This window comes from Capra hircus, chromosome 13, assembly GCF_001704415.2.
Source record: "Capra hircus breed San Clemente chromosome 13, ASM170441v1, whole genome shotgun sequence".
NCBI lineage: Eukaryota > Metazoa > Chordata > Mammalia > Artiodactyla > Bovidae > Capra > Capra hircus.
Window position 1 is genome coordinate 80,966,501 of NC_030820.1, and position 139,429 is coordinate 81,105,929.

General features: G+C 47.9%; 1 protein-coding gene across 7 annotated transcripts; it reads right to left on the bottom strand.

The window, feature by feature from the left end:
* Nucleotides 4,742-103,762, bottom strand: BCAS1 (breast carcinoma amplified sequence 1). 7 transcript variants are annotated; one of them, XM_005688743.3, is made up of 13 exons: nt 103,393-103,760; nt 92,079-92,155; nt 90,786-90,864; nt 71,893-72,464; nt 51,175-51,318; nt 49,891-49,935; nt 47,424-47,558; nt 40,259-40,435; nt 28,809-28,850; nt 21,494-21,667; nt 14,157-14,222; nt 7,303-7,566; nt 4,742-5,910 (listed from the first exon to the last, which is right to left on the bottom strand). In XM_005688743.3, the coding sequence occupies exons 2-13, from the start codon at nt 92,148-92,150 to the stop codon at nt 5,836-5,838; spliced, it is 1,845 nt and encodes a 614-aa protein (XP_005688800.2). In that variant the 5' UTR covers nt 92,151-92,155; nt 103,393-103,760; the 3' UTR covers nt 4,742-5,835. The 7 variants fall into 7 exon arrangements, with proteins under 7 accessions (XP_005688800.2, XP_017913540.1, XP_013824435.2 ...); XM_018058051.1 differs by lacking the exon at nt 21,494-21,667 and having other exon boundaries at nt 103,393-103,762; XM_013968981.2 differs by lacking the exon at nt 14,157-14,222.

Consider the following 139,429-nt stretch of genomic DNA (forward strand, 5'->3'; position numbering starts at 1 on the left):
GCTTGTGAGGCTCCACCCTGGGTCTGGAGTGGGGCTAGACAATTTGCATTTCTAATTGGTTCTCAGCTGATGCTGATTGTTATGGAACCACACTTTGAGGACCACTCAGCTGGGCACCTGAGGAGGGAAGATGGATTAGAGTGATCCAACACATGGAGTTAAAGTCAAGCCAGAGCATAAGGCAACTCTCTTTCCAATGGATACGGCCTTAAAATACTTATCAACTTACCCATCCAGACGCTATTTACTCAGTATTCACTGCGCCCAGGTATTGTGCATCGATGGCAGGGCAGTGACTGAGACAAGAAGGTCCCTGCTGTTGATGGGCTCACAGTCTAATGACCCCGGTCTGCAGGGCAAGCGTCATAGTTGCTCAAGTCCCATCAGGAACTTGAAGGGGCCTGGCTGGCTTGGGAAATGGGTAACTTTAAAAATACTGATATTCCCAGTTGCTTTATTGCTTCCTGCATCATCAGTTACCTTCTCAACATCAGGTTCACAGAAATGATAAATCAAAACTGATGACGGTGATCCTGTTATTCCCTCGTCTGACACTGCTGAAGTCAACTCATTCGGGACATGGCAGAGCTGAGTCCCGGAGGATCAGAGCCAGGTTGTGACAAAACACCTATTACATAAAGTGGTAAATATCCCTACTGTTGTTGTTATTAACTAGCTAGCTTGAGTAGGGGTTTTCAGGTACTTGGTGCTAACATTCGCTGTGCGGTAACAGCTCTCCTGTACTGTTTTTTTTTTTTTTTTAATGTACCAGCCATTGCGCAAAGGGCTTGCCTTGCTCCATCTCAATCCACGCTCACAGCAGCTCCACGAGTTATGCACTATTATTACTCTCCTGTTTAGGGAGCAAACTGACAGGGTAAGTCACTTGCCCTCTCCTCTCGTTGGGTGTGAGGGTGACCTCCATGCTTGGCAGTGACACCAACCGTTTACAATCACACTACCCTTCTCAAGCTTCTTCTAAGTCTGAGCTGATAAAAATGGAAAAACTAACCAATAACCAACCTTACCTTTGTTTGGGGGACTGAGAATCACAGGGAGCAATGGACTCACCAGGTTGACCCTCTTACCCTAGTTCTCGTCATTAAACTTAACCACTTTCCAGGAGTTACCCAACAAACGCACTCTTAAGAGTTGCTCAGCCCAACCTCCTGGTCAGCGGTCAGAGAAAAGGGCCAGGCTGGAGATCTGGGCTCCAGGTCTTGGACTCCCTCCTGTGGCCAGATTTAAATAGAAAAGCTTCAAGGAGAAGAAATCGCGTGCGATCAGGGCCAGATCCAGCTGGGGCCATTCTGTTAAGGAGTGCACCTTCGGGAGGGGAGGAAGCCTTAGAGCGACACCATTCCCTCTCACAGTGAAATACAACAGGGGATGCAGCCAAGTCCAGTCAGGGCACACGGCTCTAACTCAGATAATTCAGTCAAAAAGCAGCCTGCAAACCGTAAAGTGTGCCAGTGTAAGGATGCTGTATCAGTGCCTTTGGTAAAAGTGAAAGTGTCAGCTGCTCAGTTGTGCCCCCAGGGACTGTGGCCCGCCAGGCCCCTCTCTGTCCACGGGATTCTCCAGGCAAGAATGCTGCAGTGGCTTGCCATTTCCCTTCTCCAGGGGATCTTCTCGACCCAGGGATGGAACTCAGGTCTCCTGCGTGGCAGGCTGATTCTTCGCCACCTGAGCCACCAGGGAAGCCCAGCTGTCACCCTTACCTTCATAAAATTGCCCTGATTTTCTATCCAGGCACTGGTAATGGCTAGCTGAAGGGCCAGGGGGTGAAGAGGCTCCAGTGAGTGGCTTTCCAAGAGAGGGAGACAAAAGAGTTAGGCTCCTCTGAAAACCAGTTTACGCCAAGGCCTGGATTCTGACGGGCACTCAGGCCACTGCTAGAGATCTGAATCACAAATTTACAGAATTAGCTGCTCTGTAAGTCAGTCCTTTTCTTCCCAATGGAGCCCGTAATTTCCGGGGTTGTGGGGGGTGGCGGGTGTCACTTGATTTCCACTGATAGAATGAACAAGATGTATACCCGAGAGGAGCTTAATTCTACTCACCGTGCGAACTGCCTTTTTTATTACTAAAAGGGCGAGAAAGGGCTTGGGAGGATAGTTAAAAGCTGATAAGAATCATTTTAGACTTCTGCAAAGCGCATTCCCTGCATTTGCAACTTGGGTGAGTTAATACTGGCAATCATCTTCCTTTCCTCCCCTTTCCGGTAGCGTGGTGAGCTGATTCTAGATCAGGTTGGGATTCTTTGACAAAAGAAATGCTGCTCATCAGGCCTGCTCCCTTCCAGGCACTTTGAGAAGGAGCCAGCAAGGCGCAGACTCGAACCTGTTGGAGTCTCATTAAATGGGACCCCAGTGCATCTGTTTGCACACAAACAACAGCAATGCAGCTAGAGAGTCTCTCTGTGTGTGTGTGTGTGTGTGTGTGCGTGCGTGCGCGCAAATCCCTGATAATTTGTTTAAAGGGCAGGGGGGCACAACAAAACCACAAGGACTTCGCTCTCTTTCTCTTTTCCTTCTCTTTTTGGCATTTTCCTTGGGTGGCATGTGCCCCTCTCCCCAGGATGAATTCATGAGAGACCTCAGGGGCTGCTGAGAACAACTGTGATTTGAGTGAATTCTTTTACGGATATCAGTCCAGACGTCGCCGTTGGCTGGATCTGGCAAGCAGCGTTTCCCTGTTGTTGTTGTTGGTTTTCCCTGACGGTGGCCAGTTCAGCTCGACAGCCCAGGTCCTGCAAAGGCCACGGAGACACTTCCATGTGCGCCTGAAAATAAATAATCAGTTAACGGGCATGTCAGCTTCAAAAAGGCACCTGTGCCCCCTCCCCCAGGTGTTAATTTCTCTTTCTGTTTCGGGGTGCTCTTAACATTTTACTGTGGGTGGTTTTGCTATCCAAACGGCATTCCTGGGCACTGCCGCTTAAAGAACTTCAGCCCCTCTGTGAATCTGTCCCTGGAGCTTTCCTGCACTCACTTGGGGACTGGCTATTCTTTTCACTCCTAATCCAACAGGAAGCATGGAAATTAGTATTTATTGCAAATGCATCAGGAATGGGCTTTCCAATCAAAACCAGACAAACCCCACCAAACTAAAAAAACGGAATTTTAACTTGCTTTGCAGGCTGCAACTGGCTTTAGAATCTCCCCAATAATTGTTAGAGTCCTCTCTGGCTTAGTTTTCTTAAAAACAGAACAAGCAATTTCATTCAAAGATGGCTCTCTTTTTTTGGCCAGGAGGATGGGAAACCAGTTACGGAAACCGTTGGCATGCTCTGCAGCAAGATTCTCAGCAGAGAACTTCTTTTTAAAAGTTTGAAAAATTTTTTCCGGGGTGGGAGGGCTCCTTTGACATTAGTGAGTCAGTCTCGCCCTGGAGACATTTCTCATCAGGGCAAAAAGCCCCTGTGTCCAGTGAGGTGAAACTTGCAAATAATACTGTCACCTTTCTCAACAGACCGGCGTGGCCAGAGCTCAAAGGTCATGCCAGGCAACCCCCGAGGTGTTTAGAGACAAAGCAGTGACTGGCGGCCTGTTTGCCTTGAATCATCCCATGTGCTGTGATGGGGATGATGGAGGGAAAATCATCCCCCACTGAGGTCTTCCCCAGAGGGTTTTTTCCCCTGATCTGGGCCAAGTTAAGCATGCAGACATGAAGCAGCATGAGGTCATTCTCAGCTGGGTGAGTCACAAACAGTGAGGAATGTCCAGGTTCGGGCAGGAGGGCTGGAGAAGCCAAACCCACCCCGAGGAAAAAGCCTCTGGTCTTTTCTGGAAGCTGAGCTCTCAGGTGCAGCCAGCCGGTCCAAGCTGGTAGCCAGTGGGTCCTGGTAGCCAAGGGCCTCCCAAACTTTTTTTGGTGAAATAATTTTGTCCTGAACACATTTTCCAAAGGCCTTTTTGCCCAAGCCACAGTTTTCTTTGCCTAAGGTATGGACTTCTCAGGAGTTCAGTGCTGTTTCTAGCCACGGTGCGGTGGACTGTACACGCGGTGGGTTTGTAGGAGCCGCGGGGCCTGCGGCTCTGTCAGTCACGCGTGTCCGTCTGCCTGTGTAAGACTGTGGACGTGTGCATGCGTCTGTCTATTCTGTATGAAACACGTGTTCCTGAGGGTGTGCGCATCTGTGGCTATAAATACACACCTGGGTGTATGTGTCCCTCGTGGACACTTGGACTGACTCTGAACCTCCAGCCCAAGCGATCCCAGCTTCTCAGCTCAACTGTAGAAATTTGCCTGGCCTAACACCTCCCGGGTGGTCCATGACTCACCAACAAGGGGACAAAGGCCAGCCTCCTTGCTTGTAAGTAGAACCAACTTTGTGGTACGATTCACATATGATTCAGGCTCCAGGGCCCCCTGGGAGACAGAACGAAACTGCGCTCCAGCTGAGACCAGACCCTGCCCCGTCCTGCTCTTCCTCCCTTTCCTCCAGGAGCCCGCCTTCATGCTCACCCCGGCACCGAGTCTCTGTGTCAGGCTCTTCTCTGTCAGTGTGGCCAGAGGCAGTGTGTATATATTACACATGTGTGTGCGTGTGCATATGTGCACATACACGTGCACACATCTGTGTGTGCACACGCCCACGTATGAGGAGATCGAGGAAGATCTGGGAGAGGAAATAAGATGCAGGGGGGCATCGATCTTCTGACATGGGAGATAAAGCCACCGCAGACACAGAGCTCCTGGCCTGCTTTAAAAGCGGAACATTAAAAGATCGTTCAGATGCCAAAGTATTTTTTTATTAAATCAGAAGAAGATACAGTATACATGATATCAGTCGATCATATGGCTGGGTTTTGAACTATACTTTAATACACCATGGTCCTATGTACTCCTCTGTACAAGTATTAAAAAAAACTCAGGTATTTGAATAATCTGTAAATTTTTATTATTAACTGCGGTTATGGGAGGGTTTTATCAGAGCACATCCTGAGAACATTAGGAAATTACAGACAGGCTTGAGATAAGTGTCAGACAGAACAGATGAAGCAAGCCCCTCAGCCATCTGAGAAACATTAATAATGTAAGATTGCAGAGACCAAATCTTTGTTAGGGATACGGGATGCGGGACAAAAACGGAGACCTTGGCGCCCCCTCGTGTTGCAAAAATAAACTCGCAACATCTTTTATTTGGTTTGGTTTGGGGTGGTTTTTTTTTTTCTTTTTTTTGAAGTTGTAATCCTGGCCCCTTGTCACTGAGCCTCAAAAAGCAATTGTTTTCCCAAATCATGTCAAGTCCTCTCCAGTCGATCTTTCCCCTCCCGTCAATAACGCTCAAGGACCCTATTTGAAAAACAACTCTCATCCATTCCTTCGTCATTCCCCACACATTCCATTCCAGGAAACTGGCAACCTCCCAACAACACACAGCCCACGGTCTCCCTCCTTGAAACGTGAACTTAAACAAACGGATTTTCGCCTCTCCTCTTCAAGCCGAGAGGATGAGCACGCCTTGACTACAAAGCTTAATTCCTTCCAGCAGTCTTTTCCCTTCTGCAACTTACTTGCCCCTGGCCATTTTTCATAACTTAACCAGAATGCAGTCCTCTCTGCCCCTCCCCGACCCTGCTTGGGACCCATCTTCAGACCTGGCTAGATAACCTGCTAAGCCATCTTTACAGTTAGTTACCAGGGAAGACTGGACCACAGCCGTAAATAATACACCTCAATATACAACAGCTCAGGCTTAATTCGGAGGCAGACTTTCATGGGATGGCCATCAGAAGAAAAAGTATACATATGGAGAGGGTTTCGGGGGAGACGGAGTCGGGAGGAGACATCTTGGTGGAGGAACCTGATGGGAGCCGTGAAGTTTGTTTACTTGGATTTGCCCACTGGCCCGATGCACACGGGGTCTGTTTGCACTTGAGCATCCAGCATCCGCTTCGGTCCCTGGAGGGAACACAAAAGAAGGTGAAGATCCGTCAAATCAACAACAGCAATCGCCAGTTACGTAGCACTTTATGCCAGGTGCTGTCGCGGGCGGTGGGCAAGAGAATGGTCTCCGCTGAGCTGCCCGAGTTCCATGGCTGTGTATATTCCTTTCCAGCTCTGTGAAATCTTGGACAAATGACTGAACTCCCTGTTTCCTCATCTTTAGAATAAAGGTGATGACATTTATCTCAATGAAGGTGATGACATTTATCTCAGAGGGTTGTTCCAAGACAAAGCGAGTCCTGGCTTATGATGCGCTAAGAACAGTACCTGGGGGTGGGAAGGCGGTGTAGAAGACAGTCCCCAGGTAGAGCTAATTTCCATCAACCCTCTGTTCACTTTCTAACCGTACTGGCTGTTTACTCTGCTTACAAAACATATCTCTGCAAAGTTTTCATGTAACACCAAGTAGGCTGCTTCCTATCGGGTCCAAGCAGCAGGTACAGGGGGAGGAGAGAGGGGCCAGAATGAAGGCCGTCACCAGGAGGGCAAAGGTCACATGGGCAGCGGCTGGCGGTGCAGCTTCTGGGGAGGGGGGCTGGGCGGGGCTGAGGGCAGCTAGAAGCCCCTTTTCTGTAGGTGACGAGGTGGCAATGGTCCCCTGACTGGTGACAGGCCTGCTGCTAGCACTGCCCTCTCAGGAGAGGGATCAGGCAGCCCCCCCGGGAAACGTGCCCAGCCTGGAAGCCCTCGGGGCTTGGCTGGATCCTTGCAAAGTGGCAGGAAAGCCCTCCCGTTCTTCTCCACCACTGCTGGAGTCTCGTGACAACGGGAAGATGGAGGGACTGAGGCAGAAGCGTTTCTACCCCAAAGGGATGTTGCCATCATTAAAGAGGTGACGAGCCTGGCCTCAGACAAAGGGCTCGGTGACGTGAAGGAGACTTAGTGTCTACCCACCGCTCACCACCTCTGCAGGCATCACGGCGCCAAAGCGCCGTCAGCTCTCCAAGGCGGTCCGAGGCGCGCGCTGCCTATCTATCTGGCTGCGGCCCCTCTGTGGCACTGTAGCAGCAGAGCAGTCCATGAAGGCTGTAAGCAAGGGCCCAGCATTTCCTCGCTGAACAGTTTTAATAGCTTTCCTGCTCACGTAGGAGCGGGCCAGTACTCTGCGCAGCCCGCACAGCCGGCTGAGCTGCCCACCGCCCGAAACGGAGCTCCTTTCATCCGCCCCGCGCCAGCATCCACCCGCCTGCATGCTCCGGGCTCTCTGCCCCTGGGCCCCAGCGGGCGCTCAGGGTTTGTCTGGCAAAGGTCCGGCCACCTGGTGGCCAGCCAGCCGGTCGCCTTTGGAGGCGGGACCCACAGCCGGGGCCCAAAAGCCCCGAGAGGGGAGGCGCCCCGACTACCCACCAGGCCCTTGAAGAAGCCCCCGAGGGACTGCCGCCGCTTCTCGGGTCTCTTCTGGGGCTTGTCCCCGTTCGGCAGCGAGTTCGCCTCCGCGGCGGCCGGCTCCACGCCTGGGGCCGGCTCTTTGGCTTCCTGCTTGTCGCCCTTCTGCTTGTTGGGCTCCGCGGCGGCCTTCTTGCCCTTGGACGGGCCTTCTTTGCCCTTCTGGCCCGCAGCTGCGGCTTCCGGCTGTGGCGGAGCGACCACCTTCTCCGTGGGGTCCGAGGTCTAGGGCAAGTTCAAACAAAGTGCATTTTTAGTGGCGGCAAGACAACGCTCAGGAGCAGGTGAATAGATAGGTTCAGACAGAGATGTTCGAAGGGTGGATGGTGTCTGTGTGCTCGTGAGTCCTGGGTGAGATGGAAAAAGATTAGAAGAGATGTGTAAATACTTTCCATGGTATGAAATCACAGTGGGGACGTTTATTTACCAATCTGGTCATTCATTCATTGAGGACTGCTTCCGTGGCAAGCATTTTTTACTCCTTCTTCTAGAACTAAAAACTGGGTTCTCCTTGGAGAACCACTATTCTCTGGTTTATTCCCTGCGGTTTTCACACGCTAATTTCATCCTTGGACAAGGACTCGTGACCCAGACCTGGCCAACCAGAGCATTGGGTATGATTGGGCTGCTGGGATTGGTTCAGACTGGCCAAACACAGCTAAACCTCAGCTGATCTCAAAGCTTTGCTAAACAAGCAAGAGAGAGGTCTGTTCCCTTTCCTTTGAGCTGGAAGCTGTGAAGATAAAAGCCTGGAGCTTCAAGAACTATCACCATTTCTAGGAAAAAAATCTGCTTGAAAAAGAAACCCGGGGACACAGAGGAAAAGCAGAGATGAGAGCAGACGAGAGAGAAGGGGAGAAAGACCCCATGTATCGTTGCCATTGCGTATGCCCCTGGATCTAGCTGTTCCTGAAGCCCCCTTTTCGCATGAGCCAGCTGTGAGAGGGTTTCTCCCGCTCGCACCACATGTGACTTTTCTTGGGTACGCCTCCTTGTCTCTACATGATTGTCTCCCTTAATCTCTGGTGTGACACTGCCATTTCATAAAACAGCGGTAAAAGAAGGCAGTTGTTTTATTTGTAGTTTTGAATGGACATATTTTCCATGGTAAAGTGCAATGTTTGCAATCCTACTTGGTTCCTATGGTTTGGAGGGATGAGGCTGTGAAATCCAAAATTCTAGGTAAATTACAGACGACCAAAAATCTACTAGGAGGTCAAAGCCTTTTTCCCATAGTTTATTTGAACTGAAATGACCCTGGGGGCCATACAGATAAAATAAAAACATGAAAGAGGCAAAGGGTTAGGATAATCAAGCAGTGACCTTATCTCCCCACTTGTAAAAGGCTGACTTTATTTTTGGGGGGCTCCAAAATCACGGTAAATGGTGACTGCAGCCATGAAATTAAAAGACACTTACTCCTTGGAAGGAAAGTTATGACCAACCTAGACAGCATATTCAAAAGCAGAGACATTACTTTGCCAACAAAGGTCCGTCTAGTCAAGGCTATGGTTTTTCCAGTGGTCATGTATGGATGTGAGCGTTGGACTATAAAGAAATCTGAGTGCCAAAGAATTGATGCTTTTGAACTGTGGTGTTGGAGAAGACTCTTGAGAGTCCCTTGGACTGCAAGGAGATCCAACTAGTCCATCCTAAATGAGATCAGTCCTGGGTGTTCATTGGAAAGACTGATGTTGAAGCTAAAACTCCAATACTTTGGCCATCCCATGTGAAGAGTTGACTCATTGGAAAAGACCCTGATGCTGGGAAAGATTGAAGGCAGGAGGAGAAGGGGACGACTAAGGATGAGATGGTTGGATGGCATCACCGACTCAATGGACATGAGTCTGAGTAAACTCTGGGAGTCGGTGATGGACAGGGAGGCCTGACGAGCTGCGGCTCATGGGGTTGCAAAGAGTCAGACACAACTGAGCGACTGAACTGAACTGAAAAGCAACCTAAGGCCGAAGAAATATTTCTCCAGTTTAAGAAAAACAGTTCAAGCAATGCTGGCCTAGATGTTGGGGAGACAGATTGGAGCAGGGGAGACTGTGGTGAGCTGAATGTCACATGCCTTGTTTAAAAGGGCAACAGCTGCTCAGATCCACCAAAGATATGACTAGATTATAGCTCGGCACTCTCAGATCTTCTAGATTTTTTCATTGGAAACTTGAAATCGAATTACGGTAAATGCAAAATATGTTCGTTTAAAAATACTGACAGCAGAAGCTTTAAAGCCCTGTTGAAAGCAAACACCCAAGCGCGATTATTCCTGCGGTCACAGCTGGCCCACTGGGCACACACGCGCAACTTGTGACTCATAAAGCTTAGGTCACAGATCTCTACGGCAAAGTGGTAGTTTTGATTCAGAAGGCAGAGAGTAATCATTTCTCATCAGTGGATCAAACACACCTCTTAGACATGAGCAAGAAGACAGAGAAAAATTGCCCAGTCCTGAAGGCTTCCCCAGACTGCAGCACCCCGCAGGAAGGGATTCCTTGGAGCAAAGCCTCAGGCATCCAGGGCTCCCCGAGAAGCTGCTGTACAAGTACACCTCCTGAGTGTTTTTGTCGGATCCCAGCCCCCTAAGTTGTAGCAGATGCTAAGATGTCAAGTATGACAGGCACCCAGAGCAGACACTCACCTTAGAAGGAGGCAGACACCCCCAGCACGCTGCTCTGCTTTCTGGCAGAAACCAGCGACTCTGCCACCCCTGTTCCCACACCCCGTTAAATGGCTTTGCCCCATAGAGGATTTTAAGACACAGCGAGTGACTGAGAACTCAGTGTCTGGAGTCAAGACAACATGGCGTGGCTCTGGTTCATCACATCCTTGCTGTGTGACCGGGAATAAACCGTGTGACCTCTCGGCTTCCTCTTCTGGATAGGAGTAAGAACACAGCAACGAAATTGCACCTCACGGCACTGCTAGGGCTGCAACAGCTGGTGACGGAAAGCCCCCGGAGGAGGGGGTGCCTGGATGCCAAACACACAGAGGGCAACTGTCTGGGCCTCTCTGGGAGTGAGGGCCTTCCAGGACACGGGACTCTCCAGCCAAGAGGACTGGAGTGGGCTGCCACTTCCTCCTCCAGGGGAGCTTCCCGACCCAGGGATCGAACCCGGGTCTCTTGGGTCTCCGGCATTGCAGGTGGATTCTTTACCACTAGCGCCACCTGGGAAGCCCCCAAACCGGGAAAGTCCTGGGCAAACTGGGACGAATTGGTCCTCCTGGCTTAACACTCAGCGATGACTTTGAGGGACGGTGGGTCCCAGTGCCAGGGACAGAGGAGGCGCTCAGGAAATCTTTGCTGGATCGGGTGCCCCCGTGTCTCACCGGCCTCGTCCTGGCCCTGTTCATTCTGCTGCAGCCACCAGGGCCTCCTCTCCCTTGCACCAGCTGACTCTGAAAGCAGAGCCGCCTCCTGGCTGCGCTGCGGCTGGGGTGTCTCGGGGCTTCAGAGGCTGCGTCTTTCCCATCAGGTCTCAGCTCGGCTGTGCTCCTTGGAGATGCAGCCCCAGCTGAGAGAGTCTGAGGAAGCCTGGCCCCCTTCTTGGGGAACACTGCTGAGTTTTCTTTATATTTGGGATTTGTTTGCTCATGTGGAAGTGTTCTGACTCCCTCTGATAGAAGGGAAGCTCTGGAGGATAAGAACCCTCTGTGTCTTTTCCATTGCTCTATATCCAGCACCTCGCCTGACACATGGTCAGTCTGGAATGAATGGCCAGCAACTGGCCTTCCCAATGTTTCCAAAACAGTTCCCTTAGCTCGTCACTCAGGTGTGAAGTGGGGAGTCCCCACAAACAGCTTTCCTTTGACACTGATTTTTTTTTTTATAGAAGGGAGCTTTCAGTGGGTCATGTGTATTTACCACATGGTAATGCCATCCCTATTGGCTTAATTTAAAAAAAAGCTTAGAAGCTAAATTCTGGAAACAATGCATGACTGAGTCCTTTCCTTCAAAATGAGCTAAGAATTTGGACAGTGTATGATTGCTTTGTCATGAAATGCAGAAGATTCAGAATCTTTGCTTAGGGTTTGACCCTATACATTCTGGAAATTTACAACAAAACTTATTCACATCTGAGTCATCTGAATGTGTCCCCTCCTAGAACCCAGGGACGTTGGCAGGAAGCTGGAGGATAAGATCAGAAGGTCCCATTTGATTCAGACACTGGAAGCCAACCCAGGCGGGGAATGCCTCGTGCTTTCTGTTTGTGGAAGCATCCGTTAAGGCTTTCGTGACTCAGAGAGGGAAAATCTGAAAGGAGCAGAGAATGTCTACCCCTCCTCCTAAAATTAAACTAAGCATTTGTCATCTCCCAATACTACACACAAATCTTCTCATCTCTGTATCCAAGACCCTGGAAAACAGAATTCTCAAAACATTCCTAGATGAGTGTAAAAAGAATGACATTTCCAGCTCATTCAGGTTTCCAGTGACGACAGTCAGATTTTAGAATCAAGATGATGGGCACTACTGATTCACGGTCAGATTCCAGACAACATGTACAGACATACGTAAATATTCCATAGTGAATAACAGAAGTTTATCATGTTTCCAAGGCAGTCACCTTTGGGATTTTTATTTCCAAGGGGGTCTGGAATATAGATCTGGAGGAAGGGTGGGAATAGTAGTCAATTAAAAAGGAAAGATAACACCAATCTGAATGCCGTAAAAGGCAATACAGTCCATGTGGAAATGTGTGAGAGAACCACTATTACGGGAGCAGAGATGATCCATTATTCAGTAATTGCTGGAACGTGTGTGCGTCTGTGATACGAACAACATCACAGGGTACTAATTATCATCAGAGGCCATAACCGTAATGAAACAGCAGCAAAAGCTATGGCTTTATATGTTGGAGTCCTAAGCCCCAGTGCGGAAGTGTGTGGAGTAAAAGGAAGAACGGGGCTGGCCAACATTCGCTCCTGTTTGTTTTCTGTAAGATATCACAGAAAAACCTGAATGGACTTTTTGGCCAGGCCAATAATTAAGGCTAATTGAGGTCATTAGAATGGGGCCCTGATTCAACAGGATTAGTGTCTTTGTAGGAAGAGACACCATAATGCTCATTCTCTCTCCTCTTGACAGCATTCTGTTATGGCAGCTCATGCAGTTAGACAGCAACTGAAATTCGCTGACTCCTCTCTACCAGGAATATTCTAAGCGCTTCACATGTATCAGGCAGCTCAGTTCAGTCGCTCAGTTGTGTCTGACTCTTTGCGACCCCATGAATCGCAGCGCGCCAGGCCTCCCTGTCCATCACCAACTCCCAGAGTTCACTCAGACTCACGTCCATCGAGTCCGTGATGCCATCCAGCCATCTCATCCTCGGTCGTCCCCTTCTCCTCCTGCCCCCAATCCCTCCCGGCATCAAAGTCTTTTCTAATGAGTCAACTCTTCTCATGAGGTGGCCAAAGTACTGGCTTCAGTTTTAGCATCATTCCTTCCAAAGAAATCCCAGGGCCGATCTCCTTCAGAATGGACTGGTTGGATCTCCTTGCAGTCCAAGGGACTCTCAGGAGTCTTCTCCAACACCACAGTTTGAAAGCATCAATTCTTCAGCGCTCAGCTTTCTTCACAGTCCAACTCTCATGTCCATACATGACCACTGGAAAATCCATAGCCTTGACTAGACTCTGTTGGCAAAGTAATGTCTCTGCTTTTGAATACGCTATCTAGGTTGCTCATAACTTTCCTTCCAAGGAGTCAGCGTCCTCTGATTTCATGGCTGAGTCACCGTCACATGTATAGAGTCATCTAAATATGACAGCCCTATAAAGCAGTACGTTTCTTGGCCCCATTATACAGATGAGGAAACTGAGGCCTGGAGGGATTGGTTATTTGCCTTTAGTCACACAACCAGAATACAGCTGAGCCAGGATTCAAACCCAGGCAGTTTGAAGCCCGCAGCCCATACTCTTAACCATGTCTCCGTATTGCCAAAATTAGAAGAAGAATATTGATGGCATTTTCTTGGAGGTGTATTTCTAAGTTAAGAAAGAGTACAGATTATAAAATAGGATGTTGAGCATTAAATGATTCCCACTGGGGAAAAAAAGGATATAGTTATAAAAACATAAGTGTTTCTTTAGGATAGAGAAACTGATAGAAGCAGCCCACATGACCCCATGTCTTTCACTCATCCATTCCAGAAATAGCTGCTACTATGTACCAGGCACCATGCAGTGTGATGAAAAAAAAAAATTTATAACAGGTCCCTGGTCCCTTCCTTGCTCCACAAGTGCTCCAGGCAGGGGTGGGACGGGGAAGGGGAGACAGGTGACTAACGGACAAATGAGTTACTGCAACGTGTAATAAGCGCCATGAATTAGAAGCACGAGGTGCAGAGACGATGGCTGGAAAGGGGACAGGTTTCTGAGGAGGTGACATTTAAGCCAAGATGTGAAGAACGAGGAGAGAGGGAAGAGCGCGTGTGAGACTTTACAATAAGAAACAGCTGAGGAAAGCCAGCTTGTCCGTGAAAGTATTTGGAGTAAAAAACAAAGGCTAATTAATGTCATAAAGATGGGGCCCTCAACTAATAGGATTAGTGTCTTTGTAAGAAGAGAAATCAAAACGCTCATTTTCTCTCTTCTCTATGGTGCCGTATGGTAGCTCACGCTGATGAACACAGTAATGGACATTTATTGCATCTTCAAAGTCCAAGACGGTGCCTGGTATACAGTAGGTGCCCGACCTAGAGATGCCGGATGTGTTGGCTGTGGCCGAGAACTGATTGGACATGAGGCTCGAAAGAACCAAGAACACAGCAGCTAAACCCACCACCGAACCGAGCTCACAGATCACTTACTTGGTAGCTGGCGTCTTTCCCATCTATTTCTTCAGAGTGGGTGATCCCTCCATCCCCTTTCACTGACTAAAATAACAAACAGACAATGGCCTTTCAGCGACCATGAGCACAGCGACAGGGAAAAAGCAAGGGAAGTTCTGAAATGGATGACCCCAGTCATTCACTGCTGAGGCGCACAGCCAAGATAAAGGGAAGACTCACGAGAAACGCGCTGCTCATGAGGCACAATTTCCATGCCGTCTGTAACCAGAGTCTGGCTAAATTCAAGTGCTGGTCTCCAAAAACAACAATCAAGTCTTAAATCCTGAGATTATGTTATTCTGGGGTAAATAAGTGATGATGAAAATACTGATGTTGGAACCAGAACATCAGAGAGCACGCGGAATGTATGAGTAAGTAAGAGAAGAGTTAAACCGCTGGTAGCATTTAAGTGGGGGTGTCTCGTTGTAGTCCTTTTTGCCCCTTGTAGAGAGATGGGTTACGCTGAACGTTCTCTTTTCCGATGCTTAGCACCCTCGCCGTGGCCGGTGGCATCAGGGACGTGCTGAATGGGGTTGAAGTCACAGCTTTGGCTCCTTAAACTGACAATCTAAACTAGAGGCTCTACCAGCGTGATTCTGGCGCCAGCCGCATCAGCGTCTCCTGAGAGCTGTCCAGCCCAAAGGCCAGCGAGGATCTGCGCCCTGCGCACAGGTTAGACCCGTTCAGGTGGAAGCCAGCTCTCTCCCCGCTCTAGGCTTCCTGCGTCGCTCTACAAGGCCCGTCTCTTGAGAACAGTTAGCAGAGAAAAGGGCTCTTGGTTGTTATTTTGCTCCCTACAACCAGCTCCTTCCGGTCTCACCGAGAAGTTTGACCTCTTTGGGGTTCCTGGGGCCTCTAGAATTCGGGCTGCGTTGTCACTGACCCTCCTACTCAAACACGCTCTATAGGGTCCTTTAGGACACAGCGCCCTGCCCTCACGAGCTGGCTGTTAGGGAATGCGGGAAGGCAGAAACCAGCCACAGTGATTTTTAAGGAAAAGCTGATGGACATTAGCAGTCATGTTGCATCCCCCTAGGACAGAGACTTTTAACTTCCCTAAATTGAATTGTTTCAATTGGCTAGTGCTGGGTGCTTGCCACTTGAAGACTGAGATCTGCCTTCTTCTCTCTTCCCTTTGTTGCTGGCCTTTGGTGGGAGTTGGGGGGAGGGGGCCTTGGATTGAACCTGCGGGTTCCCTTGGCAGTAGTGGATATAGGCGGCCATCCTGAAAACAGACCCTCAGGATGCCAGGGAAATCACTGCGAAGAAGTTCAAAGTCTTTAAAAACAGTAAAGGAGACTGCCCTCAGCTTTTTCATGATTGTTCTCTGCTGTTCATTTTGAGGTATAGTTTAGTAGTTAAGTTGCTAAGTCGTGTTGGACCCTTGCGACCCCATGGACTGTAGCCCGCCAGGTTCCTCTGTCCATGGGATTTCCCAGGCAAGAATACTGGAGTGGGTTGCCATTTCCTTCTCCAGAGGGTCTTTCCAACCCAGGGATCAAACCTGGGTCGCCTTTATCAACTGAGCTACCAAGCTGTACTTATGAAAATGTAGTTGTATGGTGAGTGTTCTTGCCTGGAGAGTCCCAGGGACGGGGGAGCCTGGTGGGCTGCCGTCTATGGGGTCACACAGAGTCGGACATGACTGAAGCGACTTAGCAGCAGCAGCGTGGTGAATTTGGACAGAGTCTTGTTAAGTCTGTCTGCTGTCTCTTCAACATCAGCAGGTACTGACGATTACTTCCCTGCTCCCTCCCTCCCTCCCGTCTTCCTTTCCTCCCTCTCTCTCTGTCTCTCTCTCGTGCATTCTTTCCACCCCTTCTCTTTCCTCTCTGCAGAGCCCTCTTTCAGTGATAAATTAAAATAGTTCCTGTTGGGCTTTGTACTCAAAGGACTGTAACCACAGCAGCTTATTTTTCCCCCAGCTGTCAAAAATAACAGGCTTGCTGTTTAAAGAGATGAAAAAATCCGTTCAGAGACTATTTAGTACTTTAAAGAACAGTCTGAAGACTATTAAGTAATTTCGGAGATTTCCCAGTGTTATATTATTGAGCAACTTTCTTTACAGAGTTTATTTTTATTCATGGGAATCAAAGACGAAGCATCTCAGGGCCTGGATTCGCAACCAAGCCTTGCGTGTTAATAAAATCACTTTTTAAATGTCTTTCATTGTGTCATGCATGACCATAGCTTCATTCTCAAAGAATGATTGAAGCATCTCCGATATACATCACTTACTCAAAATCCTAGTGGAAATGTTTGGTGGTCAGTTCCCATCTCTTTGAAAGGAATGCAAATGTATTTTGATAGAGATTTACTTCAACTGAAGTTGATATTTTAAAGAAGAGTTCGGATGACATTTTATTTTAGCGAGTACAATAGCCTGACTGTTTACTAAATCAGCCTCATTACAGCAGATTCAAGGAACTGGATCTGCTAGAAAGCTCCAGGACGAACAAAGGTTTTGAGTCCAACCTTTGTGTTTTACCAAGAGGCTCACTTGAAACGGAACTGGACAATTCAGACAAAATGACACGGCCAACATAAATCTCACTTTAGTGGCAAGTACATTCAGAAAACTTGTGTCCAGGCTTTACGAAAGTCATGGATTAATTCTCCTGTCTTTTGCTTTGTCATATTTTCAGATAAGCCCAACACAGAAAAATGATGTTTCCACAAAGAGCATCAATAAGAAAGTCACAAAAGTGGACCTTTGTCTATTCTCTCTGCTTTTAAAGAGAACAGCTCCCGGAAGCACCACTAACACGCGGGTACCAGGGTGAGCGTCAGAAGCAACGAAAGCCCACGTGTGCATTCTGCCTCTGCCAGTCACAGCTCCGCGACCTTGGGCAGGCCACTGAAACACAGAGTCTTCAATACCCCCGTGTGCACAGTGGGCCAGTAAGAGGGTCTGCGGGCAGGGATTCTGTGTTCTAAATGAGTTGATGCATGCACTGTGCTTGGCACAGGACTGGCCGCATAATTTGCATGCAATAAGCCAACTGTAGCTATTATTATTACTATTAATAGCTGAGACCTGCCAAGTGACTACAGAGTCCCCTTTCAGGGTAGGAAGGAATGCCAAGTCTCTGGTGAAGACAGGAATTGCCCAAAACAAATGCTACTTTAAAAAGCCTTTCCTTAAAGAACTTGGTATTCATATTTTAATACTCAGGGAGGAAGCCAAGATCAAAAACTTTGGCTAAAAGACTCCTGTGTTTTGTTTTAGAGTTAACCTTACAAACAAGTCTCTTTTTTTCCATGAGATAGTCCATGTCAGCAGGTTTTCTTAGACTTACTGCTGCTGCTGCTGCTGCTGCTAAGTCACTTCAGTTGTGTCTGACTCTGTGTGACCCCATAGACGGCAGCCCACCAGGCTCCCCCATCCCTGGGATTCTCCAGGTAAGAACACTGGAGTGGGTTGCCATTTCCTTCTCCAATGCATGAAAGTGAAAAGTGAAAGTGAAGTCGCTCAGTCGTGTCTGACCCTCAGCGACCCCTTGGACTGCAGCCTTCCAGGCTCCTCTGTCCATGGGATTTTCCAGGTAAGAGTACTGGAGTGGGGTGCCATTGCCTTCTCCGTCTTAGACTTACTAGATTGATGCAATTAACAAAACCCCTCTGATTTCATGGCTGTCTCATTTGGGCATTTAATTTTCTCAGTATTAAAGTTTAAGAGTCTCTCTTATCTAAGCCTGAGATGGTTATTCCAACAGAGTTTCTTACAAAATCAATGGTCTAAAGAAAGAGACAAGAGGAGGATTAGAGGAAGCGCTGTGGCAATAGTGTGCGGGAGAAAGCACTTCTCAAGGGCAAGGTGTTACTAATATTGACAGAGTGGGAATCTACGTCTTTATACTTCCATCCACCACCTTTCTTGCCTGGAGAATCCCATGGATGGAGAAGCCTAGTAGGTTACAGTCCATGGGGTTGCAAAGAGTCCGATACGACTGAGCGACTTCACCTTCACCTCACCACCTTTCTGGTTTCATCTGCCCACCTGGTTTGTGGGTCACTTTGTAAAAAGACACGAGTGCTTCAAATAGCCAATTTCCTGGCACGCCGTTGAGTGAGCACACGTGGGCATCGCTTTCTATCCAGGGTGCGATAGACGTCTTAGCCATTCCTCGCAGTTGTCTCCAAAGTCTGCAGGAGCCCACGGGATCTTTGTGAAGTGCTCCACCGACATGTGGCCGATGTGAGGCTAGGACTGACATGACTCTGCTTTCTTTCCCTTGAAATATAATTATGTGAAAATGATTTTTATGAAAGAATAATTTCTGGGAAAAAAGATCTCTTTAGAAATCAACTGGGCAATGCATTTATTAAAAAACAAATTCGACCAACAGGTACTTTGCCATGAGACAGTAAAATGTGCTATCTGAAGGAAATTTAAGGGAAGCAAAGATTGGAAAGCAGAGAATCAATGGTCAGATGAACTGACCCTGATTCCAGAATGAGGGTGATGTGTTTGTAATTGAGTTTCCTCTTCTATTAGAGTCAGTTATTTTTTAAAATTTATTTCTTTGTAATTAAAGGGATGCTTAAATTAAATTTAAAATATTGGCTCATTACTAAATAGAAATAGACTGTTTTACAATACACAGTATTGTAAAGTTTTATAATATTGTATATTTTATAATATTGGCTCATTACAATATTGGCTCATTACTAAAGTCAATTAATATTAAAAACTATATTCTGCTAAAAATATCTGAATTCAGTTTAAAATATTTACTTATTCAATTATAATGCTTAGGCACTACTCGAAAAAAATAAAAAAGAAAAATCCCATAGTGATGGGCCAGATGCTGTCTGTCTTCAAGCCCTTAGACAAGATTTTCATTTTTCCTACAAAAATCCGAAGACTTTGTTTGGAAGCCGTGAAATGTTAACTGGAAGTGTTTCCTGAAACTAATTGCTCGTTGCCATTTGCAGGAGTGTACTCCATGGGGATATTAACACCTGCGCAGAAAACAGGTTCTAACGATGTTCATGCAGTTTGGTGAAGCAGCAGAGACTGTGAGTGGAAGATACATGGTGTGTGCTCCCTGAATGTGGCATAGACTTCAAAACAAATCTGGCTTCTTTTCGAGGTTTTGTTCTCCATGAGGAAGGGGACCACATCTGTTCATGCTCATTGCTGCACCTCTGCTGCCTGCAGTATAGTGGGAGCTTAATGACATTTGCTGAGTAAGTGAATAAATGAAATGCGGAAAGTTGGAAACAAACCAAACGTCCCTCAATAGAGCAAAGGTTCATCAGAACATGATAATGTAATGATAATTTAGTATATTTCTATATGGATATTTATATGTAATGATAATCCAGTATATTTATATATATTCAGTACAATCATGATAATTCAGTAATGTGAGTGAATAATTAGGATATCTGGAACTTTAGGGGAAACCCCAACCGTCATGGAAGCGTAGGGGTTCGAACATTAATAGGAGGCACTCATATTCAAATTCCCAGGTCTAACCTTTTAATGGGAAACAGGAAATGAGAATAATGGGCATTGTGAGACCGGATGCTATGAACTGACTGAGGGGGAAATTGTGACTCGGGGGAAATTGTGTCCTTTGCTACCTCATCTGTATCCTGCAGAAAATCGATTCCAAAGGACTCTTATTTCCAGTTTGTTCCCCTAACAGTTCAGACTTACAGTTTCTACTGCTGTAAGACATCCCCGAACACCACCGAGTGGGTGACTCTGGAGGATGAGCTTGAACGTGGGGCCTCACTTGAATTCGAGGATGTGTTTGAAATGGAGGCAGTGGGTGGTTGAGAGGTCTTTCCGTGCGTTGTCTGGAGTCCCTCCTATCTTTCTCTCTTTTAAAGGAAGGAGTCTCATGTCAATTATTTGGAGACAAAGTCATTCTGTTTGCCTTTTCTTTTTCTGTATCTCTCAGCTCCATCCAGAAATGAGAAAGCTGGATCACCCTCAGTGTTGTGATGAGTTATTTGGGGATCCCATTTGTAATTCAGATGGGTTGCCAGAAAGAGGCCAAATGTTCTTTTCCTTCCTGATGTAAAAATTGATTTAAAAATCTCAAATCTCGAGGCCTGTTTTCAGTGCCAAACTGCAGAATGACTGGCCAGGAAGATGGATGGGGTCCCGGTCAAGCGGATTGCCCACTTCTTACTCTATGAGGATTCGGCAATAAAAGAAAACGATTCCCATCAACAATCTCTGACAGTGATTTTTAATATGCCTCATCTCCCACTGGCAAGGGTTTTGTTCTGTTTTGTTTTGTGGACTAGAAAGAATTCCTTAACAGGTTGAGCTTGTGAAATTAGAGAGTTGCTTTCTCAAAGGATTAAATTCCCAAATACTCCTGGAAATAAAGGCACACTATAATGAAATTCTTGCTTTTCATTAAAAGAGAATTAAACCAATGACCTTTTACATGTTTTGTGTTTTTTGTATTCCAAACGATTGGGGTTTGATTGCATTATATTATTTAAGTTCCTGGATGTTTAGATGTTTAATATACATAACTCTTCATAGACACCCAAAGATGTCTGCCCACATTCTTTCCATGCTATAGAAGTTAAGAAGGGCAAATTCACCAGCTAAATTACAGACACTGTTAGGAAACTGTCATTTCCTTTCATACCATATCCTGTCTGGAATCGTCTATAAACAGGCTTTGCCCAAATTTGTGTCACTCACACATCCCCTTCAAAAGTTTTCCAACATCAAAATATAAATTGAACTATTTATTACTCAATCCTTTAAAAACGCCTTATGTTCTTTATGGAAATAAACGTATTTTCAAAGGAAACTGCATATTATTATCATAACGAGGAAAGCAGAAACGCTTGCCAAAAACAGAAGGAAACTTTTAAAAATAAATAAAATTAAAAGTGAATAACACAATTTCCAGGTGGTTACTGTTGGCCGCCATGGCGCAGGGGCCTAGGCGACCTCTTCCTCTGTTAAGGAGGAAGTTAGCAGGGGTTAAGGGTTACTGGATGGCATCACCGACTCGATGCACATGAGTTTGGGTGGACTCCAGGAGCTGGTGATGGACAGGGAGGCCTGGCATGCTGCGATTCATGGGGTCGCAAAGAGTTGGACACGACTGAGCGACTGAACTGAACTGAAGGGTTAAGGAAAATAAGCAACGAAGAGACATTCTCTGTGATTGAATCAGCAGGACGAAAGGGAATTTTCTCTGCACAATTGGTGTTTAGTTGGTATTCCTTCCATGCTACCTAGAGCCCTGGCTGACCACCTGCCTTGGGCTCTTGGGTCTCAGAAGCTGGTGCGGACATCTCAGTTGCCCTGAACCAGAAGCAGAGCTTACCATCTGTCTGAGGAGCGCCATCAGGGAGGGCCTCGAGGCTTTGCGTTCTTCTCTCCTGGGCGTTTCTTCTGCAGGCTCAGGTGTGCACGCTCCTTCTTCGCTGAGATCCACTGTTTGTGAGGCTGATTCTACTTCCTCGGACTTTACAGCCTCTACTGGTGATTCACACACCACCTGGATTGTTCGGCCAGGTGATAAGACAGTGGGGGGTAAAAAACCCACCCCCAGACATGTTTTATCAAGTGGGGTCCTGGTTGTCCCCTCACCCACATGGCTGCTGCAGATGGGAGCCTAGAGCCATTTCTACAGGGGCACGTCGTCAGAAGTAACCCGCCACACCATGTGCTCTCCAAAGACGTGGATTCAGCAGAGGCAAACTTCCTGCCCGGTGAAGCCACGAGCTTCGGCTGAGGACGCCCTTTTAAGAAAGGCCCTCAGGGCACATTCAGCACCTTTTTCACTCTATTAGACCCTATTAGACTTGGGCTCCCATAGAGAGTCACACCCGGCTTACGTGAAAATCGGGCGTCACCATTTGCTTAAGAGTCCGAACCTGAGGACAGTGGCGGGATGGTTCCCACTGCACAGCCTAGCTGCCCCCCACTGGAGAGAAACCACCCTCCTTGCGGAAAGGACGGCGGGAAGCCCTCTCTCTCATGGCCTTGGCTTCCTCATACCATTTCCCACTCCTCAGACGAGCCATTTGCTCCTGCTGCTTAACTGGAGTTCCTGCTCTCAGAAGCAGGGTGAGCGCTGAGCTCCGCACCGTCCTCAGCGAGCTGTCTGAGCGGTTGGCCTGCAGTGGGGCTGCCGTGGGGCTGAGACAGGAGCCCTGCCCTTAGACAACTCACCTGAGCCCCCAACTCACCTGAGCCCCGACTCCAGACCTGTCTGTCTGCCTCCCTCCCTCCCTCCCTCTGCGCTGTGCTCCTCACACCTGGGGCGGCTTTTGTGTTTCATTTGTCCTGGCAGGGACGGGGCTAACTGGCCTGGAGAGAGTTTTATAGCTTCCTTCTTTTTCCGCAGGCAGGGGTTGGCAAACTTCTACCAAATTCTTCCCAGAGTCTGCTTGGGGATGGCCCCTGAGCTAAGAATAGATTCTACATTTTTAAAGGGTTGGAAAATTTGTTTAAAAAGATGAAAAAATTGGCAACGGAAACCCTATGTAGCCGGCAAAATCTGAAACATTCACTATCTGGCCCTTTCCACAAACGCTTGCCATCTCTGCCTCGGAGAGAAGTCTCTAGAGCCAACAGCATCTCTGCATTTGTTTTGGCTGGTACCAGACCCCTAGCGTCCTCCAAATTCTTTTCTTGCTGTTAGGGTTGAGGTGGGGAGGCGGGGAATAAAGTCATTTCCAGAAACACAGCATGATTGTGGAGAAAATATTTTCCTTTCTTCACGCAGAAAATATCACTGGTTTGTAAATAACCCAAATGATCTGAATTGAGAAGGACCCATATTGTCAGTTGAAGCAAGAAGGCATCCATCAGCAAATCAACGTACAGACACATCCTAAAACAGGGCAATTAAATCATAGCACTCTCTCCCCACCTTCCATTTCTTAAGGTATTGACAAGTTCCAGCATTTCCTCTTTGTAAACTAAGATCTAGGTTGGGAAATTATAAAGTCAAAAGTCCCAGAATGCAAGGTAGGTGACGTCAGCATGGACTGACCAGGGGTAAGACAAAAAGGAGGGGACTGTGGCAAACGAAAGTTAAGTTGTCCCATCAAAAGATGTTAAGAGACTAAAAGTACTGAGCTGGCCAACAAACCATGTTTGTAACGAGGTTTCTGCTGCTGGGATGCTGAACTTTGACCCAGGCTTGTCTTTAGGAAACCAGGCATTGACCAGGGCCAAATAAGAGACTGGACTGGCGGTCAAGTGCGGTCCTGTATTTCTACTTCCGGGACTGATTTAATCCAGTTTCATTTCTGTAAGATAAGTTCCAGCTGAAGCGTTGGCAGTCTGCTACAGAGACTGTGAGTGCAGCGTCCAGCGCCAGCCAGCCTGGGCCTAAATCTAGACTCTGCCCCTTCCAGGGGCTCTAATCCAAGGTTCCCACTCAACGTCCCCGCACCTCGGTTTTCTCATTTCTTGATGGGGATAGTACAACGCATCAGAAAGCTGTTCTGAGAATTAAATCAGGCAACATATTTAAAGTTCTTAGAACTGTGCCTGACACACAGCAAGCATTCAGTTGATACCGGTGGTCGTCACTTTCTGGACTTGCCCACCATGCACGAATCCATTGTTTAGAAAAGATATCAACAGCTATCTCTTGTTATGTCGGGTGTGCAAGGTATTTTTAATATGATACCTCAGTAAAGGATTACTGAGCTACTCAAGAAAGCTCAGTCTAGTCTACAGAGGAAGCTTCTAAATGAGTGAGTGACAGAGCCAATATCATACCAGCAGGTAATTGGCCATTTCAGTGAGGATGGAGCTGTTCACCAGTAACCAGATATCCAATAGTGTCTTAATGAATAACAGTGTGGACAGGACGTTAAGGGGTTGCCTTGGAGGCTCCACAAAGTTTCCAAGAACCTGGGCTCTTGCTACCCGCTGCCACTCTCGGCTTTCCACCCTTTTATTTGCTACCTCATGGGCATAAAGTAGCTGCCACAGTCTCAGGCATCACATCCTCAACCCAATGTCCTAAGAAGGAAGGAAGGTCACAACCAAAACGTTTCTCCAAGTGAATTTCTGTATTTTGATCCTCTAACTCAGAGTACATCTCCTTGGCCAAACGTAGGTCACATCCTTATCCCTAGATTAATTATTGCTGAAGAAAATGGGATTTGGTTTAGACAAATCACAACCAAAGACTTGGGGCTGTGGTAGTGACCAAGCTTACCTAAGGTCAAGGGGAAAAGGGTGCAGGAAATGAGAACAGCCGTTAGGTAGGTAATGAGCAGAGACTAACTCACTGACTCTGGGTTTAGAACTCTTGTGTGGTTGAAGCAGCAAGTTACCTGTGCGCGCGCGCGCGTGCGTGCGTGCGTGTGTGTGTGTGTGTGTGTGTGTGTGTGTGTGTAGGGATGAGAGGGGCAATTACTCCTATGATAAAATGACCATATGGCAATAACTTTGTAAATCAACTTTGAGTGGAAATGGTTTCTTGTTGGGCCTTTTCAAATGTCAAGAGGTGTCAACTTATAAATCCTAGCCCACAGTCCATTCTTCAACACACAACTATTTCAGTAGGGAAAGAAAAAGAGAGTTTTAAAGACTCTCATTAGCTTTGAAGTCAGGCCAAGAAGTTGGCTTTCAGCAGCCAAGGGGAAAAAAAAGCTCCATTAACATCCAGTGTGGAAATCTAGAAGGATCTGAGCTAAGTGAGGATCTTATTTACATATACAGACATGAGAATTTGATTTTTATTTGGATAGTTTTCTGACTTCTTTCCAGGCCAGAGCTTTGGAAAAAAAATGCTATTCCTTATTCAGAATATATGACTCCCTCTGAACATTTTAACTCTGGGTGTGATGGGCATGGTGAAAACCAGATTTGCACTATATTTTAGAATTAAATCTCCTTTGCTTGATTTCAACTATTGTTCAGTTGCTAAGTTGTGTCCAATGTTTGGCAACCCCACGGTCTGTAGCTCACCAGGCTTCTCTGTTCATAAGGTCATGTCCAGGCAGGCATACTGGTGTGGGGTGCCATCTCCTTCTGCACGGGATCTTCCTAGACCAGGAGGTGAACCCACATCATCTGCACTGGCCGGTGGGTTCCTTATCACTGCGCTACCAGGGAGCCCTTGACTTCAGTGGGGCATGTCCCATGTTGCATGAAGATGGCTGGTATAGTTAACACAGACGATACGCACTTCAGCAACAGGCCTCTAATACTGCTACCACTCCTGAGTCGCTTCGGTCGTGTCCAACTCTGTGCGGCCCCACAGACGGCAGCCCACCAGGCTCCCCCGTCCCTGGGATTCTCCAGGCAGCAACACTGGAGTGGGTTGCCATTTCCTTCTCCATGCCTCTAATATTATACCATATTTACTCTTAAAATTTGGTTTATATAGTTTTTACTGGAGCTATGAGTTTCAGAAAGTGATTTATAGCAAAATAGGTTACCTCCACTTAAACTTCACCTATGCCATGATAATATTGATAATATTGACAATTTTTATTCTAGAATTTTTTAAGATTCTTTCTGATTTGATTTATAACCTGTCATATATAACCTGTTATTTGATTGCAAAGATATTGTAGTGATTTTACTTTTATACCCAACTCACAGCTGATACACAGCATAAGTGAGGGGGGAAAAGGGATTTTTGCTCTTGAAATCCCCTGGCACTGGGGCTTGGTTGTTACTGCAACACGACCTGGCAGATGCTGACTAATAAAGCATGCGAACCCATTTAAGTCAATGAAAAAGAACAAATTCCAGGACATGCAGGGTTGCTGCTGGACGGGTCTCTCCTTTATTCACTGGCTGACGTGCTGTTGAAAATCTGGGAAAGTAGCCAGGCCAGGAAGGCTGGGCCAAGGGAGAGCGTGAGGGCCACAAACTCCACTTTCTTTTCCTCCAGGTAGAGCTGGGTGTGCTCTTACTTGCAGCTGACAAGTTCCTCACTAGGAAGAAAACAGCAGAACTACCTGTTCCGCTGATCTGGGAGCTTCTTGGGAAGGAAAGCTTTCCTCCTCTCATGAGTTAGAACACGACCACAGGTTAACCAGTGTTCCAGATATTTTCAGATTATAATGAAAGGATTCAATTCTCTGTAATCGGGATGAATAAAAACTTTCCCCTGATAGAACCAGAGGTTTATTCTATGAAAAGAGTTCATTGGTTTCAAAAACCTTATTTTTCTTTTCATGAAACAATTTGAAATCACTCTGCTCTTTGATTGCACTGGTTGATAGATCAGTTTTGGGAACTCATGGTGGAGATATTTTCTAAAAGTAAATTCAACCACATTTTAGCCTTAAGAAGTTGCGGGTGAAAGGGCTCTTGTAGTGCGTCCCGTTCTGAAAGTCTAGAGTACAGTCCCTTGCTTTGACTAACGCCACCTCTTTTACTCAGGAGAAGCAAATTAAACTGATTAACTGTTTTCCATACATCTTCACTCCATGTGGACACTGAGTCAGCTGGGAGGTGTGTAATTTCACAAGGAATCAGAAACCCTGATCACTGGGAAGCGCCCACTTCCCGATGTTACCATGTGCACTGACGTTCCTGCAGGGGGCGAAAACTTCCTGCGAAAGGCCCTGAGATGGCTCCGCTCTGCCCTAGCGGCCTGAAAGCAGCGATAGACTGGGCAAAGGCAGGCAGGCATCTGTGTTCTAATAAAACTTTATCTATAAATGCGGAAGTTTGAATTTTGTATAATTTTCATATATCACAAAATAGTATTTTTCCGATTTTTCTTTTCCAACCATTCACAATGTAAGAACCATTCTTACTTAGCTTGTGGGTCATACAAACACAGGTGATGGGCTAGATTTGGCCCGTGGACTGCAGTTTGCCAACCCCTGAATTACTGAGTTCTTTTGTGTTTCAGGCATTATTCATATAATTCTCACAAGAATCCTTACGAGGGGTGAGTCATATTATTACGGCCATTTAAGAGAGGAGTAAACTGAGGTCCAAAAGGCAGCACAGCCTGGGGGTGATGGGGCCAAGATCACAACGTATTTGCCATATTCTTTCAACTAGTAGTCAGTTAGGAGATGGAGTGTGGAATCTTAAAATGAGGACATCATTGGTAGGGCCAAGCAACTGAAAGCGTTTTAAAATGCTCTTTTATTTTCTTGACAAGATATTTTGCGTTTCCTTGCATCTCTGTCTGATTTTGCGTTATCTTTTGGTGCCAATCATCTAGCTCTAATTCATGTTGTTTTCGCGTCTAAATTTCACAGCAGAAAGTGAGACACTTCATATTTGCCAGTTAGAGATTTACTCTGTATTTGCATATGCAAGCTGCAAGAGACACGGGATTCCTCGGATAGGATCCCTACACACAGGCAGACAAAAAGACGTTTCGCTTCAAAAAACATGGAACTTGGAAGCTAACAGATGCTTTGGATTTAACCTGCAGCTTTTAAATTTAAAGTTCCTGGGAAGAAAACTCATGGAGTTCCCCCTTGTAGGGTGCTGAAATGGAGAGTTAGATTTTTCTAGAAAATAGCCAGTAAACTCATGAGAATTTTCTGGAGTTACAAGAGTCCTGAGCTTTACAAGCCAGTAAGTTTGGCTCCAAAAAGGAGGAGGGAGAAGGGGAAGGGAGGGAGAGAGAAGGAAGGGAGAAGGAAGACAGGAAGGAGGGAGGAAAGAGAAGGAAGCAGCGGCAGCAACAAAGCAGGTTCCGAAGCTGTCCCTCCCAGCGAGAATCACGACACAGCCATTCCAATTTTCACTCCACATCACAGTCAACATTTCTGGACATACTTGGATTTTCGACTTCTGCTCAGTTCCAGCAATTAAATAAAAGTGAAAACACAAGCCCCGTCCATGGCAAGCAAACAAGAGACATCTCGGAAGAGCCAAACATATTTTGCTTTGGTAAAATGATAGCAATCAGTTTCTTTCTTAAGGAGTTGTGAACTTACGTAGCCCACTTATAACATTTTTTTCCAAAGACTGCACTTCTTTTAGAGCAGACAGCTGCTGCTTTGGGTCTGACACTCTTGAGGCCAATTTGTTCATCTCCCTGGAAGGTGTTTTGGAATGACGCATTTGTGTGACGGCTTACACGGAGCCATCTTCTTAGACATGAATGCACTGTCTTGAAAGTCTTGACCATCACTCTTGGAAATTAAAGCCCCCAAAGAGAGTGAGGCTCAACTTGTGTCTGTCAAGTGTAGACCCATGGAGTCAGCTCTCCTGCCTGAGAGAATGTCTCACAGCATCTATTGCAGCAATATGCTCTGATGCCTGGTGCAGCTACCTGTCCTGGGTACCACCCACGGTTAGTAGAGAATCTAGGTTGCCATGGAAATAAAAGCGAAAGAGCAATCGAAGTAAAATGAAGCAGAGGGTGCAGCATCATGTCCCTTAAGGAAGGCGTGAGATGCTCTTAGGCTGAGTAGACTCTTTCAGCCCCTAAATGGTAACAAATGCTTAAAATGCATGCTCTGATTCTGCATTTTATCTGCATCGATTCAATGGGCATTACAACTATTGATGCAAAGTCATTCCCCCATGCTCACTAATCACATGAAAGGGTGAAAGAGTCTACAGTGGGTGAATCACACTTGGAGCATGCAAGAACCCACAACCCCAGAGCTGACGAGCCCAGGGGTCCATCACACCAGAGATGAACATGGAATGATTCTGTCATTTCGCGTGTAACTTACATTCTCCTCTGCACCTGTGGGGACTGAATCCTCTTTAACTGACTAAAGGGAAGATAGAAACAAAAGCAAGAGTTAGGATGTTACCAAAACCAGGCCTAACAGCTTTCTGTGCCATTTTTGGACATTGCTTATGCACACCTTGTTCCAAGATGAACTCAAACGAGGTTTATACAAATACAAACAGTGCAAATTAAGTGATGTATTTTAAAATGCAATGAAGGAACAATAAGCATACAGACGCAACTTGGATACAAATGGAGTGATGAGGGGATGCTACAGGAAACAAATGGCAGCGCTGGCTGAGGGCAAGTATTAATAACACGTTTGCCTTGACAGTTCCGATCTGTCGCACGAGACAGTCACTGTTAGGGAAGATGCACAAGCTGCTCGGGAAAATTCTGGTCATATGTCCAGAGCAGTCCAGCCTGTGACCCTCCGAGAGGAAGCAGGCACTGGTGTCACAAGCAGGGTCCTCAGCCTTATCCTGATGGTCGGGCAGTGGCCAGCATCTGAAGCTGCTTTTTACCAGCCTTTGATGTGGGCCAAGGTCATTGTGCCAAAGAATGATCGGGTTAAAATACTTCTGTGGAGGGCCAGAGGGCTGGGGTCCAACATATCCAGCTTCCAATCCTGTTAATTCCTGCAGTAAGTCTAGCATCTCGGTCCTGCCCCAGATAGGAGCGGTATTACCAAATTCTATCAAAGGTCAGTGTCACAATCACCCTATAGGTTTGCCAAGCTCCAACTCGAGAGTTCGTCTTTGCACGTTTCTTGCAGTTGTTCTGACGCATCTTGAGGTGGATGGGTGGTGGTTACAGGCCACTGCGAGACTCACCTGTCAGAGCTGGATTCTCTTCCCAGAAAAGTAAGCTTGAACAAAACATTTCACAAAGAACTCCAGGGTGTCCATAGGCCCTTGCATCTCTTCTCTTGGACGCCAGGGCAGGAACTCTTTCTCTGTCAGTGTTTACGTATTTATTTCTCTCTGCCTGTGCTGGGTCTCCGTTGCTGCCCCTGGCTTCTCTCCGTTGCTGCCCCCGGCTTCTCTCCAGCCGCGGCGAGCAGGGCCTGCTCTCAGTTGCTGGCCAGGACTTCTCACTGCGGTGGCTTCTCTTGTTGCGGGTCGTGAGCTTCAGCAGCTGTGGGACGTGGGCTCAGAGGCTTGGCTCCTGGGCTCCAGATCGCAGGCTCAACAGTTGTGACGCTCGGGCTTAGTTGCTGCGAGGCACGTGAGATCTTCAGGGACTGATCTGCATCGGCAGGGGGATTCTTTACCACTGAGCCATCAAGGGAGCCCCATCTATGTCGATTTTGCCCCAAGCCCTGCCTTTATTTTTACCTTGAAAACATGCAGTGTGCGAGAGAGAAGGGACCTGACATTTACAAACATATCCTCTTTATTTGGCACTCTGTAAACATTATCTGACTTTAAGTAGTCCCAAGCGGTCAGTATGCTGATCTTCACTTACACAGCAAGAAACAAAGTTCAGAGAGCTGGAGTCACTTGTTTAGGATGATAAAACCAGAAAATGATGGAAATGGTTTCAAAAGCCAGTTTTCTCCCCTGTCATGATGATTTGAAGGATCAGAAACATTTTTTGGTAACTGTGTGAGCTTCTTTCTCTTCTACCAGAACTTTCTCTCTAGATGAGATCTTCAGATTTGACCACTAATTTTTACTTATCTTCTTCTCACACTGAAGCTTACCTGAGCACAGAAAAATGTCCCTAAAATGGATTGTGGGTTTTCTGGAAGCTCCTGATTGTTGGAAAATCATAGAACATTCAGAAGCAATGGCCAGTAGTGTAGCTGCCTTGGAACCACACCCCTTCTTCCCAAGACCACGCGGGTACTGTTTAATCCTATGGAAAGGCAAAGAATTAAATGACATTTTAAGCAGACTGCCTTCAACCTGACCCACAAAAGTTTCAAGAGTCAATATACTGTGTACACTAAGCTGAAAAGCCCTCCCTCCATGCGAGAACAGCACTGCTGGCTTGCCAGGCTCTCTCTGCTGCCCGGGGCATTGGAAGGAGACTGGTTTGTGCGCTGGTTTCCTGTGCTGGGAAAGCTCTTGGCCGTTGACAGCTCACTGTTTTCCAGAGGAAGCTGAGAGCTGAGTGCAGGCGAGGCTGAGATGCGGAAGGGACGCCTCCGGACAGTGAGGTTTCCATCATCTTCTTCACGGCTCCGCTCGTCCCGATCCTGCTAATGTTTCGGGAGTTGGCTTTTTAAGTATTGTCTGATCCGAAAGATATGGCTGTCTCTTACTTTAAAGCTATACTACCCAGCAAAACACTCCTTATGTTGGGAATTAGTCCAGTGGACCATTTCTCAAAGTAATCTGCATACTGTTTTCACAATTCTTGACCTTTCCGTGTACATCTGTATTTACTTGATATTTTTCTTTAAGTTGACTATCTTTTCATTTAAACAAATGTATTTTAAAAGAAAACAGCGTGACATGAACGTCATATCAATGTCCTCCCTGTAACCAGAAGAACATATTAAAACCACTGCAATGCGTAATGGTGCTCATTAAATTCTAATTATTTTTAAGTCTTTGTTAAAAAGAGAGATCATCAAGTGTAAACACAGTAAAAAATGCTTCTTAAAACCAGGAAGAGATCTTATAGGTAACGTCACCAGAGGAAATGAAGTAGAACGGAAAGAAGAAAACTCTGCCTCACATGATGGATTGAATGTTTAGAGCTGTCTCCAGGAGCCATCCAAAACCATCTTGCACTTTCCTGTACATTTGCACACTGGCTTAGGGCCTAACCTTCAAGCTGGGGAAAGCTGAAATATCTGGTAAGAAGAAGGACCCCAGATTGGGTAATGAGACACCAGGTTCTTGTTGCCCTTTAGGGTCTGACACACGTATGGCAACCTGCTCAGAACCCAAGTCCTGAGTGTCTTGGACTGTGGAGTCAGGTTCAAATTCACTGTTGTAGCTGTGCAACCTTGGGCAAGTCAACCACGTCTCTCCGAGCCTCAGTTCACACACACAATACAGCCTGTGAAGGGAGAGTCGTGCCTGAGGCAGAGCTGAGACGTATCTACATCTGGGGACTGGGGTCCGGCCACCGGGCAGCTCCTCCCAGGGCAGATGTCAGGACCTTCCTTTCCACGGGCGTCAGAGACACCACGAGGTGTATGTAGGAGACAAGAACAACTTGAACTACGTTGCAATGAGGTTCAGGTGTCTACAGTCTTTTCTAGAAGTGAGGGGGTACAGGAGGAGCAGAAATAAAAATTTTAAGAAATGGGAAGAGATCTCATCCGTGGAAGTAAGGACTCTGGGGAGCCAGCATCCTGCAAGGGTCGTTTTGGGGAGGATGCTGGTGGTTGGAGATCCCCTTATCCAACCCAGCTTAGCTGCCCTCGAGCTGGGTGTGCCCTGGGGCAAAGAGGGCTGCATGGGTGCCAAGGGTGTCTCTCTGCCCCGAGCAGCTGCTCCCGGAGCTGAGCTTCCCAAAGAGAGTTTTCTCCACCGCCTCTTGAGTGGCAGGGGAGCGGCGGCAGGCTCCGAGGACATCAGCAAAGTGTCGGGTCAGGTGGCGGGGACCTCCTCCTCAGTGGCTCTGGGGGCAGAGGTGTGGTTTGTGAGTGATCACCAGGAGGAGCACAGAGAGGCCTCAACTGAGCCACGATCACCTTTCTCACAGTCCTAGAACTACCCGGATGGGGTGAGTCGGCGTGTGCATTGGCGTGCTTCAGTGTGTGGAAATGGCCTGTGCGAAGGCGAGGGGTGTGGAGCGCCTAGCACAGCGCCTGCACGGAGCACTCGCTCGATGAGTGGAAGGGACTTTCGCGCATGCTGGGGGGAAGGGGCATCATCTAGGCCTACCTGACCTGCTTAAGGCTTTTCTTAGGGAATCTCCCTGCATTGTTGATGGGAATGTATACTGGTGCAGCCACTATGGAAAAGAGTGTGGAGCTTCCTCAAAAACTAAAAACAGGGTTGTTATATGACCCAGGAATCCCGCTCCTGGGCATATACGCAGACAAAATTCTAATTCAAAAAGATATATGCACCCTAATTCACAGAAGCACTATTCACGATAGTCAAGACATGGAAGAAATCTAAACGTCCATCAACAGATGAATGGATAAAGACGATGCAGTGTACACACACTCACACACGCACACACTCACAAGCACACACACACACGCACACTCACACATACACAGTCGCACACACGCACACAACACACACATGCACACACTCACACAAACACACACTCACACACTCACAGACACACTCACACACACTCACACTCACACTCACACACTCACACATGCACACACACACGCACACACACACATACACACACATGACACCTGCACTCACACACACACATGCACTCTCACGCACACACACAACACACACGCACACACACACACACGCACACACGCACATGCACACACTCACACGCACACACACTCACACTCACACACGCACACACTCACGCAACATACACACGCACACACACTCACACACATGCACACACACGCGCGCACACACTCAACACACACGCACATACTCACACTCACACACATACACACACACTCACACACACACTCACACTCACACACACACGCTGAAATGCCACTCAGTCATAAGAAGAATGAAATATTGCCATTTGCAACCAGACAGATGGACCTAGAGGTCATCACACTAAGAGAAGTGGGTCAGACAAAGGGAAACGTCATGTGATATCACTTATATGCGGAATCCAAAATATGACACAGATGAATTTATCAATGAGACAGAAACAGACTCACAGACACAGAGGAGAAATTGTGGTTGCCAAGAGGGAGAAGGGGTGCGGAGGGACGCATGAGAAGTGTGGGATTAGCAGATGGAGACTATCACACAGAGGAAAAGCGATGAGGCCCTACTGTATAGCGCAGGGGGCTGTATTCTACATTGTGATGAACTGTATCGGAAAAGAACATGGTGGAGAACCTATGACGTGAAAGTGAAAATGTCAGTCGCTCAGCTGCATCCAACTCCTTGCAACCCCATGGGAGCCCACCAGGCTCCTCGGTCCATGGGGTTCTCCAGGCAAGAATACTGGAGTGGGTAGCCATTCCCTTCCCCAGGGGATCTTTCTGACCCAGGGACTGAATCTGGGTCTTCCACATTGTAGGCAGATTCTTTCCCATCTGAGACACCAAGGACACATGTCTAGTTGAGCTACTCTGCCGTTTAGCAGAAATTAACGTTAATAAAATAAATTTTAAATAACTTTTCTTGATTAATATCATGTTGCTTTTAAAATTCCCTTGTGTCTGGCCCAGACACATGGTTGTTCGTGAATCCCTTTGGAAGAGACATTTCTAACACTGCTCTTGGGTTATATTAAGTTCTAGCAGTGGAACAGGTAACCGGATGGCATGGCTCCGTTAAAATATGTGATGAGCTGCTCCCATCAGGACAGTGGCACGGTGAACTTCATTAAACAAAAAGCCCAGGACGTCCTAACTTCAGCCCACTGTGCCAGTATTTTGAGATCCTTATTGCATATATTTTGGATTTTGCATTAATGAGCCCACCCAGCTCATAAACTTGATAAATGTGCTTCACAGTTTATTGACCAAGTTACAAATAAAAACTCTGAATAAACAGGCCTGAGGCCAGATTCCAGACGCCACCCTGAAGGCAGCTTCTTGCATGTGGTTCTGATCCTCTAATAAACACTTTGTTGGCCTGCTTCTCCCTATCTTGTGAACATGCCTCAGATGCAACTCTATAGAACTGAAGAAACATAGTAATACTAACAAAGATAATAATAAAACCCCACATTGTTGGGCTATGTGTTAGGCAGCAGGCTAATATATATATTTTTTACATTAGTATTCCATGTCAGTTTGCAAAACGGAAGCAGAGCCCCTGTAATTTCTAGGTCTCTGTTCCAATGCCTATTAAACTGTAGCTTTTCTTCTAAAACCATGCCTCCCTTTGAAGTTTGAGGTGTGTCTCTAATTCTCCTTCAAAGCTGACATCCTGGAGCTCACATTTAATGTCTATCTGTAACCAGCATGGTTTCCGTGCTCAGAACACAATGACAAAGTCATCCAACAGCTTGTGCTTTTTCTCCTCTTTCCCACACAGCAAAAGCCTGTGAGCTGAGGACCCAGCAGGACCAGATTCCAACCCATCATTTGCATTGCCAGGGACTAACTCTTCCGCACTGGGAATATGTGCAGAAGGGGAATTCAGACAGGAAGGAGAATCAGAGGCACCACAACCCACATCAAAATGGATGAGGACAGAATGATTCTAGAATACAAGGTCGATCTCCGCATACCAGCGTCGTCAAGCCTCTCAGTCAGAGGAACACGATAAGGTGTGATAAGCAAACACACCGAGGGTGGGATTCTCATCCAAACCTCAAAACCAGAAACGCTTCTATCCTTTTCAATAAACTGGACCTCTGGCCCTTATCTGGTGAGTTTAAAGTTGTGCAGCTTTGTTAACAATGACAAAAACCCAGTTTGAAAGCTAAAGGATCTGGTTTGGACATTTATATTGCTGAGAATAAGGATCTAAACGGCACATGTACTTATCATATAAACTTGATTTACAAGAGCGCCTCTCCTTTAAAGAGCACTGCAGTTCTTAAAGGAATGTTTCTTTAAAATGCTGTCAGATGGTAGCACTTCTGCCAGCAGACAGCCTGTTGCTACCGGGTCTTCCAGGAGCGCCATCGGGATCACACGGCAGCTGTTCCGCATTCACTGACTTCACCGTGGAGCTGAAGGAAGACCTTTTCTATCAGGTCTGAATGCTTAAGCCTGTCTTTCAAGTGCTTCCATAGTTATCCTGACCTAGGCCAGCCTTTTCTTGGTTTATTTGTTTTTTTGGCTGCACCATGCAAGCAGGCGGGATCTTAGTTCCCAGACCAGGCATCAAACCCCTGCCCCCGGCATTGGGAGTGTGGAGTCTAAGCCACCGGCCCACCAAGGAAGTCCCTACGCTGGGCTGTCTAACCGAATCCCAGTGGACTCTGGGATTCGCTTTGTGAGCAAATAAGCCATACGAGCCAGAGGGATGTTTAAGTTCTCTTAGTCTACTTTGACCTACCCTGGCTGCCCCCTTGTCTCAACACCCGCGGCACTGGTAACCTGCACCCCACGATTAATATTAGACTCCACACTTGACTGTTTAGGAGTGAAGCTGTCACTCCTCAAATGCCAGCCACTTTGTACCCATTGTCCAACTCCTCTCCCAGATCATGAAAGGTAGGAATCACTTCCTATTTTCAGAGCTGAGGAACGTGAGGCTTAGAGGGTTTAAATTCTTTGCTCACGTTCAAACAGACAGTCACTGTCAGAGCTGAGATTTGATTCTGTGTCTCTTTGGCTTCAGAGCTCACATTGTTTTTCTGCTTCATCATTTGTCTCCTCCAAAGGAAAGTAGGAAAAGAGCCATTTTGAAGATACTCCAAATAAATGCACCATTTACCAACCGCATGCAGGCGCCACACACACAGGCGTGCATGCATTCATACAGGTGCTGTCCCTCCAAGCGGATTTCAAGCCTGTCGACGGCAGCAGATGAGTCGGACATTCCCTTTGCACCGCACGGGCCGTGAGCTCCAGAAGCGGCACTTGGATACTTGGTTTGTAACCAGTGATGTCACACTTGAGAAAATGAGAGGATCACTGTCCACTGAGCACCTGCTATGTCCCGAATGCTCCCCACGTGAATGACGGGCTCTCATAGCAGCACCATGAGACGGACGTGGTCCCTATGTTACAAGTGAGAAAGTAAATGCTCGGGAGGGTTAAATAATCTGCCTAAAGTTATAGAGCCCCATCTTTCTGTTTCTGGCTATTATGCCAACTTGCCATCCCCAGGGTTTTTTAAGATCAGCTATTCCAATCTTTTTACTCAACAAGTGAGGAAAAAGAGACCCAAACAGAGTAAGTGACTTTCGCGAGGTCACAGAGCAAATAGTATCCCAATTACTCTGAAATGGTGCAGTCAGTCCACAGAACTGGGCTTAAACATCTTTTTGGCAAGCATAACAAAATGTGAAATTAATTTTCTCAAAGGTTATTTTTGTTTATAATAAGAACTACTTTAGCAATCAAGACTATAAATCAAAATAATGTATAATTTCATATTGACAGCCTTTAGGGGAAAATTTCATTTCTGATGTTCCTAATTGCAGACTTAGAGACTTCGAAATTTGTTTGTTTAAAAGCTTCTCAATTAAAAGAAAGCAAGCTTAGAGTTAGTGAAAATATCAGAATTTTCTAGTGTTTCTCTTTGCTCTCAAAAATTTTACAAGAATGGTTTTATAACCAAATCTTCTTCTAATTTAAAAAAGACAAAGACTGCCATTTTGCTCCTACAAGAAATAAGCTCCTCTAAGAGGATGGAAGCTACTGGAGGGTAGTAAGCTCCCCTAAGAGAACGGAAGCTACTGGAGGGCAGCGATCTGTTCCCTGATATTTTTTCAGTGCCTAGGACCTGCACACACACACACACACACACACACACACACACACATTAAAAAAAAATACTTAGCAGTATCCCACTGTTGTGGGATGAGGGAACCTCCCCCTCACATCCATACAGATCTGTTTTCTATGCATGCAAGAAGACAAGACAAGATCAGAGGTGATTTGGTTCAGTTTCTCTTAACTTCATCGTTTGTATGACCTACTAAAGAAATAAAGCAGATGCCGGTGCAAGAGCCAGTGAGACTGAAATAAATGAGTACCTGAGTGCCAACTGGTCCTAACTTTTATTTTCAACGGGAAGAGCCAAAATTTCAAAGAGGAACCGGCGCGTCTCTCATAGATGCCAAAGGTCAGGAAAGATAAAGCATGGGCGGTTTTTACGTTTAGAAGCTTCCCCAGACCGGCTGGCACAGAGAGATGTCACAGTGGGCCTGACTCACGCCTCAACCCTCGAGCACGTGGGCGAGCTGCAGGCTCCTCGGCCGCTGCCGTGTGACCCACAGGGCAGGGGTTTTACCCACGTTCCTTAGTCCTCACCCATTTCCATGACACGGGACTACTACTGTCTGCATTTCTCAGATGAGGAAGCCGAGGCTCGTGGAGGTGGACCGGGACTCAGGGTCTGATCTGTACGTCAGTGTGCCTCAAACTTCCATTGTTTGCCAACCTCCTGGGTAGCTCTGGCCACACTGCGCATACCCTTGGGACCTCCCTGGTGCCTCAGCGGTAAAGAAGCTGCCGCCCAGTGCAGGAGACGCAAGTTCGACCCCTGGGTCGGGAAGATCCCCTGGCATCCCACTCCTGTACTCTTGCCTGGGAAATCTCATGGACAGAGGAGCCTGGCGGGCTACAGTCCCTGGGGTCACAAGACTCAGACACGGCTGAACAACACCCCACCTGTGGCAGCTGTGGCCGAGAGCGGCTCCCATCTCCCTGTGAGCGGGGCCGCCTCTGAGGGTCATGACTTCAGCGCCCACGACCTCTGTGCCCCCTCCCCCCGCCGCTGCTCCTTGGCAGTGACTGAGCCCAGAGAATGCTGGAAGCCCGACACAGGACCCCTCGCGTGAGCTCTACTTGGCCTCAGCTCAGCAGCACCCCCAGCCAGAGGCCCTCTGGCCCTCTCCTCCTGCCGCTCTGCCCCTCCTGGGCCCCGCAGCCTCTCCCCTCTCACACCTCCCCACGCCCTTTATCCTCCACAGTGGTTTTCCTCCAAGAGATATTCTACATATCAGCTCTGTCTTCATGTCAGCCTCCTGGGGGGACCCCAATTTACTACTATTTACTCAGCACTGTTAACTGTTTAGTCGCTAAGTCATGTCCATCTCTGTGACCCCACGGACTGCAGCACGCCAGGCCTCCCTGTCCATCACCATCTCCCGGAGCTGGCTCAAACTCATGTCCATCGAGTCGGTGATGCCATCCAACCATCTCATCCTCTGTTGTCCCCTTCTCCTCCTGCCTTCAATCTTTCCCAGCATCATGGTTTTTCTTTCCAAAGAGTTGGCTCTTTCCATCAGGTGGCCAAAGTATTGGAGCTTCAGCATCAGTCCTTCCAATGAATGTTCAGGGTTGATTTCCTTATTAGCATTAGTACCATTAACTACATAACTCTTTCTGTGGATAACTTTTTTTTTTTTCCCCCAGCTGCAGCCCGTGGCATGTGGGGCCCTTGTTCCCTAACCAGGGACTGAACCCTCACCCCTGCATGGGAAGGTGCAGTCTTAACCACTGGACGCCAGGGGCGGCCTCCTCCTTGGATTACTTTTTTAAACGAAATACATGTAACCTCACCTTGAGCAAAATATATGTTAAATCCTGAGCTTATTTAAGGTGCTAGTTTTATTTTTCCTAATATATTTTGAATAATACATATGATTATTAAGTAAAAACGCCTGAATATGAGCCACTTAAATCTATCCCTTGCCACCAGTATATGGATGTAACTTACTCGGAAACTGTTCCCTTCATTGAAGCGCTGATAAAATATTTTGTTAAAGAAAAAAAAGAGAGAGAAATTGATGAGGAAGGAGAATAAGGGTGGATCTGTCGAGTGACCTCACCCAAGGTTTTCACTAAGTATTAGCGCTTGTGTTCCGGGAAGAGCCCAGAGGGGAGATTTCCGTACAATGGAAAATAAACGGGAAAAGGTTTCCGAAATCCTGCTGGATTCTGGACAAGAGAAGAAACCGAATACCCAGCGGCACCTGTGTTCACCGCCTTCCTGGCACCGTGCACCAAGACGCACAGATGTGCCACTGGAAGTGCTCGACTGGCGTCTCCAGCTCCCCCTCCCACGACTCCTTGCTCATCTTTGGCCACATTTAAAGCAGGCAAGGGTTCTGAACGTGTGCGGCAGCTGAGGTCTGCTCGGCAGGAGGATCACAGAACAGCTCTCAGCATCAGTCAGTGTGCCCACCTCGCTCCCTTGCTCTGCACCTTCACTCTCCAGGGAAAACTCAGACAGCGGTTTGCGTGTTCCCCTCGGAGGGCGCGCTGTGTGCCTGCCCTGGTGGTGAACTGGTTGATGGCTGTGGTTCTCCAACAGGAGAGCGAGGTCTCAGGGCTGCTGCCACCGAGGCTCTGTAGCTGGGGGAGGAGGGACGGAGCAGCCCAAGGCAGTCCACGGCGCCAGGGCGGGAGGAACCCGAGGACCACCCCCCACCGCCCCGCGCTAGAAAGAAGACAACCCACAGAACACCACCGCCCTCTGTCCCAAACCGGAGTAATTCCAAGAAGGAAAATTCTACTTGTTCATTTCCTGTTCTTTCCCACAAAACACATGCTTGTAACACGACAGACATTGCATTTTTCTCACGGGGTGAGTTACAAGTCTTCAGCTCAGTGGTGAGTTGAGTCAGCTTGAAGAAGAAACTCCATGCATCATTGAATACCGTGGCTGGCCCACCAGAAACCATTTCTCAAGTCATCCTGGCCCCAGAGACTCTCCAAATCTAGAGACTAGGACTTACCTTTTTCCAGAACAGTTTGCCCAGAGGCAGAGAGCTGGGGCCCCCTTTTTCCTTGGCACCATCCTTTGCTGTTTCAGTGGGTGTAGAATTCTTGGCGGCCCCCTGGGGCTCCTGGAGCGTAATGTTGGCTTTGTCTAACTTGAGGTTGGCTGAAGAGGCGGCTGACTTTTCCTCTCCCTATAAAAGTTACAAAAAATGTTAATCATCACAGGATTTCAAAAGCGAAAGGGCTTTTCTTTACAAATGTGGGCTGAGGTTATGCATGTTAAGTTTCCCTTTTACAACTTTCTGTATTTTCCAAATATTCCATGTGGTTGTGGATTTGTGTTAAAATCTTGGGAAAAGTCCAGATACTTCTCTTCTGCAAAAATATATAGAACCATTATGTATCATATGTATGTTAGTAACACATTAGGGCTCAAGGTGACAGAAAGGGGCACTTGGCTGTTAGAATGTTAGTTTGTGCTGAGGCCACGGGTCTTCTTTAGACTGTGGCCTCTGCAGAAAAGTGTTCTGAACGGGCATCTCCAACGCACTCGTGTTTGTTTACACGATAAAGATGTATTGTCTTACTGATCCAAAATCTGCAGTGAAAGATGGGTTCTAATACCTCTGCTTTAGAAGAGAAGGGCTGACAGTCTGCTCTCACTCCGCCTGAGAGGTCGCTGCAGTCAGTGGCTCCCAACCTCATGGGCCCCAAGCACTGGTTCGTGGAAGACAATTTTCGCGCAGACCAGGCTTGAGGGAAGGGTTTCGGGACAGCTCCGGTGCGTTACGTTCGCTCTGCGCTTCATTTCTGCTGCTATTATCTTGTGATATACGATGAAATAATTACACAACTCGCTTGTTACTCACGCACAGGGCTCTGATACGTGTCTGCGAGTAACTGACCTGCTGCGGGCGCTGGGCAGCCAGACCCCTCTGCTAAGGATCAGGGGTATCCGCAGCTGCTCCCTGCCCAGCTCCCTGGCTCAGCCCCTCCTCGGCCATCGGGCATCAGGCTCTCTCTCACAAGGAGCGCCCCACCCAGACCCTCGCGGGCTTGGTTCACAGCAGGGCTCTAGCTTCCCCGAGAGCCTCGCGCGGCTGCTGAGCCGAGAAGAGGCAGGGCTCAGGCAGCCGTGCAGGCGACGGGAGCCGCGCTAAGTACAGGTGAAGCTTCACTCGCCCGCCGCCGCCCGCCTCCTGCTGTGTGGCCCGGTTCTTAACAGGCCACGGATGGGTCCTGGCCCTCGGCCTGGCGGCTAGGGGCCCCTGACTACAGCCATCTGTAGTCTACAGAGATCCAAAGATCTAACATCTATAGACTTTGTGTGAGGCACTCGGGACAGAGGTTTGGGTCTGACGAGCCATCCACAAGCCCCGTGTCTCCACTTGTAGACGCAGCCTCCTCGTCTAAAGTAGATGCGAGTGAGTGGACGGACACTGGCGCGGAGCCGCACACTCACTCAGGCCCTGGGCTTCCTGCCTCCCCAGCGCTCCCCAGCCCTCCTCCTCCTCCCCGCACTCTGAGCAGCCAGACGGTGCAGCGGGGGCCATCGGCCCTCCTCAGCGACTGCGCTGCTACTCCCACGCTCTCCGGGGCAGGGGAAGAGCTGGGAGACTTACAGTCTCTCTGTGTCTCTACACAAGTGAGCACCGTGTGAAACATTCTAACACTGGGCTCGTCTGGCCTAACCTCGTCGTCTTACGCATCTCCATTTTAACGATCCTTGGTCCAGGGACTCGTGACACAACCTTTTAAATCCCCAGGGATGTCAGATCTTTGACTGCATTTTCTGATTAAAAGGAAAAAAAAAAGTCTGAGAGTAAAAACAGAGTGTGGAAACACTTAAACCTTTCAGAGTATTTCTGGCGTTGGAAAGAGTCTTAGAGGCCATCTAGCCCCATGCCCGAATTTTCATGAAAGGGGAAACAGGTCTGTGACCCACCCGGCACAGGGGCGCAGTCTGGCCTCAGACCCGGACTTTCCTCTCCGACCTGGCGCTCTCCCCACACTGCACATTACCTCTCTGAAGGAAGCTCACAGATCACTGAACTTCACTGTCCGATGCAAGACACAGTATCTTCTGTGCTGACTTTTTTGATACTAAAAGGGAGTCATTTACAGAGCAGATTCTACATTTGAATCAGGAGCTAAAGGGCCAATGTACAGAAATGACTTTTGCGACAGGTGATCCTGGAATAATCCCAGTTCCATTTAGAAACGTATAAAACCACATAATGCTGGGGTTTAAAATAACCTCTGCCTTGTATCAACAGTGTGATCAAACTGGTTAGGCTCAGACGATTCTGCATTTATGCATGTTCCAAACGGTCTGGGACACCTGGTGCTGTTTTAGCTTTAAATGGTAATTAAATTAACGAGGACTGGTTGAAGGGGAAGTGCCCTCCACCAATAGCTTGCTGTCTTTTTCAGAAAATAGGAGGGAGGCATGCCGATGTATGCATTTACTCGGGAAAATGCGATCGACTGCCCTCTGTGACCTGTGACGGACACTGAGTGCTGGGGTGGCGTGTTCTCATGAAGAGACAGAGACACCAAACAAATAGTCCCGCAGGTGAGTGTGAAACCCCAGCTATGATGAGTGCCACAGGGCAGAGGGAAGGATTCGGTGCTAAGGGAAGGAGGGCGCTAGACCAGATCTACTATGACAGTCAAGGAGGTTTGACAGAGGAAGGGAGACTGTGCTGTGATCTGAAGGGCGGCTAGAAACTAACTGGGGCAGATGGAGGAGGCCGCTGGCCCAGGGAACGGCGTACGCCCAGAGCCCTCAGCAAGCGCCAGAGGCCAGGACAGAAGCAGGAGCAGCAGGAGGGGCCAGGCACGGTCCCCAGCATCAACTTCACTTCTGCTCTCCCGGGAAAATCCCCATTGGCTCGAGGGGTCCGTTTTAGACCAAGAATCTGGGCTGGGGGCAGGGCTGACCTCACTCCCATCTCTTAGCAAGCACTGTTGTTGGCTTAAGTAAGTCATCGGTCCTGCTCACGTCATACAGGAAATGCTCCATTACTCACTGGGTCCCACACTGTTTTCATTTAAATTCTGCTGCTTTGCTTCCTCTGTTGAGAGGCTGTGTTACCAGCTCAGGGCTGTCCCTTCACAGGTGCTCAGCCTGCTCAGTCAAAGGTGCATGGGAGTTACAAGAAAGAGCTTGGTTCTGGAGCTCCGGCCTTCTACCAGGGCAGGTCCAGTTGCTAAGCCCACAAGACACCTCTGGTTTGGCTGGGTTTGCCTCCTCCCCTCAGCCTCCTGTCTCCCTCAGCCCCTTGAAGAGGGGACTATGGTCCTAGGGAACTGGGCAGAGAGACGTCCAACTTTGAACTCTGACGTAACAGTGATAGAAGGCACCAGTGCCCAGCACCATTCTAAGCCACTGACTGTTGTAACAACAGTCTGATGAGGAAGGAATGAATGACTGTGTCCATACTAGTGGTAAAGAAGCCACTTGCTGATGTGGGAGACACAGGAGACTCAGGTTTGATCCCTGAGTCAGGAAGATCCCCTGGAGAAGGAAATGGCAACCCACTCCAATATTTTTGCCTGGGAAATTCCATGGACAGAGGAGGCTGGTGGGCTGCAGTCCGCAGGGTTGCAACAGCTGGATTTGACTAAGCAACTGAGCACGCGCGCATGCATTACAGTTAGGGACGTTTTGGTCCTGGCTGGTTAGACAAGTTGCTTGCGACTGCACTGATCAGGGGACAGAGTTGACCTCTGAATCCAGGGTGGGTGATACTCAAACCTGGACATTCAGTCCCGTGTCTCCTGCATTATAGACAGATTCTTTACCACTGAGCCACCAGGGAAGCTCATAGTAGGTGCACAGCGATGTAACCAATGTATTGATGTAACTGCTGACTGTGCATCTCTCTGGCCAGACTGAGCTCTTGAAGGTGTGAGCTTTTATGTAATTTTTACCGTTACATCCCTAACCCCATTAGATCCTGTATGTGGCTCAAAATGTGTATTAAATAAATAGCAAATTAATTGATGATGGGGACCGCAGGGAGAGACCCACGCAGGATCCTGCCATGTCATGTTTCTGCCCATCCACCCCCTTGTACAGGGCTGTGGAGTCACAGATTGCCAAGAGTCGTCCTCTCCCTGCCCACACACCTCCTCGCTTCCCAGAGACGTGTTCCAAATGGTGTTCTGCCAGCATCAACTGAATTCATATTCTTTGTTTGCATTACGGTGGAGACTACGCAAGTTCTATCCATGTTTTTTGGAGAAAATCTCCTGGGTAGGGTTGCCAGATTTAGCAAATAACAGTGAGACCACAGGATGTCCTGTTAAATCTAAATTTAAGATCCACAGAGGACAATTTTTTGCCTAAGGATGTCCCAAATATTGCCTGGGACATACTTATTTTTATACTAAAAAATTAGCTGCCATTTATATGAAACTGAGTTGAACTGGGTACCTGTTATTTATCTGACAAACCTACCCGTGAAATTCGATTGTATTAGAACTGGAGGTTGCGTATCAGAGGACCTTACCTTCCTCTGGAGTAACTTTTCATCTTCTTTTCACATTCGGGTGTGGAAGAGGGGAAGTGTTAGTAAGACATAAACACTGCACCAAGAACCAGAAAGCAATGGATGTGTGGCAGAAGCTTATGCATCCCCTGAGGCAGCTGCTGATATTTTACTGTCTAACCGACAGAGGAGGCACTGAGCCAGCCAGAGTGGGGAAGGGAGCATTTCTGGGCAAAGACACGCTAAACCCACGTCCTCTGTGTGCACGGCCGTGTTCAAAGTCTGCAGGGCGTGTGACAAAGTTTTATGCTGAAGCATCATGTATGATTAAGCCAAGAGAAAAAAGATTCAGATTCAGCAAAGAAATGCTGACCTCCTTATTATTTATAACAACAAATGTATTCCACTGATTAACTCCAGGCTTCTCCATTCTTTTAAACTAAGACAATCCTTTTTATAAGAAGGAAAATTGAGCTATAAAGAAACGAACCTAGGAGTTAACCAGGATTGGTAGCCCTTATATTCTTTTAGAGCAAAACCAGAGGACAGTGTTTTATCCTTGACTTTGCTTGGGTGAGGTCTCCTTTTTGGTCCTGGGTCACAATGAACTCAAGGAGGAGGAGTATCACACCTCCCAGAAGCAGGCACCAAGGTTCACTGATAGACTCTGGCTGGTCTGCTTTAATGGCCCTTTCCCCCTGTCTTTTTGGATGACCGAACAATCCATTGAGGAGAAGACAAACACTTTCTGAGGCAGGAAGGTAAAAGCCAACAAGGCCCACCAAACTGCCGTACAAATGAGAGTGAAGAACGCCTGGGACTTGTCCCCTTAGATGACGTAGAACAGTAGACTGAATGTGACTCGAGGCAAAACCTCCGGTCGGCTGTAAGAACCCCAGAAAGGGTCACTTCCGCATCACCCAGGAGTCCGAGTCCTCTCCTTTCCCCACAGGCACCTGAGGGGCAGGAAGGGAGACCAAAGGTTTCGGGAAGCCCTGGGAATACTGAACTTGGGTGGTCCACTTGTGGGAGGGGAAGAGACTCCGGAACTTGGCATTAAATGGATGTCAGGAGACGCGCAGGTCTGCTGGGGAGGGGGTGGCGGTGGGGGAGGTGGGCAGTCACATCCGTCTTAAACTTCCGAAGCGCCCTCCTCACAGAAGCGCCCTGTTTGGGAATTCAGCTAGGTTCCTTTGCCCCAGTCTCTGACCCACCAGCAGGTACCAAGCTGGCTGCCGCCTCCAGTAGTACCGCCTTTTAATTTCCCCTCCCCCACTGCAGAATCTCTCATCCACCCCCTTCTCTCTTTATAGAACAAAATAACCCTGTAGGGAACTCGAAGGGAGGCTTCATAATAGTTTGTTTATGCAAATATAGATTCAGCCAGGAGAGCTTTCTATGGAGCTTTTATTTGCATACACAGTCCAGGGACTCTAATATCCAGCTGGGGATGTTTTTAAAATCAGTTCATTCAATTTAGTGGAGAATGGTGGACATTTTGAACAACTTTAGAAGCATCCTGGCCCAAGTCAGGGGTCCTTTTAACTGATGACAGCTTTAGACAAATACTGGCATTTTCTTAGACACGAGAAGAATGCAATCTCCAAAGCTGACTTCTCGGTTGTCCTCACTTGTCAAGAACGTGGAGGCAGTTTGTTCTGCCTTCATCCATTGTTTGCGGTGCCTGGGCTTCCAGGTGGGTTCAGTATAAGTTTAGTTAATACAGGGAAGAGATGGAGCAAAGCGCGAGGTGAAAAAATCTTGAGGTTAGAAAAGTGTTTCCCAAAGTGCAGAAAGCAGACCATTGGTGGGACGAGAGACGACTTTGGGTTGAGCCAAGATTCGATATTAAATAATATTAAAACCATGAAAATACTCCTCCTTTTTCAACTCTCATCTTTGTAAGACAATTCAGGAGGAAATCTCAGTCTGGTTCTGGTAGAGAAATCTTTTTAACATTTCCCTACCGTTGGCTGTGCCTTTCCATAAAGCTAGAAAGGCCAACGGTTCAGAGCTTAACATGAGCCAGGTAGCTAGAAGGTAATATCTTTTTTTATTGCTTATATAATGGTACCTTCTTATGAAAATTGATTCTGCTTTTCCAAGTGTGATGTAATGTCAAGTTTCAAGATAACTTTAAATAAGGAGTAAGTCAATTTCAATATAAAAATATTTAATAGATATGAAAGTCTTTCAGTTGTGTCTGACTCTTTGCAACCCCATGGACTATACAGTCCATGGAATTTTCCAGGCCAGAACATTGGAGTGGGTAGCCTTTCCCTTCTTCAGGGGATCTTCCCAACCCAGGGATCGAACCCGGGTCTCCCACATTGCAGGCGGATTCTTTACCAGCTGAGCCACCAGGGGAGCCCCAAGTAAATAGTGGTATATCTCAAAAATGATGGGGCAGGTATGCAAACATTCAACATTTGGGAAACACTGGGTTAGAAGAATCTTAGAACCCTGGTCGACACTAGTGATCTGAGACATTTATAACTATGAGGACTTTGAAAAAATCACTGAAAATTGTCTCACATAGTATTTAATTTCCCTCTAAGAGCCCCACCACCCAAGGCTCTGTCTTCACTGAAGAGGAGCTGGGTGGACACGGGATGTGCAGGTAAGCCACAGAATGAAGACCAGGGTTCTGTTTTTTTCCCTCCTAGTTGAACGAGATACAGACCTTATGCCTAAAGAATTTTCTGAAGGTGAGTCCTAGCCTGGGGCTATGCAGGTGCTTTTTCTTGGCGCCTTTAGCCTGGACCTCGGATGTCTTCTGCCCGGCTTGTCCATCAGAGACACTTTCTCCCTTAGATGCCTTTCGGGCAACAGCAGTCACAGCTCAGAACTTTGTTTTTAAACAAAACCCATTTTTCTCTTTTGTTTTTAAGTGCAGTAATCCTGGTTGTCAATTATCTACTGATACATCACCCCCATCTTCCAATCACAAGGTATCATGTGAACACTTATCTTTGTCAAACTCTCAGACTCGGCTAAAGAGCACTGTCACCGTCTATTTCTCTTACACGTTGATTTTCAACACGGTAACCTATTTAAATGACCCAGATTAGCGCAACTCCATCTGCTAAAGATAATGACAAGATTTTTAAGCTTTGTCTATAGGTCATGAAATAACCAGGTGAAAATTTTTTTAACACGAAGGAGAGAATGAAGTCCCTACTGGATGGCTTTAAATATCTAAATGCTACTGTCACGTGAAAAAGAAAAAAATATATACCTGAAGATAAGCAACTTGTTTTTGCATCCTGGACTCAAGGCAAATCCTGCCACTAAGTGGCTTTCATTCTCAAACTGATCTCCCCTTTTTTGGTATTAGAAACCTCAGGGGAGCAGTATTACCCACAAAAGATTCAACTGATTTCTAGATGGGCAGATCTCCTGGGCAAAAAATGTTTCTAGAATGAGCCAATCCTCTGAGCCAAAATGAGACAAAATTGGGACTAAAATAGCCCAGTTACAATTATTCAGAATTGCTGACTCAAGTTACAAATGCTGGGGGATTTTGAGTGTGCTAAAAATTGCCCAGAGCCAAATGAGAAGATGGACAAAGGTTTCAAAGGCACGAATCGAAGAACCTCAGTAGAAAACATGTCCAGGAGGCAAGCGTGTGAACCAGGTTGGAAGGTCTGTTTGTGGGTGTCACAGGCAACCTACATTCACAAAACCCTCTTTTGAGATCCAGCTGCCTCAGTAATGAACCCACCCCTCTCTGGGCAGAAGCATGAGATTTTTATCTCTAGGTACTTTCTGCTGGGACCACATTCTAGGTGAGGCAGGAACAGCTGATGAGAGGGAGGGCCCCAGGTCACTCGGAAAGCCACACGTCACACCCACACACCCTCCTGTTTCCAAACAATGCAAGTCGCAGAGCCCAAAGAGAAACCCGCGGACCCAACCAGTCACTGAACTTGACCCTAGCAGCCTTGTAGCAAATAAATCACTTTATAGGAAAATGCACACAGATGCTTCAGATATATGTTTCTTTTTCCCCCCAATGGAAAAAGAAAATTCTAGAGGAACCGACCAATACAAGGCAAATGTGATCCTGGTGTCCAATCTGTCCTGCAGGGATTGGGGAAATAGGAATCACCTACATTTGAGTAGAGCTCCCTGGGCTTACCAGGCATGGTCACACCTTCAGTCCTGGGGGTGGGGAGATAGAAGTTTTATTGCCTCGGCTTTACAGATGTGGAAATTTGGGTTCAGATGGGTTAGGATCACATAGCCTTCGAGTCGCAGGACTGTGGCTTGAACACAGGTCTGAGACAAATTCTAGGATCTTTTTCATAGCTCAGCCCCTTCAAATATGGGAAGCAGATGGACCAAGTTGGCCAAGCCGTTTGTTTGGTCCCAGTGTCTTTCAAAGCACTTTCAGTCACCAAAAGGAGGACGCAAGACACTTCTCTGTCACCGAGTTAAGTTTTCCTCGTGATTCCCGGGAAATTCAAACCATGTGTTCTACTAAAGAAAACCGGCTCTGTCTAGTGTAAAGCGAAAACATCTCTAGAAAGTTGTCATTCCAGACAAAGTGTACTTGGAGGGGAACCGGCTGAATTTCTAGGGGAACCCTCTGACAGTGAAAAAGGGCACGCTCTCCAGGGCATCCTAACCCCTCCATTTGGCAGGTGTCAACTTGCGACTGTTTCATGCCACGAAGCGATTGCCGTTGCAGTAGACATTAGCTTTTTTTTCAAATGACATGAAAAACAAAGCAGGACCTAGGTTTTAAAACCAAAAGCCTAGAGGCTCGCATCTGCTTTAAACTGGTCCCACCGCTGTCTCACTTCCAGCGGCTTTCACTCTATTCCCTGGGTCTCCCCACACACAACGAAAAAGACTAAGATGATATGTAATTGTTAGTAGTCTGTTCTAATTCTGTGTAAGAGATTGTTTTTTGTGACATTATTTAGCCACAATTGGCACATATTTCAAGTTTTCCACCAAAATTTTCATTAAAATACCATTAATGTAAATGGAACATTTTAAGGACAACCTAACGGCAGTATTAAATTGCTAAATATGTATATATGTATCTACACATACACATAAAATTCAAAAAACAAAGAGGACATAACCCAAATCCAGTTCCACACACAAACCCAAATATAAACATGCTTCAGGCTACCTACCGTGTCTTCCGTATCTTTTTTTGTTTCAGCTTTGTTAGGCGAAACCTTAAAAGTTTGAAAAAAACAGATGTTACAAACCACAGCTCTTTAGGGTGATTTTCTTTCTTTCTTTCTTTCTCTCTCTCTCTCTCTCTTTCCTTTCTTTTTTCGGCCTTGCTGCAGAATCATAGTTCCCCAACCAGGTACTGAACCCAGGGGCCCATGGTGAAAGCATCAAGTCCTAAACGCTGGGCTCCCCGGGAAGTCCTTATTTCATATTTTTATTTAACACAGTCCAATTTACTCTACAGGTAAGGAATATAATAAGAAATCCTGGTAATGCCTAGGTACAGAAAAGTTAATGAAGTTAATATTTCATAGTGAAATGCCTCAGATCTTATACATTCACCCAGAGCTTGATCACATTCAAGATTGTCTCCTGGAAGGCCACAGACTTTCCAGCGAGGCTACCACTGATTCAAACAAACATATAGCCCTTTGGTGTTTGTCACACACGCTGTTGATTTTTTTCTATTTTATCTTTTGAAGCTGGTCTTGGTCTTTGGAAATGGTCCAAACGCTTGAAGCTGTCTGTTTAATTACGCGTGCACTCACTCAGCCCTTTTCTGAGTGTCTGGCATGGGCCACGCTGTGGGCCCTGAAGAGTCAGGGATAAGCAAGAAATGGAAGGCGTGGGTGGGTCCTTGCCTTGACCCGACGAGAGCTTTAGACGTAACAAGACAGAAAGTGACTTCTACAGTTCGATTTGCCATTTGAGTGGCGAAAATGCTTTGACAGGTCAGCAACTCAAGGAAGTTTTTTCCAATTATTTTTATGGTCAATGACCATAAGGCACCAACTGCGGTAGAGTTCCATGACCACACGGCTCACGTTGCACTGAAAGCAAAAGGAGAGGGGCAGCCGAGGATGAGATGGCTAAGTAGCGTCACTGACTCCACGGACGTGAATCTGAGCAAACCCCAGGAGAGTGAAGGACAGGGAGCCTGGCGTGCTGCAGTCCATGGGGCCGCAGAGAGTCGGACACGACTTCGCTGCTGAACAACAACAGCGTGGCTATAGTTTGGTCACCTGCCATGCTTCTCACAGTTGCCAGCAGTAAAGACTCCTTCGCTGGAAGCCAATTCCCTTACGAAACACCTTCCCCTGTTCTCCAGGGTCCGGCTGCACCACGATGACACCCTGTTTAGAGCAGCGCCATTCAAGCCTGTGGCATTCTTAAAACTAGCAAAACTTTCTCGCAATAGAACGTAGGAACAGAGAAGAAAAAGAGTTGAAATTACTCACCAGGGTTTTAAAGAAGCTCATGATGGAACTGTTCTCTGCCTGGGCGTCCTCCTTTGCAATCTCCAGTTGCTCAGGGTCCCCGGGGACGGAGCGGCTCACAGCTGGGACTTCCTGTCCTCCCTTTCCCTTGCCGTCAACTAAGTCCTAGGATCGAGACAGAGTTTTCACGGTTGCAACTTGTTGAATGTGGACTCTCAAAGTAATATTTTTGCTTCCCGCCTCTTTCTCCCTTACCCGCTAATTCCAGCCATACTTCTTCAGCCCACGGTGGTGTAGAACAATCAGGGGTTTATGAGAATCACTCTTCCTTCCCCGCCCCCTCTTTCTAACAGAATCAGCATCTGCAGTCAGTTGGAGGGACTTTGTCTGGAGCCAGAGGCCAGCAAACACAGCAGGGCGCAGTGCGTCCCAAACAAAACCCTCTTCTCCCAACTCTGGAGAAAGGCTGTGCAGGATGCCAGCGCTCTGTGGTTCCCCAGTTTGATTGTGGGAGATCCTTCTATTTGGTTTCCCACCGTCCCCACGCTGGTGGATTGTATCAACTAAGAAACGCACTGATGTTTTAGAATAATAATCCCGTCTTCAGGATCTGGGAGTTTATTGGTGAAAAGCTGGGGTACAGGGATGGACTTCCTCTTCTAACCCACCCAGGACGGCAGGATGCTTGCCAAAGTGGCCTCTTTTGTTTTCTTCACTCCCACGACCTTGGGCCAAGCCAGGTGACCTCAAACCCATCCATTCTGCAGGCTTGGGCTCAAGTTTACATTCTTCGCTGAAGTCTTTCCGGGTCACAGCACTCACAGGACCTGTTCCTTTCTTTGGGTTTCTAGATCGCCTCCCCGTGCTGAATCACTTGGCACATAGGTTAGCCTAGTGCCAAGGACCAAGCCGAAAGAGTCTGCATCAGCAACGGGGCTTTCTTTGGCACTTCCCTGGTGGTCCAGACTCAGCACTGCCAACACAGTGGGTGTGGGTTCGACTCCTGGTTGGGGAGCTAAGGTCCCGCATGGCGTGGCCGAATAGAGAGTGCGGCTGCTGTTTTCTGAACAGCTATGAAAATGTATAAACACATTTTGGTGGATATTTTAAAAGGTAACAACGTGTGTATTCCACAGAGTTTTCCTCAGTTCCAGAGCTCTCTCTAAATGGAGCAGCGCTTCTTGTGAAATGCCTCTGAAAGAGCTGGAACTTCATAAAACCCAACTCAGATCAGAGCCACAGCTCTAAGTTCTCAGCTTTTCTAGTTCATTCGAGGCAAAACGAGTTTTACCTGGGAAGAGATGCCCTGTTAAACAGGTTCTAGTATACCTTCTTGTTCATGCTGTGTGCTGTGCTGTGCTAAGCCCCTTCAGTCGTGTCCGACTCTTTGAGACCCCATGGATTGTAGCCCGCCAGGCTCCTCCATCCATGGAATTCTCCAGGCAAAAATACTAGAGTGGGTTGCCATGCTCTCCTCCAGGGGATCTTCCTGACCCAGGGACTGAACCTAGGTCTCTTACACCTCCTGCACTGGCAGTGGGGGTTCTTTGCCATTAGTGCCACCTGGAAAGCCCTTTCCTGTTCATATTAGAAGTCTAATATGAGTTGAATTTTTGGTAATTCCAAGGTACAATTCGGATCCAGGTGGTTAAGCAGGTTGATAGAGAGGATGGCTGAAAATTTTGTGTCTAGCAGACGAGTGGCCTCTGAGGTGCATGCTCGTGGTAAAGAACTCACCTGCCAATGCAAGAGGCAGGGGTTCAATCCCTGGGTCGGGAAGATCCCCTGGAAAAGGTAATGGCAACCCACTTCCGTGTTCTTGCCTAGGAAAACCCATGGACAGAGGAGCCTGGCGGGCTACAGCCCATGGTGTTGCCAAGAGTCGGACACAACTGAAGCACCTTGGCGTCAGCGTGCGGTGCGCCTGTGGGCGATGATTTGATTTTAGGTGGTGCGTACACATGGACACATACAGACGCAGGAAGTTATTCTGTAGGAGTGTTTGTTTGGAAAGATACTTCTTTGGTACAATGAACAGTTTTGCTTGGATAGAATTGAGTAGAAAAACTTTAGATGAAATACGAAATCAAAAACATTACATAAATCACCGAACAGGTGTGTGTAAGATGAGCCAGCATGGACGTGATACCAGCACTAAATCTAACGACGTGCCCCACCAGGCCTGCTGGAGCTGATCCTCGGAGAGAGTTCCTTATTTCCTCCCACTCATTCACGCACCTTCGTTCAGCAACGTGGCGGGGGAATCCTGACCAGGCGCAAACTGTAGAGCAGCCCTGGTGTGAGTGCCGCCCCGGAGCCAGCCCGCCCAGACTCCGCCCTCTGCTCCGGTCACACCCCTGCCTTCGCGGGCGCGTGCCCTGATGCCTGTGCCCAGAGTGCTCGTGGGCCCAAAGAGCAGCCCCTGCCTCTGAGGGCCGTCGGGGCGTCAGCGGGACGACCTGTCTGAGGGTTTAGCGCGTGTGTGGCACGCACTGCCGTTCGGCTGTTCAGTTGCTCAGTCGTGTCTGACTCTTCGAAACCCCACGGACGCAGCACGCCAGGCTCCCCTGTCCTCCACTATTGCTCAAACGCACGTCCCTTGAGTCGGTGATGCCGTCCAGCCATCTCATCCTCTGTCGTCCCCTTCTCCTCCCGCCTCAGTCTTTCCCAGGATCAGGGTCTTCTCAAATAAGTCAGTTCCTCGCCATCAGGTGGCCAAAGTATTGGAGCTTCAGCTTCAACATCAGTCTCCCTAATGAATATTCAGGACTGATTTCCTTTAGGATGGACTGGTTGGATCTCCTTGCAGTCCAAGGAACTCTCAAGAATGTTCTCCAACACCACAGTCTGAAAGCGTCAAGCACACAGTAAACGTTCAGTAAACGCTGGTACTGTCATCGTCACTGTTAAGTTCCTGAGCCTCATCCTGAGCCCGGTGAGATTGACAGAATTGAACCAGACACGCTCCTGCCTCGAAGTGCTTACCGTCTCGTGGTGGATCAAGGCCGGCAGAGAAGGAGAAGAACTTGGGTAAAAGGATGCATGAGTCCCACGAGCCCGCTCAGCTGCCGCTCAGAATCAGCTGGGCAGCATTTTACACCAGCGTTAACACCCAGACACTCCCTCAACCAAGTTGATCAGAATGTCTGGAGGTGAGGCTCAGGCATCATCATTTTTAGAGCCTCTGGGTGATTGCAATGTGCATCAAGGTTGAGAACAGCTGAGCTAAGGGACGAGGAAGGGCTGAAGATGGAGCAGCACCTGCCCTCGGGCCTGGAGCCTGAGCTGCGGGTGGACACGCGGGGTGGGGAGGGCTGGGGTGGAGAGGAGTTTCAGACGCGGGAAAGACATGAAAGGAAACGATGAGGTGGGAACCCCGGGCGGGAAGGGCTTCAGGGGCAGGTTATTCAGTTCGACTGAGATCCAGGGGGCAAGACAGCCTTCCCAGGCAGCTCAACGGTAAAGAACCCACCTGCAATGCAGGAGACCCCAGGAAACCCCAGTTCAATTCCTGGGCTGGGAAGATCTGCTGGAAAAAGGATAGGCTACCCTCTCCAGTATTCTGGCCTGGAGAATTCCATGGACTGTATAGTCCATGGGGTTGCAAAGAGTCGGACACAACTGAGAGACTTTTACTTTCTTTCACTGGTGGTCCAGTGGTTAAGAATCCACCTGCTGAACAGAAGGTACAGGTTTGACTGCTGGTCCAGGAAGACCCCACGTGCCACAAATCCTGAGCCTGTGCGCTAGAGCCTGCACTCGGCGACAAGAGAAGCTGCCGCAGTGAGGAGCCTGGGAACCGGAACCAGAGGAGCCCCCGCTCGCCACAGCTAGAGAGGGCCTGCGCGCAGCAGTGAAGACCCCGAGCGGCAGGAGTGAAATAAATAAAATAAATAAACAGAAAGTTTAAAAAGATTAAAAAGTTTATACAAGCTTTACAGGAGAGGGCTGAAAAAGTAGGAAAGAAGAACCGCTCGAAAGTCTCCACAATCCGAGAACAAGTAAATAAAGCAACATGTGGAATTTACCTATGGACCACGTGATGGGATATTCTGCAGCCATGCATTCTTTGAGGAATGTGGAATGAGCAGGAAAAATGTCCAGGGTAATATCATTACGATGATAATGATCAGCCTTTATGTGTCAGGCCCAATGCTAAGCTAGTCAAAAAGAGCTCATTTAGTTCTTATAATGATTTGTAACTCCATTTTTACTGATGAATAAATTGATTCATGAAAAGAATAAATAACTTGCCTTTGATCTTAGACTGAAGCTAGGATTTGATCTTAGGTCCAAATGATTTCAGAAGCAAAAACTTTTAAGCACCATCTGCACTGCCTCACACCTCCCTTCCTTCAGGGGTTTACCCAAACGTCAGCTTTGTACAGAGTTATCCTGCTTTAATTCCCTCGTCCCTGTTCCTCTTCCCTGCTATCTTCCCCACATTTGTCATCATTCACATATAACACACGTTCGATCCTTGGGTCGGGGAAGATCCCCTGGAGTAGGAAATGGCAACCCACTCCAGTGTTCTTGCCTGGGAAGTCCCCTGGACAGAGGAGCCTGGCGGGAAAGAGTCCATGGGCTCACAAAGAGGCAGGCCCGATGGAGCGCACACAACAGCAACAACATGTAACACACTTCGACCAAAGACATATGTGAGTTTAGTGTGTGATACAGGCTTTTATATTAAAGGACTCTTTATATTGAAGATGTAGGGACACCTGGGTGGCCATCTAAAAAGTTAACACAGCACCATAATCCTGAGTGTGTATGTGTGTGTGTATGTGTGTGTGAAGTTGCTTAGTCACGTCCGACTCTTTTCGGCTCCATGGACTGTAGCCCACCAGGCTCCTGTATCCATGGGATTCTCCAGGCAAGAATACTGGAGTGGGTTGCCAATCCCTTCTCCAGTGCCATAATCCTACTCCAGGGAAAATCTAAATGGATAAACACACAAGAAGAGCAGTTGGGAAAAACGTCCATAATCTTGGATTGAAAGAGCTTTTGTAACTTTGACTGAAACTCCGAAAGTCGTGAAAGGAATGGTCGATGGTCGAAAAGTCCAAATGTTTGAAGACGTTTGGTGAGGAGGCTGGGGTGAGGAGCAGGCGCCCTCGTGTTTTACTGAGTGAAGTGCAAGTAACTTCAGTCCTGATGGAAGGTGGGTGGGAGTTTTGGCACTATCAACTAAAATTAGAAACATATATATTCCTTCAAGGAGTTCCCTGGTGGTCCAGTGGTTAAGAATCTGTCTTGCAATGCAGAGGATGTGGGTCGATCCCTGATCGGGGAACTTGAGATCCCAAACACTGTGGAGCAACTGAACTCCTTGAGCAGAAACCAGCGAGGCCGTGCCCCGTGGTGCAGACCCTGCGTGCTGCACCCAAACGGGTGACGGACGAAGGGTACTGTAAAAGGCATACATTCCGCTACCCAGCGATTCCGCTCCTAAGAGTTGAGTTTAAAACTCAGTTCACTTAAGTATGAAACAACAAGCTTGTTTATTACAAACACACAAGCTTATTGACTACAATGAGGTCACAGCAAATGCTTGGAAGCCTGCCAAATGTCATTAATAAAGTCCTGGTTGAATAACTCATGGTACATCCATTCATTGGAAAACTATGGGGCCCAGATTTGGAAGCCGTACGGACATAGACAGTGGTGTCAGCTGGGGAAGGAAAGCATGAGCTAGAACACAGTGTGTAGTATGTTACCGTTCGCTTAAGCAAGAAGGAGCGTGAATTTAAGCTTGTCTTTCGCCTGCATATGCTCAGGAAAGACTCATTTAAAAATACACACAGCGATTATCCGTCGGGAGCGGCACTGCTAGGCAGGTACGCCATCTGATAGTTTCTTATTTTCAGCCATGTGAACGCATTCTGTATCAAAAATTAAAATTTAAACAAGATGTGTGACTTCCCTGGTGGCGCACTGGTGAAGAGTCCACCTTCAAGGGACGCAGTTTCAACCCCCATCTGGGAAGAGAAGCAGCTAAGGCCGTGGGCCCCAACTACCGAGCCGGCGCTCTGGAGCCGGGAGCCGCAAGAACTGAGCCCGCGCGTCCTGCAGCCCCGCTCCACAGCAAGGGAAGACACCGCAACTACAGACGAGCCTGCTCCGCAATGAGGACCCAGCATGAACAAAGCTAAAGAAACACAACAAAATGGGGACGACTGGTTCCAGATTTCCAGAAGACACCAGAGAGCCAGACAGCACCATGGGGAAGGCAGTCCAGCCCACGGCCACCACCATGTGGCCGATGCCTGAACTATTGGGTTATTTGTGGGATCTTTGTCCCTAACTACAAATATATCTTCGCTATTTTCATCAGGCCTCTGGATCATTCTGAGCAAACAGAAATTTTAGACAGAAACACAGGCACTCTCCAGGAAATATCTGGAAACTTCTTTTTAAGCAAACAGGTGTCCATGGGGTCAGCTTGTTTTTCATCTGTGCAGGAGACACCTACATATATTTTTTTCCCTTTCCGTTGACTTCAAAGGGCAAACAGATTGAAAGGCTAGTTAACGGACCACAATTTGTCATGTTGAGAAACTGCTGCCTTATCCTAACTTGATTGTCCATGATCAAACCCACATGGGGCTTCTGGCACCTTCCTTCCACTATAAATCGTCAGCCGGGTTCCTTCTCCCTCAAAGCAGGGTCTGCATCGTCCAAGTGAGAGTATAAGTGAAGGCAGGGTGATCAAGGCTAAGAAAAGCCTCACCTGGAACTACCTGTAATGAGCGCCTACCTCATCTAGGGGGCCCCACTGATCAGGCAGCACGGGGTTCATTCTGAATTTCTGTACCAAGAATCACGATCCAACACGCCGCTTAACACGGGAAGATTGTCTAAGCAATGTCGACTGGTACAGAAACCCAGTACCCCACTCTCTTCCATCTGTTAGAAATTCGAGCCACATGCTGTCTGGGATAAAAGGGAGAGCCAAGCTTCCTCTCCCACGCGGTTGCCCCAGACGCACAAAGGCCATCACCGGCTCAGCAACAATGGGCTCCAGACAACACCCAGGCTTTGCTCTTCTCCCTCCAAGAGCACACCACCTGCGCACACCCACTGTCACACCGAGGGTGAAAAATGGGATTCCGTTCATGCCCAAGGCTAAACATTCATCCTTCAGTTTTCTTAGAATGGAAAGAAATTAATCAAATAAGTAGGAAGGGATTCCAAAACCAAAGTCTACTAAAAACGTTCAGTGGAAATTTAACATTTCTGAAGTAATTTGGGGATTTTTCTTTAACACCTCGTTTTACTACAAAGCTCAAAACCACCGAAGGAGGATCTATCCTGGGAGTTTATCTTGTATTTTCACTTTTCCCCTCTGTATATGTATTTTTGGCTGCTCCGGGTCTTCTCTGCTCTGTGCACGCTTTCTCCGGTTTCGTGGAGCAGGGCTCCTCTCCAGCTGTGCACGGCTTCTCCTGTTGCAGAGGACAGGCTCTCGGGTAGCCGGGCTTTAGCAGCTGTGGCCCCCAGGCTTAGCTACTCTGAGGCATGTGCAATCTTCCCGGACCAGGGATCGAACCTGTGTCCCCTGTATTCCGGATTCTCAACCACTGAGCTACCAGGGAAGCCCTTTCCCATTATTCTTGCCCAATTCACATCAACGGATGGAAATGCATTCACATCTTTTAAGCTCGTGGCAAAATAAGGAAAGAACTCAAATAGCACAACCGTAGAAGAGTTATGAAAGGGCTTGGCAAACTGCCCACCCGCAGTGTCTGCTCTTTCCAAAACACACACTGGCTGTGCGCTTTAAAAGCCAGTGTTATTTCTGAACAAGAAATTGCCACGCCACCTCTGGATTGCACAGTTCCAGAATGACTCCAATAACCCCTGGTAAACCTCTGGTTACCGCTGCAGTTTCTAATACGGCTCAGGACGGCGCAAGCTTCATAGCGCCGTCTAGTGGAGGAACTGGGAAACTACCGAGATTGCAATATTCTCCTTATACTTAGGCAGTACTGCGTGCTTGCTTCATTTATGAGAGAGAAAATTCACATAAGCAAAGAATAAAAGTATTAACTGCGCCCATTATCCCATTACAGCAAATAACTACTGCCAACAATCTGCAGTTTTGCGTTTCAAGTCCCTCTTTGGGTCGAAGGATGAATGTACATGTTGACAGGCAAGGCAAACATGATATTTATCCTGAAGGGATATTGCCGTATATATTACTTTGAAACTTGATTTTCTTATTTAACATTATGGTCTATCTTCACAATCAATAATTCTATTTCCACGTCATCTTGTTCATGATCTCCAGTGTAAGGGTACACCACAGTGAGCGAAGTCTATCTAGACCTTTTCCATCTGCCCAACGTGAAAAACTATGACCAACCTAGACAGCGTATTAAAAAGCAGAGACATTACTTTGCTGACTAAGGTCCGTCTTGTCAAGGCTATGGTTTTTCCAGTTGTCATGTATGGATATGAGAGTTGGACTATAAAGAAAGCTGAGCTTTGATGCTTTTGAACTGTGGTGTTGGAGAAGACTTTTGAGAGTCCCTGGGACTGCAAGGAGATCCAACCAGTCCATCCTAAAGGAGATCAGTCCTGGGTGTTCATTGGAAGGACAGATGCTGAAGCTGAAACTCCAATACTTTGGCCACATGATAAGTATTGGCCAAATACTGACTCATTTAAAAAGACCCTGATGCTGGGAAAGATTGATGGCAGGAGGAGAAGGGGATGACAGAGGATGAGATGGTTGGATGGCATCACCGACTCAATGGACATGGGTTTGAGTAAACTCTGGGAGATGGTGATGGACAGGGAGGCCTGGTGTGCTGCAGTTCATGGGGTCGCAAAGAGTCGGACTCAACTGAGTGACTGAACTTTTCTCTTAAAAATAATGTGGGACTTCAAAAAACACAAAACCTTATGAATAAAACATTATGCATTTTCGCAATAAATTCCTAGATGTCATATTGTCCTTTCAAATTTCTTAAGACTTAAAAATTGGGTACTGCCAGAGTGCCACAGTTGAAATAAACTTCCTAGTGAGCCAAGCAGTTGATTACGAAATTACCAGACACTTCAGAGGGCAATAAAAACAACAATAACCTAAAAATACTGAAGTGCAAAATCTAGATATAAAACAATTCACATCGGCAACTTTAAAAAATTTATGTTTTTCTAAAATGTATCTAGGCCTTAGTTGTAGCACACGTGACCTTCATTGTGTCTGGCAGGGTCTGTGTTGCTGTACTTGGGCCCTCCAGGATGGCACGTGGGCTTAGCTGCTCTGCAGCACCCGGATGTGGGATCTTAGTTCCCCAAGCAGGGACTAAGCCCCCTGCCCTGGGAGGCAGCTTCTTAACCACTGGACCACCAGGGAAGTTCCTGAAATCTAGGCTTTCCATCGTCTTCTGGCGTTTTCTAGGCGGGAGACTCTTCATGACACAGAGCTGAGAATGCTCCACTGACCCGTTTTCTCTTTTTTTTGGAAGGAGAGGGGCAACCCTGTTTGTTTTAGCTTCTTATCCTGATTGAATCAAGCCAGGTTGGACCAATTATCCCGTATGATATGCTTTATTACAAATCACAAGCTCACCACCTGTTTTAATACTCTGTAGACATAACCTCAGGTTATTGATAGCTCATCTTACTCCTTTGGCAGCGAAAGTGTAACGTAGCACCTTGACATGATAGAGCCTCATTAGCCCATGGTATTGACTGAGGCAGAGATGTTATATTTATGAGATTAAACAAACCAGCTGTCCATTTTAGTCATAGGTGGAAGGTGGAAAGAAATCTATCAGAGAAAGCAACTCACACTTTCTCCCTATAAATAAGGGTCTTCCATTTTCTCTCTCAGCAACTCCTCCACTTGAGGGGTAAGTGAATTTTTCAACTTGATTTCTGATGGCAAGTGAAATGTGGGTAGAGAATTGAGCAATAAAATGTTCTTTCCTTGCTTCTTTTTCTGGCAGCAGTAATTACTTTGGGGATATTCCTAAGGACACAGGAGTTGGCATATCCTTAAATAAAGTCCGCTATGTATGATATAAAATTGAAAAATACAATTACAGTGGGTGAAGAGTGGGCACAGAGTAATTCCAGGTCACGTCGGGCAAAAAAGAATCTGTGGCAGACGCTTCTGTCCTGTAATTAGTTCCAACCTGGACAACCCCCAGACTGATGACGACATTTTGCATTTATTGGACAGGAAAAAGATCCAACTTTAGACAAAAACTTTAAAATACAAAAGCAAATAACCCATAGCCTAGAACAAGCTCGTCATCTGTTTAACAAACTCTTCCCGAAAGTGAGAAAACTGTTTTGAATGCTGCAAAATTAGGTTCCATATTTTCTAAGAATTGTTTGGACTTTTTCAGGAAAAGAAAAATCACATCTTTTTCCCTGAATTTTTGCATTAGACCGAATCTTTCCTGACCCTACCCTCTATCCAGTCCTAATTATCAGCTTCCTCTCTCCCCTGCTTTCTATCTGAAAACTCTGTTTATTCCATCCGTAACCCTTTTCATGCACTGGAACTGCTCATTTTCTTGGTTATTGGTCTCCTCCTTCATGGATCATAGCCTTGACAGCATAAAGAGCAAAGACATCACTTTGCCAACAAAGGTGGTTTTCCCAGGAGTCGTGTACAGATATGAGAGCTGGACCATAAAGAAGGCTGAGCGCCGAAGAATTGATGCTTTCGAATTTGGTGCTGGAGAAGACGCTTGAGAGTCCCTTGGACAGCAAGGAGATCAAACCAGTCAATCAACTGGTAATCAACCCTGAATACTCACTGGAAGGACTGATGCTGCAGCTGAGGCTCCAATACTTTGGCCACCTAATACAGAGCGGAGACTCACTGGAAAAGACCCTGATGCTGGGAAAGATTGGAGGCAAAAGGAGAAGAGGGCGGCAGAGGATGAGATGGTTGGACGGCATCATTAACTTAGCGGACATGAGTTTGAGTAAACTCCGGGAGACGGTGATGGACAGGGAGGCCTGGTGTGCTGCAGTCCATGGGGCTGTAAAGAGTCGGACACGACTGAGCGACTGAACAACAGCAAAATTGTTGTTCTTTATGCTGTGATGGGAGAAGGAAATGGCAGCCCACTCCAGCGCTCTTGCCTAGAGAGTTGCAGGGACGGGGGAGCCTGGTGGGCTGCCCTCCATGGATTCGCTAAGAGTCGGACACGACTGAGCGACTTCACTTTCACTTTTCACTTTCATGCATTGGAGAAGGAAATGGCAACCCACTCCAGCGTTCTTGCCTGGAGAATCCCAGGGAGGGGGGAGCCTGGTGGGCTGCCTTCTATGGGGTTGCACAGAATCGGACACGACTGAAGTGACTTAGCATAGCATGCTATAATGAGAGCTCACATGGGGTGTAACATTCTGTTCATCCTAAAACCACTCCTGGCACAGAGAAAGCACTCGGATGTTTGATGAATGGATAAAGGAAAAGTACTGATCCTTCCGATTCGCTGTTCAACACCCGCTTACGAACTGACCCTAAGGCTGGGTTTACAGCTTATTAGCCTGAATTGCTTCAGATTGTCTCACACGCTACGGAGGATGGAAAGCGGTCTCTATTGGAGACATTTTACTGCGCTCCCAACTCTGCCACGAGAACAGAGCAGCGCGTGTTGCCGTGAAGAGCAGCGCACGAGCTGCGCCCTGGGGGCCGCTGGGGGAGGCGGGGGCGCCGGCAAACCGGAGGAGCGCCCCGCGCGAGGGCAGGCACAGCGCATTCCCGACTGCGGACGGACCTTCCCACTTTCAGAAACGCACGAAATAGCACTTCTACTGAAATCTCTCACTTCAAAACTGCTGTCAACTTTGTCAGTTGCAAAATGTTATCAACGGACTAAAATATTATAAAACACTGTGTAGGCCAAATGGGCTTCCCTGGTGGCTCAGACAGTGAAGAATCCACCTGCGATGCGGGAAACCTGGGCTCCACCCCTGGGTCGCGAAGACCCCCTGGAGAAAAGGGCTACCCGCTCCAGGATTCTGGCCTGTACAGCTGCATACGCCCCGTAAGAGCCCATTTTCCAACCTTGGCCTATGTGCCTAGCTCAGCATTTTCTAGAAGAACTATTCCTTGGGAGACATACCCAACTGGTTGGACAAAGGATAGTTCTATGCAGACTGAAGCCTGGGAGGCACTCAGGTCAACAAAGCGAAGCAGGGGTGCCTGCTGCAGGACTCCTCAGAGCCTTTAGTAGGCTGATGTCCACGGTGAATCTTTGCCAGAGATGACAGACCAACTGCTATTTCCCAAAACTATTTGAAGGTGGCACTCTATGTCCAGGTTGATCTCATTTAACGGATGAGTCTACAGAATATCAATTTGGGAAACACTAGCTTCAGGAATTTAAACAAGATATGAGATGTTTATAAAATTCCAAAATGCTCCCTCTTTTTGAGCCCATGTGCACAGTGGTCAAGCCCGTGGCTGACAGACTGGAACCCGCCGCTCTCCAGCCGTGTGGTCTCAGCCAAGTTGTTCCCCCCTCTGTGTGCTGCTGCTGTGATAGTCACTCGGTCATCTCTGGCTCTTCTGAGTTAGTAAATGCTCACCGAATCAGGGCTGCTGTTATAACCCTGAAGAAGAGAATCAGCCTGGATAATGCCAAAGGGCAAGCAAACTCAAACCATAGTTTGCAACTTCACTGCAAAACACAATGCACTTAATATTCATCCATGAGGATTAGCACCATAACATATTAAAGACTGAATGAAAATATCAAATAAATAGAGATATATGACTCTGCACAGTTTATTAAAGCATCTGTAGCATCCCACGGATGGAGGAGCCTGGTAGGCTGCCGTCCATGGCGTCGCTAAGAGCCGGACATGACCGAGCGACTTCACTTTCACTTTTCACTTTCATGCACTGGAGAAGGAAATGGCAACCCACTCCAGTGTTCTTGCCTGGGAAATCCCAAGGACAGAATGGCCTGGTGGACTACAGTCCATGGGGTCACAAAAGACCTGGACGTGACTCAGCAACTAAATAACAACAGCCCGGCATATAAATATTTTGAAACCGTTTTTCTTGAAAGTTGTGTTCAGCAGAGCTAATCATGAGATTACAACAAGGTCCTCTAACACGCTTTGAAAAATTGGAACACGATGGGTACCGTCTCTATCCTTGTCAGATTCATCTAAAGAACATTGCTGCCTGCCGAGGTGCGCCAGGCAGGACCGCCTGGAGACGCCCAGTCGCACAAGGAGCAGTCGCGCCCTTCAGGATCACTGTCTCCCTGTGTGAAAAGGATGATGGTTGGAAGAGCCCTTCCAACTTCAGACTGTGACTGTGGGGGGAAAGGAACCTAAGTTAGCGGTCAAAACCAGCGTGGAAAAAAAAAAAAAGAAAAAAAAAAAACAAACCAGCGTGGTTGTTGTTGATGTTGTGAATCACCAAATTGTGTCTGAGGCTTTGCAACCCCATGGACTGTAGCCCACCGGGCTCCTCTGTCCACGGGTTCCCCAGGCAAGAAGACTGGAGTGGGCTGCCTGGCCTCCTCCAGGGGATCTTCCTGCCCCGGGGATGGAACCTGAACCTCCTGCATTGGCAGGTGGATTCCTTACTGCTGAGACACCGGGGAAGCCCAAAATTAGCATTAAAAAGTATCACAAGAAATAGGCTAGAAAGAGTAGAAAATACCAGCCCGTGTTACTTGCTGTAAGAATGGCGCTATTTTGTGAATTCTTCGTCCCATTCATATTTTTCTGTGGGTCACAGCCAAGTTAAGGAGCTAGTGCAGCGAGCGTATTTAAATAAATAACCGTCGGGAGATACCGCGGTAGCGTCTACCGGCTCCATCCACTTAGTGAGTTTCTGACGTGAAGTTGGATGGAAAGCAATGCATCTGCTCTCTACCTGCGGCGTAGCACCTTTGCTGGCAGAGCCTGCTTTCTGCTGAAGGAGCTTTCCACCCTTCCCCCACCTCGCACCTCCAACCCAACACGTGACTCAGTTCCTCTAGCGGGTGAATTTTAGGAAACCTGTCTTTCATCTGGCAGGACATTATGGCTCTGCACACTGCTTAGAACTCTGGCAGCCTTCTCAAAACCACGCAACCAGTATTTTATAGCAGCTGTGAATGGAGCATAACTTTAAAAACTGTGAATCAGTACGTTGTGTGCCTGAAAGTTAGAGAATACTGTACATTAACTGTGCCACAAAAAAAGAAAATGAGCACCCACAAGGGACCAGGCCTGTGAAGAAGTCGATACCCAGAGGGTGCTGGAGGCAGATGCATCCTGGGCCCATGAAGATGCTCAACTGGACGGAACCCTTCACTTCTCGAATTCTTACATATTATGTACAAGAAATGAACATTTTCCACATGAACCAAGCTACTGTCGAGTCAGCAGCATTGTCATTTTTTTTAATTGCAGCCAAAGGCACCCTGGGTGGTCTGCCGCGCAGACTCCGCCAGCCGGAAGGCCGCTCGCTCTTCCTCCCGATTCTTTATCACTAGGCTTCCGACAGTTTACCAAACACCACCCTTTTACTCAGCCTCCTTGCTGCTGATGGCTATGTCACCTTCTGTCCTCTCAGCAGCCTCTAGGGCAGGCAGTGTCTTCCTCTTGTGGATGAAACACAGGTTCGGAAGTGGCAGAGTGGCACAGGCTTTGCTCACCGCCGGCTCTCAATTCCAGCTCTGCCTGAGATGCACTTGTGTGGCCTTGAACCAGTAACTTGACTTCTCTGAGCCTCAGTTTCCTCATTTGTTAAAGGGCAACAAAAAGAGTCTACCGTGTGGTGTTGTTACAAGAATCAAAGCAGGTAAGGTGTGCCGAGTGCTTACTGCCCGGCCCAGGGATAACAAGCTATTGAAAACTGGGGCAACTGCTATTATTTAACTTTACCAAACAGCTAGTAAGTGATAGAATCTGAACTCATATCCATTCAGGCTCCTATCACTTACACGTCACCTCGGCTACTATAAATGTTTCATATGAAATGTTTCTTAGTGCTAATTTATAAAGTTGATGAAATTACAGTGCTATAGCTAAAACTGTGTTATAGCTAAAATTTGAATTGTGATGCTGTAGAAGACTCTTGAGAGTCCCTTGAACAGCAAGGATTAAACCAGTGACTCCTAAAGGAAATCAACCCTGAATATTCACTGGAAGGACTGATGCTGAAGCTGAAGCTAAAGCTCCAATACTTTGGCCACCTGATGAAAGAGAACCAACTCACTGGAAAAGACCCTGATGCTGGGAAAGACCTAGGACAGGGGAAAAAGGGGGCAACAGAGGATGAGATGGTTGGATGGCATCACTGACTCCATGGACATGAGTCTGAGAAAACTCTGTGAGACAGTGAAGGACAGGAAAGCCTGGTGTGCTGCCATCCATGGAGTCGCAGAGTCGGACATGACTGAACAACCGTAGCTAAAAGCCTTGCTTATTTCATAACTTGGTGATTAAAGGTGAGTTTTCCCTCTGTTTTGACAAAGTCTTTTGGGCAGATACTTCTCTTAACTTATGACCTTATCACCAGAGGTAAACAGCATGAAGCAAAAACACACCTCATAATTTACTTGGCCTTTCCGATGCTGGAGGTAGGTGGGGTTTTTGTTTCCGATGCTGGAGGCAGGTGGGGTTTTTTGTTTGTTTGTTTTGATCTGAGGCTAACTTGGTCTTCCCACACTTGCATGTACTAACATTTCGGAATAGCACTTCCTCTCACCTCCAATCAGCTTTCCACAGCCACGGTGGTGTTGCAGTTTCAAATGACTGGCAAGAATACAACACTGAGAATGAGACGCGTGGGTTTTGGAGAGGGACAACTGTTTTTTGCTGCATAATTGGGGTAAGTGGCTTGGTTTCACTAAAGGTTTGAATTCTTAATCTCTAAAATGATAAAGATATTAAAATTCTCTTGGCCATTCTGATGTTTCAATAAGATGATTCTTTCAAAGAGATTTTATTTCAGAATTTCACTGAATATATAGAACACCCCCAAGATACTAGAGGAATTCATGTCCTCAGAAACCACCCAGGGTGGGGGACATCTGGTCGGCTTCATGGAGAATTTGGCCCTTGAAGGTAAAGTCAATTTCTGATAAACAGAGAGAGGGAAGGAGATGAAGGCAGAGAGAGGCCTGGGGAGCAGGCGGGGTCTGCACAGGTCCCATGTTGGCAGTTTTGACCAGGTGAATTTAAGGGAATGGGAGAAGGTGCAGTTAGGAAGACAGACAGAGGCAGCTAGCAGAGACCCTGAATGGCACGCTAGGAAGCCTGTGTGTGCAGGCACCGAAGCTCCATTCTTTCTAAACTAATTTCACTGTGTCTGCATCTTTTTTTCCAACCCAGATTAGGACACAGGCCGCGGCTCAGGCAGCTTTCGAGTTAGATTCAGCTGTGCCATCTCTGCAAGTTTTAGCTGGAGACTGCGGAAGGGAAGAGAAAAAAGACTAAGCCTGTGAAGTAACGGGAAGAAAAACCACGGAAGCAGTTAGATTTCATTTTTCTCAAAATGCAATATCTCTGTGGTAAGTACTTCAAAGACTCAGCTGTCATAGGTGTGAATACTGTAGAAACGTGCTTGATATGACTATCATCCCCATTGTACAGATGGAGAAACTGAGGCTCAGAGCAGTGTGTAACTTGCCCAGGGTCGCACAGCCGACAGGTGACAGAGGCAGACTTGGAATCCGTGTTGCCTGACGGCGGTGCTTCGGTGTTAGCTCGATGCTTCACACCACACAGAAGGCCTCTGGAGACCCTGGCCCTGCCACTGCAGTTCCGCCACGGGGAAGCAGTGCTGTAGGAGGGAGTTGCCGTTACCCGAGGCGAGAAGCCCGTGGACTAAGTGAGTAGGCGTTTTGTGGCCATCGTTGTGGGGTGTGGAGGAACAGCTCAGTTTGGGACATATTGAGACTGAGATGATCAGCGCTTCTCTTAATATCTGTAGCTAAATATCTGATGCTCTCTTAACATCTGTAGCCTGAACGAATCTGTGGATCAATGCCTTCATCACAACCTCCCTTAACAATGTGTGTCTCGTATTAGATTCTACAACCTCTGAAGGTCCAGGACCATAACGTTTTGCTTTAGATGCCTTGCACAAATTTGGTGTTTAAATAACAATCGAAACATTTACTTCAACTTTAAAAGAAAAAGAATATCCTTGTTTAAATCTCCTGAATCTGTGTTTGGCAACACTTAAAACACCCCTCTACCCCCAACACAAAGACACCTCTGGAATTGCCAGTGACAACAGAGCTTCAGTGTTTTCCTGTTTTCAACCAAAAAACGTCAAGTCTCCAGGATGTGATCAGTTTTCAGGGGAATGAAGCTCCTAAATAAACGCTTATCTTAAAGTTCTGGTTCAATTGTTGGGGAGAGGAGAGGAAAAAAAAGCCCCCCTGCCAACACACTGGTTTGTGTGAACCACAGCTCAGTGAAACCTTTCAGGCATATAATTTATCTTTTCTTCGGCCTATGTAGTGAATGCTTCATTTGTTCACAGATTCTGGCCTTGTTTTAATTATGCTATGCTCTGAATGTAGTTTTATGAGGCACAAAAATAAGATTGTCGTTCTGAAAACACAGAAGATTTGTGTGTTTCCCCTAGAATGAAATGGTGGTATCTTTTTCCCAGTTCACAGCTCTGTGGGTTTGCGGTTGGAATTCCAATCCAGCAAGGGACACAGCAGTGAAACTAGGGGGAAGGGTTTGTGCGGGCGGGCGGGGAGGGACAGCTGAGCCCAGGGCATAATTTACCCTCAGAATTCTGAATCGATACATTGACGGCCCGGACGCATAATGCGCTCTTCCCACCAAGAAAGCCATTGATTGGTACGTTTTGTTCCTGTCACTTTCTGAGGGCCATCCTCTTTCATTCCGCTTCCAAGAAAATTGATTTCTCCCCCTAAATACAGGCTGTACAGCCAGAGAGCAGGCCAGAACTCTTAATAATCAGAAGGCTGCTCTGTCGTTGTTAAAAATCTTTGCAGATACATATATCTGAATATCCACAAGCTAACAGACTAGCAGAAACGTCAGTGGCTGTTTCACAGCTTTCCCATTTGCATCAGCACGCAGGCCAGCGCAGCTTGGATCCCGGGGTCGGGAAGACCCCCTGGAGGAGGGCATGGCAGCCCGCTCCAGCATTCGTGCCTGGAGAATCCATGGACAGAGGGGCCTGGCGGGCTGCAGTCCACGGGGCCGCAAAGGCCATGACTGAGACACAGGACGACCAGGCAGAGTGAGCACTCCATATTTCAAGTTCCGATGATACAACCAGCCGAAAGTGGAAATTTGCTGTGTAACAAACACAGATGAAAACTCCGTGGCTGAGTCTAAGGAAACAAATGCACCCAATTCCAAACGGACGATAAGTGACAATTTTTAGATCTTCTGAGAGGTTACTGTAACTTCAAAATACCATCCACGGGCCTGGCTATATTAAATACCTGCCATGTTGCCAACACAGACCCCGTCTCCTGGATCAAATTTGATTTTGGAACTCATTCCACTTCAACTGAGGTGCTGTCCCAAAGAGCGTGCAATTAAAAAATATATATATAGTTGATCAAGCACAATTCTTAAACTTTCCTACCCATTTTTTTAGGATAGGAATGGATTGACTGCCTTAAGTTTTTATGGTTAAATATGTTCAAGGGTCGGTTATCAGAGACGGAACTGGTTTACTTGACTACTTTGGGGATTTGGATGTGTCAAGAGACTTCTGTTCAGAGATGGGATACTCAGTCCTTCATTCTCTTCCCATAAATAACACAGTCTTTTCTCAGTTCGGGCAGTGGGCTGGCTTTGGATGCCCATGGAAATGAAACGTGACCTTGCAAAACTCAGAATGGCCTGCGAGCCCATGACCAATAACAGGAAGCCGCAAGAGACCCCCGCTCAGGTAAGTCAGCAGCTTTTCAAATATTCATGAATATTGACGTCCTTGACCCAAGACAAGGACTCTGGGCTCCAGGTGCAAAGATTTGATGGACGCCTCCCTGGGCCACCTAGACTGATTCTCCTTGAGTCTGGTCAACTTCCCCAACACTGGGCCTCCCTCGCTAGAGCCCTGGGTGCGTGCATCGTAACTGTGGGTTTTTTGCACCTCTTCTCTTGCTAGACCACAGACTCCCTGAGGCCAGCGACCTTTTGCTGTCCGTGGTCTCACCTGCGTCTGGCAGCGTCACACTCAGTAAAGATCTGATGTGTGCGTGCACGCTAAGTTGCTTCTGCCATATCTGACCCTGTTGACCCCACGGACTGTAGCCCGCCAGCCTCCTCTGTCCATGGGATTCTCCAGGCAGGAACACTGGAGTGGGGTGCCATTCCCTTCTCCAGGGGATCTTTCCAACCCAGGGGTTGAACCTGAGTCTCCTGCACTGCAGGCAGATTCTTTTACCGTCTGAGCCACAAGGGAAGGGCACAGATTTGATGCCAGCATGCATCTGAAGACTCACTTTGAATTAAACAGAAAGTGTATGCAGTAGGCTCCTGAACTGTTGCATTTAGGGAAGGGGCATTTAAAGGGCAATTTTTCTAACTTTCGAAAGAAAATTGAAAGAGCAGTTCTTGGAATAAAAATTTACAGGAAGGACAAGAACGCTGATAGCGTGAGCCTTAACATACAAACCTTGTGATCTTTCCCCCAGCTCTGTCCAGAGTTTTCAGCTATTGTCTAGTATTTACAACATCATTCCTGACACCACCTGTTGGTGTCAGATTAACGCGATATTTATTTTCCTGAAGAAAAATAGCATCCGGACAGTGCCCGGCACATTGTCAATGCTGAATAAATGGCAGTCAGAGGTACTCTTAGCAGCTTGGCAGGGAAGCCTGCTGTCATTAAGACAATCATATTGACAGCCATGTAATAATAATCAGCCCACCTAATTTTTTCCTGTCTCTAATCTCGACTAGAGATTCTTGACTCCCAAATTTTGAAAAATACTGTTGCTTAAAAATCCATTACCTAAAGGAATAAGTGCCTTAAAACACAATGTATCAACTTTTATTTCCTTCTTCACTCAAAGAGTTCTTTTCTGGGTTCCCAATACAAACAAACTCTCCAAGTTAGAAGTAAATGCTCTTTTTTTAAGATCAAAAGAACTTGCCTTTCTTTGCACAGGAAAGAAAGCAACTGATTTGGATGCCTCTTAAAAGAAAAAAAAAAAAATCTCGCTTTTACAAAGGGATTACCCCAGCTTGTTGGAAAATAATTTGTACACAAAAGAGTTGGCCCCAGCTGTAAAAGCCCTTTACACACACTTTAGTGCAAAAGATAGTTAAAGATTAGCCCAGGCTATTAAAAGTAAGAAATCCAATGCATTCCAATAAAAGCCCATAAACACACTGTATATGAAGCCAGCTACTGAGACGGGCAGATATTGCAGTCTTTTGGAAACTGTCTTTATTCTGCTAACGCCTTTCCTCCAGACTCCACTGTTCATAAATGCAACCTGTCCAGCTCTGCCTTTGATAAATGGAAGGACGGATTCATCCGTATGTTAGTCACCTCCTCTTTTCTGTTACATAAAACAGATGCCACAGCTGTTACTGTTCTTGCAACAGATGTTTCTGCCCACAGAAACATGGGCAGGCGCCGGGCTACAGTGTGCTGGCTGTTCTAGAGGGACCTACGGCTTGTCCTCTTGTCAGGACCCTCAGTGACGGCAGAGCAGGACACGCGCGATCATCTGCCCACAAGTGCCCCCGGCACCCCACCCCGAGCTTGCGCTAAGAGCAAACGGGTCGTCTCACCCTCTCTGCAGGGCCATCCTCGGACTGCGTGGGTAACCCAGGAGTTTCGGCGGCCGAGTGAGGGTGCTCTGTGCTCTCAGCCTCCTGCGGGAGGTCCACGGGGGCTCTGTCCCGTCCCTTGTCCAGCTTGAAGAGTTTGTCAAAGAAGCTGGAGTCCTTGGGCTTGGCGGGGGCTGCTGCCCCGGACTCAGACGGAGGGTGCTCCGGCCCAGGGGTGGCAGGGAGGCCCTCCGCCTGGGCCGGGGTCTGCCCGGGGGTTTTATCCGGGCCATGCCCGGGTGCAGCTGCAACCGGAAGGGCCATGGGCTCACTCGGGTCTTTGTTTCCTGGAGCTTTATCGGAGCTGACATCAAGCCTCACGGACCTACTGGATGAATCCGTGGCTTGGTCTCCGGTACGCCCTGGTACAGGCCGAGAGAGCGTCAAGAAAAAGCGAGATTTAGCAGCTGGTGCCTGGGGTTTGGCCTCCTTCCCAAGACTCTCGCCGTTGGCCTCTGCAGCCGCGCCGGTCTCCATTGTCTCGGGGGAAGAAGCGGCCACATTATCCTCCTGGATGCTGACTCCCAGATCGACTGTAAAGGCAAACATGAACAGCGGTCATTCACCCCAGCGAGGACATCCAAGGGTCGGGGACGGACTCCCCGCATTTCACATGTAGAGGCGGGGAGACAGGCTGGGGACCCTGCCGGGCCCTGGCCTCTCTGCAGGGCAGAGGTCAGCTGTCCAGGCGTCTTCCGACCAAGGCCAGGGGGAGGAAGCCAAGCAGGAAAGCACCCGCCAGGGGCCGTGTGAGGGACACACCAACTGTCTGCTTTTACCCACATGGATCCTGTGAGAAGCAGGTCATCGCGGTCTCACCTGGGAGGCAGGCCAGCCGTCACGGGCTTAGGAGAACAATCTCCCGACCTCGGCCTCCTGTCTGGGTTGGGAGAATTCTTTGCCGGGTCTACCTGGTGCCCCACAGGGTGCTGGGCAGCACCCCATGAGACGCTGAGCACCCCAGAGTGCCCCAGCCCCCAGAGCACCCCGAGCGGGAACGCCAGAAATGTCTCTGGGTGTTGCCGAAACACACATTTGAGAAGCGCAAAGCCGGACTGTTTGACTCTGAGTCACTGAGCTTTTCTCTGCCTCAGCTTTCCGGTAAAATGAGGAGAACAGTGGAACCCACCCCCATGATTTGTTACGGAGATTCCTTGGGTTAATATTCTCAAAGCACATCAAGCGGTGCCTGGAATGTAGCAAGTGCTCAATGAACGGCACCAACATTAGGCCTCATCGTTGCCGAGGGAGAAAAGCGACAGCCAGGGAAGCTGGGGCATCCTCTCCCGGCCGCCCAGCGAGCAGTCAGCTTATTCCAGAGGCCACGCGCTCTCCGTCTCACCTGCATTAGCGTCGGCTGCCGAGAATACAGGCGGATTTTAACAAGGACTACTCAGAAGCTTCCACTCTGACATCTGGAAGTGCAGGTCCAGATGTCACCACACAAGCAGGTGGGTTATACCTCCGGCCACAAGACTGCATACGGGTTCTGCCTCCTCCAGGGAAGGGCTCTGCTCCCAGAATCCACCTGTTTCTGCTTTGAACTCTGCATAGATCTCATTGAACCACCTCACTTTCTGGGTCGCTTTTATAAAGCAGTGCGATATTCAGGAGAAAGATACACTGCAAACCTGGGTATCACAGGAGAAGATCAAGACCCTCGGGCTGCCCTGGAGGCGGGGACTGAGAGCCCGCCTGCCATTGCGGGGGACACAGGTTGGACCCCTGACCTGGGAAGACCCCACAGGCCACAAGGCAACCCTCAGGCTGCAGCTACGCAAGCCCGCGCACCCTAGAGTGTGTGCTCTGCGACAGGAAAGGCCTGACCGAGGCAGCAGCCCCTGCCCGCCGCAGCCAGGGAGGGCACGGGCGTGCGTGCAAAGGCCCAGGGCAGCCAAATCAATCAGTCGTATTTTAAAAGATCAGGACTCTCTATCCACAAGCTGAGTGGCCTTGGGCAAGTCACTGCAAATCTCTGAGTTTCTTTATATGTAAAATGGGAGAAACAGAAGCTCCCATGTAGAGTAGTTGTGATGTTTCAAGGACAAAATTCATACAAAGCATCAGGAATGCTGCCTTTCCATAGTAGCTGCTTAATAACTGACAGATAACTGTGATTGTGTAGTTTGGAGTCAACTGTGTCTTAAAATCTGTTTGTAGGAAAAGAGAAAGAAGAGGTGGTCCAGTGGCTAAGACTGCATGTTCCCCCTGCAGGGGGGCCGGGTTCCATCCCTGGTCAGGGAACCAGATGCCACAAGCCACATGAAAAGATTCTCCCGTGTCATAACTACACAATGCCCCAACAAAGATCAAAGATCCCACATACTGCAACTAAGACCTGGAGCAGCCAAATAAATAAGTTATTTTTTAAAAAGAAGAGAACTGAGGTTTCTTTAGGTCATACATTGCTCATAAGTAGTAAGAGATACACACATCCATTAGCAATTATTTTTGCCAGACTCTAGTATCGCACAGTGTCTAAAGTCAAGAACAAACAGTAAAGGAGAGAGAGAGAGACAGAGAGAGAAACAGAGAGAGTGAGCGTGCACCCCGGACTCCTGGGCAGATGGTGGCCTCCTCTTCCAGCTTTGAGAGCAGAGCGGAAATGGCGCAGAGGACCAGCGCCAAGCACTAGGGGCCGCCATAAACTCGGGCCTCAGGGAAACCACTCTGCGTGAACACTGGATGTATCTTCCAGCTCATGTTTATCCTTTTTCTGTGATCCTGGACTTCATAGTTGTGGTAAATATTATACTCAGAAGGGAAGAGGGAGGGAGGGAGAGGGAACGAGGAAGTGACGGATGGACGTGTCAGGATGTCAAGCACGTACGTCAAGCAGTCCAAGTGCCAGAGTGAATGTGGATGACTCGTGGGGACGCCCCACTCCGGGAGAAGAGGACACAGCTGACGAGAAAGGGGAGCCAAAGAGTCAAAACAAGGGAGGGCTTCTCAAAGGCCAAGAACATCGCCTGACCTCTGAGCTTTCTGCCTCCCTTCCTTACTCTCTGGCCGGGAACCAAAGGACCTAGTGCTAAGTAAGAGCATTTTGGTCAGAGAAAAAGTGTTTGAAAAAAACCTTTGCAAGGACAGACCTTTAAAAAGTGTCAATGCATTGCTCTGATAAAGGATCCATTCCTTACACAAAGAGCCTGGGGTGAATTTCAGTGCACCAAGGGTTACAGCAGACGCCAGCCATAAGCTCTGGTATCAGAGGATGGGTTCAGTGTTTTGATACCTTGTGAGACCTAGGGCTTCTTAGATAGGGCAACCGGTAACTACGAAGCTCTGCCCACCCCCCAAACCTGGGTGAGCACATATCCAGCCCCGTCACTGGCAGCTTCTACTTCTCTTGCTAAAATGCTCACCTCTCAGGTGGGCACATGACCTAAGCTAGACTAACAAAAATAAATCCTACGATTTTTGCTGAACCTGCTAGAGCAGAGCTGAGATCTTTGTGCTGGAGCAGGCAAGCCAGTGAGGGCGTGCATCTGGGACTGGTGGCCTTGGATGTCACATTCGCGAGCGCCTGCCTGAGAATCAGCACAGATAAGGCCCCAAGAGATCCGTGGTTGCATTTGGACACCTGGATCCAGCTGCCCCTGAAGCTGGCTTACCATTCCACAGCCAGAAGATCTTCTTTCTTGTTTTTCCACTTATGCCAGTTTTAAATTAAGTACATACTCTGTGACTTGCAGAGAATTTCAGCGACTTAGTCAGTACCTATTTCGCTTGTTAATTAATAGCAATCAGTCTTCTCCTTGAGAAGCTGTCTCCAGGCTCTTCAGATATATCTAGGAGGCATTTAATATGAGATGAAGGAGAGGAAAGAAAATGAAATGCAAGAAAGTCGTAAGGAACTGGATAGATACAAACAACAACAACAACAAAAAACAAAACAAACCCATCAACACTTTGCTTTCTCAGTAAAAAGGAAGGAAGAAAATTTACGTGGGGAAAGATATTACGGTCACTTGAGACCTTGGATAAGCATTAAAAAGCAAATAAATTATATTCTGAAACAGTGACTTACACATGCACAGTCTTTGTGAACGACTAGGAGGAAAACTCACTGGAGCTCTAGGGTTCATAGTCTTGCAAAGAGAGGGATGACCTCCATGCCTTCCTCACATTATTATGGAAAGAATAAAAAGTTCCTTCTGGGTGACCGGAACTAAGCTTTTCATTCCTATGAAAACCCTGGGAGAAGTCCATCTGGAATCTGGTTTCAATAAGAAGTTTTCTCACAAAGCAGACAGACGACATACCAAAGAGGTTTTACCTCCCCTGTAATAAATGTGTAAGAGCTTAAGGAAAACAAAAAGAAATCATGGAAGAATGCAAATGGTGGCTCCCAACTATTTAGGAGAGTTGAAAATGTTAATCTCCTTACTGCAGAAAAGACATTTTGTATCGTGTCCATGTGTGTGTGTGTGTGTGTGTCTTACTTAAGAAAGTCATTTTATCTAGACACGTGATGGAGAACTTACTTCCCGTGGCACCTTAGTGTCACTGAAAAGTACTTAGATTGTGGATCAGAGGAACCTGGGTTTAACTCTAAAAATGAAGTATGTGACCTGGACAAGTTCCTTTATGTTTCCTCAGTTTTCTTAAAAAAGAAGAAATGGACAGGAAAATAATTGTCTTCTTCCAAAGGTAATTGTGAGGACTAAGCAAAATGCTTCCTACAAGGTACTTAACACAGGTGGGTATTTAATAAACATTAGTTGTTTTATTACATTTATATGTTATTCATCTAATGACCATGTCATTTCCTAAACAGAAGCCTAAGGAAGGGAATTATCCTAATGATTTAGCCTGCACACTTGGGGGGTCTGGAAAGACTTTAAGACAATAACGATCTGGGCTTCCCTGGTGGCTCAGGGGTGAAGAATCCGCCTACCAGTGCAGGAGACGTGGGTTCGGTCCCTGACCCAGGAAGACCCCACACGCTGAGCAGCGACGAGGCCCGCGCGCCACGACTGCTGAGCCTGCGCTCTGGAGCCCGGGAGCCACGGGCACTGAAGCCTGGGCGCTCTCCAGCCCTGGCGCCACAACAGGAGGGGCCGCGGCACTGGGGGCCCACAGTGCCCGGCTGCAGACAGCCCCGTGGGCGTCAGCCAGAGCAAAGCCCGAGCAGCGGCGAAGACCCTGCACAGCCCAAACTGACGCATGCAGTTTAAAGGGCAACCGTATGAGCCCACAGAGCTGCAGAAATCTGAGAACCTGGGCCGTGGGAGGCTCGAGGATGCTTTTCCCAAGCACCAAGTATTCTTAGTCAAGACAAAGTGCTTCATCAGCAACCTGTTACCTATCTAAAACACACACATATACAAGGTCATATGACACTGTTCAGAATTTCTGAATAACGGCTACCTTTCATTTGCTTTCTTCATGAGCCAAAGCTACAATCTTCACTTGATACAACGGTAAACACTATAGCTGATATTCACTGAATGCTTCCTGCATGTCAGGCGGTAAAGTAAGTGCTGAATGTAACAAGAAATGTTTTGTTTCTGTATCACAGCAGTCCATGCCAGGGGCCAAGGTCCCTCCCATTTACAGGCGTAGAAACTGCAGCTCTAAGAACAGACCCGCTTTTTAAAACCATTCGGCTACACCAGGTCTTAGTTGGGGCGTGTGGGCCTGGTTTCCTGACCAGGGGTTGAACCCCAGGGCCCCCGCATTGGGAGCCTGAGTTCTTAGCCACGGGGCCACCAGGGAAGTCCCTAGAATTCTTTTCTCTCAAGAGCTCAACATCCAAGCACTTCTAGGGCTGAAGGTTAAAGAGGGAGCTAGAAACTGCCGTCACGATTTTATCCATGAACGAAGCATCTGCTTAAGACTCCCCACTCACGCACTGTCATACGCGTCACTGTGGGGGCCAGTCAGGACAAAAGCGAAGAGGAAACACGACGCACACTAATCACAAACAGAAATTGCAAATGATGGCGGAGTTCACAGAGCCGTGTAAAGATCACACACATGGTTATTGTTGGATGAGGACCCGAGGGAGTTAGGACAGCTCACCAAAGGAGAAGGAAAGGCAGATGATGGCACACTGAGTCTTCAAAGCAGAACTCTAGTTGAATATCAAAGGATTACCACGGACCCTGGGGCAGACGGATGAAGACCTCAGTTTTGCAAAAATGACCCCTCCACGGTCAGGCTGCGGGAGTCAAATGACACTTCAAACAACCAAGGCTTTATGTGTCGTGTAAATGCGTTTGTTGTTTTAAAGATCTTGAAATAAGGATTCACGGGTCAGCTGCTTGGGGCTTGAAGGAAGATGTTAGATTTGAAACCTTCACCGAATGATCGGATTTCATGCTTTCCATCTCGTATTAACAGGGCAGGATGTCCACTCCAAGAGAGTCTAGCAAAAGTGAAAGACGGGAATAGGTTTGGGGGGCAGGAGGGAAGAATCCTCAACTGTCAGCTGAATACGACGTGTCTGAGCATTTGGTGACAGAAATGCTGGGTTCAGACGTTATGTGGGCAAAAGGTGGCTTACCCCACACTCTCTCTTGAAAGCATCCTCTGAAGTCAGCAGTCACTGTTAGTCACTGTGGGGGCCAGACTGCACCAGCGACTCTCAGAACTCCCCCCGCCCATTCTCTTATTTTTGGCTGCTGGGTCTCCATCGCTGTGCGGGCTTTTCTGCAGTGGTGCTGAGCGGGGGCGACTCCCTACTTGCAGCACCCGAGGTTCCCTTGTTGCAGAGCCTGGGCTCCAGAGCACGGGCTCAGCAGCTGCGGGGCACGGGCTTCGTCGTCCCGAGGCACGCGGGATATTCCTGGACCGCGGATCCGACTCGTGCCTCCTGCACTAGCAGGCGGGTTCCTCACCCCTGTGCCGCCAGGGACGCCTCCCTGCCCCTTTGCATGCCTCTCCTGTCAGTCACGAGCTTACAGAAGTCTGGAACACGCAAAGATTGCCCACTGCAGAACCAGTCTTCGCCCCGATATGAACAAATACTGCCACTCAGAGACAGATGTTCTATTCTGTCTCAATTCACTAGTTACACGCATTTTTAACACGTGCTCACCTCCCATATGATTAATCTCTCAATGCTTCCCTTTCCCTGCCTCCGTCCCTCACCTTCACTGCAGTGTAACGAGTCTTTGCAGCCTGGTGTAGCTTATCAGACTTCGTTCATGCTCAGACAAATACATGCAAGCATCCCAGATACAAGCACTAGGAGGCTGTATTTGTCCTTGTTGGTTTTTACAAAAATAGATATCAGATATTAGATATCATTTTTGATTGCTTTTATGTATCATTGTTATGGATTGAATGTTTGTGTCCCCCACAGTTCATACGCTGAAATCCTAACTTCCACTGTGACGGTATTAGGAGGTGGAGCTTTTGGGAGGGGATTAGGTTATGAGGATGGAGCCCTCATCAACGGGATTAGTGTCCTTATATAAGAGGTCCCGCCTCCACCATGTGAGGATACAGTGAAGGGATGACTGACTGTGAGCCAGGACCTTGTCCCTCCCCAGCAAGGAATCCGCTGGCACCTTCAGCTTGGACTTCTCAGCCTCTAGAACTATGAGAAATAAACGGCTATTGTTTAAGCCTCCAGGTCTCTGGTATCTTCGTTCAGTTTAGTTCAGTCGCTCAGTCGTGTCCGACTCTTTGTGACCCCATGAATCGCAGCACGCCAGGCCTCCCTGTCCATCACCAACACCCAGAGTTCACTCAGACTCATGTCCATCAAGTTGGTGATGCCATCCAGCCATCTCATCCTCTGTCGTCCCCTTCTCCTCCTGCCCCCAATCCCTCTCAGCATCAAAGTCTTTTCCAATGAGTCAACTCTTCGCATGAGGAGGCCAAAGTACTGGAGTTTCAGCTTTAGCATCATTCCTTCCAAAGAAATCCCAGGGTTGATCTTCTTCAGAACGGACTGGTTGGATCTCCTTGCAGTCCAAGGGACTCTCAAGAGTCTTCTCCAACACCACAGTTCAAAAGCATCAATTCTTCGGTGCTCAGCCTTCTTTACAGTCCAACTCTCACATCCATACATGACCACTGGAAAAACCATAGCCTTGACTAGACAGACCTTAGTCGGCAAAGTAATGTCTAGGTGGGTCATAATTTTCCTTCCAAGGAGTAAGCGTCTTTCAATTTCATGGCTGCAGTCACCATCTGCAGTGATTTTGGAGCCCCCAAAATAAAGTCTGACACTGTTTCCACTGTTTCCCCATCTATTTCCCATGAAGTGATGGGACCAGATGCCATGATCTTCGTTCTGAATGTTGAGCTTTAAGCCAACTTTTTCACTCTCCTCTTTCACTTTCATGAAGGGGCTTTTTAGTTCCTCTTCACTTTCTGCCATAAGGGTGGTGTCATCTGCATATCTCAGGTTACTGATATTTCTCCTGGCAATCTTGATTCCAGCTTGTGTTTCTTCCAGTCCAGCGTTTCTCATGATGTACTCTGCATAGAAGTTAAATAAGCAGGGTGACAATATACAGCCTTGACGCACTCCTTTTCCTATTTGGAACCAGTCTGTTGTTCCATGTCCAGTTCTAACTGTTGCTTCCTGACCTGCATACAGGTTTCTCAAGAGGCAGGTCAGGTGGTCTGGTATTCCCATCTGTTTCAGAATTTTCCACAGTTTATTGTGATCCACACAGTCAAAGGCTTTGGCATAGTCAATAAAGCAGAAATAGATGTTTTTCTGGAACTCTCTTGCTTTTTCCATGATCCAGCGGGTGCTGGCCATTTGACCTCTGGTTCCTCCGCCTTTTCTAAAACCAGCTTGACCCTCCGGGAGCTCACGGCTCACGTGTTGCTGAAGCCTCCCAAATGCACTGAGACACCCTCAGTTCTCCCCTTCCTCAATCGATGCACCCCAAATCCATCTTATCTTTTAAAAATAGCTGTAAAACGTTTCTTAATGTGAATATACCAAAGGAGATTTATGTCACTGGCTGATCAATGAACATTCTGATAGTTTCCAAATAACTTTTTTCCCCATGTTCGTTACAAACAATGCTGGGGAAACTTCTATGATCAAAAGTCCTACGCTAGTGTTTTATTTCTATAGAACAGAGTTACAGATGTAGAATCGCTGCACCCAAGTTAATGTGCATTTAATTAAAAAAAATAGACGCTGCCAGATTAATTCCCGAAACGAGGCTCCAGAGATTCACATTTCCGACAGCAATATGATAAGCGTCTCTCACCCCCAAGGGGGGCAGGGAAGAGAGGCAGCAGGAATGCTGATCACGCACACAGTCTTAAACACCTTTAAACGCTCAGAGAAAGAAGCTTACCAGCGAAAATCGCACGGCACTCTCCTGATGCTCTCAGCTATCAGGACATGAGCGCTGAACCTTGGAGATGGCAGGCGGGAGCAGGCTGAATTCAGCCCGCACGGAACACTGCTGAACAGTGGCAAGTGCTACTGTGGGGCACTGAGAAGAGCTAGCCAGAAAGCGATATGAGACAGGGGCTCAGAGGAAAAGGATGGGAGAAGAGCCAAATCAGGAAGACTTTACAGGGACTTCTCCGGTGGCCCAGCGGTAAAGAATCCACCTTGCAACGCACAGGCCACGGGTTCGATCCCTGGTTGGGGAGCTAAGATCCCACATAGTGCGGAGCCACTGAGCCCACGTGCCACGACCGCTGAGCCTGTCTCCTGCAACCACAGAACCCGAGCGCCCCAACTAGAGGGTCCGGGGGCTGCATGGAAAGATCTCACACGATGCAACGAAGTTCCCTTGTGCCACAGTTAAGATCCAACACAGCCAAGGAAGTGAATGAAGTCTTTAAAAAAGAAGGCGTATTCTCCAGAGTGGGAGATGCAAATGATCAGTGCGCACAGCAGAGGATGTTCAGTATCCTCAGTCGTCGCAGAAAGGCAATCAAAACCGCCACGTGTTACCACCTCACACCCACCAAGATAACCATAATCAAAAAGCGTTACGCTCAGTGAAAGGACCCAGATACAAAATACCACCTGTGGTACCACTCTCTGTATATAAACTGCCCGGGACAGGCAAGTCCAGAGGCAGGAAGCACGTTCGCGGTTGCCACGGTGGGGGAGGGGAACTAGAGATTAAGTGCTCAGGGGATCTGTTTGATGAAATTTCTTTGATGACGTGTGGAATCAGACAGCGGAAATGGCTGTACTACCTTGTGAATTTAATAAAGAAGACCACGTGGCGTAATACACTTGACAAGGGTGAATTACATGGCATCTGAGTTACAGCTCAGTTTTGAAAATGAAGACCCTGTACTAACAAACACCAGCGCAGCTCCGGGGCGGGGCGGGAACGCTGAGGATGAGCAGAGGATTCACAGTCAGGGCAGGTGACTTTCGAGCCAACGAGAAGAAACTGATGGGATGCGTCTATCACACGGAAACTCTCCAGAATTTCTGACGAGGAAAAGCGCTAAGAGGCGGAGAAGTATGAGATTCCACAGAGGATGTGCCTGCTGCAAGGAGGGGCACGGAGGTGGGCCCTGGCGGCCCGTTTCCAGAACCTTCTGTACCCGCTTGAAGCAGCGGGCTGATGCCGCGGGGTCTGTGTGGGTGGCGTGTCCAGCGGGGCTGCAGGGGGCAGCGCTGAGGGTCAGGAGACTGCCTACCGAGGGAGGCGCATCCAGAGTGAGAGCGGAAGGGCAGAGGGCGGCGCCCAGGAAAGGCACTAGAGCCCGGGGAAACGCGCTGCTCTCTGCGGTTCAGCTGCGTCCTCGGGAGTCCGCGCCGGCGGCCAGGAGGCCGGTGCAGGGGCCGGCCCGCGCATCCTCTTCGCCCAGAGCGGTCCCCGACCGCCCTGAGCCCCCGCAACTAGCGTGCGCTCGTGCCCTCCTGCTGGCCCGTGAGGTTTAAGCGGACGCCTGCTTGGGGCATGGGCTTCCGGCGAGGACCCTCGTTTCGTGCCCAGTAAAGGGAGAAAAAACAGCGGGGCACCGTGGCCTTTCCTGCTTTGGGGTCCCACCGCCCGAGGACGGGACGCGTGGGTAGGGGCCAGCTTGGAGCCGCAGCGCGTATTTAGCACACGCACGGGTACCTGACAATGCTGGCGAGCCGCCGCGCCGCACTTGGAAGGGCTGACCCCCAGACTCCTTTTCATACCTAAAAGTGCCCTTCACCGAGGGCTGCATTACTTGCAGAGGATCCATCAGGGTCTAGGACTTGCTCTTCAGCTGCTTCTCTTGCTCCTCCACTGCCGCTGGTCTGAGGTGTCACTGTTCACTAACCTATCAGTCCTCTGCAAGCGTTCTGTGTATCTCAGAGCCTGGGCTAAACTCTAGGGTTATTGCAACGACAAACGAAATGTTCTGTTCTCGGGAACTTTTATCCAAGTAGGGGAAACACATTTAAAAAGCCAGCCAATTGGGGGAAGACCGTGAGTGCGCTGCGCACAGACCTATTTGCTCCCTTCCCAACCAGTGACGCTGGTCCCAGGTTTGTCCCTCTACCAGGTGGCTGAGTTTTGGCCTTGGCTCTCCCAGCACACTTTGCCCAGGCATCCTGACTGGCTTCTCTTCTCACTTGTTATGGCACAGCATTGGCAGGCGGACCATTTATGCAAGCCAGGACTTTCAGTCCAAAAATTATTCCACTTACTTCTTAAAAAAAAAATAAAAATTAGGCAATTTTTCTTTCTAGGAAAAAATTGACTACAAACAAAAATGAAAGACAGTTTTTTTTTAGAAACTTCTTATACAGGTGAAACAGAGATGGTCTTCTGTTTCTGAAAAATGACGTTTTCTGACACAAATCATGCCTTAGTCTCTGCCATTCGTTAGCATCGAGAACAGCTTTCTTAAAAGGGTGAACTATTGTGATACAATTATTGAAAGAAATCAAAGAAGGAGGAAAATGAGGTACTTTCATTTCCCTAAAATCTGGTGAGGTTTTAGGTACACGCACAGGTGGAAAGTTTGGTCAGGCGATACAGCAGGGGAGAGGCCAGTGATAAAGGACACTCCGGCTGTGTTTTTTCCCTGTCGTGTTTATTTCTTCACTTATCCTGTGCCAGTCACTCTATACAGCTCATGTTATTATTATTTCCACTTTTTGGGAGAGTCTCTGAAAGTGCACATTTCTCGCCAAGGTTACATAGCTACAGAGGGACAGAGCCGGGCTTCCCAGGAGGCACTAGCGATAAAGGATGTGTCTGCAAATACAGGAGACGCAAGAGACGCAGGTTCGATCCCTGGGTCGGGAAGATCCCTTGGAGGAGGGCACAGCAACCCACTCCAGTATCCTTGCCTGGAGAATGCCACGTACAGAGGAGCCTGGCGGGCCATGGTCCATGGGGCCACAGAGAGTCAGACCGGACGGAAGCGACTTAGCGCGCACGCGTGACAGAGTCAGCGCGTGGTATGTGAGCCTCCGAGTCTTCAGAGCACTCGTGTTAGTTTCTTGTTGCTGCTGTAACAAACTACCCCCATTTTTGTGCCTTAAAACAACACAAGTGTCTTATATCACAACCACCAGCGCCATGACAGCTGACAGTTGCCATGGCAACAGCTGAAAGCCTGTCTACAAGGACTGAAAAGGGGTGCTCTCCCAGCCCTGGGCGTATTATACCCCCGTGCTCGGGTAAGTCATGAATACTCCTCCGTCTCTTCACTCAGCCCCCTCCCTTTTGCCTTGACCTTCCACATATACATTGTGTCCCAGGCCAAGTCAGGGTGAGAAGTTGATTTTCGAACTGAGTCCCCGCTTTTCCATTCTCTGGCCATTGAGTAAAGCTTGTGCTGATTTAGGCTCAGCATCAGTTTCTTTTCTGATTGTGTGAATCTGAATGAAAAAAGAAGCTTCTTCCCCACCGAGGAAGAGGGCTTCAGTCTGGCTAGGACCTAAGTGGACATACTGCTGTTCAGTTGCTAAGTCGTGTCTGACTTTTTGTAACCCCAAGAACCGCAGGCTCCTCTGTCCTTCACCGTCTTCCAGAGTTTGCTCCAATTCATGTCCATCGAGTTGGTGATGTCATCCAACCATCTCATCCTCTGTCGTCCCCTTCTCCTCGCGCCTTCAATCTTTCCCAGTATCGGGGTCTTTTCAAATGAGTCAGTTCTTCACATCAGGTGGCCAAAGTATTGGAGTTTCAGCTTCAGCATCAGTCCTTCCAATGAATATTCAGGACTGATTTCCTTTAGGATGGACTGGTTGGATCTCCTTGCAGTCCAAGGGACTCTCAAGAGTCTTCTCCAACACCACAGTTCAAAAGCAGCAATTCTTCAGCACTCAGCCTTCTTTATGGTTCAACTCTCACATCCGTACGTGACTACTAGAAAAACCATAGTCTTGACTAGATGGACCTTTGTCCACAAAATGACTATACATCTCTTTGCCTACAACCGATTTGGTAATAACCCTCTTAAAAGGACCCTGTGGTTATATTGGGTCTACCTGAATAATCCAGGCTCAGCTCCCCACCTCAAGATCCTTAATTTAATCACATCACAAAACCTGCTTTTGACATGGAAAGTGACATATTCCCAGGCCCTGGGGATTCGAATGAGGCCTTCTGGCCTCCTGTTCTGGCATGACAGTTTTGTAGTCGGGGGTGGTTCATTCCTATCTCTGCACAGGGGTGTAGCATCGTGTGAGTCTGCTCTAACCGATGCAACCACTCTACTGACGGACATGTAGCTCTTTGGGAAGTACTTCCCCAGAGCTACTCTGGAATTCAAATTAACATGTATCAGAAAAAGAAAGGGAAGAACTGAAGAAACGAATTTAAACCACCACGTTTTGACAGAGCAAACGCATTAGCCTCTGACCCAAAGGTGCAAGAAACGGGGCTGTGCACAGCAGTAGGTCACGTGGCACGTGGCTCTGGCACCATTACCAGCTTCCCCGAAACAAGACTTTCAAACAGCATCTGAAATTGGCGAATGAAGCTAGAGATATAATATGGAAATAAACATCAGACATTTTTATTTTCTGAGACGCTGCTATTGAAGATGAAGTATAGTGCCATGCTTTGGAGAGAAACCCTCACCTGCATGAGTTGTACCACGTGATGCTGGTTTGATATTAAGATCCCTAGTCTCTTACCCTCACCAAGAAAAAATACTATGCGAGATGAATTTATTTCTACAAGGAAACAGAATGTGATTTCATGGATCGATTGTAAAGAAGGGCTGTGCCTGATTGATCTCTCCCACAGTGTGTCCGGAAGACAAAAAATTAAACACTGAAAAAGTATAAGGGATGCAGGGGAAAAAAAGTTTCGAGGTTATATTTTAGATTTGCAAGAGCTATCTAGATGGAGCTAGTACAGTAACTTCATACCCGAATGATGGCCTTTATCAACATTAAATCCAAAACAGAAAAATAAACTCTCCTCGCATGTTGACCACATGTCAGACGCTCTTCCGTACTGCAGGTGCATCAGCTCACTCAAGCTTCCCAACAATCTTCAAAGCTTTGTCCTGCCGTTATTACGATTCCCATTTTTCAGATGTGAGACCAGAGAGGCTCAGCAACTCGCCTAAGGCCACACAGCACAGTCACGCCGTGAGTTTAGGACCCTGCTCCCTAGGCTGTGTGCTCAGGCACTGCTTCTCAATAGGTCTTCATGGGAGGTGTTCCCGCATGGCAGCGACGTCTTTAACAGGAGAACAAAGGAAAGGAAAAGCATGGATAAGAAGGAGGGAAACAGTCACCCAGGGGCCCACGTGTCTATTTTTCTAGTCACTTTTCTCTGTTGTTCAGTCTTAGTCATGCCCAGCTCTGTGTGACCCCGTGGACTGTAGCCCACCAGGCTCTCTGTCCACGGGATTTTTCAGGGAAGAACACTGGGGCGGGATGCCGTGCCCTCCTCCAGGGGATCTTCCCCACCCAGGGACCGAAGCCGTGTCTCCTGCATTGGCAGGCGGATTCTTTACTGCTGAGCCACCAGGGAAGCCTGGTTTTCTCTCTGTGCACACACACACGCGTACACCAAACAAACACAAACGTGCACCAGAAGACGTGGCCGGAGAACTTTGTCGAAAGGATAGAAAAAACCACCCAGGATCCCACTTTTGTAGCCCTTTAAAAACTGCACTGAAAGTGATAATAACCTGGAGGAAACAGCTCAAGGATGATAAGCTGCCTTCCCCATTCAAAGGGATAATCACTCCAAAGTGAGATGCAGAGGGCACATGGTCAGTGGACGCAGGCAGAGGTTTTGGCTTCAGAGGATTAACTTAAACTTGCTACAGATTCTTCAGCGGGTGCCGATGCAAGGCTGCGTCGTACAAAAGCTGGTACAACCAACCACGGGTCACTCAAAGGAGATTTTTTTTCTTCCTGGGTATGTAGGTATCCACAGCAACACACTGTCCCAGATTGTTACCCTATATTTCTTGTTTTCTTTTTTACAGGAAGACCTGCTGATTTTACATATATAACATGAAATATATACATGCATTACATATATATAGATAATATATATATTTAATTGCTGGGAGCGGAGAGGAAAGCATGGAAGGGGAGAGAAAAGAGGAGAGGGAAAGAACAAGAGAGGGGACTGTCTCGATTTCTAACATTTTGTTCCCATGTTCTGCTTCTGACACTCTCCTCACCCTTGCGCCCCATATTAAAAATAGGGGCAAAAAATAGGGGCATAACCTCAACAACAACAGTGATTGAATGACGCCAAAGAAAACCACTTCTGAAGGGCAGATTAGATCGTCAGGGCCTCTGGATCAGTCGAGAACGTCGACAGCTTGCAAATTATAAAAACGATACGATTCTCCTCCCCAAGTGTGTGCATCTCAGCCGCCAGCTTTACACCGCCCTCACCAAAGCTGCTGCCACCAGTTCAGTCCATTCCACCCACATCAGAGCAGAAATCTGACTCACAGGTTGAAAGGCAGGAAGAGACTTGTGACTTTTATCTCATCCTGTGGTTGCCAATCCTGCCTGTGCCTCAAACCCTCTAGAGAACGTTCAGCAGTTCAGACCCCCAGGGCTCAACTGGAGAGTATTCTGGAAAGACGGGACCTGAGCATCTATACTCTAATAAGCAACCGAGGTAAGATCCTGGGACATCATATAATAAGAAATATATGTTTGGTCTTCATCCCTGTTCCTGGCACAGAACTCCTAAAACTTACCTTTAAGAGTCAAGAAGATGACCTTTGTTATTGATAACAAGCCAGCCCGTTTTAACCACATCTGAGTTTATGTTAATGAGGTGACTTTGGAAAAGCCCCTCTAAGGATGGGGGCCCCGGTTGCCAGAGAAACAAGACATGTGATCAGAGGGCTAGGATTTCAGCTTCACCACCCCGGCCAATCTTCCAGGAGGGGAGAGTGGCTGAAAATTGAGTTCTACCATCAATAGCCATCGATCTCATCAAGCACGCCTATGTAATGAAACCTTCACAGACATCTCTGAAGAACGGGGTGCAGATTGTTTCTGGGTTGATAAGCACATGGAGGTTCTGGACGGGTGGCTTGTCCAGAGAAAGCACGGACGCTCCCCACCCCAGGGTCCCTCCCCCGACCCTCCCATCACCTCCTCCATCGGCCGCTTAGAATGAACTGGTGACTTGGTAAGGGGCTTCCCTGGTGCTGAGCGTAAAGAATCTGCCTGCCGAGGCAGAAGACGTGGGTGCAGTCCCCGGGTCAGGAGGATCCCCTGGAGAAGAGAGCGGCAACCAGCCCAGTGCTCTTGCCTGGGAAGTGCCATGGAGCGGGGTCTGGGGGCTACAGTCCAGGGGGTCGCAGAAGGACTGGACACGACTGAGCGACTGAGCAGGAGCAATCCAGCAGGCACACGGCTCTCCTGCACCCTGTGAGCCGCTCTGGCAAATGACTGAACCCGAGGGGGAAGTCGTGGGAATCTCTGGTGTGTAGCCGAGCAGGACAGAAATTGTGGGTAAGCCGGGGACTCCCCACTTGCCATCGGCGACTTCAGTGGGAGGTAGTCTTGTGATACTGAGCCCATAACTGGTGGGAGCCAAAGCTAACTCTTGGTAAACGGTGTCAGAACTGAACTGAACTGTGGAACACCCAGCTGGTGTCACAGAACCCCTTGGTATGGAAAGCCCACATAACTGCTGTCAGATGTGGGGTGAGCAGCAGAGCTTAGCAGGGGAAACAGAGAGCAGTGTCTTCACTTACATTAGGAAATTCTAAAGCTTCTGGAACCAGTGCTGTGATTCATCTCCTCACTGTTCAGGGAAGGGCACTGAAGCCCAGAAACTCACATGCAAATCACAGCAACCATAACCATCACACTGTCATGGCAGCTAATACGTACAGAGCACCTACTATGCGCCACTGAAATGTGTGCTCTTATTACATCTGATACTTATGTTTAGGCACTGTTATTATCCCACTTCACTGATCAGGAGGCTGAGGTTCAGAGAGGTTAAGTAACTGGCTCAAGGTCACACAGCTGGCAGATGGCAAAACCAGCAGTCTGAATCCAGCGCTCTTACCCTCAACCACTGGGACACCCTGCCTCTTACACAATTTCCTGATATTTTTCACACAGTAGAACTCAGTCAACTTTGACTTTTGGAATTTATGGCCTTGCTGTTGCTTAGTTGCCAAGTCGCGTCCGACTCTTTGTGGCCCCGTGGACTGCAGCCTGCCAGCCGCCTGTCTATGGGATTTCCTAGGCAAGAATATTGGGGTGGAGTGCCATTTCCTTCTCCAGGGATCTTCCTGACCCAGGGATCAAACCTGCACCTCCGGCCTCTCCTGCACTGGCAGATTCTTCACCACTGAGTCACCGGGAAGCCCTCACAGCCTTATGCTCAGAATAAAATCAGAGAGAGAAGCCCGCTGCCCAGTTTCAACACCGCCCTCTGCCGCCTTCTGTTTCACTTGTTTCTTTGGAATTCCTAAGTGCTGGGTAATAAGTAAAATGCTTGATCTCCTTGAGTTCTCTCATCAATTCCATGGGATAGGTATCATTATCCCCACTTTACAGATGAGAAAACTGAGGCTTAGAAAGCCACGTGACTTGCGCCAGGTCCCACAGCCAGTAAGTTGCAGGGCAGGGGTTTTAACTTTGGTCTGTTGGACTCCAAAGAACCCAGCCTCCCAGTGTTTCTGTTCTGTTGCTTTTCCCTTATTGCTGTAAATCCTCAGACTCTTCCAGACGTCACACACAGCCCAGAGAGACGAGTGCTGTTAAGTGTCGAATTGCTGAGATGCTGGAGCCCCAACCCCCAGCTCCTACGACCTCATCTGGAAATAGGGTCTCTGCCGAGGACCAAGCCAAGATGAGGCTGGGGCTGTGCCCAGCCCCACGTGCCCGTGTGGGTACAGAAGGGAGAGGCTTGGACCCAGAGACAGATGCTCATAGAAGGAAGATGCTGGGAAAACCAAGGAGGAGAGCTGTGTCGAAGCCAGAGTCTGAGGCCCCCGGGAGTCAAAGCAGAGGCAGGGGACAGTCCTTTTTTTCTTTTTTTTAAGACTTTTTTTTGTTAGATGTGTACCAATTTTTTAAGTCTTTATTGAATTTGTTACAATATTATTTCTGGTTTTTGTTTTGGTTTTTTGGTCGTGAGGCATGGGGGGCACTTCACTCCCTGACCAGGGATTGAACCTGCCATGCCTTCGTTGGAAGGCGAAGTCCTAATTGCCGGACCACCCGGGAGGTCCCCGGGGAACAGATCTTTTCACACACGGATCTCTCAGAGGATCCCGACCTTGCCCACGCCCTGAATTCCACTTCCAGCCCCAGCACAGTGGGACAGTACGTTCCTGTGGCTTGAGCTGGCCACTCTGTGGCGCTGTGTTTGCAGCCCCAGGAACAACACACGTGCCTTCCACGCGGCTTCAGCCCCGGCATCTGTTTCCCCGTCAGCAGGGCCAGCAGCCCTTCCCCATCCTCATCCCCATGCTCAGGACGAGCAGCCCGCCGGGACACTCACCTTCATCGTAGAGTTGAACGGTGCGGCCGGATATGATGGCCGGCAGGCCGTTTTGACCACACGCATCCCCAGATGTGACCTGGAACAGAATGTGTGGGACTATTAGCCAAGTCTTGGATGAGAAAAGTCAGAAAAACTCGGGAAAGAAACTCAAGGCCGCAAGGGCGCCTCACAAATTAAAGTCTCCACTTCTAGAAACCACCCTGCTTTCTATGACGCCTCAGAGAAACTAATACCCTGATCTAAAGGACTGGATTCCCAGGTTGACAAGAGCTTTGCAGGGTCTATGCCTGCTCTCAGCAAGCCCCGTGAGCCTGGGCAGGACAGACCCCTCCGTACAGATGGGACTCCTGGGCAAAGGGGGGCGCTGGTGTGACCAGTGAGGGGACAAGAGCATGACGGGCTGGGAGGTTAACCACACCCCAGGGTCCCGCACACAAGCACAGCCTCCAGGCCACACTCTCCTCAGATTCAGGAAGCCGCCCGTTGCTGTTTTTCTGCTCCACACCCACCCCCTTCATGGAGCTGTTGCAACCCCTTTCCAATTTTAGGTCACTGCTGGATTATTTTTTTTTCTTCTGTTATTTATTGCTGACATTTAAAAAGGTTACACATATATACACATATAGGTATACTCACATGGAAAGAAAATAGGATTGCAAAGAGAATATTTGCTACCCAATGTCATTTTCGTAACAAATGATCCCACTCATAATTGGCATTAACTGAATATTGATTATATGCTAAGTACTTTGCATATCTTATTTTGTTAATATTATTAGTAGTGTAATATATGTTAATAAGTGCAGAGAGGAAAAAAAGCTAAAAGACTACACATCTTTCGGAAGACTTGACTTTATATTTTGGTAGCAGTTTTGTTTAAAAGAAGCTTGTGTTTGGAAGTTTCCTGGACACCGGAGTTGTGACAACCAAGAAACGTCTCCAGACACTGCCAGTGGCGAGGCAGAACCATCCCCAGTTGAGAACCACCGGTCCAGACCCATCTGCACCTGTGCACCGATGGATGGGAATCAGTCACCATGGAGACTCAGGTTCCATGGGCCCCCTTCCCTGCGATTTCTGGTTCCCTGGGCCTTGAGTGGGGCCCCTAAGAGCCTGCACTTTTAACAGCTCCTCGATGGGTTCTGGAGGTTTGCGTCCCACTGAGCAACCCCCGGCAGCAGCAACCGCCGCACCGCTCACCCCGACGAGCCTCGGGCAGCCTCCTCCCTCTGCCTTCACCCCGACCCTCCCGACCAATAGCTAATGACGCAGAGACCGTAACGACACCACCTTGTGAGTGTCTGCTTCCGGGTCATTCTCTTGGTCTTCAACTCTTCGGGGAACACTCATTTGGTTACCCATTGTTCCTGCAACAGAGAAAAAGAGAGACTCAGCAAATTAAAACCCAAGAGAAACAGAAGTCTCACGTCTGCGTACAAAACTAAGATGCGGAGGCCTGCCCAGTCACTGTGGGTGTGTTACCACGAGCCCGGGGAGACCAATTGTTCAGGTCTGTTTTGAGGAATGAGGGAAGATTTGTGGCTCATGAATTCAACAGAATTAAAGTTAAATGCAGGAGCTTCCCTGGTGGCCCAGCGGTTAGAGCTCCACACTTGAGCTGCAGGGAGCACAGGTTCCATCCCTGGTGGGGGAACTAAGATCCCACAAGCTGTGTCGTGTGGCCAAAACAAGTGTAATAGAGTTTGGTGGTTTAGCCGCTAAGTCGTGTCCGACTCTTGTGACCTCACAGACTGTAGCCCGCCAGGCTCCTCTGTGCACGGGATTCTCCAGACAGGAATACTGGAGTGGGTTGCCATTTCCTTCTCCAGAATAGTTTGGAACCTAAACAAGAGTGGGTGTATGCATATGTGTAACTGATTCACTGCTGTACCGCAGGAGGCCACACAGCATGGTGAACCAGCTATACGCCCATAAATGCTCTCAAGTTGTATTTGTCTTTGGCTGTGCTGGGTCTCCATTGCCGCGCGGGTCTTTTTCTCTAGCTGTGGCTTCTCCCTGCAGAGACCTCTCGTTGGCAAAGCGTGGGCTTTGGGGCATGCAGGCTTCGGCAGCTGTGGCTCGTGGACTGGGTACTTTCAGCTCCCTGTCTCTGGGCCCAGGCTCAGTAATTGTGGCACACAGACTCAGTTGCTCTGGAGCGTGTGGGATCTTCCTGGACCAGCGATGGAACTTGTGTTTCCTGCATGAGCAGGCGGGTTCTTTACCACTGAGCCGCTAGGGAAGATCCCTAAAATTTCTTTAAAACGCAGTCCCAGTTTTCAACTGTGTTTCATTTCCGGGGGATTATTATCATCATGAAAACCATATTCCACGTAGATACCATTTTCTTCCTTCTTAGCCAGTCACAGCTATTAGATCAAGGAGATTTTAGAATGGGGACAGTTAAAATGATACTTCTAATTTTTAATATTCTCTGATCCTCAAACTAAATTAAGTCCTCTGTTAAAACCTCTTGTAGCACAGGCATTTTTCCATAGCACTTAGCACTACATGTTACATATGTATCTATCATATATAATAGATATCTATACTTATATATACCTATTTGGCTATATTTTCATTCATTTAGTGGTTCACCAAATATACGCTGAGCACCAGCTTTGCACCATATGCTGAAGCAGACACCAGGGTTGCAGCTGTGAGTTAAACAGATGAGCCCCTTTGACTTCATGGAGTTGAAATATGTTGAGTGGACAGTCAGTAACAGACAGTAAATCCACACATCAGGCCACATCTGATAGCTCAAGGCAGCATGTGCAGTGGTGGTGAGCACAGGGCAGGAACAGGACAAGCTGGGCTTGAACGCTCTCCCTGCCCCTCGCTGCTGTGTGTCCTTGGATGAGTTAATTAGCTTCTCTGTGCCTCACAGGGCTGCTACAAGTATACAACGAGTTAATGCTTGTAAGGTGGTTAGAACAATGCATGGCTCTTTATAAGCAATATAGAAGTGTTTGCTAACCCAAACACATACAGTTCAATGCTATGAACAAGAAGGTAATAGGTAACATATCTATTATTATATATGAACATTAATGGGGGCACAGAAGAGGCCAGGAAGCGGCAACACTGGGTAGGATGGTTCTGGAATGAAGCACAGCTGATCCAGACTTAACCTGGAGGGCAATACAGAACATTTAGCTTCCATCTCCCTTCCCCATTAGCTGTAAGCACCGTGAGGGCAGGGACTGTTTCTCTTGACCCACAATTATAGCTCAGCACTGCGTCTGCACTGATCAGGTGTCAAATTATAACATATTAGTTGGGCGGAGGGAATAATTATTAATAACAATCCCTCACCCCTGCAGCACTGAACTAGGCACTAACCCACGTTATCCCTAGACCCTTCAAGAGCCTCGTGACAACACTAATGACGATAGTTCACAACTGTTCACACGTCCTCAGCCCCAAGTGCTGCTTTCCCAGAGCGTGTCCTGTGCCATCTCACGTGGCCCTGCATGCCCGCGTGAAACAGGTGTTCCCGCCATGTCCCTCTAGCGGAGACAAAGCTGAGTCACAAGGAGGAAAAACCATCTTCCAAAGGTCGGCTGGTTAGCGGCCGCAGAGGGAGACTCCCACACAGGCTGCCTCTGCTCCAGCCTCTGGGATGTTCCCCGCAGAACTCCCTTCCCCTGGAAAGGAGGGAATTGAGTCTCCCGAACGCGCCCAGGACACACATCCAGAGAAGGGCCACATGAAGTCTTAGCCCAGAGGACGTCTGCTTCCGGAGGTGCGGCTCCTTCAGTCCCTCTAGGCTGCCTGACTAGTGAAAAGCTGCCTTTTCACGCACACAGTGATTCCAAGGTAGCCCTTTTCCAAAGACCTGGCTGCCGACTCATCAGCCTGCTGGCTTTTGGAATAACAGCCAAGGATTTTAATTCCTGGCCAAACGCAGCCAATGCATCTCCAAGGATATCCATGGGGGGAGACTTGGGTAATCAGAAATTTGGGAGGCCACAAAAGGGCTTTCTTGGGGGAACTTGGTAGATATCAGAATTGGGATTTTATGTATTAACAACAGGTCATTACAACAGGTAATAAAGCTGGGCAGTGCTAAAACATACAGGACCCCAGTTATGTTGCTATATTTTCTATTTATAAAATCCAAGATATCCGTGCTCCCAGTAGGCCATTGCTTCATCTATAAATGGGACACTATGAAGATAATATCTGTGGGGCCCTAAACGGGAAACCTTAAAGATGGGTTAGCTTTGCGGTGGGAAACTAAGTTTGCGCCTGGCGGAAGAGATAGGGGCGTGGTCTATGTTACAGTTTTTGATTGGCTCTCTTGATTTCCGTGCAGTGGACAGCTCGTTGATCACCATAGACTCCTGTGTAATGAAGGCACATGACAATTTGACCTTTAACGTGATTGGTGCAACTATGGCACATGATGATTTGACCTTTAACGTGATTGGTGCAACTATGGCACATGCTGATTTGACCTTTAACATGATTGGTGCAACTATAGAAAGTCCCTCGCAAACCACCACCCCCCCTCCCCCGCTTGCCTATATAAAACCAAGAGCTTGTGGCAATAAAGGGGAACTGCTTAGACGGAACCTCCGTTGCGTCCGATTGTTTCTTGCTCGCGGTGGGGCTGGGTTGGTGGACAGCAGGCTCACCTCTCCCCGGGATCCCTCAGCTTTGCTGAGGGAAGTTCCACTGCCGCTCTCTTTCTGCGGAGCGCTCCCCGCCTCCCCGCGCCCCCCCCCCCCCCCGCAATATTGAATATTCAAGGCCAGGGTCAGCAAATGACAGCTAGGGAACAAGCCCAGTCCACGGCCTGTGTTAGGCTGGCCTGTGTGCTAATGGATTTTACACTTATAAAGGGTTGGGGGAAAAAAATCAGAAGAATCATAGAGTGTGACACATGAGAATTATATGAAATTCAAATTGTGCTATCCATAAATAAAATTCTTTTGGCAGACAGCCATGCCCATTCGTTTATCTATAGTGTACCTACAGCTGCTTTCATGTGCTGAGGCAGAGTTGGGGAGCATCAACAGAGACCAGATGGCCTGCAAAGCCTAAGATATTTACTGTCTGGCCTTTTCTAGAAAGTTTATAGGTTTTGCTCAACATCAGCCTCAGTAACATATACTCATTTTGCAAATAATGAGATTGAAGCAGCTGAGAGATTAAGTGTTGCCCAAATTAAGACTGACCAGGAACTGAACCCGCTGTGTATAAAAATAATGACAACGCTAACGATCTTAGTAACCAAGGGACAGTAATAGTAGCGGCTTCTCTGGTGGCTCAGTGGTAAAGAACCCACCTGCCCGTGCAGAAGACTCGGATCTGATCCCTGGTCCAGGAAGCTCCCACGTGCCTCGGAGCAGCTAAGCCCGTGCGCCACAGCTGCTGCGGCGTGGGCTTCAGAGCCGGGTGCAGGAACTCCCGGGCCCACGAGCTGCTGCCACTGGAGCCCTCAGCCCGAGCGCCCGTGCGAGGCAACATGGAGAGCCTCCGCAGCGAGAAGCGCCTGCGCCGCGTCTGGAGAGCAGGCCCTCCGGCAACCTGAGAAAAGCTTCACACAGCAAGAGACACCTGGCACAGCTTCAGTAAATAACATTACGTTTGAACGATAGTAATATTAATAAAAATAACGTTGTAGTTTAGTGGCTAAATCACGTGTTAGTCGCTAACTCATGTCTGACTCTTTGTAACCGCATGGGCTGTAGCCCGCCAGGCTCCTCTGTCCATGGGATTCTCCAGGCAAGAACACTGCAGTGGGTAGCCATGCCCTTCTCCAGGGGATCTTCCCGACCCGGAGATCGAACCTGTGTCTTTTGCTTTGGCAGGCAGATCCTTTACTGCTGAGCCACCAGGGATGCCCCGATATAATAATAACAACAAATTTGGCGAGTGCGCATCACCTGCTGGGAAACTGTCCTGAGGGCTCCGCGTGCTATAAATGAATTTACTCCTTACGACAAATCCGCAAGGCAGAGGGATCATCGTTCCAATTTTATAGATGAGAAAACTGAAATCCGTAGGTTAAACGCCTCATCCAAGGCCACTTGCAAGAATGTACGCACAGTAGGTGATGTCTCCATCTAAATCTAGCTTTGTACAAAATTAAAAATAATTTACCAATGGGCTTACAAACTTTCAAAGCTCCTATTATTCAACTCACATTTAATCCAATTTGGGAGGAAACGTCAATTAAAATGTTTGAGGTTATGAAAAATCTTTGCCCTGGGAGAGCTGTGGTGTGTGCAGGCAGGATAGAAACATTGAACCCGCAGGAGCCTGGGTTCCGTATCCCGGCCATTGCAGGTTTTAAGGCGCCTCTCCGGCAGTGTCGAGGCCAAATGGCCTGAAAGAAGGAAAATCCATTTGCACGTCTTTTGCAGGGACAACTTGGACTCAGATAACATTGGTTTCCGCCAGCAGTTACAACATATGTGTTGTGAAATTGCTTCTGCCTTTCAAATTTTGCAAAGGGGCCAGATTTCCATGCGACGAAAACAAACGGTTACTGCCACCTATCGGTCAACGTCAGTATTGGCCGAAACAAACGTATTGGGACTCTGCGACCCCGTGGACTGCAGCCCACCAGTAAGGCCAACACGTCTGGGGACGTCAAAGAAAAGGCTTTCACCTTTCGTTAAAGGTTTGCATGAGTGTGGCAAGTTCTTTTCTGCCCCAAAGATGTTGCTGCTGTTTTTAGTCACTCAGCCATGTCCGACTCTTTGCAACCCCGTGGACAGTAGCCCACCAGGCTCCCCTGTCGTGGGATTCTCCAGGCAAGATACTGGAGTGGGCTGCCATGCCCTCCTCCAGGGGATCTTCCCGACCCAGGGATCGAACCTGCGTCTCCCACACTGCAGGCAGGTTCTATACCATCTGAGCCACCAGGGACGCCCGCCCCAAAGATGGTGCAACTGATACGGAAGTAATGTTGATCACAGCTGACTGGGGGCGCGCCAGTGCTGAGACCTCTAGGTAGAGAGCAGTGCCGTCGAATAACGGTGTGGGCCCTGGGGGCTAAACACCCAGGTGCGAGTCCCCACTCAGCCACCTACTGAATGAGTGACACCGGGCAAGTTACCGAGCCTCACGGGGCCTCAGCTTCCTCTTCTGTGAAATGGGGATAATAAGGGCACACACTCCAGAGGTTGCTGTGAGAGTTCACGGCACTAATCCATAGAAGGTACCCCAAACCGGGAGTGGCGCATGGTGAAGGGGTGCCCCGAAGGTGTTCTCCGTGATTAGAAGCATCACCGTGATCATCACTGATACTCTCAGAGCTGTCTGATACAAGCAGCTAAGGAACTTGGCGGCGCTTCTGACTTCCATGATCACTTCACACAGTCGGGCCGGGATCCTGGATCTGTATTTTCAGCAAGTGCACGCAGGTATGGGGGCTGTGATGGAGAGCAACCCCCAGGATGTCCTGGGGATGAGGGCATTCTGGGGAGGCGGACCTTTCCTGTTACAGCCAGGGAAGTCCTAGGCAAGCCAGGATGAGTTGATCACCCTGAAAGCCGTGTCAGGGACTCTGTGTGGCAGGAACCCTTTTTATCCCCATTTAGCAGATGGCAAAACTGAGGCTGCAGGTGGTCCAGACTGGACCATTCCTGCCTGTGATGAAGCTTCCTCCAGTCTCCAACAGAGGAGAAGAATACATCAGATGATGAGTTTTCTCCATCAAGAAAAACATATTCTTTGAAAGAGCTCGGTTTTTATTTTGGACAAAAAAAAAAAAAATTGAAGGTGGTATCAAAACGTCCTTTCATGACCTGATGGTGTGCGTAGCTTTGTTTTTATGAATGTTCTCTTTTAATCTGACATTAAACACAAGTCTCCATATGGCAGAGAGGTTTGTTTTTGAAATTAGACTCAGGGGCCTAGCATTTGGAGGATGTGGGCTAGGCCTTTGGCTGGGGGTCATTCAGAAGAGAAAGTCTCCTTACTTTCCATTTCCCAGCTCTGTTATTGAGGCCAGTCTTCACACTGTTACACATTCCAACCCCCACGGGAGATTTTAGTCCCTGTGTCCAGGCCCCACCAGACCCATCCCATCAGAGCCCCTGGCCGGGGCCTGGGCATCAGAATATTTCCAGGATCTCCGGGTGACTTCCATGATGGCGAGGGCTGAGAGGTGCCATCCTGGACATTTTGGGCCAGGGACTCCCCCAGATGCTGGCTCCCTGGTACATAGAACCAGGGTTCGGATTCTCAGAGAGAGGAAGGGCATTGGCTTTCAACACCCACAAATCACAGCCATCTCAGCGAGTCTGAAAATGTTTGCAACCCTTTCAAAGCACTCTTTTTTTTTTTTTGGCCAAACTGTCCACGTGGCATGCAGGATTTCCGTTTCCTGACCAAGGATCGAACCCAGACCTTGGCAGCGATGATGACCATCCTGACTACGAGGCTGGTGGGGGCTCCCGAGGCGGGCATTTTTAGTGTTCTCATTTTACAGATGCATCACGTGTGAGTCCAGAGAGCCTGAATTCCTTGCCTAAGACCATGCTGAATTATGTTCCCCTACAAATTCACATGTAGAAACCCTAACCCAGCATGACTGTATTCAGAGACAGATTAGAGGAAGTTATAAGGGTGGGGCTCTAATCCTAAGGATTAGCCGCCTTATAAGAGAAAACACCCAAGAGCTTGCTTTCTCTCTTTACCATGTGAGGACCCCACAAGAGGTCAGAGGTGTGAAGGCTGCAAGCAAGGAAAAGAACTTCCACCAAAACCGGAATTAGTTAGGATCTTCATCTTGGATTTATTAGCCTCTAGGGTTGTGGGAAAACAAATATCTATTGTTCAAGTCACCCAGTCTGTGGGCTGTTTTTTTTTTTGTTACACTGCTGGAGCTGACTAATACAGATCATCAGCTAGGAAGAGGGAGCATCAGGACGTAACCCTTAGCAGCCTGGCTCCACAGTTCGAGCTCTAAGCTTTTTCTTTCTCTTACTGTCTCCTCTACCATATAAGTTATGTTAAATTTTATAAAGTATTTGCATATGATGTAATACAACATAGACTATAAAATATTTATTGCATATCTGTTCTTGCAAAAAGAAATCAAAATCATAACTAGTCAAGGAACATAGCCAGATCCAAAGCGAATGAAAAATTGAAAAGTCATCAATAGTTTCTGGGAAGATTTAGCCCAAGGGCTTGGCAGCAGTCAGACGAGAAGAAGGTTAGTTCTCACTGTTCATGTCTCCTGTTACTGATGTAATCACCTTAGCTCTGTTTTGACCCACAAGTGAACTGGCCATTCAGGGAAGTTTTCTTTGCATCTCTCCTCATTTACTCCAGGGATTGGTGTTCATCAGCCTCCTTTAATGTAATTAATCAATTAATCAGTTTTAGAGGGTTTTACCTGAATGACTTTGACATGAAACATTTATAAGCTTAAAGTGCAACATGTTGTACTTTGATACATGTATATAGTGTAATATGGTTGCCAATACAGTGATATTTACCATATGATGCAAGTAAATGTCTGCACTGGTTTCCTGAGCCCTCAGTCTCCATGCTGCTGCTCCTTACAAGCCCCTTTCCTTAAACATCTTTCCTCTTGTCCCCGCCCACTCCTCCCACCACTGACTCTTCACTGAGCTACAAGTTAACGATATGTCCTCCTTCTCCAAACAGGTCGAACACCAGATGTGGTACCAGCTGCCCTAGAGAAAGAGCGTTTCTGCAGCAGCCGTGCTGGCAGGTAAATGACCGTCAGATGGAGGAGGAAGTCCTCAAAGGGCGCAATGGCGACAGAGTTAGTCACTGGGTAAACGGAAACACCTTTGATCAATGCAGTGGAATGTAGGTAAACTGGGGGCCCTTCTCACCACCCACTGAGGGCGGTGCCAACAGGAGCAGGCTGGCATGCCCAACAGAACAAGCCCTCTGCCCCCAGCTCCAAAGACAGCATCAAGGTGAGTGATGAGAACAGACGTGCTGGGCCCCGCGGTCCTGCACCACCCGCGGTCCTGCACCACCCGCGGTCCTGCACCGTGCTGGAACACGGGCTACTGTGTGCAAAGAGGGCTGAAAGCCGTTCCTCTCTGGGCCCCAGCCCTGCACCCAGCGCCCTGGTATGTGTGGGTTCAGGGCGAGGGCCTCCTTATCAAACCGCTGCTGAGTGTTTGAGGAGATCTGGGAATTGAGGTCCTGCTGTTGGAATGCTGTCTTGTGTTTGTGCCCCTTTACCCATCGCGGTTTCTAGAAGGCTCGGAGCTCAGCATCTTATCCCGAGTGTTGCCCCAAACATCTTTAGGCTAATAGTGATGGCAGGTAACATTAGCCGCAGCCTTACTATGAGCTTGGCAGGGTCAGGAGTAGGGTGGGGCAGGAGAGTGTCAGGGCCCACAATGCAAGGAGGCGGCCCCTTCGAGGTTGGGCTGGTACGGTGGGCACCTCAGAGTGAGTGCCTCCCCACGTTGCCCCTGCAAGGTGCCCAGTGCTGGGCACTTGACTTCCATTGTTTCCGTTTTTTCTTGCAGCAGCCTGTTATCCCCAATTTATGCAGATAAAGACACTGAGGCTTAATGATGCAAGCCCTTCACCCTGAGAACGTAAACTCCTTGGGGGCAGGTACCCCACTTATCCTGCTTGCACAGAGTGTGCCCTCAAGTTATATTTGCTGATTTAATGGATAAAGGAGAGTCAAGGAACCCTGATCAGATAGAAAGTTCTGGTGAGGCAGAGCTAAGGTTGATCCTGGTTCCATAGGACTAACGCATTTAGACCCTTCAGGCTGCCCAGCCCAGCCCAGCTCCGGGCAGCAGGAGAAGCTGCTGACACAGTGACCCTCCACAAATGTTTGAGCCACCAGCGGCTCGGGCGGGCCTGCAGGAGCGGCCCCACCCTCCAGGGCCTTTCCCAAACCTACTCTGTGCGTCCCCGTCGCCACCAGAAGCCAGCCAGGATGGGCTCACCCAGGCCCGGTTCTCTCCTGAAGCACATGCCTTTCCCTACAAAGACAACCCTTCCCGAATTTCAGAACCCTTTGGGAAAAAACAGCCACCCTGATTTGGGACTCCTTCAATCGAAATCCATGTTTGCAGGGCCCTCCCTTGGTTTTTATTTAGGGGCAGAGCTATACGGCTTCGCAGGTGGCTCATTGGTAAAGAATCTGCTTACCAATGCAGGAGACGCAGGTTCAGTCCCTGGGTCTGAGAGAGTCCCCTGGAGGAGGGAAGGGCAGCCCACTCCAGTATTCCTGCCTGGGAAGTCCCATGGACAGAGGAGCCTGGCGGGGTACAGTCCATGGGGTCACAGAGAGTCGGACAGGACTGAGTGACTGAGTGTGCACGTGCACACGCGTGCACACACACACCAGGATCTATACACTCCAGGCCTCTAAGGCAGCTCAACTCTAGCAGGGCGTGATGACAGTGGGGTCAGATGCCTCCTGGTGCAAAATTTAATGGGGTGCCAGAAAACTCAGCCATCAGGATAAATAATATATATCTATATATTTCAATAATGTATTATCTTAAAAAACAGAATTAATGCTGGGACTGATTCTTCACAAAATGTGTGGTTACTTGGTTCATTGTGGATATTTTCGCCTTCATTGAAAATTTTAAAAATATTGCTTTAAAATATAATTTATTTCAAAGATGGAGTTCTTCGGTGTCTCTTAAATTCTGCCCCCAAGGAGAGGGCAGAGCCTCACTCATCGCTGAAGTCAGCTCTGACGGGAGCCCAGTTTCACAGCTTCCCTTCCGAGAGATCCAGGAGTCGCTACCCACCCCTCCCCAGCCTCATTTTCCTGATATCACATGGAGACGACGATAACAATGAAAATAACAGCTAATGCTCATTAAGCACGTCGCTAGGTGCTCCCTGCCTCGGCCCCTCAGTCCTCGTGGATGTCACTTTGATCTCGAGACTATTAACTTGCCTATTTCACAGACGAAGACCCTGAAGCTCGGAGAGTGCAGGCACCCACCCCAGGGCGCCCCGCCGGTTGGTGGCGCGGTTGAGACTGGGCCGGGCGTGGGCAGGGCTCCAGACCACCTGCTCTCCCATCACCATGGCTGTTCAAGGCAGTAAACGGAGTTTCTGAGGGCAACGCAGGTTTCTGAGTCTGCTGCTGGGATCGGAATCCTGCAGGCACCTCCAGGGGAGGTCGTCAATGTTAAATAAGAGCCCGATTCACACAAGTCCCTGGGGGACTCCTTCTCCCCGTCTCCTTCACCTCCTTAGGCGCTGCCCCCAGACACAGCCTCAAAGCTGGCTCTGCACTGGGGGACTCTAGTTCTGATGGTGGTCTCCCAGGCACACAGCATGCCCCTCCATCCGCTGACTCTCCCCCCAAGGTTTACACTTGAAGTGACATGCAACGGGTCCATGCAAATAGGAGTTATTTCTGCTGTTTTGAACTCAACACTGCCCACACTATCATGTAATCCTTGTATCCTTTTAGGTAGGGCTATCTTTGGGTCCATTTCGCAGATGGTGAAACTGAGGCCCTCACAGACCCAACGCCACACAGTGACTCACTGGCAGAGCCAGGGTCAAGCTCAACCCTCTCTGGCCTCTGGCTTCTATAGTTAATCGTCCGCAAAGAACAAACTCTCCAGCCTCGCTGAAAAGATCTGGAAGCAGTTACCTGCAAGCCCCTGGTGGGAGTGTCTTCTGTCCTTGGTGTCTCCTGGAGCTGCTTCTGCGTGGAGTGCCGTGCGTCCAGCTGGTGCTGCCCAGTGCCAGGCTGTCAACTGAGCCCGGCTCCTTGCCCTTTGCTTCCTCGTCCGGAGCCTGCTGGCTGAATACACAGAGCAGGGCAAACACAAGCCTGGGTGGAGCTCGCCTCTCCCGGGCCGCCCTGCAGGAGCGGCTTCTCTTCCTGTCCCGGGGGCTGGCCTCGCCTCTCCCGGAGAACCCGAGCCCCTGACTGCTCTTGTGCTGACGCCTCCCTGGCCTCACGAACGTCCTGTCCTCACCGGCCGCGTCCGCTCAGGCCGACCCGGGCAGCTAGCTCCCTTCCCCAGTGACCGCAGGGCCTGGGGAAAGCTGGGAAAACACGTTCTGTGAGGTTTTGCAGTTCTGTCTGCCTTTCACCTTCATTCTTTCTGAGACACCACCGAAGGGGAGGAAACACCATCTCACCCCCCACAGCCTCCAGTCACGTAAACATCCCTCCCAAAGGCCTGTGGGTACTGGAAAGTGGGTAACCTAAGGGTGGTTTACTGCTCTGGAGACAGGGCCTGGCACTGGGAAGGGCATTCTTCTTTCCTGCAAGCTAGAAATTCAAGACGGGCCATTCAATGTATTTAATTCCAGCAAGGATGTTTACTACAGCATCTTAGGAAGACACATGTGATACAATAGGAGAGTGTAAACAGAGAGATAACGAGGGGCTTCCTTGGCGGTCCAGCGGTTAAGACTCCGCACTTCCAAGGAAGGGGGCACAGGTTCAATCCCTGGTCCAGGAACTAAGATCCCGTAGGCCACATGGCCAGAACAAAACCAGAAAGCCAAGCTGATAGTTATACAACTCTGTAAATATACCAAAAGTCACTGAATTGTGCAAGTAAAGCAAGTGAATTGTATGGCATGTAAACTATAAGTCAATTTTTAAATTTTTAAAAAAGATAACAAAAGAAGGCATCACCGACTCAATGGACATGAGTTTGAGCAAGCTCCGGGAGTTGGTGATGGACAGGGAAGCCTGGCGTGCTGCAGTCCATGGGGTCTCAAAGAGTCAGACACGACTGAGCGACTGAGCTGAACTCAGCTGAGCAAAAGAAGATAGAAAAATGAGAGTGGGTACATTGAATGGGAGTAAGACCACTGGCGAGTGTCTGTGTGGTTTATAAACTTGCTCAGATGTGGCTTTGAGCTTCCCAACAGCCAGTGCAAAAAGGGAAGCGTGATGAGCTATGTTATTCAGTGTTCTTGAGAAAACATTCCAGAGAAATAAAACCAGTAATTACTGTGGCTTTGTACATTAATATACGCATCCCAGCACCCATCATGAATACTTGTCAAGCCCCAGCTGTCTACAGGCCTATGCTTAGAGGCCCTGCCCCGACCCTGCCCAGGCCCACTATAATTAAACACGGAGTATTGCAAGGAAACAGAGTCACAGAGTGGGATCCTCATTATGAAACGAAAGCTGAGGCTGCTAGGCAGGAGAAGCAGGGGGAGCTAGAGAAGGCCCCTTCAGAAAGCCCCGTTTAAGGAACAGAGATGTTGCTGAAATAATCGCTGAACTCACAACAGGCTGCTCCATAATTACCTCTATAAGCCGGATTCCAGCTCCGCACTGTACCTTTAAGTCGGGAATGTAACAAGCCTGATTGCTAAGCAGCTGTCAGGCGCGCACAGCATACCAACATAGACACAAGCACGGGGTGAGGCGGCCTGCAGGTCGAGGGCCTGGGCTCCCAGACCCCGGGCCCACAGCGGACCCCAGGCCCACCCCATGCCTGACCGGCTGCTGAGTGGGAGCCAGCGGCTCGCTCTCCCCAGCCCTCAGTCTCTGCCGCCCCTCTCGGCTGCGGTGCTTTTGTATTTATTGTGTGCTGGGTTCTGTGTCTCTGACTCCCAGAACCCTGCAGAGCAGGATGGCCTCTCCCTGCCGTAGAGAAGGGCTCAGCAAGCCCTCCCTGAGTGGACCGGCTCTCCCGCCAGTATTTGTGACAGGCAGTACCTTGTGGATGGCGTCTTACCACGAAGAAACATCGTCTAGGCAGGGAGCTTGTCTGGTCTATCACAGACCCTCCCCGAGGGTTGCTGAGGAGTGGTCCCATGGGCAGGGCTGGCTCAGTGATGGGCAGGACCTAATCCAGAGACCCTTGTTCTAAAAGCAGGAAACAGTGCTGGGAGAGGGCCTGTAGGGCTTCCCAGGCGGTGCAGTGGAAACGGACCCGCCCGCCATGCAGGAAACGCAGGAGGCTAGGGTTTCATCCCCGGGTCCCTGGAGAGACCCCCTGGAGGACGAAATGTCAGCCACTCCAGGATTCGTGCCTGGGGAATCCCATGGACGGAGGAGCCTGGCAGGCTACAGTCCGCGGAGTCGCAGAGTTGGACACGGCTGAGCGTGTATGAACACGCATGCAGAGGTTCTAAAACAGAAAGCATTTTCCTTTCTCCCACAGCCTCTCACTATGTGGTCTATATTCTACTTACTATTCTAAGCCATTCTAAGTAAAGAGAGATTGAAATTTTCAGTTATTAGCCTGCGTTTTGCCATCCAGTTTTCTAGCATGCAATATCGGACACGACTGAGCGACTTCACTTTCACTTTGTACTTTGATGCATTGGAGAAGGAAATGGCAACCCTCTCCAGTGCTCTTGCCTGGAGAATCCCAGGGATGGGGGAGCCTGGTGGGCTGCCGTCTATGGGGTCACACAGAGTCGGACACGACTGAAGCGACTCAGCAGCAGCAGCAGCAGCAGCAGCAATATCGGTTTTAAATGCAGTGAACTCCTTCTCGGAATACCCCAACTCACACGACTTATATCCCCTTTTTTACTAGAACAGAGTAAGTGCCCTACACACTGGCTCGACTGCAGGTGTGGCTTCGAGGCACCCACGCGTTGGACCCGCACTGTCTGCCTCCAGCTGACTGAGGAGAAAGGGCAGGTTGAGGGGAGGCAGCTGCTGGCTGCTTCCTCTTCCCTCCTCCCAGCCGGCCCTGCAGGGAGCGGGCGATCGGGGAAGGGGCCCCGCGGGCTCTTCCGCTGTCTGTGCTTCTCAGAATGGGCGGCCTTCTTTCTGTTCTGAGACCGTTTCTGATTATGAATGGAACCCGAGGCTGCTCCGGGCTGCCAGTGGCCCGACAAACCCGCTTGTAGCTGTAACCACTTCACTCCTACTCGCCTCGAGCCCTGCTAGACACCCGCCCGCCAGGGTCCGCGGGGACTTCCTGCCTGTGGGCGCCATGGAGGCCTGTGAACGGGCAGCGACAGACAGTGGACGTACGATGACACGTCCTTCCTGCGTCCACACACCCGCCCCTCCCATCAGGTTTTTCAAAAGACTCTAATTTTTTAGCTTCACAGCAAAATTGAGAGGAAGGTATGGGGATTCCCGGTATACCAGCTGCTTCCACACGTGTGCACTCTACCCCACTATCAGCGGCCCACTCCAGAATGGGACATTTTTTACAATCGATGAACCTACATTATAACTACTCAAAATCCATAGTTTTGATGGATTGACGTATCATACGGGATAATGATAGTGTCATACAGGATAAGGTCACTGTCCTAAAGATCTGTGTTCACTCTCTTTTAGAATTTTTTAAATTTAACTAATTTTTTTAAACTAGAGGACAACTGCTTTACAATGTTGTGCTGATTTCCTCTGTACAACAGCGTGAACCAGTCATAACTGTATCTATCTATATATACCTCTCTATATATTTATGTACACATCTCCTCTCCCCTCCCTGGAGAGCCTCCCTCCCACCCAGCCCCATCCCACCCTCTAAGTCATCACAGAGCGCCGGGCTGGGCTCCCTGCCTTGCAGGGCAGCTTCCCACTAGCTGTCTATTTGACACATGGTGATGAATATGTCAAGGCCACTCTCTCAGTCCCTCCACCCTCTCCTTCCCCTGCTGCGTCCCCAGGCCCTCTCTCGTGTTACAGTCCACTCTTGATGGTATGTACTCTACGGGCTTGGGCGAATGTACAGTGACATGCCTGCCACTGAAGCATCATACAGGACACTGTCTCTGTCCTAAATGCCGGACACTGTCTCTGTCCTAAATGCCGGACACTGTCTCTGTCCTAAATGCCGGACACTGTCTCTGTCCTAAATACAGGACACTGTCTCTGTCCTAAATACAGGACACTGTCGCTGTCCTAAATGCCGGACACTGTCGCTGTCCTAAAGACCTTCCGTGCTCTGCCTCTTCCTCCTTCCTTCCCGCTCCCTAAGCCTTGGGAAACTGCTCACCTCTTCAACGTGTCCATAGTTTTCCTTTTCCCAGGACGTCGCGTGGTTGGATTGCACAGCTTGCAGCCTTCTTCAGATGGGCTTCCTTCACTTTGAAATACGCATGTACATTTCCTCCATGTCTCTCCATGGCTTGCTAGCTCATTTCTTTTTAGCTCTGGATAACAGAGTGAACGTCAACATTCTAGGAATCAGCGAACTAAAATGGACTGGAATGGGTGAATTTAACTCAGATGACCATTATATCTAGTACTGTGGGCAGGAATCCCTCAGAAGAAATGGAGTAGCCATCATGGTCAACAAAAGAGTCTGAAATGCAGTACTTGGATGCAATCTCAAAAAATGACAGGATGATCTCTGTTCGTCTCCAAGGCAAATCATTCAATATCACGGTAATCCAAGTCTATGCCCCAACCAGTAACGCTGAAGAAGCTGAAGTTGAACACTTCTATGAAGACTTACAAGGCCTTTTAGAACTAACACCCAAAAAAGATGTCCTTTTCATTATAGGGGATTGGAATGCAAAAGTAGGAAGTCAAGAAACACCTGGAGTAACAGGTAAATTTGGCCTTGGAATGCGGAATGAAGCAGGGCAAAGACTAATAGACTTTTGCCAAGAAAATGCACTGGTCATAGCAAACACCCTCTTCCAACAACACAAGAGAAGACTCTACACATGGACATCACCAGATGGTCAACACCGAAATCAGATTGATTATATTCTTTGCAGCCAAAGATGGAGAAGCTCTATACAGTCAACAAAAACAAGACCAGGAGCTGACTGTGGCTCAGATCATGAACTCCTTATTACCAAATTCAGACTCAAACTGAAGAAAGTAGGGAAAACCGCTAGACCATTCAGGTATGACCTAAATCAAACCCCTTATGATTATACAGTGGAAGTGAGGAATAGATTTAAGGGCCTAGATCTGATAGATAGAGTGCCTGATGAACTATGGACTGAGGTTCGTGACATTGTACAGGAGACAGGGATCAAGACCATCCCCATGGAAAAGAAATGCAAAAAGCAAAATAGCTGTCTGGGGAGGCCTTACAAATAGATGTGAAAAGAAGAGAGGCGAAAAGCAAAGGAGAAAAGGAAAGATATAAGCATCTGAATGCAGAGTTCCAAAGAGTAGCGAGGAGAGATAAGAAAGGCTTTCTCAGCGATCAATGCAAAGAAATAGAGGAAAAGAACAGAATGGTAAAGACTAGAGATCTCTTCAAGAAAATTAGAGATACCAAGGGAACATTTAATGCAAAGATGGGCTCAATAAAGAACAGAAATGGTCTGGACCTAACAGAAGCAGAAGATATTAAGAAGAGGTGGCAAGAATACACAGAAGAACTGTACAAAAAAGATCTTCATGACCCAGGTAATCACAATGGTGTGATCACTCACCTAGAGCCAGACATCCTGGAATGTGAAGTCAAGTGGGCCTTAGAAAGCATCACTATGAACAAAGCTAGAGGAGGTGATGGAATTCCAATGGAACTATTTCAAATCCTGAAAGATGATGCTGTGAAAGTGCTACACTCAATATGCCAGCAAGTTTGGAAAACTCAGCAGTGGCCACAGGACTGGAAAAGGTCAGTTTTCATTCCAATCCCAAAGAAAGGCAGCGACAAAGAATGCTCAAACTACCGCACAGTTGTACTCATCTCACAGCTAGTAAAGTAATGCTCAAAATTCTCCAAGCCAGGCTTCAGCAATATGTGAACCGTGAAATTCCGGATGTTCAAGCTGGTTTTATAAAAGGCAGAGGAACCAGAGATCAAATTGCCAACATCCACTGGATCATAGAAAAAGCAAGAGAGTTCCAGAAAAACATCTATTTCTGCTTTATTGACTATGCCAAAGCCTTTGACTGTGTGGATCACAATAAACTGTGGAAAATTCTGAAAGAGATGGGAATACCAGACCACCTGACCTGCCTCTTGAGAAATCTGTATGCAGGTCAGGAAGCAACAGTTAGAACTGGACATGGAACAACAGACTGGTTCCCAATAGGAAAAGGAGTATGTCAAGGCTGTATATTGTCACCCTGCTTATTTAACTTATATGCAGAGTACATCATGAGAAATGCTGGACTGGAAGAAACACAAGCTGGAATCAAGATTGCCGGGAGAAATATCAATAACCTCAGATATGCAGATGACACCACCCTTATGGCAGAAAGTGAAGAGGAACTAAAAAGCCTCTTGATGAAAGTGAAAGAGGAGAGTGAAAAAGTTGGCTTCAAGCTCAACATTCAGAAAACTAAGATCATGGCATCTGGTCCCATCACTTCATGGGAAATAGATGGGGAAACAGTGGAAACAGTGTCAGACTTTATTTTTTTGGGCTCCAAAATCACTGCAGATGGTGACTGCAGCCATGAAATTAAAAGACACTTACTCCTTGGAAGAAAAGTTATGACCAACCTAGATAGCATATTGAAAAGCAGAGATATTACTTTGCCGACTGAGATCCGTCTAGTCAAGGCTATGGTTTTTCCTGTGGTCATGTATGGATGTGAGAGTTGGGCTCTGAAGAAGGCTGAGTGCCGAAGAATTGATGCTTTTGAACTGTGGTGTTGGAGAAGACTCTTGCGAGTCCCTTGGACTGCAAGGAGATCCAACCAGTCCATTCTGAAGGAGATCAGCCCTGGGATTTCTTTGGAAGGAATGATGCTAAAGCTGAAACTCCAGTACTTTGGCCACCTCATGCGAAAAGACTCTGATGCTGGGAGGGATTAGGAGCAGGAGGAGAAGGGGACGACAGAGGATGAGATGGCTGGATGGCATCATGGACTCGATGGACGTGAGTCTGAGTGAACTCTGGGAGTTGGTGATGGACAGGGAGGCCTGGTGTGCTATGATTCATGGGGTCGCAAAGTGTTGGACACGACTGAGCGACTGAACTGAACTGAATATTCCATTGTCTGGATACGCCAGTTTATTTATCCATTCACCTTCCGAAGGACATCTTAGTGACTTTCAAGGTTTGGCTGGTATGGATAAAGCTGCTATAAACTTCCACGTGTAGGCATTTGTGTGAATGTAAGTTTTCCATTCCTTTGGGAAAATGCCGAGGGTGTGACTGTTGCATCACATGGGATGAGTGTGTTTAATTTTATACGAAACCGCCAAACCGCCTTCCAAAGTGGTCGTACCGTCTCCCGTCCCCGTGACCACCTGTGAGCGCTCCCGTTGCTCCACACCCTCGCCAGCACTTGACGTCGTCACTGCTCTGATCTGACTTTTCTTATAGGCTGTTTTGACTTTCCTGGTGGCTCAGATGGTAAAGCGTCTGCCTGCAATATGGGAGACCCAGGTTCGATCCCTGGGTTGGGAAGATCTCCTGGAGAAGGAAATGGCAACCCACTCCAGTATTCCTGCTTGGAGAATCCCATGGGGTCGCAAAGAGTCGGGCACGCCTGAGCCACTTCAGTTCACTTCATAGGCTGTTTTGCGTCCACAACACAAGTTTGATGATAAAACTGTTAGTGAGCCCAAGAAGGTGACTGTCGAGCATTAAACCATGCTCAGGGCCCTGGCTGGAGGCAGCAGCGAGTCCACAGGCTTCTGGGGGACAAGTCGACTTCTGACTGTCCACCTGGCAGGAGTCACTCCCAGTCATGCGTGCTTCAGCTGGCGCTCACCGTCACATCTCATGACCCGGTTTCTCCTCCTAATCTTCTTTCTTACGCTCTCCACCCCTCCTCAAATATTGACACACTCATGAAGCTGTCAGCTCCTCTTATCACACTGCTTCCCTGGAATGTGGACAGGGGGTGGTCCCTGCGTTGAAGAGCCACTGGAAATCTGAAGACTCTTTGACACCTTTTCCAGGCCTCCCCGGGCCAGAGCGGCAGGCACTTCTTTCTGCACGCAGGCCTCTCCCGACGCAGTCTGAGTCAATTTCAGTCGTGCTTTTGATCAGTGCCCCAAGAGGGGACTGGCTCAGACGTCGCAGTGCAGTCCCGCGCGCCCGTCCTGCTTGGGCCAGACAGGGGGTCCGGTGCACACCCTGCCGCTCTGTGTCCACTCTCCACTGGGCTTTTCAGGTCACTCTCTTCCACCTGATGTATACGTGTGTGTGCTGAGCTGCTTCAGTCGTGCCTGACTCTCTGCGACCCCGTGGACTGTGGCCCGCCAGGCTCCTCTGTCCGTGGGATTCTCCAGGCAAGAATGCTGGAGTGGGCTGCTGTTTCCTCCTCCAGGGGAGCTTCCCGACCCAGGGACCAAACCCAGGTCTCTTAACGCCTCCTGTGCTGGCAGGCGGGTTCTTTACCACAAAGGCCACCTGGGAAGGCCACGTTACCTGATGTGCTCCTTAGTAAAATCCCGTGACACAAGAAGAAGTACCCACTTGGGTAAGGAGGAAACAGAGTTTCAAAGAAGACACACGTCTTGCTCCAAATTAAACCATGGACCGATTCTGGAGATAGTGAAAGGCAAAACCCAGGGCCCAGTCTTGCAGAGAAACCCAGGCTCTGGAGCCATGCAGTCTGAAAAAGAATCCTGGCGTTAGTGGCTGACTAGCTGTATGACCTTGAGGAGGTGGCTTGCCCTTTCAGTTTTACCATCTGTGAAATGGGGGTATTGGCAGCACCCACATCATAGACTTGTTGTGGGAGTCAAATGAGATCACAGAAAACACTTCGTCCCAGTGCCTGGCACAAAGTATGGGTCTTGGTCTGGAGGCCGGGAAGAACCCCTGCAGCAGGAAATGGCAATCCACTCCAGCATTCTTGCCTGGGAAAGCCCATGGACAGAGGAGCCTGGCGGGCTACAGTCCATGGGGTCGCAGAGCGTTGGACACGGCTGGGAAAGTGATGATTTCAGCTTCCACGTGACAGCGCTGATGAGCAGGGGAATCATGGCCTCCTGCAGCCTACTCTGGACCTGGGGACTCGATTTTGGGCGTGCACAGGGTAAAGGGGCCCCCACAATCTAGCCCGCCTGGTTTTGCACACCAGTCTCCAACACTAGCTCCCCAGCTCCACTAGTTTCCACCTGCTTGTTCAGAATCTGCAAGGACACACAGGCCGCAGGAGGAACCGCACAGCTCGGGGAGGCGGCCGAGAAGGGGCGCAGATCCACCCGGACTGCCCTGGACACCTCACGCCTTGCTAGAGCCCCAGCTTCGGTCATCCAGTTCTTCCTTCTCATTGTCGGAATTAGTGGCTTCCCAGTTAGCCCCTGTTCTTGGGGATGATAGGATCGGACTTTCTCCCGTCTTTCTTGCTGGTTCCAAGACTTCATTACTGCAAACGTGGGCTAAAGCTGTCTAGATATTGCACTGTTGTTAACGTGCTCTGCGTAAGAGATTTCAGTCAGAAAGCTGTTTTACGTTAGAAGCATCTGCAAATACTTCTGCAAATCAAGCTGGAAATATGGTATTATGAGGTGCTAATAATTTTCCCTCCTCGTGTGAATTCTCACGGGGTTTTCCTGCTCACAGTGACTGAAAGAAGAGGTAGAAAATATAGACTCCAGGGCAGGCAGGGGTTTCCTTTGTTTCCTTTCCCCGCTTTCAGGAAAGTGGATGGGGTTTCCTGAGCAGGAGTGTCAGAAAGCCACCTCAGCTCTGTCCGCATGACAGCAAACGTGAGCCACGACCCAGAGGCCCACAGAGATCTCTTTGTGTGCGGGCTTCCGGAACAGAGAAAAGACAGGCGCAGGCCGTCACGGCGTTCCTCACGGCCACGTGGGTGTAAGAGGCGTCTGTGGCCCCCGTAGCCGGGGACACCCGCTGCGGTCTTTTAGAGACGGACACCGATATTTCTGGGCTTCCCGGGTGCCACCGTGGTAAAGAATCCGCCTGCCGATGCAGGAGACGCGGGCTTGATCGGTACTCCTGCCTGGAGAATCCCCATGGACAGAGGGGCCTGGTGGGCTACAGTCTACGGGGTCACGGAGAGGCAGATGGGACTGAGCATGCGCAGGTCTGCATATGCGCACGTGCATATTTCTACATCGAGTATTTCACTGTATCAACGAGAGCGCTTTGGAGTTTTCAAGGCGTAGTTTCTACAGTTTCCTTTGTCCTTCCTGGTCTGTTAGCTTATTCCCATCACCATGGGGAAGTGTGTGAACCTGCAGAAAAAGGCCTCTGCTTTCGCAGAACCCAGCCCCTGAGAGCCCAGAGCGAACTGCAGGTTGCCCTGCTTGTCGCGTTTGTGATTGGGGAGCAGGGCAAGTGCCCCCGCGAGAGGAGCAGGGAGCCAGCATCCTCGCCAGACAGGCTGGGGACAGAGCCCGCCCTGCATGTCGCGCCATGAACTTAGGGGTGAGCCGCGACGGTCACCACCCACAGGGATGGGCGGACGGAGTCTGCATCGCAGGAAGAAAGTGTTCCGGGTCTCTTTACAGAGGCTCCAGAGTCAACTGGAGGGACGGGGTTCAACCCCAGCTCTGACACTGAAGTAGGGGGTGGTGCAGTGCCCGCTCAGACCGCCCCTCTAGGACTGAGGGCTTCATCTGGAGGCTTGGCTGTGATGGTGCTCTCTCTGTCTCTCTGGAACTTGCCCACCACGGATCAGCATGTTCCTTGGGCAGTCCGCATCACATGAGAGATGTGTAGAGATACACAGACTGGGTCACCTGGCCCCAGTGGGGCAGCCCCGAAAGGCTGACTCAGCTCCCTGTCGGGTGGGCAGGAGTGCCCTCCTCCCTCTGCCCAGCCTCGCCCCATTCGCGCCCCCACTGCCCTAGGAATGGCTGATGGGCGTGCAGCCCAGTAAACTCCCCGGAGGCAAATCTCCGTCTCAGAGTCTGCCTCCCAAGGAACTAATCTATGCTAATGACCTTAGGAAAGTTGATTTTTAAAATGAAAATGCACTTGGGGGAAAGTGAAATAATTCAAAAGGTTGTTCAAACAGAAGTAAGCGCACAAAATAGCGGAGCTCTCACTACAGCTCTCCTAGGCTGACGCCCCAGAGCGACACGCTTTCTTTCGGGGCCTTTACGATGGTGGTCCTCCAGCCGTGGTCCAGGCATCCATCTGGGGCCGTCTGCGAGCCTTCCAGGCGCCAATGAGGTTACACAGTGTTCGGATTATCACTCAGACGCTGCGTGCCTTTTTCTCACTCATCTGCCCAGAGGAATAGAGAGCAGAAAAAGCTCATTATGTGGCTTCAGATCTCACACTACAACTAACCTTAAGAAACTACCCCTTGTCAAGTTCTGGTGTAGCTACATAGCACACGACCTCTGACTATCTGAAGAGGGTGTTGAAATACGTTTTCCTTTTCCAACTATGAAATGTGTGGGGCTGGATTTTCTTCCTATATTTTAACCAAAGCAACATACGGAAACACATCGGATGCAGAGTGTATTTGAGAATCCAGCCGTCTCCTCTGAAGGCAGAAATTAAGACAACTGGCAAACATTACAAAGCATCCCATTACTTTTGCCTTTTGTTTCAGTTTTGGGACAAACGAATCGTTTTGTTGGAAGCTATTAGAAACAGAGCTATTTTTCCTAAAGTGTTCATTTTATTAACATGGTATGGCTTTATCATTTTTAAAAAAATGAATTTATAAATAATTGTTCTGGAAAGCCTTAGTTTTAATTTCTAATATAGCAAATTTCTGTAGCTCTAATATGCATCAATAAAAGCACTCTGGGATTCCTCAACAATTTTTAACAGTTTTAAAAGAGAGACCAAAGCTTCAAAAACTGCTCCCTTTCCCCCTCGCTACAGAAGGGATAGGTGTTCATGATGAAATACACGGAGAGCAAATGTAAAAGCAACAATAATCTATAATCTCGTCACTGAGAAGCACTCTCTTTTGGAGTTTGTCTCACTCGCTGTCAATCCACAAATACTGTTCGGTCACTAAGCTGTGTCTGATTCTTCAAGACCCCATGGACTGTAACTTGCCAGGCTCCTCCGTCCATGGAGTTTTTTCAGGCAAGGATGTTGGAGTGGGTGGCCATTTCCTTCTCCAATCACAAATATTACTGATTTTGAAATACCGTTTTGAAGCTAAGACATCGTGTTTTGTTTTGTTTTTTTAAATCACTGTAAACCCTGCCAAATATGTCATTTAAAAGAGTGTTGGGAGTTCCTTTGTGTGGCTGTGTCCCAGATGGGAAGTACTAGCTGTGTTATACATTTAAGTGTTTGACATTTTCCACTCTTATGAACATGACAGAGATGGGCATCCTTACAGCAACATTACTGAAGTCACTTCCTCGATTTTCCTCTGAGAAGCATTTCCCAGATGTTGAATGTGGGATCAAAGCACAGTCATGCTTTAAAGGCATCTGATACACGTGGTCAAATTCCTCTCCACTAGTCGGGCTTCCACGAGGCTGGGGACTGGTTCTCCATCACTCGTGAATATATTCTCTATTTCTACAGATGAAGGGATGAGTGAACCAGTGTGTGAGAGGGACGGAGTCTTTGTGTCCAGGTTAAATTTGGACATTCATAGTTAAAAATTATTTTATATTTGCTTAGTGAAAAAGGATGACCTCACGTCAGTACTCCACCTCGTAATTTTTTCCTCCTTAAGGAACATGAGGGTGAAAACGTTGTCACATGTTTATTGGACACGTGTCTTTATTCTTTGTCAACTGCCAAAACAATTGACTCTTAATACCCGATTCCCTCTATTTTCTAGGACTTGGCTTCCGTCCTGATCAGCTTTCATTACACAAGGTGGAAGTAAGTGATGTGAGGGCCACGATCTTAGTGACTCATCTCCCTGATGTTGTTAGAGAGAAGGGTGTTTCTAAAAAAAAAATTTTTTTTAGTATAGTTGATTTACAACGTTGTGTTAGTTTCAGCCATACAGCAAAGTGCAAGAGAATCAATTATCCACGTACATGTATCCACTCTTTTTTAGATTCTTTCCCCATATAGGCCATTTCAGAATGCTGAGTAGAGTTCCCTGTGTGGTGCGGTAGGTCCTTATTAGCTCTCCATTTTATCTATAGTAGTGTATATGTGTCAGTCCCAAGCTCCCAATTTATCCCTCTCCCTCTTACCTGCTAGGTGACCATAAGTTTGCTTTCTCCGCCTGTATCTCTATTCCTGTTTTGTCGATAAGCTCGTTTTTGCTTTTTTGAGACCCTACATATAGGCAATATCATATGATATTTGTCTTTCTCTATCTGACTTTAGTACGACACTCTCTAGGTCCAGCCGTGTTGCTGCAAATGGGATTATTCATTCTCTCTTGTGGCTGAGTAACATTCCCTTATGTGTGTGCCGCGTCTGTGTGCACGTGTGCACGTATGCAGCCTCAGTCCCTGTGGTCGTGTCCGACTCTTTTCAACCCTGTGAACTGTAGCCCCCTAGGCTCCTCTGTCCATTGGATTTTCCCAGGCGAGAATACTGGAGTGGGTTGCCATTTCCTTCTCCATGGGATCTTCCCAACCAACTGAGGGATAAACCCGCGTCTCTTGTGTTTCCTGCATTGTAAACAGATTCGTTACCCATTGAGCTACCTGAGAAGCCATGTCTTTATCCATATGACCCAGCAATCCCACTCCTGGACGTATATTTAGAGAAACCCATAATTTGAAAAGACACATGTACCCCAATGTTCACAGCAGCGCTATTCACAGCAGCCAGGACATGGAAGCCACCTGGATGTCCATCGGCGGAGGAACAGCTAAAAGGAGGAGAGTTTTTAAAAGCAGGAATTAATTTAATAATCAGGGAACTTCAAATGAGAATTCACAGTTCATACTGGGAAAGGGCTTGAAAGTAGCCTCTCATCACTATTGGAATGGACTGGATATTGGCTGTGCCTTTTTAAAGAGCCATGTTCTAGTGTCACTGACTATGGATCACGTTCAAATTTCACAGAGTCTTCTGCTGCTGCTGCTGCTGCTGAGTCGCTTCCGGCCATTATTTGTTTCCACACTTTATTCAAAATTCCATGTTGTATTTAGTTTTGCAGAGCATTTTAGCAGCATGCAACAAATTCTGGTAAATTATTTTTTCATTTTTACTCTGATACAAACATTTTCAAGTTTCCCTTGTTATGGCTTCTTAGATTCACCCATCATTTAAAAGTGTGGATTTAATTTCCAAATAGATGGGATTTTTAAAAGTACTTTTGATATTAATTTCTCATTTAAATGCTTTCTTCTCTGCAATCACCCTCTGTGTCTTTTTCCATCTTCTAACTTTATAGAGGCTTTCCGTGGCTAAGTTAAACATCTCCCTTGGTAAATGTCACGTCACACTTGAAAATATGTAGGTTATTTTCAGAGATCTTTTGATATCTATTTCTAACATAACTCCACAGTGAACAGACTCTGCATGATTTCAACACCTTTAGACCATGAGATATTTGCACCTTGTTTATGTCCCTGGATATGTTCTCGTGTCTCCTAGTTTAAAGTCTATGGGAACGTGAATAGAATTTGTATCCCACTGTTGCGTGAAAATTGAATAAATCTTAATTTTGCTGAATTGGTTCACGGTGTTTTTCAGGTCTTTTATATCCTTCTACTTTTCTGCATATTCATTCTATCAATTTCTGAGAGTTTGATATTGAAATTCCAACTAGGAATCTTAATTTACCTACTTAAAAAATAATTGTAATCTACAGTGGGACTGTATGCAACTTTGTTCTGTATTTTCCAAGTCTCCTGTAAATGTGTTACCATAGAAACAAAGAGCCCTGTTCCTTGTTCAGGTTCTGACCCACGTGCCGCCCCCCACCCCCAGCCTCTCTCCCCTCTCCCGCTCTGGCCCTGAGATGCCCCCGAGCCCAGCCTCTCTCCCCCTCTCCCCATCTGGCCCTGAGATCCCCCCCACGCCCAGCCTCTCTCCCCTCTCCCCCTCTGGCCCTGAGATCCCCTCACTCCCAGCCTCTCTCCCCTCTCCCGCTCTGGCCTTGAGATCCCCCCCACGCCCAGCCTCTCTCCCCTCTCCCCCTCTGGCCCTGAGATCCCACGTCATTTTCCATTTGTCCTCACCTCGTGCTGCCATTTTTCTGAGGGCAAATTTAAAAGAAACGGGAGCTGCTTCTTCTGGGCAAGTTTCTATCAAGAGCACCAAAAGGAAGAGGAGACGCCATTGTCTCCATGAAAATATGTGCACACCCTCTTGAAAATGAAGGTACATGCCTTTCATAGGACACACGTTTAGCGTGACCTCACACACGACACTACAGTGCAATGTGTGATACATGTTTGTTGTTCTAAGGTCACTAAGTCACGTCTGACTCCTTCGGGACCTCATGCACTGTAGCCCACCAGGCTTCTCTCTCTGCGGGATTTCCCAGGCAAGAATACTGGAGTGGGTTGCCATTTCCTTCTCCAGGAGATCTTCCCACCCCAGGGATCAAACCTGTGTCTCATGCGTTGGCAGGCGAGTTCTTTATACTGAGCTACCAGGAAAACCCATAATATATATTTCAGTTCAGTTCAGTTCAGCCGCTCAGTCGTGTCCGACTCTTTGCGACCCCATGAATCGCAGCACACCAGGCCTCCCTGTCCATCACCAACTCCCGGAGTTCACTCAGACTCACGTCCATCGAGTCCGTGATGCCATCCAGCCATCTCATCCTCTGTCGTCCCCTTCTCCTCCTGCCCCTAATCCCTCCCAGTATCAGAGTCTTTTCCAATGAGTCAGCTCTTTGCATGAGGTGGCCAAAGTACTGGAGTTTCAGCTTTAGCATTATTCCTTCCAAAGAAATCCCAGAGCTGATCTCCTTCAGAATGGACTGGTTGGATCTCCTTGCAGTCCAAGGGACTCTCAAGAGATTTCTCCAACACCACAGTTCAAAAGCATCAATTCTTCAGCGCTCAGCTTTCTTCATAGTCCAACTCTCACTATATATTAAATGTATATAAATATTTAGTTGCATATGTTTAGCATGCAAATTGTGTGTGTTTAAAGCAACAGGAATGATTTTTTTTTCATCCAAATATAACTACCACTAAAAAAAAAAACAAACTGAAAAGCATGCCTAGGCATCAAGCTGGTTTTAGAGGGAGAGTTTATACCAACATGTGTATTACATACCCTGGTATCTCTGAACCTGTAGACACTTGAGTTTTTGAGTCTCAACAAGACTCTCAAATGATGGCCATCTATCTTTCTCTTGTATTTAGGTAGAAGCTTTAAGTCAAGCGTTGTGAGTGTTTTTCTTTCCCTCAGGAGAAGGATATTTCCCAATTCCCCCCATGCAGTGTTTAGACATCTGGGTTATCTTAGCCTCTCTAAAGAGTCAGAGCTGAGAAATTGAGAAAAGTATCTCTAAGGCCCTATAACGTACACTGCTCTGACAGGTTAGAACAGACACTGCAGGCAAAGAGAGACGGCAGACTTTTCACAGGCGGATCTACCGTTCCCCACGTGGCTGTATGTATATTTTCACACGTGGATCTACCGTTCCCCACGTGGCCACATGTATATCTTCACGCGTGGATCTACCGGTTCCCACGTGGCCACATGTATATCTTCACGCGTGGATCTACCGTTCCCCACGTGGCCGTATGTATATCTTCCTCCTCCCGTGACAGGGTTCCCAAACTTCAGTTGCTCACTTTCGGTTTGTGCCAGGCCTCCCCTGCCACCTACACTCTTACTTACATGTTTCATTTAAATTGATTCATTAGATACGACTGCCATAAAGGAAAACCGATGTCACTTCCCACAATTAAAGGCAACACTGTGAAGAAGGCTGAGCGCTGAAGAATTGATGCTTTTGAACCGTGGTGTTGGAGAAGACTCTTGAGAGTCCCTTGGACTGCAAGGAGATCAACCAGTCCATTCTGAAGGAGATCAGCTCTGGGATTTCTTTGGAAGAAATGATGCTAAAGCTGAAACTCCAGTACTGTGGCCACCTCATGCGAAGAGTTGACTCATTGGAAAAGACTCTGATGCTGGGAGGGATTGGGGGCAGGAGGAGAAGGGGATGACAGGATGAGATGGCTGGATGGCATCACGGACTCAACGGACGTGAGTCTGGGTGAGCTCCGGGAGATGGTGATGGACAGGGAGGCCTGGCATGCTGCGATTCATGGGGTCGCAAAGAGTCAGACACGACTGAGCGACTGAACTGAACTGAAGAGCTTTCCTGGTGTCTCAGCTTTCCCGCTGCCTGCCAAAGCAGGAGACACGGGTTTGATCTCTGGCCCAGGAAGATCACACATGCCACGGAGCAACTGAGCCTGCGCGGTAAAACTGGTGGGCCCGTGCTCTGCAGCCTGGGGGCCAAAACTACTAAGCCACGAGCTGCAACCACTGAGGACCTCAACCCCACAGTCCACGCTCCGGGAGAGAAGCCGCCGCAGTGAGCAGCCCGCACGCCGCGAGCAGAGAGCGGCCCCGCCCACCGCGACTGCAGACAAGCCTGCGCACCAGTCAAGACCGGGCGCAGGCGAAAAGGAAACTAAGAACATGAATGCAGGACTTGGAAAAAGGCAACATTCAAAAACAAACGTCAGACAATGAAGGGTTCACATTTGATTCATAGCTAGGTGCTGTTGCCTGCCGAAGATCCATACCACCTTGTTCTGTAAAAAGATGTTAAAGAAATTCCAGCATCAGACTGAGATTTCCTCCTTGACACAATTAGAAGCAGTAATTCACACCTGAGATAAAGTTGCACGGAGAATAATTTCCCCACTTCCTTACCTGGTGAGTTAATGTTATTTAAAGCTCCTCTTATTTACAAGGGAATTTTTTTCTCCATCACCCCGGGTAAGGACGCCGTAATTTGTGAAACTCTATCCCTAGTGTACTATTAATCATTTATTAATTGAATTCAAAATATTTGTATTACCACCTGGTTTACTTCCATCCTCCATGTCAGCCTGTTAGTGACTGAGCAATCACTACACTGTGCTATTTTTTCAAATCCTGACAAAACTCTTTCAGATGGCCTTTCACGATATTTTTCAGTCATTCCCACTGCCTGTTTTATAGATGAGAAAAGGGAGGCTCAGAGAAGTTAAATTTAGCCAAGTTTTCTCACAACTGGAATTGACAGAGTTGAAATTCAAACCTGGACCTGATACTGCTTGTAATAACTTAGCATCACTAACCCTTCAGATCAACCACCAACCTCACTACATTGAGTGCCCTCCCCAGTGGCTCAGTGGTAAAGAATCAGCCTGCAATGCAGGAGACACAGGTTCGATCCCTGGATCAGGAAGATCCCCTGAAGAGGGGAATGGCTACCCACTCCAGTAGTCTTGCCAGGAGAATTGCATGGACAGAAGAGCCTGGCAAGCTAATGTCCATGGGGTCGCAAAGAGTCAGACAAGACTGAGCAGCTAACACTTTATGGATCAGTTATAGTTGGAGAAGATGATCTCCGTCATTCCTCATCAGTTGCCTCCTAGAAGCATCTAAACACCTGTCCACTCATCCCTCCACCCAACCATGCCCTCTATCCCCTATTCACCTACCTACCCACCTGCCCATCCAGCCAAATGCCCACCATCCACTCTCCCACTCATCCACCCCTCCACCTGGTCATCATCCATCCATTCAGCCAGCTAGCCATCCATCCATCCGTCCACCCTTCTTTCCTTTCAACATTTATTAAGCACTTGTCATGTGAAGGCTTTGTACCAAGCGCTAAGATTACAAGAGGATACAAAGATACAAAAAGTACAGTTTTATCTGAGCCACAGATGAACAGGGAGAAACACATATATTATGTGTGTGCATGAAGTAGAAACAGTGTTCACACAGCAGTCAGAAAAGGGAGAATACAGCCTGAGGTGACCCCCGGCTCAGCCTTGGGGGGAGAACAGCTCCCGCAGGAAGCAGTGTGTATGTGAGGGTGGACCCGCAAAGCGGCACCGGCCAGGAGAAGGCCAGGGCTCCGGTGGGCGCGGGAGGTCGCTCCTGGCCCAGAGTTGGCGCGTGAAAGGCCCCCCATTTCAGTTCAAGGGGACCCCTCAGCCCCTGCTGCTGGCCCTGGGCACTCAGATTCTTGCCTGGACTTTCTCTGCTAAGGATTTGGGTTTCCATTCGTATTTGCATTCTGATGTTGGCTGAATCACAGTCAATATTGTCTCAGTTCCTTTGGCACCAGGATTAAATGCTACAATATTACTCAGAGCAATTAACCTTTAGAGTTCAGCCCGGCGTATCCACCGCATGTCTGTCCAACAAGAGAATGGGTGTTTCCCTCGCTCGTTCCTCCTGGCTCAAGGCTGCCTGTTGGGAGCATTTAATGCAGAATTATTTTGCCTGCAGACAAATGGCTTAGAAGTTTTCTCCGATCTTGGAGGTTAAGCCGGTACAGGGCTTGCTGTTTTAGCATCCCCTCTGAGGCCATGATTCCCCCCGCCCCGTACCCACACCCAGCTGTTCTATAGTGGGGCTGCGGGTTGAAAGCCAGTGTCTGTTTCTTCACCCCTTTGCAAAGAACACAGGGGTGTTATGACCTAGCAGTACATATCGCTAAGTCTCTGGGCAACTCACACGTGCCAGTTCCAAAACACTCCAGTGCCTGATGTTGGTTTCATTTGCAAACTTGAGGAAAAGCGGCTTTGGAAGTGGAAAGGCTGTGGCCTTGGGCAAGTGGCTTCACTGCTTTGGGCTCTGGTTTTGTCGCCTGTGGAAACGAGACGCTGCTAGTGCCTGCTTCCTGCAGTTTTTATGAGGACGAAACAAGTTAATATTTGAAGTGTTCGGAATAGTTCCTGGCACACAGTGAGCAAAGAAATGTTTGTCAAACGCAATAAAGGGAGGTGTGCGGCTTAGGACAGGGCGTTAGAGCAGAGGTGTCTGAGCCAGGCGGACGTGGGAGCCAGGGTGGGTTCTGCCACCTCCTCGCCGTGTGGCCCTGGGCAGTGACTTCACGCCTCTGGTGCTGTTTATTCACTGCTCAAATGCGGGTAATAATCCTTCCCCCCTCTTAGGACTAGGTGGGGTTGAAACGAGATCGTGCACACAGCCTTCTGGCGCAGACCTCCAAAATAAATGCTCATGCGCCTCTGTGCATGCTCAGTCATGTCCAGCTCTTTGTGACCCTGGGGACTGTAGCCCGCCAGACTCTCCTGTCCATGGGATTTCCCAGGCAAGAACACTGGAGTTGCTGTCATTTCCTCCTCTGGGGGATCTTCCTGACCCAGGGATCGAACCTGTGTCTCCTGCATTGCAGGCAGGTTCTCCACCACTGGAGCCACCTGCATTTTTATTCCCCAACTGGAGCTCTAGGCGAGTTGGCCAAATGAAAACTCACAGAAGCGGATTTGCGAAGAGACAACCTTGCAATTCCAACCCCCTGCCCTTCTCCTGCAGGTTCTAGAGTGTCCACTATGTGGCAGGGGTCTCTGTAGGGGGCAGAAAGGACCCGGGTCCATCTAGACAGCAGTCCTGGGATGCAGATAATATTGGCTTTATTGTATAAACGTGGATCCTGAGTCTTGGTGACTTGCCCGAGGCAACCGAAGCACTCAGTGGCAAAGACAGCATCTGAGCCCGTGTCTGCCTCCCCACCAGTCCTTGGCCAGCCCTGGGCAGTGCTGCAATCAGACAGACCTGGGTTTGAATCCACTTTGCCTTTTGTCAGCTGTGGGACCGACTGTGTCTCACTGCTCTCCTATTGCCTGCAAATTCCTCATCTCTGAAGTATGAGGACCGGTCACAGCGACTCTCGGGCTGGCTGGTGAAGATTACGAGCCCAGGGAGCTTGGCGCTTCTGCCTGGGGCACAGGAGGCACTGCCTGGAGGTTTGCAGCGGTTAATTTACTGCCTTGGAGCTACTCTCGAGATTCAGCGTGCTGGAAACGCGGCTCCAAGTTTCCAAAGAAGAGAAGTTTTGAAAACCGGAATCTACAGTTTTCCCCACCCTCTTATGCTATCATTTATTGCTGCCGATTTCCTGGGAATCCTGTTTTTTCCCTAAGTTACAGTGTGCAAACTCTCATAAAAGGACACTGCCTTGTTTAAAAGCCATGAACAGCTGTTTGGAGAGCATGTGTTGTCTGGAGTTTCTCAAACAATCCCACACCCTTGCCTCCAAGTTGCTGTTGGGAAGAGCAACTTGCCAGTCCTGGCAATTGCTCCTCCGAAAAGGCAAGTGTGTCAGTAACTGGGTCTCCCCTCCACCGACTGTCTTCCCATGTCTTTGGAATCTTACGGCCAGAATCCAGGAGCCCTCCAGGGGGGCACCAGTCAGGGTCAGAAGGCGCCAGGTGACATGGTCAAATGAGGACGATTCAGGGGAACTTTATCTCCCAAGAGACTCATCCCCAAGGTGTGGGTGAGTCTCAGCCTGGAAACCCAAGGGGTAGCAGCCCTGAGCCCAGAAAGAAAGAGATGGCAGGAGAAAGCTGGTGGCTTAGAGAAGAACAGTGACTTCCTCCTGAGGGACATGGCCAGCCTGAGGTCATCTGTCCCTTGTCCCTGATGTCCTGGCTGGTACCCCACTGAGGGCTTCCCAGGTGGCTCAGCAGTAAAGAATCCGCCTGCCAACACAGGAGACATCAGAGATGTGGGTTCGATCCCTGGGTCTGGAAGATTCCCCTGGAAGAGGAAGTGACAGTCCACTCCAGTATTCTTTCCTGGAAAATCCTGAGGGCAGAGGAGCCTGGAGGGCTACAGTCCGCAGGATCACACAGAGGCAGTCTCGCCTGAGCGCACGTGACTGAGTCCCCGTTGGCCACACTCAGCAGGGCGCCAAGGCGCACACAGCACCGCGCCCGCCGTGTGTGCACATCACCCACACAGGCTGGCCTTGGAGGCAGCGTGTGGGCGGAGGGCTGGAAATGGAAGAGATGCCCCAGGAGAGGTCAGGCCCTCGAGTGGCCTGGATGAGACGTTTCTGGAGAAGCTAGTCCTGAAGACCAATGGTATCGCTGGTCAGCTACTGGGCTAGCGACAGAAGGTACCAGTTAAAGTCGGGCAAGTCTTTTAAAACAGCAATATCAAGCTGCATTGCAGTCCACAAGCCACCATATCTGTTTCAGGGTGGTATATTTCAAAGCCCAGATAACAGAATGATTGCCTAAAGCAAAACAGATCTTGCTACTCACCTCTGGATTAACTTTTCCTCCATCACCTCTGGAAATAAATGGTTTTTTTCTTGCACACACGGAGCCTAGAAAACACACTCAGATGCCCTCCTCATCCAAGGGCTCGTGGGAGTTGGTTATTCCATGGTCTGGGGTCTTCCTGTTCTTCTTCCTGTTGGATTTTACATAAATAGGACTCAATTACGTTTGTCCCCATACCTGCTGACACGTACCTGTTAGTGATCAGTGACACGTACCCGTTAGTGATCACTGACATAAATGATAAATAGTTCAGTAAACTAGCGGGATCAGGGGCCTCCCAGGTGGCGCCAGTGAGGGAAAGCCCACTGGACAGTGAAGAAGACGAAAGGGATGTGGGTTCATCCTTGGCTCCGGAAGACCCCCTGGAGGGTGCACGGCAACCCACTCCAGTTCCTGCCTGGAGAGCCCCATGGACAGAGGAGCCTGGCGGGCTACAGGCCATAAGGTCGAAATGAAGTGACTTAGCCCACCCCTCAGGAAGAAAGTAAAGGGAGTTAGTTGCTGCTTCAGTGAAAATTTAGTTAAATTTCTTCGGGGTTGGGGGGAAGCCTTAGCAAAAGACAGCTTGAAAAAAAAACTGCTTGTCAAATTAGTTGTGAACAAGGCAACTTGTTCATGATAAGGGCCTGGACAGGTGCAAAACCTTGTGAATGATAAAGGCAAAGCACGAATCTGGAAGGATCTATTTGTAATTTATGGCTGTCAATCTCAGATTTCCCTTTGGTCCTCAGTTCAAGCTAACAGCCAGACTTTAGATATTCTTGCCTTGAGGGATTTTTTTTTTTTTTTTAAGAGCAGAAACTTCTGCTCTGAAGTCACTTGCTAAAGCCCTGAGATTTTCCTGGAATCTCCAACAGCCCTTTCCTTTTGTCCAAAGACTTTGCTTATTCCTCTCCCCCTTTGGAACCTCAAAGTCTCCTGGAAAAATGTCTTCATTCGTCTCTTAGCATTAGCAAGAATGGGACTTGAAGTATCACAAGCCCTTCACTTCTGACCGTTTCTGGTTTCTACCAAAATTCTTGAGGCAACTGAATTAAGAGCAGCCCATCTCTCTGCTCAGCTGGGACCTTCTGCACTTGCCAGGCTATGTTTGAGGCTTTTTCTTTCCATGCCCATCTCTCCACTAGACCGCAAGCCCCGTGAGGTTGGGACTGTGTCTCAGGCATCCTGACACCCCACGCCCCATCACCCAGGACGCTCAGGAATACAAATGCTTGTGGAATTATCTTAAAAGTTTGTGAAGAGTTATCAGAGACACAAAGGGGGCCCAAAGATTTGCATTTCTAGGTGATAACATATGATCCCAGCTCTTTAAACCTGAAGGAGCTTCGGGGACCAAGCTTCTGGAAGATCTAGTCTGAAAATCTCAGCAAAGGCAGAAAAGATTGCAACACTGCCAAGTCAAGAAGCTGGTTCTCTAAAGTCTGTTCTGATTTTTCTCGTGACTTATTTCTCCCCTTTGCCTGAATGGTTCATGTTTCTGTAGGAAACAGTTTTATCCACAAGAAGCAGAATGTCCAATAAACAGTGGTTTAGACCTTAAGTACACTTGTTGATCGGAGAAGGCAATGGCACCCCACTCCAGTGGGGTGGGATTTTCTTGCCTGGAAAATCCCATGGACGGAGGAGCCTCGTAGGCTGCAGTCCATGGGGTCGCTAAGAGTCAGACACGACTGAGCGACTTCACTTTCACTTTTCACTTTCATGCATTGGAGAAGGAAATGGCAACCCACTCCAGTGTTCTTGCCTGGAGAATCCCAGGGACGGGGGAGCCTGGTGGGCTGCCATTTATAGGGTCGCACAGAGTTGGACACGACTGAAGCGACTTAGCAGCAGCAGCAACACTTGTTTACGACATAATTACACAGATTTGCAGCCCCAGGGATGATACTGCTTTAACAAAGTTATCAAGGAAAGTTTGACTTTCCATTGAACTGTCCTTGAAACGCTGACTTTTACCCCTGGCCTATCTTACGGTTACACTGATCTGAACACCACCTCCTGCATGGAAGCTTCCTAGGTGGGACAGGGCAACATCTTCGTGTGGCTCCTTCAGACTCAGTTCAGTTCAGTCGCTCAGTCTTGTCCGACTCTTTGCGACCCCATGGACTGCAGCACGCCAGGCTTCCCAGTCCATTACCATCTCCCAGAATTTACTCAAACTCATATCCATTGAGGTGGTGATGCCATCCAACCATCTCATCCTCTGTCATCCCCTTCTCCTGCCTTCAATCTTTCCCAGCATGAGGGTCTTTTCAAATGAATCAGTTTTTCGAATCAGGTGGCCAAAGTATCGGAGTTTCAGCTTCGGCATCAGTCCTTCCAATGAATATTCAGACTCAGGGAGAAAACTGTTTCCAAGAGCCCCTCACCTGCAGACAGATCACTGGCAAATTGTAACGCGTTGCCATGTGTGGTGACTGGCTTGAGGCAAGCACGGCTCCCTCCCCAGGGCTGGAGGCACTGCTGTCTGGAAAAACAAACAGGGTTCTGTTTGCAAAGAGGTGGGGAACCAGCAGTGTCTGTGAAAGTGGTGTGTTTCCATGGCACACCTCAAACACTGAGACACACACACATCTGGGGAAAACAAACACCCTTCCTTACTCTATGTGGCACGTTCTATTTCAATTCTCTTCCATCATGGTCCAATTTAAAAATATTTCTGGTGAGCCACAATATTGATTTTCAGAATCATTAGTAGAATGAGTTCTTTTCCTCAGTTGACAGAATGGATGTTCAGAGAAGTTCGGGCAGGTTACAGAAAAGGCCTGAAGAAACGCAGGCAATTGGAGTCAGACTGGAAACAGACCAATGGCTTGGCCGAAGTCCGAGAGCATCCCCCACCACGCCCGCTGGCTCCGCGGTTCCCCAGCAACCAAGTTGCCATAAGTCCTGGGTGAGGCTGCAAGGAGGAGCTTTGTATTATTCTCAGGCTACTCAAGTTTCAACCTATATCGAGGGTAAGCCTGGAGTCGGGGGCCCTGATAGGCTCTAGCTTGTCCTGTTTTGCTGGGGTTGAGAGCGCCTGGGCACCTGCAATGTTAGGGAGCCTGGCGAGCTGCCGTCCTTGGGGGCGCGGAGGCTGACACAGCTTAGCGACCCACCACCAACGAGACTGCGGCTTTGTTCATTCACGGGGCATTTCTAACCAGAGAAGATAAAATAATATGGACAAGCAGAGACACAAAGCATGGTGTTAAATCAGACGTGTGTGCAAAACGGCCTTCTTTCAATTGCACAGTCGTCTCCCTCTTCCTCCCGTGGGCTCGCAAGCCTGGAACTCCACTGCAGAACCGGCTGCCGGCAGGAAAGAAGTGGCGTGTGCTCTCCTGGTTTCCACCGGAACCACCCCCTTCACTCAACCTTCCCTCAACCAGAGAACAAGGCCCCCCACTGAGCGGGGTCTGGAGCTTGAATCTGAATCTGCTTTACTAATTCCAGCTTTTCTGTTTGTATATAATTGCTTGAACACTCTGGGTCATAAGGCCCTCTCTAAATTGGAAAGCTGCTTTATTTTTATATCTACAGCATAAGCAGCTCAAAGAATACGGTCAAATTGAACTTCCTCCTCCTGAAAAGATGGATGAATTTATGACTTCTAAGTGGGTTCTCCATGTGAACAATTTATTCTTGAAGTCGTGACTGTCCTCCATGAATCACAGAGGAGACCATCATCAGTCAGATAAGAGTCCATTTCCTTTTTAGGACGCAGCATTAAGAATTCATGGCTTATTTCCTGATATGGAAAAAGGATGCACCTTTTTAACAGCATAAACTCCCAAGCTACATATTTAGAAAATAAAAATGAAAATCTACTAATTTCAAGATTTAGAAAGGCCCTTCTGCCTATTGAGTCCTGTAAACACTGTAGGGAATTCGTGAGAATGACTTTTTCTTAAGCCTCGTGTGTCCACCTGTTAAATGGGTAACAAGTCCCTCTTCCAAAGAAAGGTCTGTATTCTCAAAGGAAATGATGAAACGCCACGTTTATGACTAGCCTTGGGATTCACGGCTCTTCATCTTGAAAAGCTGCAATGTGATGCCTCGTAAGCACAGTGTGGACAGCCCTTTATAATAGTGGGCACACTGCTTCTGCCCGGCGAGGACTGGGTGGAGAGCAGAGACGGGTCCTTTAGGCCTCATAAGCACAGTGTGGACAGCCCTTTATAATAGTGGGCATTGACCGGATACTTGCTCTGAATCGGTGCGAGCGGGCATGCTAGTCGCCTCAGTTGCGTCCAGCTCTTTGCGTCTCCGTGGACTGCAGCCCACCAGGCTCCTCTGTCCATGGGATTCTTCAGGCAAGAACCCTGGAGTGGGCTGCCGCGCCCTCCTGCAGGGGATCTCCCCCACCCAGGGATCGCACCTGTGTCTCTTACGTACCTGAACGGGCAGGCAGGGTCTTTACCACTAGCGCCACCTGGGAAGCCCCCTATGAATGGGGCATCTTGTCAAATTCTGGACTATCTCATTTAGTCCCAATAATCATATGAGATGAGAACTGATAATCCCACTTTTCAGATGACAAAACGGGTTCAGTAATGTTTGTCACCTGCCCCTCATCACACGAACGCAGGTGTCACTACCAGGAGAAGAATCAGGTCCCAGGGCTCCCGAGGACTCAGCCACATCCCCCAAATATGATGGGATGGAGAGAAAGACGCTTCTCGGCTTTACAGAAACAAATTCTGTGTATTCCAAATGACTAAATCAAACCACAGATTTATCGAGTAACGCCACACACATGCTTTGACAGATATTACTTTGGACAAGGACAAATGAAAATGGGTTACAGGAAAATCACTACCTGAATAATCATCCAGCTAGGGCGTGCCAAAAATTTTAATAGCTTGAGTGGCTACAGAATAATGTTTTAAAAGGTAGAGGAGAGAGGGAGAGGGAAAGATGGCGGAGGAATAGGACGGGAAGACCACTTTCTCCCTCACAAATTCCTCAAAAGAACATTTCAACGCTGAGCAAACTTCACAAAACAACTTCTGTAGGCTGGCAGAGGACATCAGGCAACCAGAAAAGCAGATCATTGTCTTCAAAAACAGGTAGGAAAAAATATAAAAGACGAAAAAGGAGACAAAGGAGGTGGGGAGGGAGCTCTGTCCCGGGAAGGGAAGCCCGTCCCGGGAAGGGAATTTTAAGAAGAGAGGTTTCCAAACACCAGGAAACACTCTTCCTGCCGAGTCTGTGACGAGCCTTGGAAACACAGAGGGCAACATAACAGGAAGGAAAAATAGATAAATAATTAAAACCAAGAGATTACAAGCCCAACAGTAACTCCCCCAGCGGAAAAGCAGCACAGACGCCTGCATCCGCCACTGGGAAGTGGGGGCAGGGCAGGGACGCGCGGGAGGCGCGGGCTGCAGAGCTTTGTAAGAATCGGGCAGGAACGCCCCACGCGCAACCAGAACGATCTAACTTGGGCTAGCAAACCAGACTGTGGGATAGCTACCACGCGAAAAGCTCAAACATAAGACACCGCCAGGACCGAGCACAGAACAAAGGACGGAGCGGAAAAAGCCGGCTGCAGACCATCCCCCGCCGGGGACAGGCAGCCAGAGCCCTAAGGACTGGAAAGGGGCAATTGCAGACCCAGAGAGACTTTACTTACCCAACTGCAAGCAGGCTTCTTCGCTAAGACTTCTGGGGGTGCTGGACAGTCACCAATCTACCGCACGGGGTGCGCCAGCGGTCCACCCAGAAAGCTGAGCAGCAGCGGCAGAAAAGGTGACAAGCTGCGGCGATCGCGCTCGCCAAACTCCTGAGCTACTCAGACCTGGGAAGGGCACAAAGCGCAGTTCCAGCCGAATCTGTGCCTCTGAGGGCTGCCTGAGCGCCGAACCTGAGCGGCTTGGACTGGGGAAGTGCACGCAGCCTAGGGCCGGCCCCAGACGGTTCCCGGCTGAGCATCCTAGAGCTGGAGCGGTTTGTGCGCCACGAGAAAGGACAGGTCAAGCGGGGCAGAGATACTGTGTGCACACGACAGTGCTATTTGTTAGCAGCAGCCCCCCTCCCCACAGCGCGACTGAACTAGTGAGCCTAAAAAACCAGCAAACAGAAGAAGTTAAACAGAGGGAACCACCTTGGAAGTGATCCCACACGGCCCATTACACCAGAAAGGGCCAGATATTTTTAATATTTTTAAAATCATTCCTTTTTTTTTTTTGCTTTTATTTTCTAACTTTTTTTAAATTGTTAAGTCTTCTATTTCTCCTCTAATTTTTATTTCTATAACCTATTATTACTATATTTTTTTGTTTGTTTTTTAAAAAGACTTTTTTTTTTTTTTTTTTTAAGGCAAACACCATATACAGTCTTTGGATGGTTGTTGATGGCTTTTTTTTTTGATTGTTTGTTTGTTTGTTTTTTAATAATTCTTTTTCTTTCTTTCTTTTTTTTTCTTTCTTTCTTCCTTTTTCCTTCTGCTTCTCTCTAATATTGTATCTTTGAAAATCCAACCTCTACTCTAGATTTTTAATCTTTGCTCTTAGGTTTTTGTGGTCAATTTTGTACATTTAAAAACCCAAACTTCACTATCCCAGTTTACCTGAGAGCGAGATTACTGGCTTGACCACTCTCTCCTCCTCTGGACTCTCCTTTTTCTCCACCAGGTGGCCTCCATCTCTTTTCTCCCCCATCTCTCCTCTATCAAACTCTGTGAATCTCTGTGTGTTCCAGACGGTGGAGAACACCTAAGGAACAGGTTACTGGCTAGGATTTGTCTCTCTCCTACTCATTCCTCTCTCTGATCCTCCTGGTCACCTCTGTCTACTTCCTCCCTCTCCTCTTCCCTGTATAACTCGGTAAATACCTCTGAGCGGTCCAGACTATAGAGCGCACATAAGGAAGTGACTACTGGCTAGCTTGCTCTCTTCTCTTTTGATCTCACCGCATCTCATTCCAGTTACCTCTAACTACCCCCTCCATCTTCTCTTCTCCTTATAACTCAGTGAACCTCTCTGAGTGTCCCTCAATGTGGAGAAACTTTTCATCTTTAACCTAGATGTTTTATCATCGGTGCTGTATAGATGGAGAAGTCTAGAGGCTACTGTAAAAATAAAACTGAAAACCAGAAGCAGGAGGCTTAAATCCAAAGCCTGAAAACATTAGAGAACTCTTGAATTCAGGGAACATTAAGCAATAGGAGCCCATCTAATGCCTTCATACCTACACCGAAACCAAGCTCCACCCAAGGGCCAACAAATTCCAAAACAAGACATACCACGCAAATTCTCCAGCAACACAGGAACACTCCCCTGAGCTTCAATATACAGGCAGCTCAAAATTATCCCAAAACCTTTGATGTCTCGTAACCCATTACGGGTCACTCCATTGCACTCCAGAGAGAAGAAACCCAGCTCCACCCACCAAAACTCCAACACAAGCCTCCCTAACCAGGAAATCTTGACAAGCCACTGATAGAACCCCACCCAAAGTGAGGAAGTTCCATAATAAAGAGAACTCCACAAATTCCCAGAATATAAAAAGGCCACCCCAAACGCAGCAATATAACCAAGATGAAGAGACAGAGGAATACATCAGCAGGTAAAGGAACAGGAGAGTTGCCCACCAAACCAAACAAAAGTGGAAGAAGTAGGGAATCTACCTGAGAAGGAATTCCGAATATTGATAGTGAAAATGATCCAAAATCTTGAAATCAAAATGGAATCACAGATAAATAGGCTAGAGACAAGGATTGAGAAGATGCAAGAAAGGTTTAACAAGGACCTAGAAGAAATAAAAAAGAGTCAAAATATAATGAATAATGCAATAAATGAGATCAGAAACACTCTAGAGGCAACAATTAGTAGAATAACGGAGGCAGAAGATAGGATTAGTGAAATAGAAGATAGAATGGTAGAAATAAATTAATCAGAGAGGAAACAAGAAAAATGAATTAAAAGAAATGAGGACAATCTCAGAGACCTCCAGGACAATATGAAACGCTCCAACATTCGAATTATAGGAGTCCCAGAAGAAGAAGACAGAAAGAAAGATCATGAGAAAATCCTTGAGGAGATAATAGTTGAAAACTTCCCTAAAATGGGGAAGGAAATAATCACCCAAGTCCAAGAAACACAGAGAGTTCCAAATAGGATAAACCCAAGGCGAAACACCCCAAGACACATATTAATCAAATTAACAAAGATCAAACACAAAGAACAAATATTAAAAGCAGCAAGGGAAAAACAACAAATAACACACAAGGGGATTCCCATTAGGATAATAGCTGATCTTTCAATAGAAACTCTTCAGGCCAGGAGGGAATGGCAAGACATACTTAAAGTGATGAAAGACAATAACCTACAGCCCAGAATACTGTACCCAGCAAGGATCTCATTCAAATACGAAGGAGAAATCCAAAAGCTTTACAGACAAGCAAAAGCTGAGAGAATTCAGCACCACCAAACCAGCTCTCCAACAAATTCTAAAGGATATTCTCTAGACAGGAAACACGAAAAGGGTGTATAAACCCGAACCCAAAACAATAAGGTAAATGGTAACGGGATCACACTTATCAATAATTACCTTAAACGTAAATGGGTTGAACGCCCCAACCAAAAGGCAAAGACTGGCCGAATGGATACAAAAACAAGACCCCTCTATATGCTGCTTACAAGAGACCCACCTCAAAACAAGGGACACATACAGACTGAAAGTGAAGGGCTGGAAAAAGATATACCACGCAAATAGAGACCAAAAGAAAGCAGGAGTGGCAATACTCATATCCGAATAAAATAGACTTTAAAACAAAGGCTGTGAAAAGAGACAAAGAAGGCCACTACATAATGATCAAAGGAACAATCCAAGAAGAAGATATAACAATTATAAATATAAATGCCCCCAATATAGGAGCACCACAATATGTAAGACAAATGCTAACAAGTATGAAAGGGGAAATCAACAGTAACACAATAATAGTGGGAGACTTTAATACCCCACTCACACCTATGGACAGATCAACTAAACAGAAAATTAACAAAGAAACGCAAACTTTAAATGATACATTAGATCAGTTAGACCTAATTGATATCTATAGGACATTTCACCCCAAAACAATGAATTTCACTTTTTTTTCAAGTGCTCATGGAACCTTCTCCAGGATAGATCACATCCTGGGCCATAAATCTAAACTTGATAAATTCAAAAAAATCGAAATCATTCCAAGCATCTTTTCTGACCATAATGAATTAAGATTAGATCTCAATTACAGGAGAAAAACTATTAAAAATTCCAACATATGGAGGTTGAACAACACACTTCTGAATAACCAACAAATCACAGAAGAAATCAAAAAAGAAATCAAAATATGCATAGAAACTAATGAAAATGAAAACACAACAACCCAAAACCTGTGGGACACTATAAAAGCAGTGCTAAGAGGAAAGTTCATAGCAATACAGGCGTACCTCAAGAAACAAGAAAAAAATCAAATAAATAACCTAACTCTACAACTAAAGCAACTAGAAAAGGAAGAATTGGAGAATCCCAGAGTTAGTAGAAGGAAAGAAATCTTAAAAATTAGGGCAGAAATAAATGCAAAAGAAACAAAAGAGACCATAGCAAAAATCAACAAAGCCAAAAGCTAGTTCTTTGAAAGGATAAATAAAATTGACAAACCATTAGCCAGACTCATCAAGAAGCAAAGAGAGAAAAATCAAATCAATAAAATTAGAAATGAAAATGGAGAGATCACAACAGACAACACAGAAATACAAAGGATCATAAGAGACTACTATCAGCAGTTGTATGCCAATAAAATGGACAACGTGGAAGAAATGGACAAATTCTTAGAAAAGTACAACTTTCCAAAACTGAACCAGGAAGAAATAGAAAATCTTAACAGACCCATCACAAGCACGGAAATTGAAACTGTAATCAGAAATCTTCCAGCAAACAAAAGCCCAGGTCCAGACGGCTTCACCGCTGAATTCTACCAAAAATTTCGAGAAGAGCTAACACCTATCCTACCTCAAACTCTTCCAGAAAATTGCAGAGGAAGGTAAACTTCCAAACTCATTCTATGAGGCCACCATCACCCTAATACCAAAACCTGACAAAGATGTCACAAGAAAGGAAAACTACAGGCCAATATCACTGATGAACATAGATGCAAAAATCCTCAACAAAATTCTAGCAATCAGAATCCAACAACACATTAAAAAGATCATACACCATGACCAAGTGGGCTTTATCCCAGGGATGCAAGGATTCTTCAATATCCGCAAATCAATCAATGTAATTCACCACATTAACAAATTGAAAAATAAAAACCATATGATTATCTCAATAGATGCAGAGAAGGCCTTTGACAAAATTCAACATCCATTTATGATAAAAACTCTCCAGAAAGCAGGAATAGAAGGAACATACCTCAACATAATAAAAGCTATATATGACAAACCCACAGCAAACATTATCCTCAATGGTGAAAAATTGAAAGCATTTCCCCTAAAGTCAGGAACAAGACAAGGGTGCCCACTTTCACCGCTACTATTCAACATAGTTCTGGAAGTTTTGGCCACAGCAATCAGAGCAGAAAAAGAAATAAAAGGAATCCAAATTGGAAAAGAAGAAGTAAAACTCTCACTGTTTGCAGATGACATGATCCTCTACATGGAAAGCCCTAAAGACTCCACCAGAAAATTACTAGAGCTAATCAATGAATATAGTAAAGTTGCAGGATATAAAATCAACACACAGAAATCCCTTGCATTCCTATACACTAATAATGAGAAAATGGAAAGAGAAATTAAGGAAACAATTCCATTCACCATTGCAATGAAAAGAATAAAATACTTAGGAATATATCTACCTAAAGAAACTAAAGACCTATATATAGAAAACTATAAAACACTGGTGGAAGAAATCAAAGAGGACACTAATAGATGGAGAAATATACCATGTTCATGGATCGGAAGAATCAATATAGTGAAAATGAGTATACTACCCAAAGCAATTTACAAATTCAATGCAATCCCTATCAAGCTACCAGCCACATTTTTCACAGAACTAGAACAAATAATTTCAAGATTTGTATGGAAATACAAAAAACCTCGAATAGCCAAAGCAATCTTGAGAAAGAAGAATGGAACTGGAGGAATCAACTTGCCTGACTTCAGGCTCTACTACAAAGCCACAGTCATCAAGACAGTATGGTACTGGCACAAAGACAGACATATAGATCAATGGAACAAAATAGAAAGCCCAGAGATAAATCCACACACATATGGACACCTTATCTTTGACAAAGGAGGCAAGAATATACAATGGAGTAAAGACAATCTCTTTAACAAGTGGTGCTGGGAAAACTGGTCAACCACTTGTAAAAGAATGAGACTAGATCACTTTCTAACACTGTACACAAAAATAAACTCAAAATGGATTAAAGATCTAAATGTAAGATCAGAAACTATAAAACTCCTAGAGGAGAACATAGGCAAAACACTCTCAGACATAAATCACAGCAGGATCCTCTATGATCCACCTCCCAGAATTCTGGAAATAAAAGCAAAAATAAACAAATGGGATCTAATTAAAATTAAAAGCTTCTGCACAACAAAGGAAACTATAAGCAAGGTGAAAAGACAGCCTTCTGAATGGGAGAAAATAATAGCAAATGAAGCAACTGACAAACAACTAATCTCAAAAATATACAAGCAACTCATGCAGCTCAATTCCAGAAAAATAAACGACCCAATCAAAAAATGGGCCAAAGAACTAAATAGACATTTCTCCAAAGAAGACATACAGATGGCTAACAAACACATGAAAAGATGCTCAACATCACTCATTATTAGAGAAATGCAAATCAAAACCACAATGAGGTACCACTTCACACCAGTCAGAATGGCTGCGATCCAAAAATCTGCAAGCAATAAATGCTGGAGAGGGTGTGGAGAAAAGGGAACCCTCCTACACTGTTGGTGGGAATGCAAACTAGTACAGCCACTATGGAGAACAGTGTGGAGATTCCTTAAAAAATTGCAAATAGAACTACCTTATGACCCAGCAATCCCACTGCTGGGCATACACACTGAGGAAACCAGAATTGAAAGAGACACATGTACCCCAATGTTCATCGCAGCACTGTTTATAATAGCCAGGACATGGAAACAACCTAGATGTCCATCAGCAGATGAATGGATAAGAAAGCTGTGGTACATATACACAATGGAGTATTACTCAGCTGTTAAAAAGAATTCATTTGAATCAGTTCTGATGAGATGGATGAAACTGGAGCCAATTATACAGAGTGAAGTAAGCCAGAAAGAAAAACACCAATACAGTATACTAACACATATATATGGAATTTAGGAAGATGGCAATGACGACCCTGTATGCAAGACAGGAAAAAAGACACAGATGTGTATAGCGGACTTTTGGACTCAGAGGGAGAGGGAGAGGGTGGGATGATTTGGGAGAATGGGAATTCTAACATGTATACTGTCATGTAAGAATTGAACCGCCAGTCCATGTCTGACGTAGGGTGCAGCTTGCTTGGGGCTGGTGCGTGGGGATGACCCAGAGAGATGTTGTGGGGAGGGAGGTGGGAGGGGGGTTTATGTTTGGGAACGCATGTAAGAATTAAAGATTTTAAAATTTAAAAAAAAAAAAAAAGGTAGAGGAGAATGTGGTGGTCCCTAGATGATATTCTTAACAAGCTTTTATTCCTAGAATCGTAGTCCTCAAATATAATCAGAGGCCCTAATTGTCCAAAACTGGGGGTCTAGTCACGGTCCTGCTTTTCCCACGGGACACCGCCTTGTGCATGAGACGTGGCGGTTCCCCCTCGAGGGTGAATGGCTGGAGAAGCTCAGGGGGCCTTGCTGCCGTGTGGCCTCAGGCAGCCGCCTCACCTCTCTGTGCCCCTGGCTGTTGTTTCCTGTGTGTGAAGTGAAAGGCATGGAGCATGCCTGCAGCATATTCCAGGGCTACTCTTCTGGGAGGGGTGAGTGAACTGACCGAAAGCATATTTACTGGGGACTTTACCCGACTCCAGTGTTCTGGCCTGGAGAATTCCATGAACTGTATGGTCCATCAGGTCCCAAAGAGTCGGACGACTGAGCAGCCTCCCCTGACTTCCTCCGGCTGCTTTTCGGGAGGGAGATAGAATGGAGATTTAGGGAGGCACTCCGCCTGGTTTGCACTCTGTCTCCACCACTTTTTGCTGAGTGACTTTAAGCAAGCGCCTTAAAATCCCTGCTCCTGGCTGCTATAGGAAGCTCAGGAACAGCACGGGTCATTAACAAGCACCGCTGAAGCACAGACGCCTTGTGCCGTACAAGCGTTACTTAGCTGTCCCTTTACGTCCATGTGCCTGGCGCCATTTAGGTTTCAACTAAGGGACGACTTCTCAACTACATAAATCATCTGTGTGTCCTTAAAAAGGCGAGGAGGAGGGTGGTTACTGTCTCCCATACTAATGTGTTTGCCAAGATTAATTTGCAGAGAGCCATTTTCAAATAGGACGACATCTTTTGCACTTCCTAAAATCGCCACCAGGTGGTAGAGTTAGATTGTATTTTAGACGGTCAGGGCCTAGGGCGCCTTCCGCTGGGGGCTTTGGGGAACGATCAATATTTGTCTTTTTTCTTTATCAACACTTTGAATCATTAGCATCTAGAACAAATAACACCTGTCTTGGTCACTTAACGCTGCTGCTGCCGCGTCACTTCAGTCGTGTCTGACTCTTTGCGACCCCATGGACTGTAGCACACCAGGCTCCTTTGTCCGTGGGATTCT

Coding starts and splice junctions, on each gene's coding strand:
- BCAS1 (XM_005688743.3), bottom strand. CDS start 92,150: ATGGGTAACCAAATGAGTGTTCCCCGAAGAGTTGAAGACCAAGAGAAT. Junction 90,865..92,078: donor CGGAAGCAGACACTCACAAG/GTGGTGTCGTTA, acceptor ATTCTGTTCCAG/GTCACATCTGGGGATGCGTG. Junction 47,559..49,890: donor AAAAAGATACGGAAGACACG/GTAGGTAGCCTG, acceptor GTTGCCCGAAAG/GCATCTAAGGGAGAAAGTGT.